Source organism: Ambystoma mexicanum, chromosome 1p (genome assembly GCF_040938575.1).
Source record: "Ambystoma mexicanum isolate Mex_15411 chromosome 1p, UKY_AmexF1_1, whole genome shotgun sequence".
NCBI classification, from domain to species: Eukaryota; Metazoa; Chordata; class Amphibia; order Caudata; family Ambystomatidae; genus Ambystoma; species Ambystoma mexicanum.
Window position 1 is genome coordinate 547161383 of NC_090921.1, and position 144179 is coordinate 547305561.

At 48.1% G+C, this 144179-nt stretch overlaps 1 long non-coding RNA gene across 1 annotated transcript; it reads right to left on the reverse strand.

Moving 5' to 3' along the window:
* Window positions 1–37412: 37412 nt before the first annotated feature.
* LOC138575442 (uncharacterized) lies at window positions 37413–94970 on the reverse strand. The gene is made up of 2 exons (XR_011303949.1): window positions 94389–94970; window positions 37413–45229 (listed from the first exon to the last, which is right to left on the reverse strand). It is a non-coding gene; the product is annotated as an uncharacterized lncRNA (long non-coding RNA).
* Between the last annotated feature and the right edge of the window lie 49209 nt (window positions 94971–144179).

Below are 144179 nucleotides of genomic sequence, written 5' to 3' on the forward strand. Positions count from 1 at the left end.
TTGGATATGCGCCAAATCCGTGGGTGGCGCACACGTCACTAAACGGCGTGCGAGACGCGACCAGGAAAAGCGCATATTGTGTAGCGCACACAAGAAAAGTGGGCGGAACACTGGGCGTAACACGCGGAATGGGGAACAACGCGTGAAAATGTGGGCATTACGGGGGAAGTACGGGAGGTAAATGCTGGCAATGCCCACACACGCGCTATCAACACATATTCATGGAATTGAACAGGGGAAACCTGTGCGCCAAAAAAGACGCGCTAATCCAGAAACACGTACGCCAGCAGGAAGCAGGCGTAAACGGCCCCACGCAGTATAAAAGTGCGCGCAAAGAACAAACAAGCTCATACGCTACGATTAATATACCGTTCCTCGCAGCAGTTGTCGTGGGACACCGCAGGAGGAGGAGGATAGCCAGGCCTTGCATTTTTTTACCCAGGACCAGCCTTTTTGGGATACCTGATGACCAGGTGTATGGGAGGTACAGGTTTCCACCACTAATAATCCTAGAACTGGTCAGGGAGTGGGAGGATGACCTCACATCACCCACCCTGTGCTCCCAAGCACTGAGCCCCTTGGAAAAGGTGCTCAATGTACTGCACTTCTTGGCTACTGGGTCATTTCAGCAGACAAGTGCCATAGTTGGGGGTGTCTCAGAGGCCACGCAGTCACGCTGCCTACACCAGGTGTTGGCCATCATGACTGCACGCCCCTCAGTCCGCAGGCACATATACATGCCCAGAACACCTGCAGAAAGGCAGGCTGTCATCCAAGACTTTTACAGGGTGGCACACTTCCCCAAAGTGCTAGGGGCCATTTATTGCACCCATGTGGCTCTATGTCCTCCCAGGGCCACTGAGCACATCTATCGAAACCGCAAGCACTGGCATTCCACCAACGTGCAGGTTGTATGTGATGCCAAGGGAATCATCACCTCAGTATATGCCAACTATCCGGGGTCCAGTCATTATAGTTTCATATTCTGAATGTCACCCCTAAACTGGGACCTGGAAGCTGGGTGGCATGGCGACACATGGCTAATTGGTGAGTATAAATACTTCTGCACATGCATGCATGTCAGACACTGAGAAATGGGAAACCCCACTAATGACAACCATTATCACCTCCCCAGGGGACAGTGCCTACTCTCTGAGCACCTACATGATGACGCCAGTACGGAACCCCACCACACCACCCGAGGTAAGATACAACACAGCCCATATTGCAACCCAGGGCATAGTGGAGCACACATTCGGAGTGCTGAAGTCACGCTTTCACTCCCTTGTCCGCTCTGGTGGGCAGCTGCTTTATGCGCCCCCAGTAGTGTGCAGGATAATAGTGGCAGCATGTGTCCTGCAAAACGTTGCAACCCGGCGGGGCGTGCAGGTGGACATGGTGATGCCCCCACATCCCCAACCACATGCACGGCCGCTGCGCATGGGAGGTGAAAGGGCACGTGGTGAGGCAGCCCGTACCCAGCTTGTGGTAAATTTCTTCACCTAAAATCCCACCCCTGTGGAGTGCACACAGGCCTGGCACATACCAGCTGACAATTTATGATGATGACAAAAGGGACAGTCAACTGTCACAACCATACCACCCTGAGATTGTTCACCTAGAAGTGCTACATTGTGTGCATCCCTAACTACTTAAACACACCCAATGCTGTGTCAGTAAAAGGCACACATTCATGCAGCATTACACTACAAACAAATAGTGGCATGTCACCCAACCCCTCTCTAACCCCATCTCAGCTACCCAACACACCATGGCATGGCATGCGATGTGAAAACAACCAAATGAATGCACATCACATGACACAAGTGTCACAAAGTGCACCGTCCCAAATGGAAACAGCCCACAGACAATTGCCTCTCACCAATGAAAAAAAAAACAGCACACATTAACAAATACTTAACAGGAAGACAAAACATCCGTACAGGATCCAACAGTGGCAACATATGACAGTAAAAAATTAAAGTAGTGCAAGTGTCACAACCTGACTAAGGCAGCACATCGACCCCTTCCAACTGCAGAGTGTTGCTGGTAGGCAAATGTGGCAGTGTACAGCATACAACACGAACTGCATCTGCAAAGGAGACAGGCTTGTTAAGATATGAAGAAGCTACATGTATACATGCAAAAAGTCCTGTATGTAAAACCATATACAAATCCACCCTGCAGTGGAGAAATGAACAACAATCCCCACTAGGGATGTGTACACAGTTTGGACTACAGACTGCCCACACAACTTATGGGAGCCCAATGCCTCTGTGTAAGTTCCTGTCACTTGGTCACACCCTTTGCGAGCCCATGGAAAGGGGAAGCAGGAGGGGTGTGTGTGTCAGGAACCCAAGTTTCTAACCCAAAGATAGGACAAGCCTGCATGTGCCCAGCTGGAATACACAGTGGATGCCTACGGGAGCCACACAAAGCAACACACTGTAACATTATTTCACAATCTGAAGGAAAATGGTTATGAACAAAAATGTAAATGCAAATCAAATATAGAAAAAGCAAAAGTAAATGTAAAGTAAAAGAAACTAATTAAATAATAAAGTAAAAATCAGAAGCATAACCAAATAAAAATAAATGTATGAAAATCAAAATAAATTAAGAATCAAAATAAAATTAAAATAATAAATATAAAAAAGAAGAAGAAATACAGATAACAAATTAATAAAATACTAATTTCATTTAGCAAATCGGAATGAAATGTGAAAAAACCAAAAAAAAAACAGAAATTTCAAAAAAAATCAAAAATGGCCATGTGTGGACCTGGGGGGGAGGCCACCCAGGAGGGACGAGGTACAGGGTGCACCCCAACACCCACATGCGTGGATGTTGAGAAAAAAAAAACCTCCATGGGCTCATGGCCTGCACGGCTACCCTACAGTGGGAGAACTGCCGTCGCTGTCATCACCCTCTGGTGGTACATCAGAAGGTGGGCGTGATATGGGAGGCAGACCACGCAAAGCCCTGGCATGCTCCTCCATGGCAGCAAGCATGCAGGTCTGAAAGGTTTGGTTCTGCAGGATGATGGTACGGAGATCCTCATGCAGCACCTCACGGGTAGCATACATTTCTGCCTGCAAGGCATTGCGTAATGCCCGGATCTCCTCATGGGTTGCCTGGAGCTCAGCTGAGAGTGCGCGTGTCAGCTGCTCCAGCTGCTGTTCTGACCTTGTACTACGGGACACCTCTAGTTCACCCAGAGTATCTCTGAGGGACCTGTGTTCTAACCTCAGAGCATCCCTGTGGGCCTGTGACTCTGCAAATATGGCTGTGCGCAGAGTCTCCAGTCCAGCCCGTCCGTCCCTGTTGGACACCAACATGTCCTCCCTGTGTGAGTGGCAAATGGACTCTGTTGCCTGCTGCTGGAGCTCCACCTGCCTTTCAGGGGGGAGAATGGAAGTGGCCACCCTATCCACGGCCTGAGCCATCATCTCACACAATGCCCCCTGTTGTGCTGCTATAGTGTACATGGAGTTCTCCCACACAGTATTGCCTGGTGGCGCACGGCCACCGCGTTGGCGGGCACCAAACCTGTTTGGGGCAAGGTGATGTGCACCTTGCTGTCTGGCACTGTCTGAGGCTGCAGACTGCATTCCGCCTTTGATCTGCTGGCCCAGGAACAGGAGCAAATATTGTGGAGTGTGACCCTGCATCCGTAACTGCCACAGGCGGACTTTCAAACACTGAATGCCCCATAGAGGGGTCTACCCCCAGTGCAGGTGGGTTGGACAGAACATCATCCCTGCCAGAAACACTCACCTGCGACGGGACATATGTCTCAATGTCAGATTCAGCACCTGATTCATAGAGGTCTCCGGAGGTGTACCCAGAGACACCCGTGGACAGTATGGTCTGTAGGAGTAATGGGTTTTCACCCATCACCAGCCAACGTCCTCCACTGGTGCCTGGTTGTGTCTGTGAGTACTCCTGCCTCTGCGCCATCTCCTCCTCCTCAACAGCATCTAGTGCCTCATCACCTGCAAAAACATAAAAGAAAAGTAATGAAAACAGGCATGAGCACCATAGCCCACACACATAGGTCTGACTAAGCAGACATCCAGTACATAAATGACACATGTCACACATGACAATAACTCTGGCATGCTTGCACTGGCAATGAGTTGGAAGGGGAGGCAAAAAGCAGACACTGAGGACTCCAAGATGGAAAAGCAACACATGTGCTGCATGCTGGATAGCACTGACATCATACATTAGCCTGTGAGTGGCATGGACAATCCACATACATGACACATGCCAGCACACAGATGGCACATAGCATAGCCATGGCAGATTTGACAGGGACACCCAGATGGTAGCAAATCAGTACTGTCACCCATCCATGTGAGATGGACATCATGAAATAGAACATGCAAAATAGTGTGACAAAACACGCATGTGCCACACGCTGCAACAAAGCCAGTGTTCACTAATGCAGTGATGGCAGGCACATGGATACATCAATGGTTGGTCACTTCGACATGACAGAAGACAGTTGTCATGTTGAACATTCAAACAGGGCCCCGAAGAGATTGTCTGCAGGCTATGTGTAGGAGATCATTACTCAATCAACCTGATCGATGAAATCATTCCCATAATAAGGAAACATATGTGGGCCATTGTGGAGTGTAATCTATGTCTGAAGTATGTTACATTTGGGGCAGAAGGGCACAAAAATTTGTGGTAAACATGCAAAGGATTTCATCTATCAGGCAGAATGAACAGGGAAACAGTATGAACAATGTTGTGGCAAGATGGCAGTTGAAGGGCAAGTGCAGTAATCATGTGCAAATTGTCAACTGCGGTCAGAAGGGATACTTGAAAACCCAAACCCAAGGCCGAGCTATGGTTTGGAGGCACCACTTGGGTGACCCAAATCAGTCATGACTACATAGCCTTACCTGGCACTCAATCAGAACACATCACCCAAGCAACATTCACATGGTTTGCACACACATGAATGGCCACTCACCGGACATTGCCTCAAGATCTGGTAGGTCTCCCACGCCTTGGATCTGATCTTCTGTGATGAAGCCTCCAGCGATAGTCTCATGTTCTGTGAGTACTTCCTCCTCTAGTGGAGACCCACTGCCAGTCGCCAGAGTAGAGGCATGATTGTAAGCCAGCTTGTTCTTTGCTCTGCGTTTGAGGTCATTCCACCGCTTAGAGCAATCATCAGCTGTGTGCCTGACAAATCCAAGGGCACTAATCTGGTCCGCGATGCACTACCAGTGGGCACTACGTTGAGCAGTCGTAGTCTTGCACCCTGCATTCACCAGCATTTCGCGGCCATGGGCCGACACATAGCCCACGAGTGCGTCTAGTTCCACATTATTGAAACTACGCTTCCTTGACGTGCCGGAGGGGGGAGCGTGTCTGGGGTCCCAGCCTGTACCGCAAGAGCACCCTTCTTCCTCTTGGGAGGTGGTGTGGACCCTAAGTGGTTTACACCACTCTGGTTGGCAGGGGCTGAAGCGCAGGTGGACTGGGCACTGGAAGTAGCCAAAGGCACGATGACCAAAGGTCTCACTGCAGGCATTGGCTGTTGGGTGATGTTGGCAGGACCAACCTCGGTGTGATGGATTTGGACCAACACTGTCCCGGCTGGGAGACTCAGAGCTGGGGTGGATTGAGCTGCAGTTACCCCTGCAGCCTCCTCACCCTTGCTACTTGGGGCAGCAGATGACATTGCTGCCCCAGATCCACAGGGCCTGGTGACAGCAACTTTCACCGCCACACGTGGCTTTGACTTGGTGACACGGAAGTCAGCCTGCGAGTCATCCTGTGCCGGTTCGGTTGACAATATGGGGCGGGTTAACAAGGCCTGAGCTGGGATGGTGTCTGCTGCATCTCCTCGACCCATTGGGGAGGGGCATAGGTGTCCCTGATTGGTCCTCCACACATTGGCCTCTTGGGCCACCCTGAACATCCTGGCCACATCCTCTACCGTGCCCACCTCTTGGAGGTCGGCCACCTTTGCCTCCCTTACCGCTTGGTCGCCTCCCACCCATGGCACTGATGTTCTTGTGCGAATGGGAGGTGCAGTAAACTATTGTCTTGGGCAATTGGAGTGAAAGGGGCAGGGTACTAGATGGAATACGTACCCTAGTGCTCTAGCAAGGCTGTCTGTGACCCCTGGGGGAAGATGACGGGTCACGCAATGCTCAGGCACCCCAAAAACTAAATTTAACGTGCACGAGACCCGTGGTAGCCCACGTGCGTGGAATAAAGAACCTGCACTACGCTGTGGCACCCAGAAACACAAAAAGAAGCGTACGCGTGTTACACGCAGGCTACAATGACCTCTGAATGGGTACGCGACAAACGGGGCAACCACAGTTGAAAAATATGTGCACGACTCACCTTCTGCCTGGAAAAAGAACATGAAAAAGATGTGCGTGTGCACGTTGGCAACACCCCCGCCAAAAGAAGAATTGAACGCTGTCTGAGTATACAAGGAGTACGAACTGGAACCGTTGTGAAGTAATCGCGTGTGAACCGACAACAAGTACAAGAATCACCTGCTCGCTCTCCACAAAAAGCACGTACAAGAAAATGGCATCCTACGCGTACCTTTTAACCCAGCACACACGTGCGACGTCACTTACGCGAGTACGCGCTAAGGGCCTTTCCTCCAATTACACGCAGTGGCACCCGGACATGCAGTTTTTGCACGTGTACAATCAACATGCACCCGTGTGGAGGAAAACACCCGTGCACATTACGTCACAGATGTGCTTACGCGCTAAGGTCCTTTCCTCCAATTACACGCAGTGGCACCCGGACATGCAGTTTTTGCACGTGTACAATCAACATGCACCCGTGTGGAGGAAAATGCCTGTGCGCATTATGTCACAGACGTGCTTACGCGCTAAGGGCCTTTCCTCGAATTACACGCTGACGTGCACTTTTTTCACGTGCCAAATCACTCCGTATTAAGCTGGCCATGCAACAACACACAGAAGATCACGCTCCTGCCCAGAAGGCCATTTTCCTGCCACCCAGAGCCCCGAGCACGCTCCCACATGCCATCTGCTGCTGCCTGCCTGCCTGCTGGCCACGTGCCCTGCTGTTTGGTGCCTGCACATCAGCCATCTGCAGGGGTCCAGTTGCTGTGACCACCCCTGCTGGAACAGAAGACTCCCGACTGGCATTCCATTGCTCCACAGCCCAGCCCCAGGACCCAGTTGCCCACCCACACCTGCCTCGGGGGTTGCCATGTCCGACACAACACCATCTGGCACCAGTGGCAGCCCCCTAGCAGAGAGGCAGAGGGCTGCCAGCTTCAGTGCCAATGAAGTTGGCATCCTGGTGGAGCAAATCCTGGGGCATTATGATGCCCTCTTTGGAAGTTCACGCGCCGACAATGAAGGACGGAAGAGGATCTGGAAGGACATTGTGGCTGCCATCAACGTGGAGGGGGTGGCAGCCCGCGACATGCAACAAGTCCGGAAGCGCTGGGAGGACTTCAGGTCCAGGACCCTCAGCAAGGCCCGGCGCCTCTTGAAGGCAAAGCATGCAGAGGGGTGCCGGGTCCGCCTTACCAACATCCAGATGAGAGTCCTGGAATGCATAGACCCAGTGCTCCACCTCCAGATCCTTCAGAGGCAGACCCGTCCGGAGTCGTACTGCGCACATGTGTACTGATTGGACGCTGTGCATGTTGAGGTGTGGCAGGAGTGTGCAGGTTGGACATATGTCTTGGTAGGCCCATGTATGGATGTGTATGTACAGGCAAAAACAAAGAGGTGATGGCTGGAAGGTTTAGAATGAATCTTAACCTCTGGCTACAGAAGGGGAAAGACCATATGCAAATCAGGCTTGGCTCCACCCCAAAAGGGGTAGTCCAGCCCGAACTGCTAAGTCACATCCCTTCTGCACGAGACCACAAGCATCCCCAAACATGTTTCGGCCTTGTTGGGCCTCATCAGTGAGGAGTAGCTTGGGTCTCTAGGCCCAGCAGGCACAGGACCCAATTCTGGGCATTCCCGTCCCACTCGGGGTGACATAGCAAAAACAAAGAGATGATGACTGGAAGGTTTAGAATGAATCTTAACCTCTGGCATTGCTCTGGGCAACCCTCCAGACCATTAGTTTTTCACCCACCAAGCCATTAAAAAAGGGGAAAGACCATATGCAAATCAGGCTTGGCCCCACACCAAAAGGGGTAGTCCAGCCCAAACTGCTAGGTCACATCTCTTCTGCACGAGACCACAACCATCCCCAAACATGTTTCGGCCTTGTTGGGCCTCATCAGTGCGGAGTAGCTTGGGTCTCTAGGCCCAGTAGGCACGGGACCCACGTCTGGGCATACCCGTCCCACTCGGGGTGACATAGCAAAAACAAAGAGATGATGGCTGGAAGGTTTAGAATGAATCTTAATCTCTGGCATTGCTCTGGGCAACCCTCCAGACCATCGTTCTTCACCTGCCAACCCATTACAGAAGGGGAAAGACCATATGCAAATCAGGCTTGGCCCCACCCCAAAAGGGGTAGTCCAGCCCAAACTGCTAGGTCACATCTCTTCTGCACGAGACCACAAGCATCCCCAAACATGTTTCGGCCTTGTTGGGCCTCATCAGTGCGGAGTAGCTTGGGTCTCTAGGCCCAGCAGGCACGGGACCCACATCTGGGCATACCCGTCCCACTCGGGGTGGCATAGCAAAAACAAAGAGATGATGGCTGGAAGGTTTAGAATGAATCTTAACCTCTGGCATTGCTCTGGGCAACCCTCCAGACCATCGTTCTTCACCTGCCAAGCCATTACAGAAGGGGAAAGACCATATGCAAATCAGGCTTGGCCCCACCCCAAAAGGGGTAGTCCAGCCCGAACTGCTAGGTCACATCTCTTCTGCACGAGACCACAAGCATCCCCAAACATGTTTCGGCCTTGTTGGGCCTCATCAGTGCGGAGTAGCTTGGGTCTCTAGGCCCAGCAGGCACGGGACCCACGTCTGGGCATACCCGTCCCACTCGGGGTGACATAGCAAAAAGAAAGAGGTGATGGCTGGAAGGTTTAGAATGAATCTTAACCTCTGGCATTGCTCTGGGCATCCCTCCAGACCATCGTTCTTCACCAAAACATTTTTGGGGTTGCTTGTGGTATCGTGCAGAAGGGATGTGACCTAGCAGTTCGGGCTGGACTGCCCCTTTTGGGGTGGGACCAAGCCTGATTTGCATATGGGTTTTCCCTTTATGTAATGGCTTGGCAGGCGAAGAACGATGGTCTGGAAGGTTGCCCAGAGCAACGCCAGTGGTTAAGATTCAGTCTAAACCTTCCAGCCATCACCTCTTTGTTTTTGCTTTGTGTATGTACAGGGACATGAGCCTGCCGCATGTGAGTCCAGTCATGTGTGAGGCACATCAATGGTGTATGTGTTCAAATGCATGGTGGCCAAATGCATGTGTGGGGGCACACATGTTTAAATTTCTGTGTATGTACTGTGGCATGGTTGTGGTGTGACACATGGATGCTGGTTCCACCTTCATGTATGTGCACAATGTACATGTGCATGTGTGTGTATCTGACACGTGTGCCACTGTAATACACCATGGATGCATGTGACACTGACATGTAGGAGGCTGATTGGCAGATGTGACATGAATGGCGATGATATCACTGCGACAGGTGGTGGAGATGTACAGATGCATGTATGTTCGGTTGGCATGTGTGCATGTGTTCTGCTTTCCCCGTGTTCCATGTGATGTCAGGCTAACCTTCGGATGCTCATTCTGTTGTATGTGTATGGATGGTGCTGCCTGCTGCAACATTCATGTTAATTTGCGCATGTGTGTGGGTTGAAATGATATGTGTGTTGGGGTGTGTGATGCCATGTGTGAAGTTTGACACTGCCACTCATGTGCAACTGTCATGTGTGTATCAGACCATTGTACAGTGCCCTGATGCCTGTGTTCTGTCTCTCCCTGTCTGCAACGTCAACTGATGAAGAGGGCGGAGACGGTGCTGTGGAGCACAGCGGCAGGGATCGCACCGCCACCCGGGGACGCAAGGCCCAGCTCCCCTCTCAGGTTGTCATCTCATCAGGGAGTGAAGAGTCTGGTGCCGCATCCGTGGCCGCAGCTGCCGAGGGTAGATCCAAAAGGCGGAGGTCGGAGGTGGACTCCTCAGCAGCAGAAGGGGCAGCTGAGACCCCACAGGGACCTATGGAGGAAGATGGCATTGAGTCATCCAGGTTGGTGGGGGGTTTGGTTGAGGAGGAGGCCGTGGAAGGGCCACACACAGGGTCTGGAGGGGGGATTCCACTGGTGCTAGTGGTGCAGTCCAGGGGCAGGGACAGGAGGCAGCACAGGCAGCCGCGGAGGTGCCTGTGAGTAATCCTGTCCCCGATCCTGTGACTGCATCATCCTGTACCAGCAGGGATGCCTTCGTCCAGACCCGTTCTCGGGGAGGGGATGCGCAAACAACAACTGGCCTTCCTCTCCCTGCGGACATGGCAATCCGGGACTGTGTTGAGCCTGTCTTGGCTGGGGTGGTGTTGTGTCAACGTGGCATCCGGGATGACGTGCAGGGTTTTCGTGAGGACTCTGCACGTTATTTGGGATAACTCATTGACCGCGTTGACCTACTAGGACGGGTCACCAGTGCTGGGTTCCTCCGTCTGCTGGACCTTGTACCGACCCCCTCCACAACTGAACCCCCTATGCGCCCGTCGTCCTCCATGCTATTTTCCGGCCCAAGTATCACCTGGGCACCCTGTGGATTTGCCTCTGGCCCAGCGGCCAGGCTGGTGGAGGACACATCCCTGCCACAGTTGGGAGTCGGAGGTCCAGCAGGGGGGGGCACCCCAACAACTGGACCTCAGCAGGAGGAGGACGTGCAGGCATCAACAGGCAGGGCACATGCACGGCAGCAGCGGGCTCAAGGTGGGAGCGATGATGGTTCGGGCCATCAACATTATAGGGGCAGGGATCGGCCGGAGGGCACGAGCACCCTGGATTGGGAGTGTCTTCCGTGTGGCAGCGGTTGGGCCAGCAAATTGATGCAGAGCGGCGGCGGGTGGAAGAGGCACAGCTCACTATGGTCAGGGTGGAGAACTCCATGCGCAGGGCGCTGAGGCGGGCTGAGTGCCTCGAGGAAATTCGCAGGGAGTTGGAGGTGGACATGGCGTTATCCCTGCGGGAACAGGCCCGCCTCCAGGACGTTGAACAGGAGTTCGATGATGCCCTGGCCCGGGATATCAACAAGTGAGCCGTAGGACTTGCCCGCCGCCATTGTATATAGTTCATTAGTGTTAGGTTTCCTTTCTATTTTTCTTTCATTTGGGGTGCATGGACTATGCCCCACCTTTTTGTATATAGTTATTTGGTAGGTAGGGTATTTTGTAGGTTTCCTTTGGATTGTTGGGCTCATGGACCCTGAATTTTTACATTGTGTATATTTCTGGACTGGATTGCACTTCATTGATTTTTTTTTATCCATGGAGCAATGGTTTTCTTTTTTGTTTACCTTTAGATTTGGTTTGATGGACGAACGCTTTGGAGCCTTTTTCATTTGGATTTATTTGGATTCAGCATTTATATATTTTTCATTCATTTTGAACATGCAGCCTTTTGTTTATTATTTCTTTTATTGTGTGATTTGTTTTCATTCCCTTGCTTTTGTATTTAATACATTTTGGTCTCATACTTCATTTGTGTGGTATTCTCTCATTGGTTTCATGCATGTCACGATGTGGGTTTTCTCATTCACTTGCACCCATTGTGTGTGTGTGTGACGGACATGTATTGATATGCATACTTGTCATTTGAGATCTATCATGACATGGGGATTTCAATGTGGGGTGGATGGAATACTTGGTTGGGTGTTTGGGCTGGGGTGGCGTGGGGTGGGTTTTGGGTGGCCACAAGGGCCATGAGTGTGGATCGTGATGACGTGTTGGGGGACATGAGTCAGGCCCTGCTGGCAGGTGCCCGTCACTGCTGAGTGGGTGGGGGTGCAGGGGGACATGAGTTGGGGCCTGCTGGCAGGTGCCCGTCACTGCTGGGTGGGTGGAAGTGCAGGGGGACATGAGTCGGGGCCTGCTGACAGGTGCCCATCACTGCTGGGTGGGTGGGGGTGCAGGGGGACATGAGTCGGGCCTGCTGGCAGGTGCCCATCAATGGTGGATGGGTGAGTGGGTGTGGGGACATGAGGTGGGGCCTGCTGGCAGGTGCCCGTCACTACTGGGTGGGTGGGGGTGCAGGGGGACATGAGTCAGGGCCTGCTGGCAGGTGCCCGTCACTGTGGGTGGGTGGATGGGTGGGGGACATGAGTCGGGGTTCACAAGTGTGCTCACAAGTGCATGGTGTCATGTGGGCTGCCTGCAGGTCATGGTGAGGGTTGTAGGGTAGTCCCCTATGGTGTGGGCTGCCTGCAGGGCATGGGGAGGGGGAAACCGCACACCCGGGAGGTCCCACGATGCCAAATTTCATGTGAAACTCCCAGCGTACTCCCCAAATACACGTACCCCGCTCTTGCATGGAGTATAGCGTGTGAAACTTCTCGCGCACCCCCGAAATACACATACCATGCTCGCCCAAGGCCTATCACGTGTGAAACTCCCCGTGTACCCCCAAAATATACGTACCACGCTCGCCCAAGGCCTATCGCGTGTGAAACTTCCCGCGCACCCCCGAAATACATGTACCCCGCTCACTCAGGGTCTATCGCGTGTGAAACTCTCGGCGTACCGCACAAATACATGTACTCCACTCGCAAAGGGCCTATCGCGTGTGAAACTTCCTGCGCACCCCCGAAATACACGTACCCCGCTTGCACAGGGCCTATCGCGTGTGAAACTCCCCCCATACCCCACAAATACACATACCTCGTTCACACAGGGCCTATCGCGTGTGAAACTCCCTGTGTACCCCACAAATACACGTACCCCGCTCACACAGGCCCTATCGCGTGTGAAACTTCCCAACAAGAAGTACAAGAATCACCTGCTCGCTCTCCACAAAAAGCACGTACAAGAAAATGGCATCCTATGCATACCTTTTAACCCAGCCCACATGTGCAACGTCACTTACGCGCGTACATGCTAAGGCCCTTTCCTCCAATTACACGCAGTGACACCCGGACGTGCAGTTTTTGCATGTGTACAATCAACATGCACCCGTGTGGAGGGAAACGCCCGTGTGCATTACGTCACAGACGCGCTTACGCGCTAAGGGCCTTTCCTCGAATTACACGCTGACGTGCACTTTTTTCACGTGCCAAATCACTTCGATTAAGCTGGCCATGCAACAACACACGGAAGACCACGCTCCTGCCCAGAAGGCCATTTTCCTGCCCCCAGACCCCTAAACACGCTCCCAACTGCCATCTGCTGCTGCCTGCCTGCCTGCTGGCCACGTGCCATGCTGTTTGGTGCCTGCACGTCAGCCATCTGCAGGGGTCCAGTTGCTGTGACCACCCCTGCTGGAACAGAAGACTCCCGACTGGAATTCCATCGCTCTACAGCCCAGCCCCAGGACCCAGTTGCCCACCCTCACCTGCCTCTGGGGTTGCCATGTCTGATACAACACCATCTGGCACCAGTGGCAACCCCCCAGCAGAGAGGCAGAGGGCTGCCAGCTTCAGTGCCAATGAAGTTGGCATCCTGGTGGAGCAAGTCCTGGGGAATTATGATGCCCTCTTTGGAAGTTCACGTGCCGACAATGAAGGACGGAAGAGGATCTGGAAGGACATCGTGGCTGCCATCCACGTGGAGGGGGTGGCAGCCCGCGACATGCAACACGTCCGGAAGCGCTGGGACGACTTCAGGTCCAGGACCCTCAGCAAGGCCCGGCGCCTCTTGAAGGCAAAGCATGCAGAGGGGTGCCGGGTTGGCCTTACCAACATCCAGATGAGGGTCCTGGAACGCATAGACCCAGCGCTCCACCTCCAGATCCTTCAGAGGCAGACCTGTCCGGAGTCGAGCGGTAATTGTACATGCGTACTGATTGGACGCTGTGCATGTTGAGATGTGGCAGGAGTGTGCAGGTTGGACATATGTCTTGGTAGGCCCATGTATGGATGTTTATGTACAGGGACATGAGCCTGCCGCATGAGAGTCCAGTCATGTGTGAGGCACATCAATGGTGTATGTGTTCAAATGCATGGTGGCCAAATGCATGTGTGGGTGCACACATGTTTACATTTCTGTGTATGTACTGTGGCATGGTTGTGGTGTGACACATGGATGCTGGTTCCACCTTCATGTATGTGCACAATGTACATGTGCATGTGTGTGCATTTGACATGTGTGCCACTGTGATACACCATGGATGCATGTGACACTGACATGTAGGAGGCTGATTGGCAGATGTGACATGGATGGTGTTGATATCACTGCGACAGGTGGTGGAGATGTACAGATGCATGTATGTCTGGTGGCGTGTGTGCATGTGTTCTGCACTCCCCGTGTTGCATGTGATATCAGGCTAACCTTTGAATGCTCATGCTGTTGTATGTGTATGGATGGTGTTGCCTGCTGCAACATTCCTGTTAATTTGCGCAAGTGTGTGGGTTGAAATGATATGTGTGTTGGGGAGTGTGATGCCATGTGTGAAGTTTGACACTGACACTCATGTGCAACTGTCATGTGTGTATCAGACCATTGTACAGTGCCCTTATTCCTGTGTTCTGTCTCTCCCTGTCTGCAGCGTCAACTGATGAAGAGGGCGGAGACGGTGCTGTGGAGCACAGCGGCAGGGATCGCACCACCAGCCGGAGGCGCAAGGCCCAGCTCCCCTCTCAGGTTGTCATCTCATCGGGGGGTGAGGAGTCTGGTGCCGCATCCATGGCTGCAGCTGCCGAGGGTAGGTCCAAGAGGCGGAGGTCGGAGGTGGACTCCTCGGCAGCAGAAGGGGCAGCTGAGACCCCCCAGGGACCTATGGAGGAAGATGGCACGGAGTCATCCAGGTTGGTGGGGGGGTTTTGTTAAGGAGAAGGCCGTGGAAGGGCCACACGCGGGGTCTGGAGGGGGGGATTCCACTGGTGCTAGTGATGCAGTCCAGGGGCAGGGACAGGAGGCAGCACTGGTGGCCGCGGAGGTGCCTGTGTGTAATCCTGTCCCCGATCCTGTGACTGCATCATCCCGCACCAGCAGGGATGCCTTCGTCCAGACCCGTTCTCAGGGAGGGGATGCGCAAACAACAACTCGCCTTCCTCTCCCTGCGGACGTGGCAATCCGGGATCGTGTTGAGCCTGTCCTGGCTGGGGTGGCGTTGCGTCAACGTGGCATCCGGGATGACGTTTCGTGAGGACTCTGCACGTTATTTGGGATGCCTCATTGACCGCGTCGACCTACTAGGATGGGTCACCAGTGCTGGGTTCCTCCGTCTGCTGGACCTTGTACCGACCCCCTCCTCAACTGAACCCCCTATACACCAGTCATCCTCAGTGCCATCTTCCGGTCCAAGTATCACCTGGCAACCTGTGGAGCTGCCTCTGACCCAGCGGCCAGGCTGGTGGAGGTCACATCCCTGCCACAGTCGGGAGTCGGAGGTCCAGCAGGGATGGCCACCCCAACACCTGGACCCCAGCAGGAGGAGGACGTGCAGGCATCAACAGGCAGGGCACATGCATGGCAGCAGCGGGCTCAAGGTGGGAGCAATGATGGCTCGGACCATCAGCATCAGAGGGGCAGGCATCGGCCGGAGGGCAGGAGGACCCTGGATTGGGAGTGTCTTCCATGTGGCAGCGGTGGGGCCAGCAAATAGATGCAGAGCGGCGGTGGGTGGAAGAGGCACACCTCACTATGGTCAGGGCGGAGAACTCCATGCGCAGGCCGCTGAGGCGGGCTGAGTGCCCCGAGGAAATTCGCAGGGAGTTGGAGGTGGACATGGCGTTATCCCTGCGAGACCTCGGGCCAGGGAACAGGCCCGCATCCAGGATGTTGAACAGGAGTTCGATGATGCCCTGGCCCGTGATATCAACAAGTGAGCCGTAGGACTTGCCTGCCGCCATTGTATATAGTTCATTAGTGTTAGGGTTCCTTTCTATTTTTCTTTCATTTGGGGTGCATGGACTATGCCCCACCTTTTTGTATATAGTTATTTGTTAAGTAGGGTATTTTGTAGGTTTCCTTTGGATTGTTGGGCTCATGGAGCCTGGATTTTTACATTGTATATATTTCTGGACTGGATTTCACTTCATTGATTTTTTTTTTACCCATGGTTTTCTTTTTTGTTTACCTTTGGATTTGGTGTGATGGACGAACGCTTTGGAGCCTTTTTCATTTGGATTTATTTGGATTCAGCATTCATATATTTTTCATTCATTTTGAACATGCAGCCTTTTTATTATTTCTTTTATTGTGTGATTTTCTTTCATTCCCTTGCTTTTGTATTTAATACATTTTGGTTTCATACTTCATTTGTGTGGTATTCTCTCATTGGTTTCATGCATGTCACGATGTGGGTTTTCTCATTCACTTGCACCCATTGTGTGTGTGTGCCGGACATGTATTGATGTGCATATTTGTCATTTGGGATCTATCATGACATGGGGATTTCAATGTGGGATGGATGGAATACTTGGTTGGGTGTTTGGACTCGGGAGGCATGGGCTGGGATTTGGGTGGCCATAAGGGCCATGAGTGTGGATCGTGATGATGTGTTGGGGGGGACATGAGTCAGGGCATGCTGGCAGGTGCCCACCACTGCTGGGTGGGTGGGGGTGCAGGGGGACATGAGTCGGGGCCTGCTGGCAGGTGCCCATCACTGCTGGGTGGGGATGTAGGGGGACATGAGTCGGGGCCTGCTGGCAGGTGCCCGTCAGTGGTGGGTGGGGGGACATGAGTCGGGGCCTGCTGGCAGGTGCCGTCAATGGTGGGAGGGTGAGTGGGTGCAGGGGGACATGAGTCGGGGCCTGCTGGCAGGTGCCCATCACTGCTGGGTGGGTGGGGTGCAGGGGGACATGAGTAGGGGCCTGCTGGCAAGTGCCCGTCACTGCTGGGTGGGTGGGGGTGCAGGGGGACATGAGTCGGGGCCTGTTGGCAGGTGCCCATCACTGATGGGTGGGTGGGGGGGCAGGGGGACATGAGTCGGGGCCTGCTGGCAGGTGCCTGTCAATGGTGGGTGGGGGGACATGAGTCAGGGCCTGCTGGCAGGTGCCCGTCAATGGTGGGTGGGTGAGTGGGTGAGGGGACATGAGTTGGGGCCTGCTGGCAGGTTCCCGTCACTGCTGGGTGGGTGGGGGTGCAGGGGACATGAGTCGGGGCCTGCTGGCAGGTGCCCGTCACTGCTGGGTGGGTGGGGGTGCAGGGGGACATGAATCGGGGCCTGCTGGCAGGTGCCCATCACTGGGGGTGGGTGGATGGGTGGGGGACATAAGTCGGGGCTCACAAGTGTGCTCACAAGTGCATGGTGCCTTGTGGGCTGCCTGCAGGGCATGGTGAGGGTTGTAGGGTGGTCCCCTGTGGTGTGGGCTGCCTGCAGGGCATGGGGAGGGGGGAAACCGCAAACCCGGGAGGTCCCACGATGCCACATCGCGTGTGAAACTCCCCGCGTACCCCCCAAATACACGTACCCCGCTCTCACATGGAGTATCGCGTGTGAAACTTCCCGCACACCCCGAAATACACGTACCACGCTCGCCCAAGGCCTATCACGTGTAAAACTTCCCGCGCACCCCCAAAATACATGTACCCCGCTCGCACAGGGCCTATCGTGTGTGAAACTCCCTGCATACCCCACAAATACATGTACCCCGCTCGCACAGGGCCTATCGCGTGTGAAATATCCCACGCACCCCCAAAATGCACGCACCCCGCTCGCACCTGGGCCTATCACGTGTGAAACTCCCCGCGTACCCCACAAATACACGTACCCCGCTCGCACAGGACCTATTGCGTGTGAAACTAACCGCATACCCCACAAATACACGTACCCCGCTCGCACAGGCCCCATCGCGTGTGAAACTTCACGTGCACCTCTGAAATACACGTACCATGCTCGCCCAAGGCCTATCACGTGTGAAACTCCCCGCATACCCCCGAAATACACGTACCACGCTCGCCCAAGGCATATTGCGTGTGAAACTTCCCGCACTCCCCCGTAATACACGTACCCCGCTCGCACAGGGCCTATCATGTGTGAAACTCCCTGTGTACCCCACAAATACACATACCCCGCTCGCTAAGGGCCTATCGCGTGTGAAACTTCCCGTGCACCCCCGAAATACACGTACCCCGCTCACACAGGGCCTATCGTGTGTGAAACTCCCCGTGCGTGTACCCCACAAATACACGTTCTCGCTCGCACAGGGCCTATCGCATGTGAAACTCCCTGCGTACCCCACAAATACACGTACCCCACTCGCACAGGCCCTATCGCGTGTGACACTTCCCACGCATCCACGAAATTCACGCGGGCTGCCCATTCACCCTCCCCATGCTACACAGGCAGCCCATCCACCTTGGCCATGCCCACAGGCAGCCCACACCACAGGGGGGACTTTTTCCACGCAATTTACTTGCCACGAGCGGGGTACGTGTATTGTGAGGGGTGCGCAGGGAGTGTTACACGCGGTTTCGCTAGCGCGAGAGGAGTACGTGTATTCCGAGGGGTGCGCGGGGAGTTTTACACGTGATTTCGCTAGCGCGAGAGGTGTACGTGTATTCCGAAGGGTGTGCGGGGAGTTTTACACCGTTTTTGCTAGCGCGAGAGGGGTACGTGTATTCCGAGAGGTGCGGGGGGAGTTTTGAATGCGATTTCACTAGCGCAAGAGGGGTATGTGTATTCTGAGGGGTGCGTGGGGAGTTTTACATGCGTTTTTGCCACTGCGAGAGGGGTACGTGTATTCCGGGGGGTGCGCAGGGAGTTTTACACGCGATTTTAATAGCGCAAAAGGGGTACATGTATTCTGAGGGGTGCATGGGAGGTTTACACGCGTTTTCGCTAGCGCGAGAAGGGTACGTGTATTCTAAGGGGTATGCAGGGAGTTTTACATTTTATTTTTAGCTAGCGCTAGTGGGGTACGTGTATTCTGAGGGGTGCGCGGGGAGTTTTACACGCATTTTCGTGGTTGGGGGGCTGTATGCTGGTCCACTGGCCTTTGCGCCATGTACTGGATTTGTGCGCTGTTCATGGTGCAGGGGGTGGGATTGGGGGCGTAACTGGCGCTGCTGCAGGGTCGCTGCACCACTCTGCGCCACAGCTGGTTATGGATGTTAAAATCCATGAATACGCTGAAATGGGTTTTGGCGCACGCGGCTGGCGCAGACTGCCGCACACGCACACTGTGCGCCAGCCACGTGCGCTACTTGTGTGCTGATGTCTATGAATTACCCCCATAATCATGTTGTTTGTGTGCGTCTGTTTTGGTGCTGTGGGGCCCCGTGGACAGTGACAGCATTGTTTTTACTGGACATCTATTATAGAAGTGTAGTCAAAAATACCATGCCAGCCCACTGGGCACCCCAGCACACATCGCTACACACATAATCATGTTATTGTGTGTGTCCGTTTGGCGCTCTCGGCCCAGGGGACACTCATGGTGTTTTTTTACTGGACATCTACGATAGATGTCCAGTAAAAAATACCATCCGCCCCCTGGAACACCAGTGCATGGCATACACAAAGAACCACATTGATTGGAGGAGCTAGGGACTCAGGGGACAGGTGTGTCATTTGCTTTACTCAGCATCTATGATAGATGTCCAGTAAAAAAAAAACATGCCTGAAACCAGTGCCCTCCAGCCCCTCACATACAAACAATCACATTCATTGTGTGTGTTTGAGGCACTGGGGCCTAGCGGGCAGGCATTGCATTTTTAATTGGGTATGCTGTAATTCCTAGCGCCTCACATGCAATGTCAAGTCTGACCCCTAAGCCCCCAGTGTTTTGCATGTACACACAGTTGATTGACTGTTCATGTGGGGCATTGGAGGGCAATGAGGGAAGGAATGCCATTTATTAATGACCATCTGATAGATGCCCAGTAATAAATACCACGACAGGGTCAGCCAGCACCTAGCATGCACACAATTAATGTGTGCCTGTGAGGCACCCGGGGCCACAGAGGGCGACATGGCAGGTTTTCCTTTGAATCTTTGCCCAATAAGAAATGCCATGGATGTACCCTGGGACCCAAGCTCCTGACACATCTGCCCCCTGTGCCCCCCAGCACCTTGCAATCACACATAATCACATTCATCATTAATGTGATTATGTCTGAGTGCAAGGTGCTGGCACACCATGGAGCAGGCATGCCATTTTTTATTGGGCCTGGTTGATAAAGCAAGCATGATAAGTCTTATTATGTAGCTCGACTTCCATTTCTTATTGGGGTATGACTTTTTTATGATCAGTTGTATTATTCTTTCTGTGGCATGACATTTTGTATTGGGCATCTTTGATAAAGCAAGCATGATAAGTGTTAATATGTAGCTAGATTGGCATTTCAATGCAGCCAGTCTAGCCATTTCTTATTGTGGCATGACATTTTGTATTGGGCATCTTTGGTAAAGCAAGCATGACAAGTGTTATTACAAAACAAGGCTGGAATTTGTTATGCAACCAGTCTAGCCATTTTTTACTGAGGCATGACATTTTTTATTGGGCATCTTTAATAAAGCAAGCAGGATCAGTGGTATTACTCTTACTCTGGCATGACATTTTGTATTAGGCATCTTTGGCAAAGCAAGCATAAGTGTTATTATGTAGCTAGGCTGGTATTTTAATGCAGCCAGTCTAGTAATTTCTTATTGTGGTATAACATGTTGTATTGAGAATCTTTGGTAAAGCAAGCATGATAAGTGTTATTATGAAGTGGAACCGTGACTTTTATGCAACCAGTCTAGCCATTTCTTATTGCAATATGACATTTTGCATTAGGCATCTTTGAAAAAGCAAGCATGATAAGTGTTATTATGTAGCTCCACTGGCATTCTAGTACAGCCAGTTTGGACATGTTTTCATACTTTGACATTCATTTTTAATGGTAAAGCCAACAGGAGTATGTTCTTATTATGTGGGGATACTGCCATTTATTGGCAGAACAAACATGGACATGTTTTCTCATAGTATCATTACTGGCATTATGCGCAAAGCAAACATGAGTATGTTCTTACATACTAGGGTATAATGGTGCAGTCCTCATGGAACTGTATGGACACATCCAGTGTGAAAATGTTTTATACTAGCACATATTGTGTGAAAAGGCATCATGGAAATGTGTTGGAGAAATGCTCCTGTGCAGTGTTGGTGACCTGCATCTATTGGATTTTTTCATGAGTTACCCTACAAAACCAATTGCAAACTGTTTGGCAATTTACCCATTTTTTTTTAAAGGGGTGCTAAAAAATGCGCCATTTGAACCCATTATTTAAAAAAAATTCTCAAAGCCCTCAAACACACCAGACAGAGTGTGTGAGGTTCTGAGGACGGATAGGGACTTTTGCATGAGGTGCACCTGCTAAACCCACCGAACCCTACATGCGCCGGAGGATCCGGAGCGCCGAAAGACAGCATCGATGGAATGAAGCCATTTTTTTAAAGCAAAGGTCAATGCTTCTGGAGCATTTGAGGACACGTGCGCACCAAAAATAAGCTACCACAGTGAAAGCATCTGTCCCGTCGCAGGGAAAAAGGAACTGGAAATGTGGTGTCGGAGGACGGGGTTAGCATACGTTGTCATACCTATTCTTGTTTAAAATTAAGAGGGAAGTGCTATTTTTCCAGTGAAAAGGGACCCGCTCCTGTCCCTTGGCACGGACATCCAAACAAGTATGGAGGAAAGGGGACAGGACTTAAGAGAATGCACATGATGCCAACTGAACCCAGGAAGATTTGAATGTAACAAGGACAGGGTTGGCTTTGTGTTTTAGAAGAACCTAGCTTATATACCCAGCATTGTCCAGGATTTCATTTTCTCTTGGGTATTATTTGTTAGACATACCTTAAGATAACTTTACGCTTTTTGGAAATGCGCCATAAGAAAGGTGAAAAGAAATATTCACTACACTTCTCGATTATTTAATATTTTAAAAATGTTTTCTTATAAAGACTACACAGCACAATGTTTTATTCTTCTTAAAAACTCATTCTGAAATGTATAACTGTATGTGAGAACAACATGGAGATTCCTAAGCAGTACATGTTCATTGTAAGGCTTTTTCATAAACAAACAAGTTTGTTTTTCCACTTGGAGCAAAGATATACAACTGATTTCGGAAGCCCACTCTGTGGAAGAAACACAGAGATTGCAAATTAATACCAGTGCCCTTGATTGACTGGCCCTGTTGATTGTGATACCGAAGACCAGACTGACCGGGAACTGTAGGCACTTGAAACTGAATGGCATGTCTGTCGAAATGAGTGGAATGCAGGGGATGAATACATCTTCTACTTTTCCCTTCCCGGACAACATTGTTGCTTCAATTACGTTGGGCATCAATTTCTTAACGCACAGCCTTGTGCCATTACACAGCATAGGTGGGTCGAGATTGTGAAGCAGCATGATGGATGACCCAACTTTCAGTCGAAGGTGATGTGGTGTCATTCCCAGCGGGTCGAGAGAGTTGAGGAATTCTGTTGGATAGTTTACAGCTTTGTCGGCATCCACCACGGTATCGATTAAGTTGTACTTGAGTTGTACTCAGTAACTCTGCCGAGAAGCATATCCTGAATCTGAAATTTTTAGCAGGAGGGATGGCTCGTTCACACAGCCACTCGTGAAATAACACTTTAGCACTGTTCGTAAAAGAGTAGCAGAAATACCTGTTGCACCTCTTCATAAAGCAACAATTTTGAAACTTCTGGAATGCTACCTGCCTTCACCTTCCCCTCTCAGGTCCATTCACCTCCCATACTCCTTTGCCTTTCGCTTCTCATAAGCCAAAGCTTTGCCAAGCCACAAACCCACAATGATTTACTTTTATATATATAAAGACATGTGAATGGAGAAGAGTGAGGCGTGCAAACCTGCCCCTCCAGTCTGAGAAGTTCCATCCTTCCTGCAGTTTTAGGAACGACAGACTATTTAACAGGCATGTGATACCAGAAAGAATGTGGACCGCCTGCTGATATGCATCGAGTCTTTTATCGTGCAGCCATAACAGAAGCACAAGCAAGAGTTGGGAAGCTTTGCTAGAAACACACATACCAGAATCTGGAAGCACAGAGCATAACCCCAAGTGCAATCGCACCAGGGAGTCTTTCCGATAACATGGTTCAGAGACTAGAGCAACAGTAACGGTGACATGGAGCCAGGAGAATATTGAAATTAGAATGCTGGGGTAATGGAACTAAGCACTTAGCTCGAACTGGCCTCCTAGACGCCTTTGTCATGGATCAGAATGTTGTCCCCCGCAATGGGTGCCATTCTGACACATCAATGCCTGCTGCGACGCTGAATTGTGGGGCTCAACACTCCATTTTTAGTTTCAAAGTTTATTTTTGAGGACGGTCAGCATTCCATGAAGCACATGCATCCATGAATAAAAGACAGTAAAAGCCACACAGCAGTAAAGCAAGTGACGAGAGGTACACGTGATTACGACAGAGTGCCCTTCACAGTGTTTGGTGGATCATTAATTTCACAAAGGCTACGACTTTACATTCAAGATTACAAAATACTCTGCAGCCCATTCCTTTAAGTCTCGTTTTAGGCTGCAATAAAGGTGTCTATTCTCATAAAATGTAAATGAATGTGACTGTGTAGTAGGCAGCACAGAAATAGTCTTAATACATAAGCCTTTCTTATTTTTCCAAGAGTGACTGTCCTATGCAGGGTACATCTGTGGTGGCCGCCTCCAATTTGGTTGTAAGTGAGCTAATAAAGAGTTAAAAGAGTAATGGGCCCGGTCAAACCTCGTAGTATGCCCCTCTTTTTGAGTGACACTCTCTTTTTGAGTGACACGCTGGAGACAGCAGCTCTCGACTGCCCATTGCTTCCTTTGGCTCTATTATTTTCATGGAAATGAGCAGTAGGTCTAGGTCAGAAAAGGTCTCCCACAACTTGACCCTATGCATGCTGGTCAAAAGCAGTGGACAGGTCCATGAAGGTCTAGACGAATCGAGCCTTCATGGGCCTGAATGTACATGGAGACTGGGAGAGGAAAGGCCCAGGCAATGTAACAACACAATGCCCAACCCTTTCCTGGATCCATAGGAGGTATCAGCCAGAATCTTGGTTGTCCAGGCCCATCACACGAATCTGTTAAGGATAAGTTTGCAGTAGAGTTTTACAGAATGGACATCCTGATTCTCAGAAGAAAGGTGCACCTGCTCCTGTGTAGTAGAGTTCAAAGTGAGCCCACAGTGCTCTGGCTCTGCTGTGAGTCACTGAACCCTGCATGCCGGCTGCCAGTGACCCCACTCCCACGTATCTGACAAACCCTCGTTTTTTCCCTATGGTGATTCTTTTTAAATCCAGACATGAGCTCAAAGTAGGTTGGGGGTGATCCACAAACTAACACCCACCAATATTAAACAAGAGGAACAACACAAATGTTAGTATTTACATAGGTGGTTGATGCACGCTCTGCTGAAGATGATATATTCTTTTACATCATATGTCCATTTGGAGGTCGTTGTGGCTTTTCTCGCTTTAAAGTTTATCGCCAATAGAGCTGTATCACCCTTGTGTCGGGCTATGCTATTTTGGTGGTCTATCAGGTCATTGGACAGGTAGCCAAGACTCTTTACTCCAGAGACGATTTCTCATAATCACTGAACCTTGGGCGTCGTTGATACACGCTAATAATCAGCTCTGCACAGTGCTGGTCATTTCATCAACAAAGGTGATCTGAGCAATTCGGGAGGGTGGGACAGGAAGGCAAAGTGCACACCCAATACTTTTGTATTTCTTTTGTTCAGACCACTAATTTGAGTTGAGGGGTCGGCCCGGGGTGACTCGAGCAGGCTCCAGCTTTCTCGTGTTGACATTGCAATGTAGAAGGATTGTAATAATTAAATAGGACATGCCTGTCACTAGCACATGGGGAGAGAAGCCAGGGGAACGTTATACAGGAGAGAGGGAAGAGGGCTGTGGGATAGGCTATCTTGCCCACATTCTCCTGGACCAGAGGCCACAGTGACATCATGTCAGTATGCATGGTGATGCCATGACAATGCTTTTAGTCCCTACTTACGAGATGACAGCATCCAGCTTTGCAGTGGCGTACAGAAGAAAGTTGGCAGATGGAGCATGCATAGGAATGACTGGGCTAAAACGGCATGGGAAGAGTTATAGTTACATTTCCCATGTATAGGGGTAGGTCTGTGACTTGCATCTATTAGCAAGTTCCACCTGGAGTGGCATTTGGTGTGTGTGTGTGTGCGTGCGTGCGTGCGTGCGTGCGTGTGTGTGTGATAGCCAGTGTCGCAGACAGCTTTTGGCGCCACGGAGTGGATAGATCCTGACTTGACACCAAGGTTCGTAATGATTCAAAGGTGAGCCCTGACGGGGTGGTGAATGTTTTCAATGGAGGATCGTAAAAACGTCTTCAAATTAGCGTGAGCGACTAAGTGTAGTTCAAAAGAATTAAGGGTGTTTCGGGGTGGAGGGGTTCACCCTTCCGAGAACATTTTTTGAAATATATATGTGCTGATATTATGCATTTTGCAGCACAATTTTGAGAAAACTGGGATAAAAAGCCACACATTTGCCATTGTTTCTCAGGGGAAACATGAAAAATATCCACTAAAATGATGCATAGGCAGTCATGCCTGGTAAACCTTTTCAGTGGAGGGGCCTTAATCTTTCCTCAAATTAGTACGAGTTCCTGCGATTAGCAAGTGATCCCAGAAAAATGAGGGGAGCCATGGTGTTCACCGCGATAATTGTTTTTAAAATATTGACAAAAATAAGGCAAAAAGCCCTACAATTTATAGTTGGTACTATAAGGTAACACAAAAAATCCAGAAAATTCAATGTCACTAACAGTACACTACATAGGAGCACTTTCTACCATGTTTCGGGAGGATAGCTCAGGGGCAACATGCTCGCCTTGGAAGCAAGACACGGAGCAACACAGGTTCGATCCCCGGGTCTGCGCTTAGAAACCTCTGGGTAATAAGCATGTTATAAATAACCTAATAACCTATCATATCATGTTCCTGAGGCTGCAGTATCATCCTATCTTTGCCAGTAATGGTTATTTTCAATCACACGCATGCTATATAAATCACATGCATGAAGCTACTGACACAAACTATCTATGCCAGAGGATTACAGTGACCACGCCATACAAACACATGCACACACACTAATGCCTAGACACACATGCAGCCACACTCTGAGACTGATCCTAACATACACATGCATACACGCACAGCCACCGACTCACTAGTCTTACACACACACAATGCATTGCATTCAAACACACACACACAAGCATACACACACCCATCACACAATGACATTTACATAAAATTGGGCACAAAGTGCACTAAGCTCCTGGGGAGGTGTTTCACAGAGCGGGCAGGGGCTGATAAGTGGAAGGGGCTAAAGGTTCCCCAGAACAGGCACTACATGGTCAAAGCGAAGCCCCTGGTTGAAGTTGCAAAAGAATGAGTGCACTGGTCAACATGGGGCATGGAAAGGTTTATAAAAATGGGGCACAAAGGGCACTAAGCTCCCGGTGAGGTGTTTCGCAGAGTGGGCAGGGGCTGATTAATGGGGCACAAAGTGCACTAAGCTCCTGGAGAGGTGTGTCACAGAGCGGGCAGGGGCTGAAAAGTGGTAGAGGTTGAAGGTTCCCCAGAACAGGCACAACATGGTCAAAGCGAAGCCCCTGGTTGAAGTTACAAAAGAATGAGTGCACTGGTCAACATGGGGCATGGAGGAAAGGTTTACAAAAAATGGGGCACAAAGTGCACAGAGCGGTCATGGGCTGATTAACGCAAAATCCCTGGAGTATGAACTAGGGGAAGGCAGACATTTTTCAGCAAAGGGGTTGGAGCTCCTTGGTTGGAAGTCAGCACTAAACTCTTGGAAAGGTAAAATGAAGAAAGGGGGAGCCACGGTGGATGGTAACCCACCTGTGGCGTGGTGGTGTTTGGGCGACCAAGCACAAGACACAGACTCTGAATGAGCCAGAAGAAAACCAGAAGGGTCTTTGCTCTTTTCGGACCAGCGCCTCTTGGGAGCCTAAGCGGCAGGGGCGTCTGGTGGTAACAATAAGGGCTCAGCTTCCCCCAAAGAAACGGTGCTCTCCCTACCCAAGAACACCTGCAAGGGCAGGCGAGGCACAAACACAAAGGGTTGGGAGAGTTGTGACTACATAGGACTTTGTGGAAAGAAAGGGGGACACGGAGCAGTCGCAGCATCTTCAGAACTATTTTCACTAATGTGTACAGTGTTTTTTATGATGTTGTGAAAATAAATCTGCAGCCTTTTTATGCCAAAAAAGAAGACAAGTCTCATTTTGCAGATTACTTGGGGGACAAAGAATGGGCATGTACAATGTTATCGGTGCAAAATGGACAGATGCACGGGTTATGCCCTAGTACAACCCTGGCAGCAGCCCTGTGAAAGGCATAGGAGGTGGCGCACCAGGCACCAGGGAGGAGACGGGCAGAGGGGGTGTACTGACTCCCTTGCTCCCCTCCCCCGGCTCTGTCCCTGGTGATAGCTAATGTTAAGAGAGTAGACTAGGTAGCAGCCCTATTGCAATATCGGTCTGCAAGTTTGTGACTGTACCTGCTGTTGTCACCTGATTGCGACAACTTAGCTGGGATTCAGGTGAGGCGTAGTCCACTATCTCGGGCAAGGTAAGACACAGGGTAAGTGATGCATGTGCGCTGTGAGAAAATGGTGGCTTGGAGACTGACGTTGATGGGTCAACCTTGAAAGCCAGAGGGAAGAACTGTACACATACCATCAAGCGGGCATGCATGGCCCAGTGGACAACCTGTGTTACCCCCCCCTGTTTACCCTCGCAGATTTTTTGTCTTGGCAGATAGTGCACACGGGTTAACTCAACATAAGGGATGTTTCCCTGTCAATTCATATATCCTTCGAATGTGCTATTTTAACTAGAATGTTAAGAATGTGTTTGTCCATGTTATTTCGTGTCCAAGACAGAGAGAAAGAGAGAGCGAGAGAGTGAGAGAAAATGTGTGTGTGCGTCTGTGTGTCAGCTCTCCCTTCCCATCACAACGTATTGGGTGCTGCAGTAGCTGCTGCCCGAAGCAACACAATGGGCCTCATTCCGAGGTATGCGGTAAGTATGGGTTTTTACCGGCATGGCGGAAAGACCGAGTCCGGTCTGGTAGAACGCCGCAATTTACAGGCCATTCCGACTTCGCGGGCACGAGCTTTCCGGCATGCCGGTAAATCCCCTCGTGGCATACCGCTAAAGGGCCCGTAAAACCCCTTAGCGGCATGAAGCGAGATGGTCGTTACAACACCGCCACCGAAGCTCTGCTGTCCGTTATTAGCGGTGACCGTAATTTACGGACACCGTAAATTACGGTCACCGCTAATTAACGGATACGGAAATTACATCATCGCACAGGAACGGGAAGGAGCGCGGTGGCCATCTTTAAAAACACAATCCATTGCCATCCCCTTGATACAGGACCCGGAGGAAGATTCTGAACCTGAGACATTCCAGCATTCACCTACATCATGCCGAAAGCACTCAAAAAAGGAGCCGCACGCCTCCGCAAGGAGCGCTTTACACAGGATGAGCTACAGGTCCTGGTGGACACCCTGCATGCCAATGCAGAAGTGGTGTTCAGCTCTGATATGCGCAAGGCCACCATAGCAAGAAAAAAACAAATATGGGACCTGGTTGCCCAGAGGGCGAGCGCTGTCGGCAACACCCCCCGCACAACAAGGGACTGCCGCAAAAGATGGGACGACCTCCGTCTCAGGGTTCGGGCCATCCTATCGGCCAACAGGACCCAGGCCCTGGAGACAGGAGGAGGCCCAGCATCTCCAATCAAGATGATGCCCTGGGAGCAGACTTGTGCCGACATGATGGGCCCTGAATCCATCGAGGGGGTCGGCGAGATGGAGTGCGGTGCCCCGTCATCCGCAGATGGAGGTGAGTGTCATGAGTGAAGACAGTAAATGCATTCCCAATTTAAGCCACCGCCAAGGGATGGGCAAGCAGTCATGTCACATATGCCCCCCCCCAATCATGCCGTAACAAGTGAGACCCAGGCTGATGCCACTTGCAAGGCTACAACCCATACTGCCCATAGCACACAAAGAGGCAGTCACTGTGAGTCAGCACAGTACTCTGCCAGCTTGATTGACCCAGACACCTGCATGCATTTACCATCCTAGCCCAGATCTATGTCCCACTCACCACCCAAATGTCACCCAAACGCTGCAACACCATTCTCATACCATAGCCTTGAAGCAATGCTGACCCCCAAATCATAGCTAATGCCATCTCTCTCTTCCACCCCACAGGCAGCGGACATGAAACTGAGGGCCATGAAGCCACCCAGCCCTCCACCTCCAGGGCCACAGGCAGGGGACAGCGGAAGCCTGTAGGAAGGAGGAGGCCACAGGCAACACCATCTGCACCAGCAACCCCCATGGAGGCTGCACAACCCCCACCCACACCCCTACCCATGCCTGCACTGGGAACGGACACATACCCCACAGTCCACTCGGAGGAATCCAGTGTGGCAGGGGAGCACGCTGCCATGTGCCTCATCAACGGGCCGGAGAGCCCTACATCGGTTCACCTATCTGACGTGGGGGAGACATGTGACACAGCGTACAGCCCGGAAACACCATCTCACACACAAGTCGCACTCAGCGACTCTGGGGAGAGTGACACCCCAATCCTTACAGGCCAAGGAGCACCACCTGCCTGTCCTGTATCCTCCTCCCCTGCCGAAAGCCCACAGAGCCCTGCACGGTCAACACCACGGCTGGCTACCACATCTGCCACACCATCCACGGATGGAGTGCAAGGGCAGCGCATCACAGCCCTGCTGGAGGACTTCCTACGGGACAACCGTCAATCGCAATCACAATGCCACAATGACCTGCAGGCCCTGGGTGAGGTAATCACTTCAAACACCAACCGCCTCTGTGAGGTGCTGGGCCGGATTGCTGATGCCCTGGAGGCAGCACACCCAAGACCACAGCCCCAGTGGGAGTACCCACCATCACAAAGTTCATCCACACAGACCAGCCCTGTCCGCCGGTCAATGCGGACACTCCGCCGCCAGAACATGAATCCCCCTGGCTCTGGAAGTGGCCAATGAACATCCTGGCACACACATTTGGGAGGGGGAAGGGGGTGAGGGTGTGTTATTGGGAGTTGGGGGGAGGGGGAGGGGGTTCAGGGTGTGTTATTGGGAGTTGGGGGGAGGGGGAGGGGGGTGAGGGTGTGTTATTGGGAGTTGGGGGGAGGGGGGTGAGGGTGTGTTATGGGGAGTTGGGGGGAGGGGGAGGGGGGTGAGGGTGGTGGTTTTGTTGTACACTTTCAGAATTAAATTTATAATACACTGGTTGTTCATTCACTAAAACAGAGTGGACATTGATCATTTTGCTTGTGTATTTTAATGTCGCACAGTACATGGTGTACATGTATCCCCACACCCCGTGGCCAATGTCCTCTCATCCTGAAACCCTCAGCTGACTTGTGAGTCAGAAATATTGTCCAATCAATGCTTGACGCACAGAACGTCCCTCCTGTGCATCGGGACCCGGCTGCTGTCCTGCCATTCCTACCTCCTCCCCCTCATCGTCATCTGGTGGTGGCACTTCCACGTCAGGGGGCAGTGGCACGTTCCGACGGATGCACATGTTGTGTAGCATTACACATGCCATGGTGATCTTGGACACCTTCTCGTGGCTGTACATGAGTGCCCCACCTGAACGGCTGAGGCTACGAAATCGTGCCTTCAAGAGCCCGAAGGTCTGCTCTATCACCACGCGTGTACGGGTATGGGATCTGTTGTAGTCCTCCTCGTGCCTGTTCTGTGGGTTGCGGACGGGGGTCATGAGCCACGGCTTCAGAGGGTAGCCAGCATCACCTGCATGGAAGTGGAAAAGAGGTAATCGTGTGTGCCCTAATTTTTGAAAATTGTACTGGTCATGCATGGCCGCAGATGATTACTGGGATGAGCATGCATCCCACCCTTCCCAGGCAGGTAGAGTATGAACCCCCCCCTTCCCAGAACTACTCACAGCCCCAAAGCAACGCCATGGCCCATTCAGATGACTCACCAAGCAGCCAGGCACGACGTCCGGCATGTCGCTCCATGTAGCGTGGTAGTGTTGAGTTCCGCAGAACCAAGGAGTCATGAGTTGATCCGGGGTATCGGGCATTGCAATGTGTGATGGATTTACTGGCATTACACACCATCTGGACATTGATGGAGTGGTATTGCTTGCGGTTGCGATACGGCACCTCCATGGCATGCGGGACCACCAATTCAACGTGGGTGCAGTCGAGGGCACCTATGCAATTTGGCATGCCTGCCAGAGCATAGAAGGCAGCTTTGATGTCGTAGATCTCCTGGGGAGTCTGGGGTAGGGATATGTATTCCCTTGTGTGGGTGAGGAGGGCATCCAACACTTCTTTGAGTATCCGTGAAAATATGGGCTGAGAAATGCCATGCATTTGCCCCACTGTATGCTGGTAGGTGCCTGTGGCAAGGAAGTGGAGAACAGACACTACCTTCAGTTGAGGGGGGATGGCAGTGCGTATTTCTATGCGGCTCACGATATCATCATGTATCATGTCCACTATGCTGGTAATGGTGTCCCAGTCAAGCCGGTACAGGGTGTGGATCTGCTCTGGTGTGAGGTTGAAGGGGGTGGCTCTGATGCGGGGGATTGGGGGCTGCCGGCGTGGTAATGGTGGCTGCACCGGTAGGGCATGCTGGCCCTGTCTCACCCTCCTTCTCCTCCTGTGTATCCTCTGTGGTGGTGGCTGTGGTTGTTGTTGTTGCTGTTGTAGTTGTTCTTGCCTTGCAAGCAGGGCCGCCAGCTCCAGAAATGCTGCTACAATCGGTATCATTTTGGTGTGGGAGGGGGTGTGGTGTGTGGGTGTGCTCCTTTTGTGCTGTGCCAGACTCCATTGCCTCCACCTGTGCTGATTGAGTGCACCTGTTCCTCTTGGAAACACTGCTCAGGGTCCTTTACACCTTCTCAGCGATGCCGGTATTTACTCCATGGCGGTAAGGTACTTTGCGGTCTTGTGGAGGCCGTTTTTTCCATGTCCGCTTTACTTGGGATCAGCTCCGGTTTACGCCATGCCGCTAATTACGGCATGGCGTGTCGTGCGCGTGCCACTAAACCGCTATTTACGGCATCGTACTTTACGACGCCGTAAATAACGGTGTGGTGGGTCAGAATGGCCCGTAAAGGGAAACGATGCCGGTATTCCTTTACCGTCATCATTTTTCCCTTACCACCCAACTCGGAATGAGGCCCAATATGTTTAGAAGGTACAGCAAGGACCCTTCTGCACCTGTTTGTAGTAACAGTCACAGGGTAATGGCACTGCATTTGAACACACATCTGAGAGCATAATGATTGTGAAGACAAGATGCACTCTGAAATGTGAGCCCATGTCCCTCACTGCAAACCTAGCTTTGCCTTTCGCACTGTGCAATTATGTGTCAGCTGAATGTGTGCACAAGTGTCAGTGTAACTATGTGAATTCTTAATTGTGCATCTTTCCACACTTTTTTATTTGCGCGTATACAAGTGAAAGTTTGCACACACGGAAAAATATATTTGTGACTCACCTCTTTTGCACTTTTCTGTAGAACTGCAATTGTTCATTGCATGCCTAGAGAGTGCTTTTGCACCAGAGAACTTTGCATAGACTTCCATGTATTTGTGACAGAATGCAATATGTTTGAGTGGAACAGCCTGAGCTTGTTTTACATTTAACAATACTATGATGCAGGCAAATCTTCCTCTGAAAGTGGATTCTGCTAATCAAACCCCCTTGCGTACTGCTCCATACTAAAAAAGAAATGTAGCTCAACTATGTTACTGTGTGGAAACTGTCTGCTGACACTTATCACTCGTTGCTGCCCTTTAGTTGGCAACATGCCAATTACAGCATGACACATGCATTCCTGTAGACAGCCTGCTGGAACCCAAAGTTCCAACAGCCAGGGACTACCCTTATTAACCGTGGGCACCCACCCGTTCCACATTATACATAAATGTGTACACCTAGGGCCTGGTAGCAGTTGATTATTAACTAAATGTAAGCCATGTCTGGTTTTACATGTGACTCCTGGGAATATACAATTATACTGGACAAAACCTATTGGTTTCATATTATTGTTTGATTGGTTGCTAGTGACTCATTACTGACAGGGCCTTATGTGTATCAACATCGGGGACTTGGACTTCTCCTAAAACAACTACTGGGGACAAGCCCAGGAAACTGCCTTTGGATCTCTCTGAGAAGGATTGGCACCTCCTCCAGAAGAAAGAAAGTCTCCCCAGGAGGCTAATTCTGAACCATTGCTTCAAAGACGAGCCTTGTCAGTACAATGAAGAGCTCACACCAGCACGTTAATTAACAGAAACTCTTTGATTTAGGCAGATAGGAGCAGAGGCCGAGTAGAATAGCTCAGGAGAGGTCTTTTCATCAAAAGGAGGGTTCCACCATCTTCAGATTCACAGGGCTTCCAAACGTCATGTATACTCTCCCCACTTCCTGCAGACAAAGCAATCTGGGTATGACATCACCAGGCAGAATATCCATCACAGAAGGCTAGAAGGGAACCAATATTCTGTACACGATCACCTATTTAAAGGGGGTAAGACAATCCGATTGGTTGATTAGTCATCAAACTATTGAAGAAAGCTTACACCTGGAACGTTCTTGCGAGTGCAGTCAGTTCCAAAGTCCTCTTCCATAAAGGTGAATACAGAGTGTGCTCTAGCACCTTGAAGCATCTTTCGTGCTAGATGGAAATACAAATAATGATGTCAGACCAAATAATCAGACTGACAAAGCAAAAACAAAGAGGTGATGGCTGGAAGATTTAGAATTAATCTTAAACTCTGGCATTGCTCTCGGCAACCCTCCAGACTATTGTTCTACGCCCGACAAGCCATTACAGAAGGGAAAGACCATATGCAAATCAGGCTTGGTCCCACCCCAAAAGGGGAAGTCCAGACCGAACTGCTAGGTCACATCCCTTCTGCACGCGACCAGAAGCATCCCCAGACATGTTTCAGCCTTGTTGGGTCTCATCAGTGAGGAGTTGCTTGGATCTCTAGGCCCAGCAGACACGGGACCCACATCTGGGCATACCCGTCCCACTCGGGGTGACAAAGCAAAAAGAAAGAGGTGATGGCTGGAAGGTTTAGAATGAATCTTAACCTCTGGCATTTCTCTGGGCAACCCTCCAGACCATCGCCCTTCACCTGCCAAACCATTACAGAAGGGGAAGCTCACAAACAGGGTTGATACAAGATTTTAGATAAAGACTACCTCTGGCAAGATTTGCCATGCCACTCAATGAGGTAAGACCCAACTCTAACCGTAGATACTCCATGGAACAGGAGGGGCCTAAGTGAAGTACTGCACGCCAAAAACGTCCCTCTAAGACTTCTAACCAAGAGAAATCCTGCATGGCCAATGTGTCTAAGCCATATAAAATAGCTGGAACAAAACACTGCACTGTTTAGTGCAGACCCTTTCCACCCTTTTGAAGACCCAAAACTTAATGCAACAATAAGGTGCAAGTGGCTAAATCTCAGAAACATAAACAGAAATCAGTGCATGGGTTATATTATGGCAGTGAAAATGCCAATGCAGGCACATTGACACTAGAGTAAGTGTAGTGCGGTTGGTCAGCCGATGCAAGTGGATCTAGTTTGCGTGCCTTCTACTCCACCCCCTTTCCTAGCCATACCCCTTTCTGTACCTACTTAAGGTGCCTTGCAGCCTCCTTTCCTTTGCAGTTGGTCAGCTTGTGGAAGTGAATCCAGATTATAGGACCTATATCCCACCCACCTGCTAGTCCTACCCCTTTATTTCATTTCTTAGCACTTAAATGCCATGGTGTCTCTTGTCTGGGTGTCCAAATTGAAGGGCAGATGAATAAAATGGCAATCCCTGTTTGGTTCTCTTTGCTCCTGGAAAGGCCAAACCACTGTACACTGCATTCCAAATAGCAAGGAAATCCCAAACTCCTACACAGATGACATTCTACCTCCTACCATCCTAAAAAGATCTCTGGTCATGTTCCTTCAGATTGTTAATGTCTCCATCAACCAGGGAATTTTACCAAACTGCTTAAAAACAGGAGCGATCCTCCTGCTCCTTAGGAAATTCACACTGGCCCCAGAAGACCCCTCGAGCTACCATGCCAATCACCAGCCTCCCATTAGTTGGTAAAATCATTAAGAAGATGGTGGCGAATCAATTTCGCAAGTAAACAAGCCTGTGAGCATTGCTCCGGGACTACCAATTCGGGTTCCATCGCAAATGCAGCATCGAAACAGCAACAATTCATGTCATCAATGATACTCTCCAGATGTTGGACAAATGGGGATTCCTGCCTGCTGGACCAGTCCTCCACATTTAATTCTGTGAATTACCTGAGACTGGTCAGCGTCCCTGCACCAGGATAGGGTTTTTTGGGAACAGTTCACCAATGGGTCTCATCCTACATATTGGACAGATAGCAGGCTGTCCAGATGGGTACGTTTCGATTTGACAGTCGTCTGGTTTCCTGCAGAGTTCCAGAGGGCTCAATCCTCTACACAGTGATCTTTAATCTATAGATTAAGCTACTGGGATCACTCCATGATGACCCGGATATATTGATGCCCCAATGCGTAGATGACATCCCTCTGTACTTTAAAGTAAACTACGGCCATGACATCACTCGCCTCCAGAAATGTCTTGTCACCATTCAAAGGTGACAAGCCCATACCTAAACTTAATCCAACCAAAATGGAATTCATGTTCATCAGCCACCCCGCCAAGCAGGAAATCATCCAAGGATGGCTGAACGAGATGCATTTGGATAGATCTGCCCTCCGGCTTACCCTGCCTGCCAAACATCAACATGAAAGCCAGATTACACTGCTCCCCAAGATTAAGCTCTTTCCGCTTCTCCAGGACTGCTGGACCATGATACAGGCACTTATGATTGTACACATTGATGGGGGTAGCACCCTCCATTCCGGGCTTCCCCACAGTACACATGGCTCCCATCAAAGCAGTCCATCATGCTGCAGGCCACCTTATCACCAGTTCTAACAAATCAACCACATTACCCTCTTATCACCTACAAGGCAACCCCCACCCAACACTGACAAACTTACTTAACACCTCGGGAGGCACACACTCTTCTCATGGCTAGGCTGGAAACTAGCCTGGCCCACAGGGAACAAACCTGGAAACAGTCATTCTACTGCAATGCCCTGGCCTACTGGAACACCATTCTGGTGAGAATCAGATCCACTGCAACGCTCATAGAGTTCCGGAAAGAACTGAAACCCCTGCTCTTCAAGTAATTCCTAGGCAAATCTATCCCGGTACTACCACCAACCTGGACACATTCTAAACTAACACCCTGTTCCTTTAGCTCGTGTAAAGCCCTCTGTTGACCTTGAGCTTGCAGTGTGCTATATGAAAAACAAGTACAAATACAAAGATTCAATTTAATGTGTCATGCCACACTGCCCTCTGAGGACTCTGGGGCCTTCGCCTGTGACTAAGTTTCCTATATATATACCACACGAGCATAACCCCAAGACACGTTTATTTGTGTCCATTTGTTATGAAGATGGACTCCTATATACAAGACACTAGGAGTATCATTAACACGGTTGAAGGCGTGACATTTGATCTAAAATCACGAATGCTTATTTCTATGGATAATGAATCTCTCTATACAAGCATCCCCCAACAGGCCACCATGGAGGTTATCAAAGAGATGTTGTTGGGGAGGACAGATAACCATCCAGTTCCCAGTACCTTCATTATGTGGTGTATTCAATTGGCCTTGACTAAAAACGTTTTCAGATTCCAAGAACAATTTTTCTTGCAAATTGAAGGGACGGCCATGGGTTCTGCCATGGCCGTCAATTTTGCTAATTTGTACGTAGAGAGGTTTGAAAAGAAGGTGATATATGTAGATTCTAATCCATACAAATCCCAGATCACCACATTGCATTGATACATTGATGATATCTTTATGATTTGGTCAGGAAGTACCAGTGAAGCTGATTTATTCATCAAATGGATCAATGTACAAAACGCCTTCCTGAAACTTTCCCATGAGTTCAATGCCCACAGTGTCAATTTATTAGACATTATGTAATGGTTTATTAAGAAGCCATCCTCAACACAGGGTGTTCCTTCCCTCCCCACTCAAATGGTTTTGCAACAAACTGTTTAAGAGATTCTTTTTTAGCCCTATCCCGGACACATATCATGCACCTTGGGACCCTCTCCCCTGAGTTAACAACGAGCCAAGAACCAGGCCGGTGTATGGGAAATGTATTGGTATTTATTTAAATTAAAAGTAATAGAAATTTGCACAAAAATGTAAGAGAACCACTTTATCCATGACACAGCACAATGAACTTCTCTCAGCATCAATAAATCACAAAAGTGAGTTAAAAAGAACACAATGACAATTCTTTCTGCAAATTTCACTTCACAAAATAATTACACTGATCAATAACAAAGGCACTTACGTAATGTTATGCTATTTTGATGTTCCTGAAGGCTTAAAAGGGTAGCAGTAACATTTCAAGATTTAATAAAAATACACATGGCAATTATAATTTCGCCCACACATTTGGTTTAAAATAAACAGGGTGATGTATTGCTTTGTTTTTCAGTCCCCATTTGCTTTGGTCTACCTTGGAAAGTCAGACAGAATAATTGGAGTGCTTTGGGGAGTTTTGAATTTCAGATCCCCCTTACTGAAAAGCCAGTGTTGGGGAAGCTGGATAAAAAGGTTGGCCTGATTTAAGAACAAAGACACCCCTCTTCCTTAAAGAAGTTGGGGTCAGCTGGACAACAAGGATTACCCAATTAAATTATAGGCTATAGTTTTCAGCGCACACTGGGAAGAGAGTTTAGTTAATTTCAAATTTGAACAAAATTCGCCCTGTAGTGTTCTGCCAAATGGGGAATTAATGAAATTAATATTTTTGGTTACATAGGCTAAGGATCTACACAGTTCTGCCTCCCACCCACTATAAAGGGAAAGGATTGAAGGCAAGCAGACGCCCCCACCTTTTGGTTTCTCAGGGCTTCATTCTACTCACATAGCAAGCCCCTGTTTAAGGTACAAGGAAAGCAGCTGCATCTCAGGACACTCTGGAAAGATAAGGCAGTGGTCCGGTCACTCCACTCTCAAAGATGGCCTCCCGCTCTCCACCATAGGACCCAGTCAGCTTTGAGGACTTCAGCTCCACCCAGATGCACTCTTGGCAACCTCCTCTGGTGTCTCCTTACAGCTGTCACACTGTCAGATGGTAAGTTTCAGCAGCCTTCCTGATGGTCTGTCTCTTCTCTTTGTCCTCCTGTCTTTCTACTTTTCTGTGTGTTCTTTAATTGTGTGTGTCCCCTCCCCTAGTGCAGTCCCCCTTATATAGCAGCAATGACACCACCAATTTTACAATCTTGGGGAAATATCCTGCAATAATCCCTGCCACTAGGATTGGACAGTTACCCTTTTCTCTCCCTCTAAATCAGGATTGGTTTAGGGGTATGGAGTAACATATGGCAATTTCCATTTGTAATTGCCCCTTTGTTCTCCTTGCAACATTTTGGCAGATATGAGTAATGTATCACAACTTCATAATTTTACTAGCAACTGCCATACTAAACATATTTTCTGTTTACACCCACATCCGTACATACACATTAAGCCCCAAACATACTCTACCGGATAAAATAAAACAGAACTGTGAAACTCCCACCATTAAGGGTGCACTCATAAATGCAAGATCGATCCTAGCCCATGCTCTAGATATCGTAGACCTTATCACATCAGACAATTTAGACTTCCTAGCGATCACTGAAACATGGCACCACGCAGCAGCTGGGCCAACTCTCTCTCTAGCCATTCCCGCACACTACACTATCTATAGAACAGATAGAACTGGTCCTAAGGGAGGAGGGGTAGCCTTCATCACTAATACCCAACTCAGCATAAGACAAATACCCACTCAGTCATTCCCTTCAGGAGAACTCCTCTCCATCATACTCTCACTCTCCGCCTGTACCACCCGAACTATCCACCTCATCTATAGACCCCCAGAGCCAACATCTACCTTCAAAGAAGATGTCATACAACTCCTCACTTGCAACACCAAGCCAAGTTCACAAATCATTCTAATGGGAGACCTAAATCTAGGACTTAACAATCCTTCAGATGTCAATGCCTCAGCTTTAGCCAATTCTATCCCAGCACTAGGCTTCTTGCACTGCGTCAACAACCCTACCCATATCAAAGGTAGAACCCTGGACTGGCGTGCAGACTTGAACTGCAGCATTAAAGTCCTCTCCAACACACCACTACCATGAACAGCCCATTATGTCATCGCCCTCTCTATCCAGCAGAACCTCTCCACAGATACCTCGTCTACCCAAGCTCCTGCCGCCCTCACCAGAAATAGACGAAACATCACTGCTGAGAAACTACTTCCTCTGATGCTCCCCATCACTGACTACACTCACAACCCTGGCTCAAACCCTGCATCTATGGTTGAGCTATATAACCAAGCATTACTAGCAGCCATTGACAAAGTCGCCCCCTTGAGCATGTAAAAACCAAACCACGCAATCACCTTAACACCTGGTTTACCCCTAACCTCAAAATTATGCCCAACTCTGAAACAAATTGGAAAGCTGGGGAGCAGGTGTAAGTGGATCTAGGTCACCTGGCCTAAGCACCGCCCACCTGGTGCCTTCCTGGTTGCCGCTCCTTTTCACCACTTAGCAAGCCCCGCCCCCCTGGTGCCTTCCTGCTTGCGGCTCCTTTTCACCACTTAGCAAGCCCCACCCACCCGGTGCCTTGCTGCTTGCCGCTCCTTTCCCTACTTAAGGAGCCCTCCAGCCTCTTTTCCTTTGCAGCTGGGGAACAGGCGTAAGTGGTTCTAGGTCACCTGGCCTAAGCCCCAACCACCTGGTGCCTTCCTGGTTGCTGCTTCCTTTCACCACTTAGCAAGCCCCGCGCACCTGGTGCCTTCTTGCGTGCCTCTCCTTTTCACCACTTAGCAAGCCCCGCCCACCTGGTGCCTTCCTGCTTGCCGCTCTTTTCCCTACTTAAGGAGCCCTCCGGCCTCTTTTCCTTTGCTGCTGGGGAGCAGGTGTAAGTGGATCTAGGTCACCTGGCCTAAGCCCAGCCCACCTGGTGCCTTCCTGGTTGCTGCTCCTTTTCACCACTTAGCAAGCCCTGCCCACCTGGTACCTTCCTGCTTGCCGCTCTTTTCCCTACTTAAGGATCCCTCCAGCCTCTTTTCCTTTGCAGCTGGGGAACAGGTGTAAGTGGGTCTAGGTCACCTGGCCTAAGCCCCACCCACCTGGTGCCTTCCTGGTTGCCGCTCCTTTTCACCACTTAGCAAGCCCTGCCCACGTGGTGCCTTCTTGCTTGCCTCTCCTTTTCACCACTTAGCAAGCCCCACCCACCTGGTGCCTTCCTGATTGCCGCTCTTTTCCCTACTTAAGGAGCCCTCCAGCCTCTTCTCCTTTGCAGCTGGGGAGCAGGTGTAAGTGGATCTAGGTCACCTGGCCTAAGCCCCATCCTCCTGGTGCCTTCCTGGTTGCCGCTCCTTTTCACCACTTAGCAAGCCCTGCCCACCTGGTGCCTTCCTGCTTGCTGCTCCTTTTCACCACTTAGCAAGCCCCGCCCACCTGGTGCCTTCCTGCTTGCCGCTCTTTTCCCTACTTAAGGAGCCCTCCAGCCTCTTTTCCTTTGCAGCTGGGGAGCAGGTGTAAGTGGATCTAGGTCACCTGGCCTAAGCCCCACCCACCTTCATAGCCCTGCCTCTTCCTTCCTGCTCTTAACTCTTGGATGAAGGGCGTCTCTCGCCTGGGCGTCCAAAGTGAAGGGCAGTCAAAGGAAAGGGCTATTGCTGTTTGGACCTGTTCGGACCAGGAGGATTCAGGGTCCGACCCCCTGCTAAAACAGCAAGTAAGCATGCACCAACATGTGTTTACACCCTCTGTCCCAACAGGCCATCCCCACCCTCTATGGTCCCCCCGTGTTGTTCCCTTGTGCACCCCCCCTTCCTGCACACAGGAGTCTGTCCTGATACATTCTGGTTTCACCATCACCGTCTTGTGGCCAATGCTGGATTTTACTTTTATGGACTTCATTAATTCACGGTGCATCACCCTTTCTCAACTCTTCATGCTGGACTTCCTTTGCATCTTGTACTCATGGTGGCCCTGTATCATGCTGTTCCATCTTCATCTTGTATCCTGGCTTGAAACATTATGTGTTACTACTGACTTCTGCAATTGTATTCGCTCTCTTCTCTTGCTTCTCTCATCTTTTTGACTGCTTACTCTCTGTTCTCTCCTCCCCTCCCCTCTCCCTTTTCCTATCTCCTCCCCTCCTCCCCTTACTTTCTTCTATGCACTTACTCTATCAGAATTGTCCCTGGACCTACTAGCAACCTCGTCTGTCACTCTCCTATCCCCTTACTGTTGCCCCCCTCCCTCCAGCACTATCTGAAACGTTGTCAGGCCTAGTACGATAGTCACTTGTTTTGTTCCTCCTCTCACTTGCTGCACCCCCCTCCCTCACCTTTTGTTTTCCTCTGGCTCTACCAGAAATGTCATCAGGCCTAGTACGGTAGTCGCCTGTCTGTTTACATTTCCTTCCCACTCTCCCCCTCCCTTCCTTATCTATGTCTTAGCACTTGCACTATCTGAAATGTCGTCAGGCCGAGTGCGATAGTTCATTTCACATCCTTACTGTTCATGGCCTGTAAGAATGTCGTCGTATTTTCCCTTGTTCCCTTCCTTGCCTTGAAGCTCTTTCAAACACATTGTGTATAGGCGCTATATAAATAAATTATCACATCATATCATATCATATCAAAAAAATAACGTCAGTATCCCATAAAGAGAGCTTTGCTGTAGCATCCAAAAACTACAAGCACGCTATTCTACGTGAATTAGAATCCCCAGTGCCAATGCAAAAATCATGCAGTAGTAAAGATACCACCTGGTGCACAAATATCCAAAAATCCCTTTTGGACAAAATCACCTTACTACAACCTAAAATTGAATCTAAAAAGTGCAATCTAGTGCCCAGCATACAAACTCAGACGCTGTCTGATGCCCTATTGAAATCTAACATACATTCAAATTCACCCCAGTTTCCATACCAGAGGTATCTAAAATCATCATGAGACTCAGGCCCTCCAGATGACAAGGTGATATCTGTCCAGCCACGATTATCAAAGAATCAGTGGTTGACCTCTCGCATTACTTCTGTGATAAATGCCTCATTTAAATCTAGCACCGTCCCACCCAACCTCAAATATGCCTGGGTCCCCCCATTGCTTAAAAAACCAAAACTTGATCCTAACGTTTCTACCAACTATCGGCCCATAACAACAGTACCCTTCTTGCTTAATATACTGGACCGGGCAGCTTACCTGCAAATACAAAACCACCTAGAATCTAGCAACCTTCTTGGTCTCCGACAGTCAGGCGTCAGGCCGGGCCACGGAACTGAATCAGCATTAGTTGGCCTAAAAATACAAATGGACAAGATTAAAGATAAGTGCAACCTAGTGCTCCTTCTCTTATTAGACCTCTCGGCGGTCGTCGATCTAGTCAACCACAAAATAATATATAAACACCTCACTTCGGCGGCTCACTTTTCAGCCAAAGCCATACAATCAATGGACACAATCCTTCCTCTCCAATAGAACCATGAGAGTTTTCACCCCAACTGCAGCTGCAGAGCCTGCTCCAGTCTCCTGCGGAGTTCCACAAGGATCTTGCATTTTCTCTACACTTTACAACATCTTTACAAAACAATTGTTGGACCACCTAGACAATTTGGGCTTCACTTACACAAACTATGCTGACGATACCCAAATCCTCATACCTATTTCAGGGAACTATGACATGGACACAAAACATCTTAATGAAATCTACCAATCTATTCAGGCTTGGATGGCAATGCACGGTCTATGCCTCAACAACGATAAAACTGAGTTATTCCTTATAGGCTTGCAAACCAACTGAATAAACTAGATGATCAGTTCAAATCTTTCACCACAGACCATATCACGATCAAAGCATCTAAATAAGTGAAAACCCTAGGCATCTACCTTGACTCAGCCTTTATACTCACTAAACAAGTTAATGCCACGGCCTCGGCTGCAGTTTATACCGCTAAGCTCATTAATGCCTGTAGACCTTTCCTATCGCCAGCCAGCTGCATCACCTTGGACTAGACTATTGCAATGCCCTGTATGTAGGCACAAACAGTAGCAATTTATGCACTAAGAGCGATCCTCAATATTCCCAGAAAAAAAACACATAACTTACGGCAAGACGGAATGTCCACTGGCTGCCAGTGCAAGATCGAATCACCTTCAAAACCCTCTTCCTGACACATAAATGCCAACAAATTCACCAAACTCCAATCCAATCCAATCCAATATACCAACACGGTCCACCCAGGCACACCTACTAACTGTCCCCAGATTCAGATTGCAGAAGGCAGGTGGCAGCAGCTTCCCAGTTGTAGCTGCCAAACTTTGTAATGCACTGCCTCTGACTTTGAGAGCTGAACCATCCTTTTAGAAAAAGCCTGAAAACATGGCTCTTTGCACACTAACGATTTTTCTGCAACTGACATCTACAATGAATACTTAACATGTTGATACTCCTTTGCTTAGACAGACTGCACCATAATCCTATCTACAACTGTATCTGCATCCTTTACCAACCTGACTAGTGCACTCCTCTCGGTGTAACTGTTTCTAGCCTAACTTTCGTTGTTGTAACCCTGTACCTTACTTGTCAAGAAATGCACCCAGATGCCTCGGGGTTAGGTGTGCTATACAAATGTACAAATAAATAAATAAATAAAGCATGGGGAATTAGATAAACCAACCACCAAGTCTGTACCATGTAGCACAGCCATTTCCATAAAAAGCACAACAGTTATGAATATGTAAGTTATTAAGCATATCCCTAATTTCATTTTCCACCCGCTCACCAACTCTCAAATTTGGAACATGTTCAGATCAGCCAGAAACCTAGTTTAGCTGGCCATTACAGTTCCCAGAGGCACAGGAAGATGAATTTAATATCCCCAATATTGCCTGGAAATTGCATGAAAAATGTTACATACATCAAATCCATCCGCCTAAATGATAATAGTCCTTTTAAATTAGTTGTGGATCTTCATGTGGGACAAATAGTCCTGCTCCTGCTTCCAGCCATTAGTCTTCACTGGGTCAGCCTGTGCCCATAGTTATTTTTTCTTTCAATCTCCTTTGTGTTGGAAGCTTGCTCTTTGAAGTGAGTAACCCTATTTCCACACATATTAGTCATGCTCCAGCCAAGAGTAACTTTTGCTTTCAGAGCCAGCAGGTCTGGAGAACACTGAATTTCAACGCCTTTTGCAGGACATTTTTATTGTGGTTGGTCATTAGATGGGAGATGTGACATCTAGGCTGGGAGTGGGAGATTTCATGTGACGTTCTGCCTACAGCCAGCAAAATGGTATGCCTTGGGCTGACATTTTGTTCATGAATACAAAGTGGCACTTCAAATGTCACTGGAGTTTTGGGGGTGAAACAGAATATACAATGCTCTTTGTCAACCAACACATCATGTTTTGTTTTCCTGACAGTTTTCTGTGAGCAGTGATATTTTTTTCACTTTTACTTTTTCAAACCGTTTTTATTTGCACACACATGTGCAGGCCGTTTTTGTGTTCAATATTTAAAATCTTGCTATTCATGTGAAAGGGACTTCTGTTTGGGGCCTTCAAATGCACCCAACACCTCCCCCCCTGTTCTGTCATGACTCTTTGTTGGGGAAGAGCAGGGCAGAGTGGGGGTTCATTAGGCGTAATTTCCTTTGTCAGGGAGTGGGCACTCCAGTCTCCCCTTCCATCTCTGGATTGGGGGTATGGCATGGCACCCCCTTTTCTTCCTTCTTTTTGGGAGTGGGCACTCCAGCCTCCCCTTCCATCTTTGGGTTGGAGGGCGTGGCACGGTACACCCTTTCTTCCTTCCTTGCCAGGTCCCTGAGGTTCTCACCGGACTCCGCTCTCACATCCAGGCTGGAAGTTTAGGAGGTTAGTTCTCTAATAAAAGATCAAGAAAAAGAGTTTCAGTACTTTTTACACACATTTTTCCCCCTGAAGATTTACATTGAATTTACAACAACAACATACAGTCATAACATGATGTTTCCATTTCACAAAACACATGTTATTTATTTTCTTAATTTGTACAATAACACCAAGTAAATTACTTTGTTATAGATATATAGATATATATAGAGAGATATTATTTCCATCTGATTTTTCATCCTTCCATTTCATTCTTCAGATGGCTCCTCTGCTCGACTTTCATTTGGCTCATCAATCAGTCGTAAAGCGTGTCTGGGATGACAGCTATTCAACTGGTTGATGTGGACCCAGTTTTCTTCCGTCAGTTCTGCTTTTGGGATGCGGATCCTGTAAGCAACAGGTGATATCTTATCAACAATTTCAAAGGCACACGCCAAGATGGGAGGAATGTCCGCTCCTTGGCCTGATTCCTTTGAAAATTGCACAGGTAAACCTTGTCACCTTTTTCATACTCTTTCTTGGTGGTCTTTAGATCATAGTAGGTCTTCATTCCTTCAGCCGACTTTTATAAATTGCACTGAGCATAAGCAAAAGCATGCTGGAGGAGCTTCCTTAAATTTTCAATGCACTCATTAGTAGTGGACGCATGTATCAGTGTCTGCTCCTGAGTCCTATAGAACTGAGGCTGTGGTAACACCATTTTTCGTCCGGTCATGAACTCAAATGGAGATATCTTTGTTAATGAATATGGTGTAGACCAAATAGCCATCAGGACAAGGAGCATTCAAATGTCCAAACTGGGTCCAGAGTCTGACATGACTTCTTTAAGATACTCACAATTGTTTTGTTGGATCTCTCCAACCTTGAGGCCGGACGGTAGGCAATGCAGAGTTTTCTTTTTACCCCTAGAATCTCTCACATCTTCACCATCACCTCACTGGTAAAATGGCTTCCTCTGTCTGACTCAATCCTTTGCGGGAGGCCAAAATGAGAGAGGATGTGGTTGATCATTAGTGCAGCAGCTGTCTCTGTCTTACAATTCGGGGCTGGTAGACATTCTACCCACTTTGTGAACAAGCATGTCACAGTCAACATGTACTTGGTTCCTCTAAAGGAGTGAATCACTGGCCCGATGAAATCGATTTGCAAATAACAAAGGAAGTGTCATTCCCCTTTTTTGTAGGTGAGCTCTGAGTGTGAGTGTACTGGGTTGGAATTGAGCACACACAAGAAACCCCTTAAGGTAAGTGCTGAGGTCCTTGCCCGTATGTGGCCAGTAGGCAACCTCATGCAAGATTTCCCCTGGGACCGGCATTGGCCGTGTCATTGGTGTGGTTCAACATCAGGCTTCGGAATGAGGTAGGGACCACGCACTGGTCACTGCCAGTTAGGGCTCTCCTTACCAACAAACCGTCTTGGATCCGGAACATCTTGGAAAACTTCATCAACAAACCTGAGGTCCTCTTTACCGGCATAATCTGACTTTGTTAGAGGAAAGTTTATGGGGTCTTCAATGTGTCAATAACATTTCCCAATGATCGAGTCCTCTTTCTGTACAGTGATCAAATATGCATCTGGGGTATCTTTACTCCACTGGGCTGTTCAGAGTTCGCTGTTAGCCCAATTTTGTGACCTGGTAACAGCTGCCAGTTGGATTTCACCCAGCAGGGATTCTGTTTCTATGACATACCCCTGCGAAACTCTGGTTTTAGCCAGCTGGTTAGGCAGGTCATTCCCAGTCTTATCTGGCCCCTCTATCTTGGAATGACCTCTAATCTTCTTCCAATAGATGGTCATTCCATTGGAGGTTACCATATGATCGATTGACTGGATCAGTTTGACATGCTTTAGGGGTTTGTTGTTGGCAAAAAGCATGCCTTGATTCTTCCAGTTAATCAGGTGCTCCACAAACCCATTCCTGAAATAATCAGAGTCAGTAATTATGTCCAGTTCATTGAGTTGGTGGTGCACTACAGTGAGGATGGCTTGATAAACAGACCTGACTACTTCGGGGTCCTATTTTATATCCAGCAGAGGGTTCTGGGGTATCATTCACCCAGGCATTCGCAATGCCAGCCACCAGTTATTTTTCCCCGTTGTTACCAACATGGTAGGAGCACCCATCCACATAAACTGTGGGTATCCACTGACACGTGTCTTCTTCATAGACCTTGTTTGGGGAAGTTAAGTACGCCTCCATGTAGTTGTTGGTCATTAGACTTTTGTCCTCTAGACAGTTCTATTGAGCCCAATCATGCAAGTCCACCAACCCTTGAGCTAGGGGATTCTTCTTGTTTTGCCCATATCTGACCTCCATAGGAAAGCTTTGCATGGACAGAATCCAGGAGGTAATTCTGAAATTACTAACATTCCCTGCCCGGATTCTGTCAATTTGTAGATACTGCATGGGTTGGTGAGGAGTCTCGACAATGATGGGCTACCCCTGTATGAAAAGGTGGTAATCTTTCAGCACCCACACCTTTGCCAGAAGTGCCTTCTCACAGTCATTTAATTCTTTCTCTACAGAGGACAAAGTCTTGCTTGCGTATGAGATGAATGTGTTGACCTTGTCATGCTTTTGGTACAATACCGCTGTTAGGCAAGTATCTGAGAACCCTGTCTCAAAGAAGAACTCCTTTTTCTTTATGGGGTAAGCCAAATAAGGAGCCTGGGAAAGGCTTCTTTTCAGTTGTTTAACTGCTTTGGATGGTCCTGGACCCCACTCCTACTTGACTCTGGCCTTTAAAAAATTGACCAATAGTAGAGTGACCTCTGCGTAAGTCTTCACTGAACTTTCAACTATAATTAGTAAGTCCAAAAAGGCTTTTTAATTGTTGCAGAGTGGTAGGGTCTTTTAATTTTAATAAGGCTTCCACCTTCTTCACCTGGGGATTAAGACCCTCAGGTATGATCTCGTTCCCTAAGAAGTTCACTCAGGTCTTACACCACTGTGCCTTCTGATAGGACAGTTTTGCTCCGGCTTTCTGGAACTGGGTAAGAACATAGCAGATTTCTGCTATGTGTTCCTCCACAGTTGAGCTCTTGATCAAAACATCATCCACATAGGCCAGGTTTCCACTTTCGCCCAAATCGGGCAGGGCCTTATGTAGGAAGATGTTGAACTATTTGCTGGAGTTTATGTATCCAAAGGGGGTTCCGGTCCACGTGCACTGCTGCCCCCGTGCCCCTGTAGGTAAAGGCAAGCTTGTACTGGTCTTCCCTACTCACGGGTTCTGTTCAGTAACCGTTGTCAGGTCAATGGGGGTGTAAACCTTTGACGCTTGGATCTGGGCCAGTCCCTGATCGATGTAGGGAAGGGGCCATCTTGACATGTGGACCCGTTTGTTCAACTCCCTCAGGTATGCACATATCTCCATTGGCCGTTTGGTTTAAGGATCCCCAGTACCGGGTTGTTGAAGGTACTGTGGATCGGACGAATAATCCCACAGGATTCTAAATTCTTAATAATCTCAGTGAGTGTCTAAATGGATGCGAGAGGTAACCAGTACTGTTTCACAAATACTGGAGCCATCTCGGGGTCCATGGGAATGGATGTGCGTCCACAGTCATATGAGTCATCTGAAAAGATATCCTGAAATTCCAGGAAGACCTCTTTTAGCTTTTGTCTTTGCTCCTCGGTCTCACAGGCTTCAGCAAGATTGATCCTTTCCTTGACCATCTGCTTGAAACCTGGAAAGACGTCAGGCTTGGCAATTTCAGCAGTATCATCCAGTTGAGTGGAGAGATCTCTTTCGATGGTGTTAACCTGCACAGGGGATTATGGGTAGTGGTCCTAGACTCTGAATACTATCTCCTCGCTCCTAATGTCACAGGTCACCTCCTCCACACTGTAGGGGCAGGAAGAGTACACCATGAAATTCCTCCCAGTAAAAATCTTTTCTGGAGGAAGCCCTCGCTGATGTCGTTACAATCGTTTGGGATTGGTCCCATGATTTCATTACCTAAATCAATAGAATAATGTTGGGCATCAACCGCCATTCCAATAAAGGTGTCTGCGCCCAAAGTGATACTTCAAGGGTCGCTGTTCTCCACCAATATTCTAATGGTGTTGTGTTCTAGGTCTGCTAGAGGTGTCAGATTTGAATATGAGCCTTGTTGTTGGAGATGGGAATTTAGATGTATATATGCATCCTGATGTCTGAAGTTCTGTCCTCACTTAATTTTGAGGGGGAGAGTAAATTGTCGCACCTGTCCTGGGATAGTAACCTCTTCTCGCACTTGAACTTCATAAGGCAGCAATTGAGCTGACTGGAATGCTTTTTCAAAGTTGTCAAAGCCCATGGGGTTACTCCCCAGTCGGGAGCAGGCTTTATTATTAATTAGGTCCAAATTGATTAAATGCAGAAGGGACACCTCTCACGGCCCAACAATTATGGTCTATACCTTTGTTACCAATGGACATTTTTAGCATACACCTGCTAGGCAGGAGATGTTTGGAATTTGGGGTTTCTACACCTACTTCCCATTTGTCAATCAATTTAAATGTGGGAATGGTCTAATCTTTTGGGGGATTCCTGAATAATTATTCACTGATGAAGCACCTTCCATTATTCAGGCATACCCTGGCGAGCACCGGTTCCTCCCCCTCTTTTAACTGAATGGGGAAAAAAACTGCTCGCCCTTTTTCTGAATATCCGTCAGACTTTGAGTAGATTTTTCCTTGTCTGGTTTCACAGGACTCAAGGTTTCTTCTGATTTTAGACTGGTGTAAAATTTTAGGGTGTTCAGTTCCAGTGTGGATTGCCACTTAAAACTGGGAGAAAGGTTGATTTTAAAGAATGGAGAAGGGTTCCCATCACACGTTTGTTCTCCTACAGAGATGACAGTGATTTCTGGGGCTTGGTTATTTTTTTGATGGAATTCTATATTCTCAGAGTGTTGATCAATTACGTGACAGGTACCATTCAGGCTTACATAATGGGTACTCATTTTTTATTTGATAGGGCGGTTAGAGGACCTTATTTACGCAGTCGTTCAGTGTGATAACCTCCTCAGGAGATCGTTCCCCAGTAAACAAGGTGTGCCCTCTGGAGTCACAACGAACACTGGAGGTTTCAGCCGGTGTCAACCAATTTTTATGTTCAGATCTGCAGTCCCTTTGACAGAAATATCATTCCCGTTGAAATATTGGAGTTGCCCGTGAAGTGGTGTGAGGAAATTTGGTGGCCCTCCCCCTGTACTGAGTTTAGTTGGTCAAAGGCCCTTTTTGGAGGGTGGCTTGGGATCCAATATTCACCAGAGCTGATAATTCACACTTGAACCTTAACCGGTACATAAAAGCAGCCTTCCTTCTCCTCCAAGGTGCAAAGAAAGTGTGAGTTATTTGACAGCCTGGTCTTAATTTTCTTAATATTGAACTCCGACACTGTGTGATCTTGGGAAATTGTCTGTGTCAGAGTTCGGAAACTGTAAAAATAACTTTGCAACTCGTAATCGTAGTTATTGGGGAATCCTCCTTTTCCCCAGCTCCTTGGCTGTCCCCTCTTACCTAGCAACAGTTCTCAGAACCTGTTTGGAGAAAAGACACCCCCTCCATTTCACTTCTGTCTGGCTAACATGTTTGGGGTTGAATAGTTTCTGGTTCTGGGTCAGTCTCCATACTTACCCTGTCCCACTCAGGGTCTTTTGGGACTCATTTTTCTTTGGGAGGTCTCCCCTCATTTTTGAAAGAGAAGGTCTGCTTACCTGAATCTTCCAGGGATTCTTCTCTTTCAAAGGGGTTAATCTGGAGTTCCTCCACAAAGTGGGTTCTTCTTTGGCCTCTCCTACCTACCCTTTGCTCTTTGAGTCCTAACATTTCGGGGTAGAAGAGACTCTTTCAGGTTGAGAGGTCTTTAGGGGTTCTGGTTGGGTGAGAAAGGAAGCTTCCTCAAGGGCTTGGCATCTCCACTCCACCCGGCCCCCCTCCTCTGGAATCTGTGGCTTGTCGGAGGTTTCCTCCCATCATTTCCCCCCTGGGGCATCAGAACTGGGTGTTGGGGAATTCTGGGAAGCAGGGTTAGGTTTAGAGTTGGACTGAGCCCTCAGCATGCGCCCCAGATCATTTGTCAGTTGCTGGACCTGTCGCTCCAGTTGCAAGACATTGTCTGGGTGGTTTCAAGTCATACCTTTGCTGCTCCTGAAAGGGGTAATTGTCCCTTCTCCCAGAGTACCTCGGGTACTTAAACTTCCCCCCATAACTTTCCATCCTGAATCTCCCTTCTGCCGGGTTCAGGGATCTATTATCCTGGAACTGGGGAGAGAGAGAGGAGGATTGCTTTGGAAGTTCTAGTTTGGGGGATATCTGGGAAAAAAGGTCAGATTGGGAGGTGGAGTGATACTTCTCTCCTGAGGGAAGTTGAAGGGAAGTTTTGTGGGGCAGTACTTACTTGATTAGTCCCCCTCTTGGGCTGGGGAGTCTATACGTACCCCAGAATTGATTTAGTACCATTGTACCTAAAACTTATATAGGTGGCAGGGTCAGAGGGATCATTGTCCTGGGCACCTGCCTGAACACCATTCGATTGGGCCGGGATGGAGAGTCCCTTTCTATTTTGCTTGTTGGCAGGATGGTTACTTTTGGGCCCCCCATCTCCAGATCCAATGGAGGGGTCATTTTTACCCCTGCCGCCTTTGCAACAGCAGGGGTCTTAGATGGTTTGGGGGTTTTAGTGGTATTTTTACTCACGGCAGGCTTTTGGACCTCATGAATCCTGGTGGACTGTTCAATCACCCAATCCAGGGTCCTACGCTCATGAAAGTCACACACCAACTGAGTCATTATGTATTTGGGGAGAGCGTGGAAATACGTAGTTATGAACGCCCTGCTATTAGTGTTCACCCGCCGGGAAGTCTGAGCAAATAAGCGCTTTAGCTCCTGCACAAACTCCCTAGGTGCCTGATCTTCCTCACACTGCAAGTAATATGCAGCATTATGGGCCTCTTGTGGGTTCCTATGGCTGGAAATATGTTTCAGTATGGCCGCCTTTTCAGTGGACCATTTATGATGATCCTGGTCCTCCAGTCCTGCAAAGAAACTGGAGTACTCAGGTGAGAATGTCCATTTAGCAAATGCTATAAAATTCACATCATTTCTGACCTGGAATGATGCCATCATCTGCTCATAAAGTTCCAGGTGCAAATACTTGGCATTCTTATGGTATGGGGTCAGGAAGCTCTTTATGGCCTTGATTTGTCTTATTGGGTCTTTAACAAAACCCTTGCTCTACTTTGCTGTCTTTTTCTTCCTATGCACCGGAGTCCATTCACTTTCTAACTCAGAACTGCTACCGGTACTCCCTTCCCTATCTTTTAGGTGCTCCCTATCTCTATGAGACTGAGAATATCTCCGTGAACCAGAGGGTCTGGACTCCTCTTGCCTGGAGCAAAGTGAACTCTCAGGGTCACTCTCCTTGGAGTTCCTTTTAGGCTCAGGTTAGAACCCAGTTTCCTCATCCTTCCTACCAGGGAATCTGGGGAATTCCCCCCACCCCTTCTCCTGAATATACAGAGGTTTTTTAGAATACCCTTCCTATGCTGAGTGTCTGGCCTTTCTCCTTCAGCAAAGCTGGCAAGGTGGTCTCTCTGTAGTTGCATCTTCAGCCAATCTAACTCCCTGACTCTCTCCTCATAAGGGTTTTACTGGTCTGAAGTACTTACTGTATTATTCCTTGCTTCCCAGGACACACTTGTACGGCCACTTTCCCTTCTGTGTGGAAGAGATGAATACTCACCAATATCAGACAGGGACTGGCCTTCTTGATCAATTGGGCTAGGCCTGGGTAAGTCTAACTACATCATGTCACCCTGTTCTTGATAGGTGGCATGCATGAGGTTGGTTCCCATTTGTGCACAAGAGGTTATAAATGACTGGCATGAGGCCCCTGTTGGGAAGGGTGCCTCACCTTCAACAGTGGGCCTTGTCTCATATCCTGATTGGTCAGGGTGCCTCAGGTCCTGTTTATAATTTTCGATTTCATTGGTGAGGGTCTCACAGAGCTACCAACCGATCCTTTGTTTACTGCACCTGCTGCTGAAATTATTCATTCTCCCTCTTTGAGCCTTGTAAACTGTGTGCATATTCAAGGTGCTTTTCCTTCAGAAATAGGACTCTGTTATCCTGATTCAAGAGGTATTTTTCCTGAGCCAGCTGCGTCCTCTGTTGTTTCAAAGTTCTTACCTGCTGATGTATCTGATCAAAGTCTTTTTGAGAATCAACCCCTTTTATAATTAATTGACTATTTTTCCAATTGTTTTATTTCTTATTGGAATGCGATAATGTCCTCTAAAAAGACTCTATTAAGACAGACTGGTCACTTAGCTTGTGTTGCAATGCACTGAGATTTTCTACACACTCTTTTCATGAGTTTTTCAGTACAATAAACTGGGTTTCACGCCCTGCACTCTCTTGTTGCAGTGTTTTTAACTCTGCTTTGAGTTCTTGAACAAGATCCTGGGTCTGAGACAGGCCTACAGCCTGATTCATCCTACTAGCCTCACTATTTTGCCAACTCTCTTCTACTAAAAGCAAATTAAACTATAACTGAGAAGTTAGCTGAGCCATTTGTATCTGTTCATCACAAGCAGTTGTGGTCATATAAAATGCTTTAAGTTCTTTGCGCAATATTCTGGCTTCAAGCCAAATATCATTGCTTACTGAGGTAACCTCCCGCGCAATTTTGGTTTGCCAGTTTCCTGCATCATCCTCAACCCATTCTCCTTTGATAAATAATTTAATTAGGAGATGCTCCCTGGCTTCCCAAATGTGTACAGTAGTCATTTTTACAATTGGCTTTTTGCACTTTAATAAAACTTTCTATATGCAGGGGCAAAATCACCCTGTACCTGCTTGATATCCGCACTCAAATAAATTCTTAGACACTCTTTTTTTTAACCTATACACCTACCTGGAACTCAGGAGTCAAGTCCTAGTGGCAGTTTAACAAACCAAAGATGACTTTCCCTCCACCTTAATGCAATTGCATCAGAATGAATAGACTGTGATAATGTACTTGTCATGGGTCAGGAAAAGGAAGCTAAATCCCAGCCCAAGCCCCAATTTGTAACAATTTATTGAGAAGCCACCCTCAACACGGAGAGTTCCTTCTCTCCCCACTCACGTGGTTATGCAACAAACGGTTTGAAAGATTATTTTTTTTAGCCCTATCCTAGTCACATATCATGTCCCTTGGATCTCTCTCCCCTGAGCTAACAATGAGCCAAGAACCAGGCCGGTGTACAGGAAATATATTGGTATTTATTTAAATTAAAAGTAATAGAAATTAGCACACAAATGTTAAACAGAACACTTTATCCATGGCACAACACAATCAACTTCTCTCAGCATAAATAAATATCAAAAGTGAGTTTAAAAGAACACAATACAAATTCTTACTTTCTGAAAATGTCACTTCACAAAATAATTACACTTATCAGTAACAAAGGCGTTGTGCGATTTTGATTTTCCTGAAGGCTTAAAAGGATAGCGGTAGGATTTCAAGATACATATGGCAATTATAATTTCGCCCACGCTTTTAGTTTAAAATAAACACAAGATGTTTCATCGCTTGTTTTTCAGATCCCCCCTTGCTTTGGTCTATGTTGGGGAAGTAAGAGAGAAAAATTGGAATACTTTGGGTAATTTTGGATTTCAAACCCCAGCTTACTGAAAGGCCGGTGTTGGGGAAGCTGGAAAAAAAGGATGGACTGATTTAAGAACAGAGACATCCCTCTTCCTAAAAGAAGTCATGGTCAGCTGGACAACAAGGATTACCCAATTAAATTATAGCCTATAGTTTTCAGCGCACATGGGAAGAGAGTTTAGTTTCGAATTTTAACAAAATTCACCTTGTAGTGTTCTGCCAAATGGGGAATTAATTAGATTAATATTTTTGATTACATAGGCCAAGGATCTACACAGTTATTCCCCCCACACACTATAAAGGGAAAGGATTCAAGGCAAGCAGACGCCCCCACCTTTTGGTTTCCCAGGGCTCAGTTCTACTTCCTTAGCAAGCCTCTGTTTAAGATTCAGGATAGCCAGCGGCATCTCAGGACACTCTGGAAAGATAGGGCAGGGGTTTGGTCACTCCACTCTCAAAAATGGCCTCCCGATCTCCACTATAGGACCGAGTCAGCTTTGAGGCCTTCTTAGAGATAGACAGCTCCACCCAGATGCACTCTTGGCAATCTCCTCTGGTGTCTCCTTACAGCTGTCAGACTGTCAGATGGTAAGTTTCAGCAGCCTTCCTGTTGGTCTCTCTCTTCTCTTTGTCCTCCTGTCTTTCTACTTTTCTGTGTGTTCTTTATTTGTGTGTGTCCCCTCCCCTAGTGTAGTCCCCCTTATATAGCAGCAATGTCGCCATCAATTTTACAATGTTGGGGAAATACCCTGCAATAATCCCTGCCACTAGAATTGAACAGTTACCCTTCTCTCTCCTCCCAGCCCAGCCTCAGTCAGGATTATTTTAAGGTTCTGGAGCAACATATGGCAATTGCCATTTGTAAGCACCCCTTTGTTCTCCTTTCAACTTTTTGGCAAAAAACGAGTTCTGTATCACAACTTCATAATTTTACTAGCAACTGCTATACTAAACATAATTTCTGCTTCCAATAATCATGGGGAATTAGATAGGCCGACCACCAAGTCTGTATCATGTTGCACGGCCATTTGGCACCTTTCTATCATTTCCATAAAAAGCACAACAGTCATGAATATGTAAGTTATTAAGCATGTCCCTATTTTCATTCTCCACCCGCTCACCAACTCTCACATTTGGAACATGTTTAGATCATCCAGAAACCTAGTTTAACTGGCCATTACAGTTCCCAGAGTCACAGGAAGATTAATTTGATATCTCCAAAATCGCCTGGAAATTACATTAAAAATGGTACATGTATGAAATCCATCTGCTTTATGATGGCTGAGAAAAAGGCCTAAATGATAATAGTCCTTTTAAATAAATTGTGAGACTTCATGTGGGACAAATAGTCTTGCTCCTACTTCCAGCCATTTGTTTTCACTGGGTCAGCCTGTGCCCACAGTTTTTTTTTTCAATCGCCTTTGTGTTGGAAGCCTGCTCTTTGAAGTGAGTGCCCCCATTTTCACACATATTAGTCATACTTCAGCCAAGGGTAACTTTTGCTTTCAGAGTTAGCATGTCTGGAGAACACTGAATTTCGATGCCTTTAGCAGGACATTTTTATTGCAGTTGGTCATTAGCTGACATCCAGGCTGGGAGTCGGAGTTTTCCTTGTGAAGTTTTGCCCATAGCCAGCAAAAGGGTATGCCTTGGGCTGACATTTTTTTCATGAAGACAAAGTTGCTTTTCAAATGTCACTGGAGTTTTGTGGGTTAAACAGAATATACATTGCTCTTTGTCAACCATCACATTATATTTTGTTTTCCTGAAATGTTTCTATGAGTGGTTATATTTTATTCACTTGTACTTTTTCAAACCGTTTTTATTTGCACACACATGTGCAGGCCGTTTTTATTTTCAATGTTTAAAAATATTTTTTAGAAAGGGACTTCTGTTCCCTCCTTCTTATGAAAATTAAAATTGTCACGGTTTATTACATGGCACACGCCAGCTAGGGAACTCCTTCACCTACAATGGATGTGGCGCACAATAGAACTCTTTTTATTTTGAATCTTTTACAGATTCTTTTTTTAGTAGGCCTCCAACCTGTCTCGCACCCAACCTCCACAAACAACCCATGTCACAATTGACTAGGAACCAGGCCGGTGTGTATCAATAAGATAGTTATTAATTTATTATTTAATGAAAAAGGAAAATAATCAATATACAGTAGCCACCAAAGTTGTGGCAACACAAAATACAATGATCTCTACTGAACAACCAGGTTAAGATATCCTATTACAGTTGATTCAGGTCTTTAATGGCAAAACAGAAAAAGAACAATTTTTACAAAGTATTAGCACCAAACGTTTAGCACTCCCCCTGCAACACTCACCCCCAAACATCAATTAAACTTGATTACTTTGAATGGAGGGCAGTGGCAAGGAGTAGGAATAGAGAGAGAAAATCGGATTTGGGTTAAAGCCCACCACCAAAAGATGGGAAGTCAGCAAAGAAAGGCAAAACCTATTTTTGTAGCAAAATGGAAGAATGGGGTTTTGGTTATTTCTCACAACTGCTAGGGGGAAGAATATAAAGAAATTCATATTGCTTACACTTAGGAGATAGGGAACATTTAGAGAATACTGATCAGCACCCCAGGGCAAAAATGAAGTGGGAAAATCGGTTTTGGGATAAAGCAAATGCAAAGGGAAATTTGTTTACACTGGGGTTTACAATGACATGCAGCTCAGGGAAGGGGTTTAGCTTACAATAGGAACATTGGTTTTCAGTGACAAGGACAGAGGCACATAGCAGGAAGACTACTAGGCAAAGGGATTGCTCACAATGGGAACAACGGGTTGGGTTTAATAGGACAGATGCAAAAGGAATTTGTTTGGTAATGCACATAATAAATGGACAAATTATGTTTCTGATTACAAGGAGAAAAATTCTTTTGAGGCAAAACTTTAATGACTATAATAATTAAATAAAAACACGAGGAGCAAGATGGATGATTTCGAATTGAAAGCCATCTGTTCCCCTGGGTCAGCCGGTGACCAGAGAGTTTTATGAGTCCATTTGAAATTGGCAGTTTGCTCTTTGAAGTGGGTGCAGGAAGGGCTCACACCTTCTTGTCATGCTTCAGCCACATTTTGCCTTCTTTGAAATCTCTGGGCTCTTGCCTTCATGTCTGCAGAACAGGGAATTATGACGCCCTCAGCAGCATCACATTTTAATGTGGGATTGTTAGAGGATGTGTGTGATATCCAGCAGGAAGTGGGGCTTTGTCATTATAAAGTTCCTGCCTTCAGCCAGAACTTTTTTTTCCTGCAGTAAGTGTCACTCCAAAGGTGACTGGAGTTTTGTGGGTTTAAACATGATATACATTCACTTTGGTCCACCCCCACACCATATTTCCCTGACATTTTCTGTGTGAGCAGTGCTATCTTTTTCCACTGGCCTTTTAAAGTTGTTTCTATTTTCACACATGTGCAGGCCATTTTTGCTTTTAATGTTTAGACTCCTGTCTTGCAGGTCACAGGATTCTTTCATTTCTCCTTCTTGGGTGAATTTACATTTTCTGTTTATCCATAGATGATGATGGGTAGGCCCCTTTACACATTGTTCTTTAATTTGACATGAACACAAAGAAAAAGCAGGCCATTTTTGGTAGCAGTTTTTAAAAGGCTGCTGTTCATGTGAAAGGTAAAGCGAAAGCCGTTTTTAGTTTAATTAGTTTAATTAACTTATAATGCACAGTAATGAACCCGTGGCATGATGGCGCGGACAGGACGATAAACAACAAATAAAACAGATCCACATACAATCCAAAAGAGGTCAAGGGCTGATGCAGCGATTTTAGTCAAACAGTAAAGTTTTGAGCTTTTTTTGAGGGGCTCGAGTGTAGTTTCCAACGTAAGATCGAGCGGTAGGGGATTCCAAGCGGCCGGAGCCGCTATGGGAAAAGCTCAATTTTCTGCCTTTTTAGACTTACTCCTTGGAATCATGAGCGTTTTAGTCTCATTAGATCTGAGGGATCGAGAAGTACTCTTGAGCGTAATAAGATTGTTCAAGTAGCGGGGCATAATGCCCAAAAGGCTCTTAAAGGTGATGGAAAGGAGGCGATAGCGAATTCTCGCCTCTACATGGAGCCAGTGCAAAGATCTTATGGCTGGCGTGACATGGTCCCGTCTGGCTAGACCTGTAACAACCCTCACTGCTCCATTTTGGATAACCTGAAGTCTGTTTAGTTCAGTTTTGCAGACTACAGTAGTAGTCCATTTTAGACCCCACTATGACTCTAGCCAACGTTTCTGCATTAATCTGGGAGATCATAGGGCGGAGGTGTGCAAAGAGTTTTGAGTAGTAAGCCGCACCCGAGACCACACTCCCCACATGAGCTTTCATAGAAAGGTGCTGGTCAAGAATCACCCCTAAGGACTTCACCTTCTTAAGGTGTCGATCTTGACTTCACCGAGCTGGAAGTTGCAGAACCTGTAGTCTAGCTTAGAAATCCAACTTGGTTGTAGTGTTTAAATTCTTGCCTCTCGTGTGACAGGGAAAGCCAAGCAAGGCTGTTTCTGGTGGCAGTGTTTAAATGCTGCTGTTCAGGTGAAAGGGTTTCTGTTTGGGGCCTTTGAATGCACCACACAAATTCCCCCTGCTCTTTCATGACTCTTTGCTGGGGAAGAGTAGGGCAGAGTGGGGTTTCCTTTGGCGTAATTTTCCTTCATCAGGGAGTGGGCACTCCAGTATCTACTTCCGTCTCTGTGTTGGGGGGTATGGAATGGCACCACCTTTTCTTCCTTCTTTTGGGAGTGGGCACTCCAGTATCCCCTTCTATCTTGGGGTTGGAGAGTGTGGCACAGCATCCCCTTTCTTCCTTCCCTTCCAGGACACCGGGGTTCTCTTCTCCAAGCTGGAATTTAAGGATGTTAGTTCTCTAATACAAACATTTTTCCCGGAACATTTACAAAGAATTCACACAACAATAACCTACAGTTACAATACCTTCTAGCTTCATAAACAATTTTTATATTATTATTTAAAAAAGAATTATTTTCTTCATTTGTACCATAAGACCAAGTAAATTACCCCGTTATATATCTATATCTCTCTCTCTCTCTCTCTCTATATATATATATATATAAACATTTCTGTCTGATTTCTCCTCCTTTCTTTTTATTCTTCAGATGGTTCCTCTGCTCGACTTTCATTTGGCTCATCAATCAGTTGCAAAGCGTGTCTGGGATGACAGTTTTTCAACTGATTGATGTGGACCGATTATTCTTCTGTCTGTTCTCCCTTGGGGATGCAGATCTTATAGGCGACAGGTGAGATTTTGTCTACAATTTCAAAGGGGCTGCACCAGGAGAGGAGGAATTTCCACTCCTTGGTCTGGTTCCTCTGAAAATTGTACAAGTAGACCCTGTCTCCTACGTGATATTCTCTTTTTAGTGATCTTTAAATCGTAGTGGGTTTTCATTCCCTCTGCCGATTATTCCAGATTCAACTTAGCGTTAGCATACGCAAAAGCATGCTGAAGGTGTTTTCCCAGATTCTCAATGTATTCATGTGTTGTGGTCTAGTGTTCTGTAGAGCAGATGCTGGGGTAGCACCATCTTCCGTCTAGTCATTGGCTCGAATGGAGCATTTTGGTTGCAGAAGATGGTGTAGACCTAATGGCCATCAGGACAAGCGGTAGTCGGATGTCCCAACTAGGCCCAGAGTCTGCCACAAACTTCTTAAGAATGCTCACAATCATTTTATTGTACCTCACAACTCCCCCACTAGAGGCTTAGCGGTAGGCAATATTGAGTTTTCTCTTTACCCCAAGTATCTCCCACATCTTTGTCATAACCTCGCTGGTGAAGTGACTTCCTCAGTCCGACACAATCCTTTGGGGAAGGCCGAAATGCGAGAAGATGTGGTTGGTCATCAGGGCAGCTGCTGTTTCTGCCTTGCAATTTGTTTCAAGAGACATTCCACCCATTTGGTAAACAAGCATGTTATTGTTAACATGTATTGTTTCCTCTAGAGGAGCGAATCATGGGCCCGATGAAATTTACTTGTAAATCTGACCAAGGCAGTGTCATCCCCTTTTCAGGAGAGGGGCTCGGTGTGTGAGTAAACTTGGCTGAAATTGCGCACACACAAGACACCCCTTCAAATATTGGTAGAGGTCCTGACCCACGTGTGGCCAGTATGCACCCTCTCACAAGATTTTCAAAGTAGTATAAAACCCCCGATGACCGGCTGTGGCCGCGTCATGGGCATGATTTAGCATCTGGCTTCGGAATGAGGTAGGTACCACTCACTGGTCACATCCAGAGATGGATCTCCGTACCAACAAAGCATCTTGGATTCGGAACATTTAGGAAAACCTCCAGAGATCCTCTTGGATGTAATCCAATGTAATCGGTTTCAGTCAGAGGAAAATTCACGGGGTCTTCAATGTGTTGATCAAATTTCCCAATAATAGGATCCCCTTTTTGCGCTGTAATCAGATCAGCATCTGGGGTCTCCTTACTCCACTGCGCAGTTGAGAGTTAATTTTGGGCAAGTGTCTGGCACCTGGTGACAGCTGCGACCTGGATTTCCCCCAACAAGGATTCGATCTCAAGGAGCTCCTCATGGATGGCTCCAGTTTTGGCCAACTGGTCAGCCAGGTAATTTCCGTTTTTGTCTGGTCCCTCTATTCTGGAATGACCCTTGATCTTCTTCCAGTAGTTGGTCATCTCATTAGAGGTGATCAGATCATCAATGGATTGTAATAGTTTGCCATGCTTGAGTGGTTTATTGTTTGCACACAGCATGCCTCTGGTTTTCCAATTTTCAGGTGCTCCACAAACCCGTTCGGACATACTCTGAATCAGTGATTATGACCAGTTCGTGGAGTCAGTGTTGGTGTTGTACAGCAGTGAAGATGGCCTGATGAACCACCATCAACTCCGCCACCTGACTACTTCGGAGACCGATCTTGTACCTGGTGGCCACCAGTTCCTTTTCCCAGTTGTTGTCAACATGGCAGGAGCACCCGTCCACATAAACTGTGGGCATCCCCTGGCATGTGTCTTCTTGATAGAATTTTTGCGGGGAATTGTGTTTTGAGACTTTCGTCCTCGAGAGAGTTTTCTCGAGCACAATCGTGCAAGTCAGCCAAACCTTGCGCGATAGTACTCTTCTTGTTTTGGCCATATCTGACCACCACAGGAAGCCTTTCATGGACAGAATCCAGGAAGTAATTCTGGAATTACTCACATTCCCTGCCTGGATTCTGTCACTTGGGAGGTATTGCAAAGTCTGGTGAGGAGTCTCGATGATGATATGCTCCCCCTGGATGAACGGCTAGTAATTTTTTAACGCCCACACCGTTGCCAGAAGTGCCTTCTCACAATTGTTGAATATCTCCGCCACAGAGGATAAAGTCTTACTCGCATAGGAGATTACTTTATTGACCTTGTCATGCTTCTGGTATAATATTGCTCGCGCGTATTCAAGAACCCCGTCTCCAAATAGAACTCCTTGTTTTTTTTTTTCAATAAATTCTTATAGGCAGATTTTCATAGAAACAAGAGTAACAAGAAATCAACAACCTTGCCCCTTAACCCCGCCCACCTCCCCCACATGTTTCCCCCCGCCCCTCCCTCCCGTCCACTCCCATATCCCATAGGTTCAGAGATAGCAAAACATCAATAAATGAGCTAGCGGCATGAGCAACAGTCAAGGTAAAATTCACAAGTCTGATTCATCCTGAGGGCGAATTATGCCCAGGAGTTCCATCGCCTTGGGGCACCAGGCCCGGCGTGCACCTTCCCTTAGAAATGATAGAAGACTGGCCCAGTCTGTATGAAAGTGCATATGGCAACCCTGAATTGAGCAAGTTAACCATTCCATAGCGACCAATGTCCAAAGCTTCGCAATCCACTCATGCTCCTGAGGAGGGACCTTCGAGTTCCACCTTCTAGCTAAGACCAGTGCAGCAGACAGCATCATTATCACATATCATTTATGGTCCGCTTTAGAAGGCAGAGTAGTGAAGACCGCGTTTAGGCCCAACAGGTCCCTACTCCTGTCACCAGACCTCCTAAGCCCCAACACCTGGGCCGTGGCCCGGAGAACCTGCGACCAGAAAACATCAAGTTTCGAGCACTCCCACCATATGTGAGAACATGAGCCCACCTCACCGCATTATCTCCAGCATTTCTCTGAAACCGTGGGGAACATTTTATGTAGGCTAAGGGGGGTGCAGTGCCATCGCAGAAGGAGCTTCACCCAAATCTCGCAAATTTGAATAGACATTGCAAGTTTTGGGATTTGGGACCACAGCCTAAGCCATTCCTGTTCGTCTATGCCTGACCCAAGATCCTGCACCCATTTACTCATACAGTTCCTAGAATATATAGGTTCCTCGCGTTTATTAATCTGTAAATGGAGGAGATTAACTCCTTATCCCCCGACTCAGTATCTAGGAATTTTTTCGAAGTGGGTAAGGGAGCGAGAACCCGCCTGCTTTATTGATGGATGAGAAAGCCAGTGTCTGATTTGGAGATATGAGAACCTTTGCTTTTCCCCAACTTCAAATTCCCTCTTACACTGCTCGAACTGCTTCACCCCCCCCCCCCCTTTAGCAAATCTCGAAGCATCCTGCAACCACCCGAAAACCATGGGTCAACGTTCGGGTTGTATGTGGCCGTTGGGGAGAATTGTGGGTTACCATGCAGGGGTGAGAACGGGGACGGGAAGGAGGTAATCTGAGCTCTCACTACGGGCTGATCCCAGGCCTCCCCTATTGTTGACGTTATTGTACTACAGTACATTCTGGTCGGCCTGTCTTTCTTTAGGTGCTACAGAAACCCCTCCAGGTCCCTCCCACCACAGCCCTGTCCATTGACCGCCACACCTTCCTTCTATCATCCCGTTGCCAGTCTCTAATAATCCTCAATTGTGCTGCTACATAGTACACTCGGAAGTCAGGTTCCCCCAATCCACCTATTTCCGGCAGTGCCTTCATCGTGGAAGCTGCTACCTTTGGACGCTGATGGTTCCATACAACCTACTAGTTAATTTCTGCAGTGCTCTGAAAAAGGAGGCGGCGACACGGACCGGAAGGGCCGCAAAGTGATATAGGAGGAACGGGCGAATTGCCATTTTTAAAGTATTGACTTTACCCAACCAAGAAATCTCCAAGGGACCCCGGTCTACCAACTTGGATTTCACCTTCTGCAAAAGCAGAGGATAATTTGCTATATAGAGGTGCTCCACAGCTTTGGCCAGCTGGATCCCCAAATACCTCAGAGAGGAGTCCACCCATCTATAGTCGTAAACCCTTTTGAGATCTTGAATGGCTGATGAGGACAAGGTAAGGGGAAGCGCCTCAGATTTATGGATATTAATTTTTAGACCCGCTACCCTCCCAAATTTGGTAAGCTCTCTTTCCACTGCTTGCAGGGAGATGATCGGATGGGTCAACGAAAAGATCATGTCATCGGCAAAAGCCGCAATCTTATGAATCCCTCCCCCAAATGGGATTCCCTTGACATCATAAGCCTCTCTGACCATCTCTAAGAACGGTTCGCGGTGGAGAGCATAAAGGAGCGGTGACATCGGACAGCCCTGCTTGGTGCCTCTTCCCGCCGGTATCGGGGCGGAGACTTGGCCATTAATTGCAAGACGTATGACCGGGCTTTGGTAGTTCGCTCTTACCCTAGTAATAAAACCCAGGCCAAACCCCATTCGACCAAAGACCACAAACAGGACGCCCCACTCAACGCGATCAAAAGCCTTTTTGGCATCGATCACTAGAAGAAGGGCCGGTACGTTCTTTTTTTTAGCCTTTTCAACCAGATGTGCCAACCGTCTCACATTATCTGAGGTTTGTCTGCCCTTTATAAACCCTGACTGGTTGCAGTGAATTAACTTGGGGAGGATGGATTCAAGGAGGTTAGCTAAAATCTTAGCATGAATCTTGGCGTCTACGTTAATTAGAGCAATAGGCCGGTAAGACGCGCAATCCGTCAGATCTTTGCCCGGTTTATGTATCAAAATTACCTTGGCCTCATTCATAGATTTGGGAAGAAAGCCTGTCGCCCCTATACAGTTAAATAGTTTGGTAAGAATAGGAATCAGAAACTCCCTATGGGTCTTGTAAAATTCAACGACAAACCCATCAGGACCCGGGGCTTTGCCAGACGGAAGGTTAGCAATAGCTCTCATCACCTCATCTGCCGCAATCTCGATTTCCAGCACCTCCCTATCGTCCTGTGACAACTGTCGTATGTGAACCTCCCGCAGGTAAGCATCCTGATCTAAGCAATCGGGGTAGTTTGAGCTATAGAGGGCAGTGTAGAATTTAGTAAATTGAGCTTCAATGTCGGAGTTCGATGTAAGTGAAACTCCACCCTCACCCTTTAATTTTATTATTGTCTTATCGCCTGCCTCCTTACACAACCTTCTGGCCAGCAAACGGTCAGCTTTGTTGCCTTTGACGTAATATCTTTGTCGCTGACGGAGGAGGCTACGTTCGGCTGCTCTTGTTTGTATGAGGTTTAACTGATACCGCACAGCTCTGTATTCTTTTTTGGTGGCTGCCGACATCCCCATGCCCATGCGAGCCATGATCTCCTTTAGCCTCGCTTCCAAGCGTGATTCCTTTAACCTCAGTTCCCGTTCCCTTCTAGCTTTAATGGCAATGATGCTTCCCCTAATTGTGGCCTTCAGGGCATCCCACCACACCAATTCTGAGGGGTAGTGTCTTCCCACTTGTTATTATTAGAGTAATCCCCCAGTTCCTTCTCCATCTCCCCCACCAAGACCGGATCCCTAAACAGCGGGGCTGGGTACCTCCATTTCCAGATGATCGAGGGGCCCCTACGGACTGCCATTATCAGAGTGAGAGGGGCGTGATCTCCTAATGTGATCACACCTATCTCCAATGCCGTGACCCTTCCTAACAATGGTTTCGAGATCCATGCATAGTCTATCCGGGAGTGAGACCTGTGTGCATGTGAGTAGAAGGTATACCCCTTCGTCTGACCGTAAAGTTCCCGCCAAGTGTCCACCAAGGCCAAATCCCTCAATTTATTTACCAGATCCCCTGATGGGCTGCCCTGACTCCGCCACGATACGGAGCTCCTATCTATGGAGGGGGTCCCATGCCAAGTTGAAGTCCCCCATAAGAGCTATGTTACCCACAGGAAATCCCCCAGTCTCGTGAGGGATTTTTGTAGAAAGGAATCCTGGGCCTGATTAGGGGCGTATATAGTCACTACCGTGAAGTTCTCGCCCATACCCTCCACTAACACGGCCAGATACCGTCCCTGAGTAACCTTCTGTACGTCTCTAATGGAAAGACCTGATCCGTCTCGTAGTGCAATTAAGACCCCCCCTTTCTTGCTAGATTGTGTGGCTTTTACCAGTTTAGAATATCCCCAAAATCTAATTCTGTGTGAGTCCTTGGTATGCACGTGGGTCTCTTGCAAGGCTACTACCTGAGGCTGCTCTCTCTTGAGAAACCGCTCGACTCTTCGCCTCTTAACCGGGGAATTGAGACCATTCACGTTTAGGGAAAGGAATTTTACAACCTGTGAGCTAGCCATTAGCTTGATTCACATGGGTTATATTAACACTGGACAAGCCCGCGAGCAGCACCACAAGAGTTACCCTTATTGTTTGCATCATGCGCTTCTACCAAGGGTGCCATATCTAGGCACCTCACCCTGAACCCTGGATCTAGAACCTCTCCCACCCCTCCTACCCACTTCCCTTCCACCACCCAAACCCCCTCCAGGCGGGAATGACTGGCCCTCAGCCCCCCTTGTGATGTGCCACGAGAGCCGATCCCATTAACCAACCCATCAACCACTCGTGAACAGCTGTCGGTAATGCCCTCCCCGGGCTCTAATCATTAACCTAGCTCCGCCATGGAAAGTCTCATGATCCTGACGAAGACCCACCCAGCCCCGTCAACCGGTCGCTGGGCCCACCAGCAGAAGGCTTCACGTGATTCAAATCTGTAGGTCTCTTGCGACCTCTCCTGCGCTTGGCTGTAGACCATTCCCATGGTTTTCGAGTAGCGGATGGTTCATCGGTGCCCTCTAATGGGGGCAGGGCCTGCTCTTCTAGGCCCAACAAAGACATCCCTTGGTAACAGGTAGTGACCTTGTGATGGGAACCTTGCCACATAAAAGATAAACCAAAGGGGTGGGCTCATCTGTACTGGATATGCTGCGATCTTAAGAAGGACAGGACCGGACCCATTCGCTGCCTCTTAATCAGGGTGCTCCTCGCCAAGTTCTGATGCAGTGAAATTTCTTGGCCATTGTAGTTAATACAGGTTTCCTTTCTCGCTCTTTCCATAACCTTCTCCTTCATTGCATAGCTATGGAAGGCAACCAGAACATCTCGCGGTCTGGTTCCTGGCTCGGCCATACGCGGTCCCACCCTGTGGACTCTATCGAACTGCATTTCAGGGTCTGGATTAGCCTCTAGCAAGTCAACAAATATAGCTTTCAAGACTGGGCCTAGCTGCTGGTCCCGGACATCTTCCGGCAATGATTTCACTCTAATGTTTGCCCTTCGAGACCTGTTCTCTAGATCCTCTGCCATTAACTCCAGGTTTTGCATGGCCACAGCCAGAGACTCTAGCAAATTGTCCACTTTTCTGGCGTCCTCCGTCAGTTCCTGTATGGCCCGCTCGTTAATGTCCACACGCTCCTCGATTTTATTAACATTTCTTTTAAGGTCCCTTAGATTTGCAGCTAAGTCCTCGCGCAGCTTATCCATTTGCTGCTGCCCCGCAGCGGTAATTTTCTCAACTAGCTCTCCCATAAACTGTGAGAGCATCGCTTGGGAATTGGTCTGTCTTGACCCTCACGGGAACACGCGGGGATGCTCTCCGAGGAGTCCTGGGCTGCCTGTGAGTCCTCGGCCTCGTCCCCTCCCTGGACCAAAATTTCGTGAGGGGGTCCTCCGGTGTCTTTTTGGGGGTCTTCCCTTGGGGTGGACCGTCTTTATTCTTGATTCGCGACATGGCTGATAAGGGCGCCGACACCCCCCATCTCCAGAAGGGCGCCCGAGGACTCAGTAACAACTCCCGGGCAGCAGGACCACGGGCGGAGGGTGGAAGGAGCGGGCATACCCCAAAGCAGCCAAAGCCCTAAGCAACTGCGCACCCACCAAGCAAGAATCAGTCAGTGCGTGGCGCGTAAGTCTCTCTTTGGTCTAGAACTAGGGGAGCTGCTCCTCGCTCCCCCAAGGGCCCCACACCACCGCCCCACCGAGAGTCCGCCCTCTCCAACAAACTTAGAACTGGGCCCACCTCAGTCCACCTGTCATCCTCCTCACCTCTGAAGATATGCCCCCGTGGGGTGGAGCAGTGAAGTTCCACTTCCCCCACCACCTGCGGGGCGAAGCAGGCCGTGCAAACGTCCTCACAATTCTCCGAGGGGGGAAAGAGGTGAGGGGCCAATCCAACTTCTCTAGGTCCAAAACGAAGGCCCCATATCCGGGCCGCGGGCCGCACCCTCTCACAGGCAGGCGGAACTCCAGGGGACAAGGGGGGGCATAATACTCTGGCGGCCACCCGCTGAAGCCCCCCTCGCTCAGCCCACCGGGGCCCGCGGTGGGGGAAACACCAACTGCGGGCGCCGGCCTCCGCTGCCCAGAGTCCTCCGCAGCCCCCGGGGACTGGCCCAGCCCACCCTCCAACAGGTCACTCCGGATCTGAGCCACCGGGGTGCCTCCAGCCGTGGGCGCGCTCTCCACAGTCCGCCTTGGGGATGTCGGCAATCGCGGGGAACCAAAGACGTCCAGGTAGCACCGGCGAGCCATCCAGATGCCGGGGAGGGCTGCTAAAGGTGTGGACGGGTCCGGATCGCTATGCAGGTCGGGAGCACGGGGCGACGCGTCCTGCTCCCTAGGCGGCCATCTTGGAATACCAGAACTTCCTGTTTTTGACGGGGTAAGCTAGACAAGGCGCTTGTGAGAGGCTTCTCTTTAGTTGTTTCACTGCCTTGACTTGCTCTGGACCCAACTACCACTTTACCCCGGCCTTTAATAAATGGACCAGGGGTATTGTGACCTCTGCGTAATGCTCTATGAACTTTCTACTGTAATTAGTCAGTCCAAGAAGGCTCCTTAGTTCACACAGCGTTGTGGGGTCTTTCAATTTTAGTAATGCTTCCACCTTTTTTGCCTGGGGACAGAGACCCTCAGGGCTGATTTCATGCCCTAAGACGTTCACGCGGATCCTACACCACTGCGCCATCTGGATGGACAGTTTTGCCACGGCTTCCTTCAACTGGGTCAGAACATAGTGGACTTCCGCTATATGTTCCTTCACGGTTGAGCTTTCAATTAGGACATCATTCACATAGGCCAGGTTTCCCCTTTTACCCAAGTTGGACATGGCCCTGTGAAGAAAGATGTTAAATTCATTGCCGGAGTTTACATATCCAAAGAGGGTTCGGGTCCATGTGTACTGCTGCCCCCTGAAGGTAAAGGCCAGCTTGTACTGGGGTTCCCCACTCACAGGTACTGTCCAGTATCCACTGGTTAGGTCAATGGCGGTATACTCCTTTTACCTTTGGATCTGGGCCAGTCCCTGATCAATGTAGGGAAGAGGCCATTGGGACATGTGGACCCATTAAACTCTGTAAGGTCTGCGCATCATCTCCATTGGCCATTAGGTTTTAGTATCCCCAGTACCAGATTATTAAAGTTACTGTGGACTGGACGGAATATCCCACGGGACTCTAAGTTCTTAATGATCTCTGTGAGAGACCCCATAGACGCAAGAGGCAACCGATATTGCTTCACAAAAACAGTAGTCATCCCAGGGTCCGTGGGTATTGATGTAGAATGTATCTCAGTGCGACCACAGTTGTACGAGTCCATGGCAAAGATTTCTTGAAAATCCAGAAACACCTGCTTCAGCTTTTGCTCCTCGGTCTCACAGGCATCCGCGAGGTTGATCCATTCCTCAACCATCTGCCTGAAGCGTGGAAAGACCTTGGCTTATGCAATCTCCGCGGTATCCTCCAGCTGCATGGAGAGATCTCTGGTTATGGTGTTGGCCTGGACAGGAGGGTTCAGGTAGGAAAGGCAGTCACTGTTTACCTGAAATATCACCTCATCCTTCCTGATGTCACAGTTCACCTCTTCCCCCTCGTAAGGGCAGGAAGAGTACACCAAGATATTCCCCCTTGCTGGATGAAAGTTGTTTCTGGCGGTAAGTCATTGTCACAGTCGTAACAGTCATTGGGGATCTGTCCCATGATTTCATTTCCTAAGTAAATGGCAAAATATTGGGCATCAACCGCCATTCCAATAAAGGTGTCTGCGCCCAGAGTGATACTCCTAGGGTCGCTGTTATCCAGCAATATTGGAATGGTGTTGTGTTCTAAGCCAACTAATGGTGACAGGTTCAAATACAACCCCTGCTGTTGTAGATGATGATTTAAATTTACATAAATGTCTGGGTTTTGGAGTTTTTGAGTTTCTGGCCTCTCTTAATTTTTAGGGGGATTATGAAATGTCGGACCAGTCCTGGGATGGTGACCACTTCTCCAGTTTCAATTTCAACTGCATACGGTAGCAATTGAGCTGACCGAAATGCCATTTCAGGATTGTCAAAGCCCATGGGGTTACCCCCCAGACGGGACCAGACGCTGTAATTAATGAGGTCCAAATTAATTGCGAATCGATGGAGAATGTCACTGCCTAAGTAGAAGGCAGAGAGGACATCTTGCATGACCCAACAATTATGCTCTATGCTTTTATCACCAATGGACTTTTTTAGCACGCACATGGTAGGAGATGTGGTTCCATGTGTTAATATCCCCGCAAAAATATCGGCATACAAAAATGTCGCCATATTTTTGAGGCGATATTAAGGCATGGAACCTGTGGGGGACACCCCTGCATTATTTTTAAAGGAGCGGGGGGTCTTGCAACCCCCGCTCCCAAGAACACCAAAAATTATCTCTACCAAAAATATCACCTATGGCCGTTCCAGGCAACCATATATACAGCGATATTTTTGGTGGGGATAATAGGTAGTGACACCGGAGATGTTTGGAATTGGGAGTTTCCAGGCCCATTTCCCACTTATCAATCAATTTAAATGTGGGAATGGTCAAATCATTTGGGAGTTTCCTGAATAACGCTTTGCTGATGAAGCTTTTTCCATTATTCAGGCATACTCAGGCGAGAACAGCCCCCCCCTTCATTTACCTGAATGGGGAGAAACAGCTGTTCACCCTTTTTCTGAATATCAGCCAAACTTTGAGCTGGTTTTTCATCACATTTTATCATGGGATTTGAGTTCTCTTCAAATTGTGCCACTTACAACTGGGAGGAATGTTGATTTTCAAGAATGGAGAAGGGTTCCCATCACCAGTTTGTTCTCCTACAGAAATTACAATTATCTTGAGGACTTGATTGTTCCTAAAGTGGAACTCAATTTTGTCAGACCGCTGCTCAACCATGTGCCATGTGCCATTTAGACTTACATAGTTGGTGCTCTGTTCTGTTGGCCGGTTAGTCTGTGTCCAGAGGACCTTGTTTACACAGTCTATTAGGGGTGACAACCTCCGAATAAGGTAATTCACTAAGAGACAGGGTGTTCTCTCTGGAGTAACAACTATAACCGGGTGTTTCACCTTGTGTCACCCAATTTTGATCTCCAGAGCCGCAGTCCCCTCGACAAGAATGTCATTCCCGTCAAAGTTCTCGAGTGGTCCAGGAAGAGGTGTGAGGGGAATTTGGTGACTCTCTCCCCTTCCTGAATTAAGTTGCTCAAATGCCTTTTTGGACAGGAGGGTGGCTTGGGATCCTGTATCCACCAGCGCTGAAATTGCACACTGCCCTTGCACCTGATGGGGGCATAAAACCTACCTTCTTTCTCCTCCAGGGGGCCAAGGAAATTGGCATTTTGGGCCAGCTGGGCGGTTAACTTCTTTATTTTGAACTCCGACACGTTGTGATTTTGGGCCATTTTCCGTGTTGGAGTTAGGGAATCTGTGACTCCCCTTTTTCCCTAGATGCTGTGCTTTCCCCCTTTTCCCAGGGACAGTCACTTGAACCAATTTGGGGGGAGGATCCCTCATTTATTTCTGAGTTCTCAGGATTAAATTTCTGGGGTTCAGGGATAGGCGGTTCTAGGTCAGTGTCCATACTTACCCAGTCTAAGTTAGGGTCTTTAGGGACCGATTTTTCTTTGGGAGGAATCCCCCATCCTTGAAAAAAAAGACTTTGTTCCCAGAATCCTCCAGGGATTCTTCCCCTTCAAACTGGAGGACGTTGACTTCCTCTACAAAATGGGTTTTCTGGATCACTTGGTTTCTCCTACTTACCCTCTGTTCCCTAGGTTGCAGTTTTTTGGGGGTAGGAGATTTTGCTTCAGGTCCAGAGGTTTCTAGGGGCTTTTCACAGTTGAGGAAGGAAGCTTTCTCTAGGGATTTGCATCCCCCTTCCTCCCGAGCCTCCTCCTCTGGGACGTATTGGTTGTTGGGGTTTTCTCCCCGTCACTGTTCCGGGGTGCCAGACCCTGGGTTTGAGCTGTTCTGGGCAGCCATGTTAATTTGAGGACTCTGCTTAGCCCTCAACATGTGACTCAGGTCTTTGGTCAAGCTCTGGAGCTGACGCTCCAGTTGTGACACCCTCTCTGGTTGATATGGGGGTCTAGGATCAAATCTTTGCTGCTCTCTGTGGTGGCGCTGTTGAGCAGCCCAAGATGGCGGCTTAGCTTAACGGCTCCGTGAACAGCCAGCGAATATCCTTATGAAGTGGTGGTTTCAGACATCCCACTACCTCAGGATTCGGCATATGTGAGGAGAACGACACTATGCACCTACGGACTGAAAATTGGGGAGCTCGACCTACCAAGGCGGCAGCTTGACACATCTACGCAGCGAGCGACCTTGTGGGTCTGGAGGCATCTGCGGTGCTGTGGGGCGCTGCGTGCGCCAGATAACTCATCCGCCCTCTCCACCTCTGGCCGCCACGTCACCGCAGCTGGAGGCTGCCCCATACACCAGTCACCGAGGATCACAGTCCCATCCTGGACTCCTGCAACCTCCTTGCCCGCGGCTGGAGACTGGTCGCAGTCCCTCTGCTCTGGTGGACCCGATCTGGTGTGCGTCACACTCCCTTCACCCCCCCTGTCTTTATCTGTGCTGGGAACCGGGGGAGCTGGGCCTGCCCATAGCCCTCTCCGCCCCAGGGGCTGCCCCTGGACCTGCAGGTGCCTGTACAGCTCGGCCCTCTGGGTGGACCTGCTCCTGCGTTGCCAGCACGAGGCGCCCCTCGTAGCCCCTGGACACGGGCTGCGGCCTTGAGCTGTGCCTCCACCATGCGACTTCTGTATCTCCTGGGTCCGCGGCTCAGACTGGACGTCGCCCCTCCCCCCTGGAGGACATAGGTTTGTGGACGCCTTGCTCCCCTGGTCGTCCCCTATTTCCATCTGCATCGGGGCCAGAGACCCCGGGTCTGCCCATCCCCCTGTGCCTCCTGCGGACCGTCCTTGGCCTTGCGAACGCCTGTATCGGGGGACCTGTTGGGGGCTAACTCCTGCTAGGCTTGTGCATGGCTCTTTTCGACGCCTTCCAGCGCAGACTGCAGCGGATATACTGGCAGGCCGCCCCGGCTTCGTGGGTGTGCCTAGGTAATTGGGGTGGCAACTGGGCCCCACGCAGCACTTGTTGGCTTCATTGGGGAGGATCCGTTCACTGAGCCTACTGCAGATGGCTCATCACCATTGCCCACCTGGGAACACTGCCATGCACCATATTACGGTAAGACCTACCTGCTTACTTTGAGCTGAATGACCCCAGAACTTTGCCCCTTCATATGCTGTTGATCAACACTGAGATCGGAATGCCAGCCAGGGCGCAACTCCACCTGAGGTGTGCTGGTCCCTGAACCCCAGAAACACTGTTGACTACTGCACACCCCCACTCTAGCTCACCACTGGTGAAGGCTGGGACACACCCCAAAACCTTCCTGGGCGCCGTCTGAGCCATTGACCTGTATGGTCCCACATCTGCCGGGCTAATTTAGCTTTGAGGAGCGACACTGCGGAACCCTTCAACACAATCCTTGCCCTCTTGACTTCTGTGCAGCTCCTCTGCGCTTGCTACGTAGGGAGCAGACCTGACAGTATTGTCCTCCGTGGCTTGTCGGCCTGTACCCCATCCCCTTCAGCATGTCTCCTCCCGGCACCATTGCTCTGAGCAATAGCGGCTACGTCGGGAACACAACCGAAAGTGCTCCTGCCCCACTTCCTGCTCACCCTGCTTTCTCACCCTGGGAGCCCCCAGTTGAACCTGAGACACCTCAACGTCATACGTTACTGCGCCTTGTGGCATCTACAGGAGAGGAGCGTCAAGCAATTTGCCAGCTAATACCGCTCTCTACATCTTGCACGTTGAGATTTGTCTCTGCACACTTGGCGGGTTTACCACGCTACACACCGAGCCCCATCCCCAGCCCGGACCTCGAACTTTCCCCATTCTAGATTCCTACTGCTGCAGCTGGAAACACTGCCTTCAAAGCCTTGGCACTTTGTAACCTCATCTCCGCACTACCTGTAAGTAGTACACGAAACCCGCCAGCTGCTGCGGTAGTCACCCATATTCAAGATGTCCAGTAGAGCCCGCGGCACAGCCAAAATTCACGAAAGCTACCACTCAACCTGAACAAGGACAACCAGCTACGAGTCAGGTTGACATGGATGTGCAGGTAGATCCCCAGCCCTGACCTGGCAACTATGATGGAATCCATGGCCAAGAACTTTGCCTCCTTTCATGAAAAGTTGGACGACATAAACGCCAATGTCGCGTCACTCAGATCCAAGCTGGATCAGCATGGCTCCAGGATTACGGAGGCGGAAACCAGGATCAGTACCAAAGAGGACAACATCACCACACTGCAAGGCACAGTGTCTACCTTAGTCCTTGACATGAAACTAGTCAAAGCCAAATGTGATGACTTGGAGTCCAGATCACGAAGAAATAACATACGCATCATTGGGGTCCTGGAGAATGTGCTTAAGGGCCGGCTCAAACTGGAACTGAAAGTCTACTTAAGGACCTATTGGGTGGCCCAGATCTGTCCCCCTTCTTCGCTGTTGAGCGGGCCCATAGGGCGCTGACCCCGCCCCCTAAGCCTGGTGACTTCCCGAGACCGATTATAGCTAAAATTTTAAGCCATAGAGACAGAGATCAAATACTCTGATTGGCGCGAGAAAAAGGGGAACTCAGACTGGATGCACAAATCATTAGAATATTCCCAGACTTCTCCACGGGGGTGCATCAGGAACGCCGGCAATTCATTGGTGTTAAAAAACTGCCCAGAGAAAGGAACATTGCTTATGCCATACTATTTCCTGCTCGCCTGAAGTTCACCTTTAATAACAAACTGTACTTCTTCACAATACCGGACGAGGCGGTGAAGTTCATAGAAGCTCATATTCCTTTGCATGTCCCTGCCGACGGCCTAATGGAAAATGACTGAACTTAATGAGGCACCTCTGGTGTTTAATGCAAAGTTTTCAGATCCAAAGCTGTATGTCCTATGTGTATCTGGCACCTGTGTCATACTCTGCTCAACCACATTACTGTTTAAAAATCATCTGCCATGTCTGGCCGCCTCCTGTATGTCAGATTGCATTGCCTTCGCCATATCACCTGCTTATAATCCACATCATGCAGTTAGCCACCAATCCCACCTCAAGGCTCTATACTGTTGTCACCTTATACCTATTTCTAATCCTCTTTAGATTTGCTAACCCAGAGATAGAGCCCCTTGGCTCCTTATCTGTGTGATGTGGAGAGTTGGTTGATCGCCACAAAACCAGTTTGAAATGTAGTGGAACCCCACGGTTCCCGTACATGTTGGCTGCACGGCAGCAGCGCACCCCGTTGCGACTGCAATATTTGTTGTTAAGCTCCTACTGCACGCAAACCCCAGTTGGGCTGCTGTTACGGTTGAACCAGGTTGGGGATGGTCTGCCCTTGGGAGAGATGGGGGGAAGGACAGTCACACTACTAGTTGGGGAAGCGCAGTGAGGGTGGTATGGAGGGAGGTCGGGATCTTGCAAAATGACACAGAGTGTACGGCACTACACGCGATGAGTATTTAAAGCGGCTTCACCATAAACAACCCTTGGCGTACAGGCATTCGTACATACTGGGACGTACATTGAGGCATTAGCATGACTATCCAAATGATGTCGTGGAATATCCGGGGAATAAGTAACTTCACCAAGGCCTGTAGGGTTATCGCATATGCACAAAGACATAGGGTGAAGGTCCTCCTATTACAAGAGACACATGCCCTGGGACACCTTGCATCTTGTTTGGCACCCTCCTGGGGCCCAAGTAGGTTCTAAACTACATACTCCACACAGTCCAGGGGAGTGCTTACGCTGCTTCATAGATCTGTGAAATTAGTATTGAAAAGGAGCCTCTTCGACCCTGAGGGGAGAAATGTCATTCTCCATTGCATATTGGGAGGCCGTGAGTGCCTGCTGGTGAACACATACGGCCCCAATGTTGATGCCCCTGGATTCTATGATGAGGTGTCCTCCATTCTGATGGGATATTTTGGGGTCCCTATTATCTGGGGGTAGGGGGTATGAATCTTATACTTGATAATGAGCTAGATGGGACGGGTACAGTGGCTAGAGCCCACTCACGAGCAGCTAGTCTACTCTCCCACATGATGTCCCTGGGATTGTGGGATGTCTGGAGGACACTTCATCCACAATTACGTGAATACACTTTCTACTCCTCTGTCCATAACAGTTCCTCTAGAATAGACTTCTTTATGACTACGGGCGACTTAATCGGAAAAGTTAAACATGCTAGTATCCTGACCCGCTCTCTGTCTGACCATGCACCCATTACACTTTGCTTGGAACTAGGGCCCTTCCTTCCCTCTCGCAATAGACCAAGATGTCTAGGCAGTTGCGGTCACTCTGGACGCACAAAAGGCCTTCGATATGGTCTTGTGGCAATATATGTGGGCGGTCCTGGGGAAAATGGGGATAGACCCTAAAATGATTCAATATGTTAAGATATTGTACACTGGCCCCACCGCCAGAGTCTTGATCAACTCGCTGACCTCACATTCCTTTGAATTGCGAAGGGGTACACGCCAGGGCTGTCCCTTTTCCCCCATTCTTTTTGCACTAGCCATCGAGCCAATGGCGGACTATGCCAGGGCAAGACATTCCTGCAAGTGAATACGCCTGGCTGATCCCCCTGATATAATAATCACTATATGCGGACAATGTCCTGTTGTATGTTAGAGACCCATTTACACATCTGGATCCAATATTGAGAGACATAATTAAGGTAGGCACCTTTTCGGGCTTCACCATCAACTACACGAAATCTGAGATCTTCCCCCTTACCTCTCCAACCCGGCAACTGAATTGTGAATATCCCCTCCGTTGGTCCCCTGACGGCATCAGATACCTGGGCGTCCAAATAGCACTATCTAGATCTGCATTAATCACTGGTAATTATACTGCTGGTGAGACATACTTTGAATCCATGGTGACTAATTGGCGTGCCCTACCACTCTCCTTGATCGGCATTCTCTCCCTGATTAAAATGGTCCTGGTCCCCAAACTGCTATACATATTTGGGAATGTACTGATCTGGCCCGAGAAGAGATACTTTGAGGAACTACATACAATGGGCTCTCAATTCCTATGGCATGCTGGTGTGGTTCGTAGGAAATGGCAACACATGGCCCTGCCTTATGAGAAAGCGGGATTAGCGGCCCCTGACCTGGCCCTATACTGGACAGCGGCCCAGGCACAATTTGCAACTCATTGGTATAAATATCTCACTGCCCCCCCTCATGTCAGGCTGGAAAAACTGGCTACTCCCGAGGTCGTCTCCATGACCCTAATCCTTCAACACAAATACGTAACTGAGCCCCAGCTGACCCTATTGCGTCCACCCTGATGGCGTGGAGGCACCTCCTTGACCTTACATCCACTCCCCGACCCTATTACAAATGGCTTCCCATATGGCGCTTTCCCGGGCTGAAACCTACCCAACAACAAACTCCTCTCTCAACAGTGGTCCGATTTGGGTTACCACGCGCTGACAGACCTCTTTCCTGAAGGAAAATTCATTACCACACAGACCTGGCGTCCCGGTCACACAGGCCCGGCCCTGGAAATGTTGCAATATTATACACTTCGTGCCGCATTCCGCGATATGTGGACATAATTTCCAGAGGAACCCCCAGATACCCCCGAGCTACAATACATCGTCAACTCCGGTAATAGTAGGAGTATAGTCTCCTCCCTAAATAAAATCTTACTAATGAAGCTCCCGGATTCAACCCTTAAAGTACGAAAGGCTTGGGGCGATGAACTCGGTCTAGATATAACTGATAATTTGTGGAAGAAAATGTGTTCACATATGAGAAAGTTGTCCCTGAATGATAGATATCGCTGCATGCAGTACAATATATTGAATAGGGTGCACTACACCCCACACAGATTGACCAAGATCGCAGGTGGTTGTTCACAGGCCTGCCCGAGATGCCTGGCCAAGGACGCGGATCACACGCATATGAGTGTCCGCAAAGCAGTTATGTAACCATATATACATTCTCCTACAGCCTGAGCACTGGAAAAACAGTGATATCTCTCCAACATTATGTTCGGTCTTTGGAGTGCTGTCTCATACACCCTCACTGCACCCTCACTTCCTTCCCCTTCGCCGTCTGCTGGGGCTCGCACCTCTTCACCAGGAAGGTGCCTAAATACTCTCAGATCCTCTGTTCCTAGGCAGTTCAGCAGTGCTGCTTCCTTGTCATCATCACTGTACCTGGTACCACCTGCTGCTCTCAGATATACCTTGAATGTGTCCACCCAAAGATCCCACGGTTACGAAGGAAGGCAGGGAGCAGCCAGGCGTTATTTTGGTGCATTCTGGAAGTGCTCTTTTGCACCTTCCTCACACCTGCTTCTTGCGATGCACATCTGCTGTCACTGTTCTTTTGCTAGTCCCTCCTGTTGGGACCGTTGGACCAAAGGTTCTCTGTAACTCCCCCTGGAATTGTCACCACAAATTGTTCTCTCCCCTTTTCAGGTCTAAGGTGCGCCCCAAACACTCCACAAGCTTGCGTTGGCACCTTGACTAGCTGAGTGGCAATCTTATTTTTCTTCGCATGGCCCATTCATTCCGCCAAGCTGATGCAGAGCATTGCTAGGCGACAGCTACTTTTGCTCCAGATCCATTATGCAGGCGCTGCGTGTTGCTCTAGGCCAGCCCCCTTTGGCCCCTCCCAGGGAAATCTCTTCTTCTCCCCTGCAGCTGTGCACAGCAACGCTACGTGCGAGCAGGAAGGCTGCCTTACCTTCTCTTCCTCCCAGCCGCCCTCAGTGTAGGGCGGGGCATCTGCGCCAGGCAGAGTAAGTCCCAAATCCAGCCGCAGCCATATCGCAGCCTCACGTTGCCAGAACCGGTCACCGGCAACTCCCGCAGCTCATGGAGGGTTAGCCGGGCTGACTTGCAGGCGAGGCCTATGCGCCGACGGCCCACTTCTTTCCCCTGCCGACACGGGAAACTACAGAGCCTCTACGCTGCTGGGCTGCTTCTTCTTCTTCTCCCCCTTTGCACGGGGGGCCACACGTGTGGCTTCACGCAGGGTTCGCCCTAAATCCTCGTCGCCAATGTAAAGATGCGAGGTAAGCAAACCAGGTGGAGTAACACAAAGTTTATTGTAGGCAAACAACGGACCCCAGCAGGTAACTCGCTCAACTGACAACCGTAGAATGTGGAACCCTGGCTGTAGAGAAACAGAGCAGGGCTACGTTCAAGGTTCCAATGCATTCCAGTGCATTACATTAAAACACAAAGGGTCATGAAATTTCTAATGGCTTGTATTTGTCTAATGGGGTATTTTACCAAGGTTCTCTTTTGTTTGGCAGCTTTCTTTTTCAGTCCATTCACCCTCTGACTCAGTGCTGCTGCTATGTGAGGACCCATCCCTATCCTCTAAGCGCTCCCTGATTCTTTGAGACTGGGAATCCCTCCCAGAATGACAGGGCCTAGTCTCTTCTCTCCTAGTGTATTGTGGGCTCTCTGGGTCATTTCCCTTGGACTCCCTCTTTCGCACAGGGGACTACTCTTCTGGTTCCTCCCTTCTTTCAGGGTTGATGGAGAAGTCCCCCCACCCCCCGGAATGGTTGGAAGTTTTCAGGATGCTCTTTTCGGGCCTAAACTCTGACTCTTCTTTGTCTGCAAAGTGGACTAGATGGTCCCTTTGTAGCTGATGCCTCTGCCAGTCTAACTCCCTGATCTTCTCTTCATAGGAGTCCTCCTGGTCAGATACATCTGCCTAAATATTTTTGAACCTAAGAAGTGCTGCACGTCCATCAATCCCTGATGGACGCTGGCCTGCTGGCTCATTCATGCTATGCTTAATTGAGTCTGGCTGGCTCATGGTTCCCGGTTTTAGTGAACTGGTAGACATGAAGTCAGCAGCGCCTTGCGCATATAGGGTGGCAGGTTGGCTTGAGGCCTCTGGTACAGAGGGCCCCATACCATGATTATGATTAAGGGCTGCCCTTCCACTCCATACCAGTTTGGGGTTCCCTAATGTCTTACTAACCCTAGCACACTCCTTCTATAGTCTCTCTGATTTCTCTTTCTCAGCCCCTATTTCTTGAGAGTATGCAAAGGCCTGAGCTTTGTTCTCTGCTATCAGGGCTTGACTGGCTTCTATGACCTTACCTTGTGCTACTCAGACCATTTCTGTTGCAGGAGACCAATCTCCTCACACTGCTCATTTTTGGTCTGTATTGTCTGCTCTAGATCACATTCTATCTGTCTTCTATGTCCCATTAATTTTTCATTCCCTAATTTTAAGTCAGTCAATTCCTGAAGACATGACTCGCCTTTCTCCAGGTCTGCCTTTAATTGGCCTATTTCCTGGCGTAGGGCATCTTTTGTCCTGATACAATGTGCTATTCTGTTCACTGGGGTTATCTCTCTGCTGTTTCATAGCACTCAACTTCTGGCGCTCCTGGTAAAATTCCTTTTGGGAATGGACATCTTGAATAATTAACTTGCTATTCTCCTCTTCCAATTGCTTGATCTGATTTTGTAAATTGCACATATCCTCTAAGCAGGCTCTATTGTATGTCACTTGTTGGTTCAATTTTAATCCTGCTCTGAATTATTTTGTTACTGTACTGACAACCCTCCTTTTGCTGCTGAATGATGTTTCCTAATTCTGATTGAGAAATTTGGCTCTCTCGTATTTTCTCCTCTACCTGCCTTAACTCCCCTTTTACTTGCTCCAAAAACTCAGATTGATTCTGCCCAGAGGCTACACTCTCCTGGTACATTTCTTCCATAACTAGCATGTGGACGTACATATATGCAGTGAGTTGGACCATTTTAATTTTCTCATCTTTGATGTTCTGCGTCATATAGAACTCCATCAGGGCTTGATGTAACAGGCCACTGTCCTGCCACACATCCATATTTATAGGGGTCACCTCTTGCATCATTCTAGATTGCCAGGCTTCATGTTTTTGTTCTGCCCAATCCCCTCTAACAAACAATTTGGATAGGAGGTGCTCTCTAGCCATGTTAATTTCCATGGTGCTTATTGTGAAGTGTGTTCTACTGCTGGTGGGTTAGCTATGCAAGGGCAAAATCTCCCCTTTCCATATGGCTCTTTAATTGTACTTGAAAAACCAAATCAAAGGCCGGGCCGTTTTTGTTTCAGTGTTTAATATCTTGCTATTCATACGGAAAGGGCTTCTGTTTGGGGCCTTCAAATTCACCCCACAATTACAAATCACCATAAAAATGGTAGGTTACAAGTTAAGCCTTTCCATAAGCAGACCGATAGGAACACCTTGCTACGAAACGAGAGCCATCATCCGGTGCATATTAAATCGAATGTACCCTTTGGTCAGTTCCTGAGGCTTAAAAGGAATAGCAGCACTAAGGAAGCCTACAGAAAGGAGGCCTTGACTTTAACCACAAAACTACATAATAGGGGTTATCCTTGTGCGGCAGTCAGACAAGCCAAGAAACGAGCTTGGAATGACAACCCAGAAGCTTTATTGGAACATAACCGAGATAGGTGCCCTTCAAATAGATCATTTTTTGTGAATACTGCCACAAATTTGTCATATAAATTCAAGACAATGGTGACTAAACATAGAAAAAAGTGCTTCGACAAAGGCTTTGAACAAACACTATTTGACTTTCAAAAATGGAAAGAAGGTATGAGATATACTTATACATAATTATATTTTTAAAACTTCTTTGAGGGCAACTACTTTACCCTCCTTATGGGGGTTAACCCCTGTGATAGGCCATTTCAAATGCGGCAGTTGCCCATGTGTAACCAGGCCTAAAATACGAAAACTATCGATCTGGGCCTGACAGAACCATTGCATCTGTGTGACTTGACTAATTGTAATACTAGTAATGTTATTTACATGTTGGTATGCCCATGTGGATTAAGATATAATGGCAAATCCAAGCGCAAATGTAAAATCTGCACGATTCAACATCTAAGTTGTCTTAAAAATTCTGTAGTAAATGCCCCATGGTACATCATTTCACAGAGAGGAAATATGGTTTTGATGAGTTGCAATGGGTGATAATAATGAAGGTCAGAAGTCAAAACCAGGAACAGGCGAATCGTCAATTGCTTGAGATGGAACAGCACTTGATTTTTAAATTACAATGTCATATGAAGGTTTAAATGAATGCATTGAATGGCATAATGTATAAGATGAATAACTATCTATGCATTTTCAGTATTTGCTTGGGTCACTTGTGGCAACCAAATATGTAATAAGGTGATATGACTATCAAGTGTGCAAAATGTACTAATAACCCATATGTATGCAATTATCAGGTGGCCTGCATGATAGTTTGGGGATGTTGTATATGAATTTAGTATTTCAATTACACATTGCCTTTTGAATGAGGCCTAGGAATTGGTTCATGGACCTCACAGTTTGACTATGACCTGACCAATTGTAATATGTAGGGGTTTTATGTATATTGTACATCCTTCCATGGTTCGCTGTCCATATTACAGTGTTAACCTTGCTCTCTGGGGTACCGAGAAATTATGTGGGGTGTTGGAGTGTGTGCCATGGAGTCGGCGGCTTGGCGCTGGTTTAATTAGGCCACTATGAGTTTGAGACTCAGTTCTCACTATGCCCTGTGTTGTGATTCCTTACCATGCCTGGATCTCTACAATGTGGCGGTTTAGTTTATGTTATTTGTCCATATCTGATAGCACCCGGGGTGCCCCGCTTCAGCTTAGTGCTGATTGTTGTAGTTTTGTCCTTGCTTGACTGGCATCTCAGCCGGTGCTGATTGATTAATTGGTTCGCATTAGGGCTCCTATGTCACGCGCCAGCCAGGATCACATGATTTTTTCATGCATGTTGTGTGGTTCTCAGTTTTGTAGTTCTTTGCATGATTGTTTAAATGGTCTGCATCGTGCAGGGCCTACTATATGCATTAGCTATGATCACGTGACTTTGAACATGTGACCTGTTTCAAGCCTTTGGCTGCACGTTATGTAGCAGGGCTTGTGGAACTTTGCTGACGACGGGGATCATTGTGTATTTCCGCAATGTGGTGACTGTGTGCTGTTTGGAGGTAAAGAAGCCCCCTTTTTTTCTCGGCATCCATTATTTGCTCATTCTTTTGGATTGTGGGCATCCCAGGTGTCACCATTAGTCAGAATGTGGACACAAACACTGTGTTTTAGCGTTTTCTCAAGCTTGCCATTATTGCAATACAGTGCGCTCTTGGATGAACATTTTCCCCACTTTGTGCAGCTTTTCCCAAAATGGGGAACTTCGAGTACCATCTAAATTAAGTGATTGGCTGGATACAATGAACTGGGAGGGTGACTGTGGCCTGTGCGTTGACACATTCACATTCTCCAGACCGTTGATGAGTGATAGGTATGTGATGTGTGTTGGGTCGAGTATGCCCAGCCGGGTGTGAGGGCTTTCACCATGAGGTGCATGTCCATCATTTTTTCACTACCACTGGGCATCAGAAGGGCCCTGATTTGGTCTCTGGAAATGGAATGGCTGTCATTTGGATACACACCCTGGGTTGCAATATTATATCCTGCCCATGCAGACCTTCACGTGGGTGACATGGACTGAACCCTTAAGTGTTTGATATAGGGTTTTCCCATTGTATAATGGTTAATACTTTTCCCTTGGTTTGTCCACACAGATTCTAGGAGCCAAATTGGTCCCTGGTGTTTTATGGAATGACCTACTTGTGAGGTCTCAATTGAATTGACGAAGCCTATCAGAACTTATGTGTGATACTGGCACAAACTGACATGGTATGTTGGAGGTTATGGGTTGATCCATTCTTTGTTGCACATGTGGACAGGGTGAGGTGAAGACAGTGGTGGTGGTGTTGCAGATCCTACCCGTTTTTAATTGGTGGTTCCATTTTTGTGTTTATTAGAATGGTAGATTGTTTACCTGGAAGTGCGTTTGAAGATTGTTGCATCGCTACATGCTTCCAAAATTCCAGACCCAGTCTCTCCCTTCGATTGGAGCCCGTGGAGTTCGGGGTTTTGAGTGCACTATTGTCCAACTCCACTTTACATTTGACTTCTGGTACCCCTGAGGAGGGTCCAACATTTATAGGACTATGGACTGAAACGTGTAGGGGTAGGTTGGTGCAATCAGGCCTTTCAACATATATGTTTTATGTGTCGAGATCATTAAGTGTGGTCATTAGGGCCATCTATATTTCAGAACCGTTTCAGATACGATTAGCTTGTATCTTATATAAATGCATTGGGTCTATGTGAAATATGCATGTCTTTGTGATTTGGTTCAAACTCTAATATTGGTATACGTTTTTTTAATTGTTATTAAATAAAATAGGATTCATTATTGCATTCAGAATTGGTATATTGCATCCCCTGACCTCTTCGACCTGACGTAAAGAATTGTGCACGCCCTTTCTTTGTATGATGTTACTAGGTTTCTTACTTTAATACGAGAGACATTGGTTCCAGACACTGCACCACCCTGGGCCTAGTCTGAAACCTGTATTTGCACTACAGTCCCCATCTATTTAATCCATGTAGCCAGTCCATTAATATTTACCCTGTAATGTGCTCCAATATTCATGAATCGAACATTCAAGAACACCCTGGACAGCTTGGGCAGCGCTAAAGAAAATATCTGAATAAAGTATAGATAGGAAACATTGAGTAGGGTGTTAGCCGAGGTAATGCGCCTATTCAAGAAGCGCATTACAACTGACCATAAGCCTTGAAAGGAGCGAGACGTTTCCGTTACAGCAGGTTACTAGCGGGAGATTTTCCCTTGTGTCGCACGATGCAAGCTATTCCTATTTATTAGCTTCGTGGGGTGCACTTTTGCCCATCAGATTGCTCCGAGCAGGGGCAGTTGTGAGCAAACTGTTGGCCCGCTGACGCCCATGCCTCCTGCTCTTCCGATTTCCAGCTGCCCTTTCTGACTTCAACAAATATTTCCCTACTGCCAGCTAATCTGCACTCGGTTTCTCTTGCCGCTCCCCAGCCACGCCATTTTAGCTACACCGCTGGCTGCCATTGAAATGGAAAAGGGGCTATACTTTTCATCTTGGCGTCCATCATGGAATAGGTTTTGTTTTCTTTTACGAAATGATGCTTGCCTGCAAACTGTCTTTTTTTTATGACAAAAAAAAAAAAACAGATGTCATGGCCAGCCTGCAGAACACTGTGGGTGCTAGTACTAATCATAGCTTGGCGGTGGGCTGTACAGGATAGTAATGTCGTTGCAGACCCTTGTTGAAGGCCCTTTCGTCACCGTGGCCTTTAATTAAGGCCGGAGGGCTATTACTTTTCAGTACAGCCCACAGCTTTGGATACAATTGCTCAAGTGTAGATTAGAAGGGGGAAATCGTTCATTGATCTTGTACAATGGCATCAAAGGCAGAGCCTACGGGAGAGTCATACGACTGGATGGCCACCATACAAGCAGAAAAGCTTTTTGCAATGATGTCCAGAGAATGTTTGTGTTTGTCCTGGGATTTGGGTTTATATAGTGCAAACCTAGCTGGGAGCAATGGAGAAATAGATATGTTCAGTGTTGTATGTGTCTGTATGACTATTTGCAGGCTGTGAAACATCCATCGAATGGGGTACCGAAGGCGACGGGGGAAGGAGGATATAGTACATCAGCTATGTGAAGGTACACGGATGGCTCCGTTCAAAGTCTGCCCCTCCCCCATTAGAGTGCCTTCCGCCTTCTTCTTCCCAAATGGAACCATGAAGTCTTTGGTGCGGCCCCATCCTTCCGAAAGGAGACATGACCTGCATGTACATCGGGAACCCAAGCATTAGAAGCCGCAAGGAATCCAGCCCTCCCCTCCTGCTCAGCTGCTTTCCCTGAGGACCGCTCTGGGAAAGCTTCCAAATGTCTTTTTGTGTCTAGCGTGGTGTGTTGTGGCAAGCGCCAAAGGTTTAAAGAGCCCATCAAGGCGGCTTTCACATATGGATCCACGTGTGGGGTTAATGGGGTTCAGAACTGGGTCCCATTTTTGACTTCCATACACCCCATCAAACACACACAAACACACACTCTCAAAGGCTCCTGCAATGGACTTCTTGTATGCCAAATGGAGATGGATTCTGGGTTTTATCGCAGTTCTTAAATTTATAGAGAGATTGGATGGGGGCGGGAGAGGAGTTCATCCCTGGAATACAAGAATCTAAATGAATCTTCCTCGTGGGGGCTGGGAGCGAGGTCCCGTGCCAAGGTGTATCCCAGTGCGGTAGTAGGTTCAGGGAGCAATGGTGGGCTTGGGGGTCTTCACTACTCATTAAAGCCACGAGACAAGGTGACAGGGACACCTCTTTGATGTTGGGATTTTATATTCGCGTCCCGCCATAAATCTGCCCGGCTGCTCTTTCCCTGACAATGGAACTCATTCTGATGGAAATATCCTCAGGAGGACTGCAGCTTAATTACCTCCTCATTTGCATTTTTGCATATTAATGACTGCAGAGCAGCTAATTTTGCTGCATTATTTTAAAGGCGCAGTCTGTGCGTCCCTCCTTCCTCGTTGTCTGCCGACATCTCACATTTCCTCAACACAACCTGAGACTAAACCCACAGCCAACACTCACATGTACTCACACTCACGCGCAGTGCTTGTTGTAGCACACAAATGGCACTGGCATGTGGCACTCGAACGTGTGCATCAGCCACTCTCACAAGAGACTTCACTGCAAGCATCAATCACAGCGGCAGACAATTCTCCTTGACACAACACCGTGCCCAACACAACACACAAACTGACAGTCGTGCTTAAAAACAAAACGCAGACAGCCATTGCGAACACAAAAATCACAGTCACATGTGTGATTCACACAATGCTCTCTCGCTCACGCCCTTAAGTAAAACTCTCGCATCAACGCACAAACGCAATGCATATGCAGCCGACCCACACTCTCGCTCATTTGCCCAATACAACACTCTCACGACAGGCTTCAATGCGCCACCTTCAAGCCTATACCCAACCGACAATGTCACAGCTGTGCACAAATACAGAGATCTCCACCGATTCCCAGAGATATCTCTATTCCAGCCGTGCCTCAGCACACGTCCCTCAAAGCCACACACGCACACAACAATACGGAATCCAGGCATGCCCACACGCAAAGCATACCCATACGTGCCCTAAAACAACACTCTTGCAGTGCTTTGCCGAATCGCAAAGTGCGCTCCCATTTGTGGCCATTCACAACACCCTCACACGCACCTTTACGCCAGTGCAACACTCTCCCGCAACCCCCTCTACACACGTACACCCATGCTCAAACACAACACAAGAATCTCACACTTCCCTACCAGAACACTCTCGCATCCGCGCCGAAACACAAAACACCCATGTCAGGCTTCAATAAAAGACTATTAGAGCCAGACAGAGCACTTCCAGACACATGCCAGCCACACAGCACTCTGACACCGCAGCACAGAAGTGGCAGATCTGCATGCCAACTCCAGCGTCCTCCCACCACGCCGCCGCGCAGCCCTCGACCCTATTCCCCAACGCAGCACCCCGATAGCCTTCCCCAAACACCAGATTCACACACACCTACACAAAACACACCCAAAAATCACACCCACACATGAATGCACAAACAGAACTCTCTGAGACCCTTACCCAAACTCAATAAACACACATTCGTGCTCAAACGAAGCAGTGTCACAAAATGGTGCTGAAACACACTTTTAAATACTGGCTAGTGCAGAGCACTTTCAAACACGTACCGCACGCGATCTATTTGACACATTTTCCCAAACACAACGTTTTACAGGATGTGCTTTGATGAATGCAACCACTCTCACTTCTTTGCAACACTTTCCTTCCCTGCAAAACCACGCAACTCTCTGAACATTGCACCACCCACACCAGTACACAAGTACATCACTTACACACCCCTTGCAACAGCCAGAGACATAGGCCGCAGGTTATGTGAGCAGAGCCAGCCAGTGGGGCACGAGCCCCACCAATAATTCATGTTTTGGGGTTTTGAAGGGCTGGGGCTGAGACAGTCTGCGAAGCATATGGTCCCCCAGCACAGGCGTTCATTCTGGCACTGGGTATGGGCGTACGTTTGCTATCACGGGGCCCTACACTACAGGGGCACCTTGGCCAGCTCCTCACAACATCAGGCTATCTAACCCCTGCCTACGCCTGCCTCCTCCAAAAAAAAAACATACAAGTACATGTGCTGAAAGTGTTTGCATTCTGACTCTTGTAGTTCTGAATTTAAAATATGAAGAGCAGAACTGTAAGTTAGAGAATGCAAAACATTGTCTCTAAGCATGAGGCCAAAGCATTAATTATCTTGTTTCTTCTTAGCTACTATCCTGGCTGCCTCCTCTTATTCTTATTATACTTGAACCCTTAGTGGAAACAATTGTGTTTGTTGGTACTTGTAGGCTTTTATTCAGATGGTGAAACTAGAGATGGTATCATACTCGTTTTGCTCAACGTGTTGCTACAACATGACTTGTGTACTTTTGAAGCTATCTCTAAAGTAAAACATTATTTTAGCAATGGGAAGCCCAAAATGAACACATAACTGTATCAACTGAAGATGGAAAAAGATGTGGTTAATTGCAGACTGGACTCCAATCCCGGCAATGTCCCTTAACAAAAGTGGGTGATCCTGCGCAAATCATTTAATGTCCCTGTACCTTATCTGACAAAAATGTGAGTACTCAAAAGTTATTCAGTTTGCAGTGTACACTGTTTAAAAAGCCTCACTTATGGGTATTGAAAATGTTTTCCGTATTGCAATGTATTCGTCATAAACAGAAATACGTGTTTCTTCATACTTTAAAATACTTTAATAATTATAAAACCATCTTTTGTTTATACTTCAATGTTTTTATAATGTTGGGCCAGGATTGCAACAAGGGGTTTGCACTATAGGGTGCATTTAAGTGTTTGCAGACTGCACTATATAGTCTAGAAACTGCCCTGAAAAGAGTTCACGTGATTAAGGGAGATGGCGTTCTATTTCCACACGACGTCGCCTAGCACATGAAATCTTGTGGGCACGTGCTTGGGCACAGCAGTGTTGTTGCTGTTTTAAACGAGGCATTGTTTCACAGCTCTCCCCAAGTAAAGTTAACCTTACCAAACCTTCTTTCACTGCCATGTTCATCCTGCCCCAGGCATACCCTCCACCCGAGGCCCATGCCCGCCCCAAGGCACACCTTCCACCCGAGGCCCATCCCCGCCCCAAGGCACACCCTCCACCCGAGGCCCATGCCCGCCCCAAGGCACACGGCCAATGCCCGCCCCAAGGCACACCTTCCACCAGATGACACACTCCGCCCCAAAGCACACCGTTCACCCGAGAACAATCCTCGCCAAAGGCACATCCTCCACCCAAGGCCCATCTCCGCCCCAAGGCACACCCTCCATCCAAGGCCCATCCCCGCCCCAAGGCATACCCTCCAACCGAGGCCCATCCCCGCCCCAAAGCACACCAACCACCCGAAACCCATCCCTGCCCCAAGGCACATCCTCCACCCGAAGCCAATCACTGCCCTAAGGAACATCCTTCACCTGAGGCCCATCCCCACCCCAAGGCACACCCCGTCCCAAAGCACACCCTCCACCCTAGGCCCATCCCCTCCACAAGGCACACCCTCCACCCGAGGACCATTCCCGCTCCAAGGCACACCCTCCACCGAGGCCCATCCCCGCCCCAAAGCACACCCACCACCCGAAACACATCCCTGCCCCAAGGCACTTCCTCCACACGAAGCCAATCACTGCCCTAAGGAACATCCTTCACCTGAGGCCCATCCCCACCCCAAGGCACACCCCGTCCCAAAGCACACCCTCCACCCTAGGCCCATCCCCTCCACAAGGCACACCCTCCACCCGAGGCCCATCCCTGTCCCAAGGCACACCCTCCCTCTGAGGCCCATTCCTGCCCCAAGGCACACCCTCCACCTGTGGCCCATCCCCACCCCAAGGCATACCCTCCCCTAGAGGCACATCACTGCCCCAAGGCACACCCGGGGCCCTTCCCTGCCATGAGGGCCGGCCTTAGTGGCAGCAGCACCCCACACTCGAGAGTGGGGCACATTTAATTACAATAGGGCGCCTGCCGTGCCTTCTCCCATCACGCAAGCTCAGGGGAGACCCTCAAATACTCCCCTGAGCTGGGTGGTGAGGGTCTAATGGCGTCCGGGTGGCCCTGCCCTAGGCTCTTCCCTGCTCCAAGCGTGATCCCCCACTGCCCATCTCTGACCCATGGTCCAATCCCGTGCTTCACAAAATTGAAACCCAGGGGAACTCAAAGGGCTCAGTCTTAATTTTCCACAAGAGTGTGTTTTGAATGTTTTTATTCTCCAGTGCCAAAGTAATCTAAAAGCCCATCACAGTAGCCTAGTGTAGTTTTCATTCCAAATTAAATTACCTTATTCACTTATTTGGGGCAGGTGGCCCAGTCCAGTCCCCCCAGGCCATGCGTAAGAAGGCCAATCAGTCCTGTGTTTTTCCTTTGGGATTATGGAACCTGTCGTTTTTTTCTTTCCCATTTGAAATGTAGACAAAATACAAGGAAAACCAGGACTGCATGGCCTTCTCACTCATGGCCACTAGAAACTTGAGAGCTCTGTCTATGTTCCTTGGCTATGACCAGTTTCTCTGTGCCAATTGTTTATTGCGCTCTATAATATGTAAGTGCATGCGCGTGGGGGTCTGTGACTATACTGTGTTGCCTTCAACAATGTCACTTACTGTGCTTTCATCTGATTCAAAGGTCATATGACATAATTTCCTGTGATGCAACTGGGGTCTAGTCACGTGGTGTTACTTCTACAACCCTTCTACTACTCTGCCCATTTTGGTTATTCACTTCACTCACTGGGCCCCACCACTACATTTGTGAAGTAGACCCCCAATCAACTTTAACTCACCCTGTAACTCCCCACACACCCTAACTCCCTAACACCACTCCTTGTGAACGGAGGAAAGCACAAGGGCACCGTGCTGGTCTTGGAAGCAAGACCACGCAGGGCAACAGAGGTTTGAATCCCACATCCGCGCTTAGAAACCAAACTCAGGTATGGTATTCGGCGGTTATAAAAAAACAATGAAATAAATAAAAAATAAATAAACTCACAAACCCTGGCTGCCATAAAACTACAACAGCTGGCAAATGGGATGCCAGTTCGTGTGATGGTAGCGGTTGCCAAATCTTTGTCCAATGCATATCTAGTGCCTTTACAATAGACAACACAGTTGTTTTACCGAGGCTCGTTCATAGATGAGGAGCAAGGTGGGCCCTGGCAAAACAGTTGAGAAGTTGGCTGCCATGCCCATAGGACTACACTGCAAAAACCTCAGACCAACAAGACAGTGGCAAGTGTCACTAACCTTTATTTGAAACATTCTTATACCTGTGCACAAAAACAAAATGTCCACAGTGAACAGTGGCAGCACTCTCTCATCCACAATACCAGTACAGAAACGCTACTCGGTCACAGTTAAAGACATTCAACCCCATTAAAGAAACAGAACACGAACGCCTACCTCCTCCCCCACACAAAACTGAATCCTACATCCAGACCCAGCGTCCTCATAACAAAATCACACTACATTCTCATACCTGTACACAATCAAAATACCCACGGACCCGCGTATCGTTGCAACACTCATAGCTACGCGATACCGGAAAAAAAAAAGAAAAAGAAAAAAAAAAACACACGCACACACACACTCATTACTTTCGTCTCCATTCATCTCCCTTCGTCTCCCTTCATCACACAATACTAGCACAGCTAAAGAACCGCCCTGCTTTCAGACCGAAATACACTTCCATTCCAAGAAACCGTGTTCACCATATATATATTTTTTTTAAACAGTGACCACCAATATCACAATAAAACTAACTCAACACCCTCGCAGCATTCCCATGGCCATGGAATGGTCGCTTATTTGTGCAGTACTGTGACACTCAGGTGTTGCTGTCGCACCCCATAACACTCTCAGCACTACTTCCTCAGATAAACAGCCGACCCCTCACACTTACCTGCGACTTCCTTCCCATTCACCCGCCCCCACTCCCCCCCCTCCCCCAATCACTCCCCTAATACAGGCGTGCCTCTTTCACAACCAGCCACCTTGTAGAAGCACAGTTAGTCACTGGTAAAATGTCTGGGGACAAGTCCAAAGTGGAAGTGGATCGTTTTTTTTTTTTTTAAAAACAGCATTTTTTTGTTTAAGAAAACATTCTCTGTGGACAAGGCCATCCTCACAAAGGGCAGTGTCCCGCAACATTGGAAAACAGTCTCCGAGTTCAGAACTAAGCCCATCCCTTAGAAAAATGTAACATATTTCTGAATGCACCCGCTTAAAGCAGGATAGACTAGCCAATATGGGAAGGGTGGAGATCCCCCATAGGCTATTGTGTCTAATGGGCAGCGAGGGCTGGGGCAGAGTCGGTCATATACCAGATATACATTACCTCAAGCCCTGCCTAGCTTTCAGATGTACAGACATGGCAAAACATCTCGAGTCTCTATTGCCCAGAAGACACTCTTCCAACAAAATATTTTCTCCAAAGGCCTATCATGTGTCGATATATGTTATGTTGTTAGAATGTGTGCCGGCACCATTGCTATTCTCATTCCAGGGTCGGACTGGGCCATAAAATTGTTGTCTCGGGTACCATTGAAAAATTGGCCCACAGTTAATAGTACCTAAAGGAGATTTTTTCATAAAATGTGATGCAAATTGTGCATTTTAAAGAATATTTATTCAGCAACACTGGTCAAAACCACTAGCCGCATGGTGAAGTAATTTATCAAACTGGCTCGCATTGGCCAATAAAGTGGCCCATTTTAACCCCAAAAACTGGCCTATAGGCCAGTCCGAGCCTGATTGTCTCCAGGCACTTGAGTGGATCTGAAACGAAAGCACTGGGTTAGGGGCGGAGGGGGGGTAGAGATAAAAGACAAGATGCTGTGCTTACATGTTGGTGCATGTAGACCTGGGGGGTCTGGGGAGGATCTGTGTTTTGACCAGTGGATAGGTTTAGTAGTTGATTGGCGAGTTATAGATTTGTGAGTACATTGGTGAGGAGTGTGGGTTTTATTCAGCCGTTTTGTGTGGGAGTGTTGGTGAGCATGTGTTGAGTAGTGGGTAAAAAGTGAGGTTGCTAGTTGTATCAAAATGGAGGGCATCCGTCATATCAATGTATGCCCGAGTCCTAGGAACATGTGTCCAAAGCCCCGGGGTGCTCCTTTGTGCGACACCGAGAGAGGTGTAACTACTGGCAGGTCAGGCAGATCTAGTCATGAAGGAGGCTGGCCCATCTGTGGTTTAGTGTGTGAGTGCCAATCCCACTGCCCTGCCACTGGCCGTGTTCCCTCCTTTTCCGATGTTCCCACGTATTCTTCAAATAGCCCGCTTGAATATCCCAGAGCTTGGGCACATTACACCAAGCAGCGGCCCGGTTAGCAGTGTGTACGTTACAAATTCCCATTTCAGTTAAATTCATACTTTCCCCTCAGCCAAGGCACCTTATGTTCGTAGCAGACAATCCCCAAGAGTCTGTCTTTCCTTTTCATTGCCAATTTAATTCCCAATTGCTTTCCCCTTGCGGCCCCCTTCGCTGTGCACTTGTCACCTTTCTCGCAGGCAGCCCCCGCCTCCATTTCCCTCTCATACAATGATAGGAAGTCCTGGACTCAGCACAACTCTGCTCCACTGGGACGCCATCATGCTACGCCTTCGCCCACAATAACCGCGGATTTTCCCCGGGGAGTAGGAGAGGGAGGGGCCAGTGAGAGAGACAGCAGGGGGTTAGTCACCCGTCTCGGAGTGAGTGGCACAGACATAAATAGACTCTGCCCGAAGCCGGAGATGACGTGGCCTGGGGCACTGGTGGGCCTAAAGCTCGCGGCCTGGTTTTTCCAGTATGGCCGCTGCAGCCGAGCCCACCAGCGCCTGTGGCAAGCCGAGCCCCTCGGCCCCCCTTACCATCGAGCGCATCGGCTCTCCCATCCATCAGCCTGGGATCCGTGCCCGCTCGCCTCCCCGGAAAATCACCTGGCACGGCGCCAGCAGCCTCCCCTCGCTCGCGCACCGCAGGGATTAGCGGCTCGGCTGCGACGCGGCCCAGATTCCATCTTGGATCTCGTGCCAAGATGTTCCCCGTCACCCGGGCTCATTTCCATTCACCCGGACGCGCTCGCCCGGCAGAGGAAACAAATGGGGCTGCGGTGATCCATGCCTGCTCTTAGGCGACAGGAAAAACGGGGACATGCCTGAACAACAGTAAAAAAAAAAAATTAAAAAAAATCCATCTCGAGGCCTTTAAATGCAGGCCGCGAGACGCCCCTGAAAAATGTTAAATGTATGCAGCAAAAGAGAACAAAGAGAGCAGAGGTGAAGCATTTCAAGCTCCCCGAAGGTCCAACTGGGAGTTGAGAAATGTAAATATATACATGTGTTGTAGGTTCTCTTTCGCTCTGACTGCGCGAAGCAGCTGCTTCCGGCACCATTAAAATATCCTATGGTTGTGCGAGATTTTTGGGCAGAGCCTCTCTGGAAGGCGCTGAGAGGTGGTTAAAAAGGGAGGAGGGGGCGGGTGGGAGCAGGTATACAGAGTGAAATCACCTCTCACGGGGCCCGGTCTATACTGCGCCATCTGTCATGGGTGAATGGGGAGGCCCTATTGACATTTTAATGAGACACGAAGGGACAAATCGCTCGATAACGTCAGTACACTTGCGTCTCTCATACGCGTATGCGGATTTCTGGAAACATGTATGTATGGGGTTTTATATAGCGGTTTTACATAGCGTGTGCCAAGGAAATGCGCGCAAAGATGGGCTACAGTAATAGAATGTAATAATATGGACACATTAGTAGGCTAGGTCTAGTTTGAAAGATATGGAGTGAGAGGGTTGGGATAAAGTACCGAGTATTTATGAATAAATACGTACAGCCATCATGAATTTAGTGAAGTGAAATTACACTTTGGCCTGATTTACAAAAGCTTTTTACAATGGCGCAATCCCATTGAACACCGCTTTGTAAATTAGGCCGACTGTCTTTTTAAGAGATGTTCCTCTTCCCGTCCCCCACAGCTCGCTCGATCCCTGGTCATAGGAAATTCAACCACATTACCCCCACCTTCAGAGGCCTGGGCTAACTCCCCCTCACGGTGACCCACATTCAATTAAAGGCTTAAAGAGTAATCTATAAATCCACACCCATGAGCGACCCTGAATACTTACCATTAAGGTGGCCGTGATCAGCAGCAGGGGAGCGATCCACAGGCCACAATATTGCCTGGTTAGAAAGCCAAAGGACTGATTACAAAATGTGCGGACCGGAAGCATTCTCCTTGTAGATGCCCACATTATCGAAAGACCTCATATTGCAACTCTGACTGCTTTCCTCCCTCCCCTAATTAAGGAAAGAGCCAACAATACATATGCTTGTGGCACCTATCTCCCCACCAAGTCCAAAGCTCTTTAGCAAAACCCTGTATCCTCTAAACACATTTCCTTTGAATTTCTTCGCAATGCTATTTATTGTTTCTTCCAAAATTGAATTTTATTGGTATTTTGAAACAAGGAAATACAAAACATGTCATGCATAGTCATCAGCAATTAACGTGGATTGATGACCTTATAACTATTCCTCCCACTCACCTTCGACCTTCCGCACGGGGAGTGTGTGCTTGCCTTGTCTTTTTGAAGTTTTGTAATGAAAATGAATGATGGGAGATCAACCTCAGAAAATTTGGGAGGCTAATTTGCACACATTTTCCTCTGCTCAGCATAAAACAAACACATAGTCATGTGCACTCTCGGGGGACAAAGCCTACAGGTGCAGTCATCCTTGTCACATTTAGCTGGAATGTGACGGCCACAGATACATCAAAGCATTGGAGGAAGTGGGAAGGCAACACCATCCTCCGGTCATGGCCAGCCTAATTAAAATATCAAAGGATCCATGGATCCACCCTCTCTCTTGTCTAGGCCTGATCGCAGAACTGGCAAAAGGAGACAGGAAACCCAACACCTCTTTGATATGCAATGTGTCAACTTGAAGCTAGCTCCCACCCCTCTGTATGAAGGGCAGTGAATGACAGTGTGGGACAACTCTTTACAGTAGGCAACCCCTGCAGGGAGACCCCTTTTCAGAGGGAAGAAGTATGAGAATTAATGGGGACAGAAAGTCTGTTCTCGCCACAAACTTCAAGGTAGACTTGCGCTTTGACCAGGAGCCACAGAGAGCTCAATTGACCAGAGAGACACTTTGATCCACAACAGATAGGAAGATGGGTGGGACTTAGTAGTACATGTTGTCACCTCCTACCTTTCCTGTTACAAAGCACTCTGGTTATGTCCTCAGGCATAACAGAAGATTGTTGGTAGGGACCCGGGATTGGTTAATTAAGGTAGGCCTAGCCTGCACCAATCACTGGGGCCCATTTTGCTTTAAAAGAGGGCTGAGCCCCTCACTTATCAGATCATCCGACAACTTCGAAAGGAGTAAGAAGAAGGACTATTTTGGACCCTAGCTGAAGGTACAGTCTGCCTTACAGCTTCCGCCAGTGAAGGAAGGCTAGGATTTCCAAGAAGGAAGCAAGATCCCTTCCCTAAACATATCCCAGGGAACAGAGGGAGATACCGGATTCAGAGGACCCGTCCAGCAGCTCCAGAACCGGTACCCAGCCAGCATACAGCATGCTCTGCTAGGTTCTGCCATCGAACTTCCTAGGTGGGCAGTGCCAGAGAGTCTGTGAACATAGGACAAGGCTGGTGCCTGCAAAGACTCTCCTCAGCTTTGGGCCGTCCACCTTAAGGACGACACAAGCCCTACCAAGAAGCTACGGTGAGTGTCACAACAAGCATCAACCAGCATCCATCTTTTAAGTACATTTTTGAGACAGTTGAGCCCTCGAACAGTGACCGGCTGCACCACTGACTGTTGTCACGCTGCAGTCACTAAAGCCATCTGAGACACCTCGGCCAGCATTCCAAATCCACCAACCAGTACAGAGACAATGATTCTTGACCCACAGCTGCCGTGTATATGATATGATATTTCATTTATAGCGTGCCTATACACAGGTGTTTCAGGAGGCAAGCTTGCAGCCGTCCATCCAGCATCACTTGACGAACTGCCTGCCACCTGATACCCGCAGCTGTCTCCCATCTTGGACTCTGTTGCAGGAGCTGCAAAGCGTCCGGGAACCCTACTGGACCCTGTCAAGCATCAAGATCATCTCAAGCACTAGGTACATTGTGGTTCTGTCCCCCTGGTCCTTCTCTGAAGGCCCCTAGTGACATTTACGACCCCCTTGCTCCCTTGGTGCCGAAACCAAATAACCTTGACCAGTTAAGACTACCCTCATGTCAGTATCCAGGGTGCATCCCTTTCCTTCGTGAAACTGTCCTCTGTGTTCCTTTACAGGGTGGGGTGTACAACTGTCTGTTGTAATAATAATAAAGTCGATATTTTTATACAACATTGACTAGACAGTTCCTTTAATTATTAGGTAATAATTGTATTTTTGCTGTGTTGCAACAAACCAACGATCCACGACCTTGCGGAGATAACCCTGCCGTTCCATCCCTGTTATCAAAATTGGACAACAAGGTTTGTAATTTACTTGTGTTCCAATCTCTTCGGATCATTTCTAGTGTACTGGAGGTGTGGAGCTGATTGATGGTTTAGAAACCGATATTCATCCCTGGACCATTGGTGCCCTGGAAGTTGATTCGTCACACCTCCCTGTAACCCCCCAGCTTATTTCAACACATTCTATGTGCATTATCTCCCGAGAAACCACTCAGCTCACCAAAACTCTACATTCAGGTCAATCTGATATTGTTTTTTCACCTATGTATATTGTAACTCGTAGTGTATTATGTACATACACATTGTCCCGGGAGGATAGCTCAGCGGCAACGTGTGCGCCTTGGAAGGAAGACGACACGAAGCAACACAGGTTCGATCCCCGGGTCCGTGCTTAGAAACCTCTGGGTGTTTAAGCGCGTTATAAATACGCAAGACAAACAAAAAAAAAACAATTACGCATACAAAAAACAAACAATTCCTGGAACAGCGCCTTGATGCCTGTGGGCTGTGTGAGCGCTTTAAAAAAAAATGTAAAATAAAAGAATAAATAAAATACACTATTGCTTTGCCTCACTATTTATGTACAGTGCACCTTGAGGTTGGGAAGATGCTCTATATATATATCCTAACTAATATAAATAATAATGTAACTATGGTTTCTCTTGCATACGGCCGCATACGGCCCTCAAGCAATGATGGGACAGAAGCTGGTGGTCCTATGCCAATCACTCACCGGTGTCTTCATGCCAGAGTGAATGGGCCTGATACTCAACATAATTTTTCCATTTGCACATGTACTTACGCAACTGGACGTGGAAACATGTGGAAACAAGTACCACGACTAAAGGAGCCCCTGAACGTGATAAGCACCTTCTTTTGGCCCCTTTGTATTCTAGTGCATAAGTGTGGGCACGTGGCGGGAGTGTGCAAGGCCTGAAATGTGTGAAGCATCATGTACCCACAAATGGGAAGTGCTCAAAAATAGTAGGTGCCATATTTACTCGCTGCTGTGTAAAATCATCGACCCAACAAGGGTTAGCAAGAGCAACACGACCTGCAGTCCTTACACGGAAAAAGGTAAACAAACAAGTAAAGAGGGATTACAGAATATACGTGAATGTTTCAAATTCCCACCCACAGCTGTTTCCCTCCACGAGCATGCGCAAAGCTAGAAAGGGTCACCAGGAGCACCGGTTCTCCCAAATGTGTTTCTAACTCTTCATGGAGTGCCCTGTCTAGGCCCTCATGGGACCTGAATATTATACAAAAAAAGGGGTGCCTGATTAAAGTCCCTGGTCCTTCAGGCGTCCAAATACCTGCAATATCTGCAGCCACCAAATACCGCTCTGATGATAATCCTACAACAGGATCTTATTCCTTCCACTTCCAGAGCCCGTCTGTGTGCCGTGTCGCTTTCGTCGCATTCGTCGCATTTGGTGGCTGCAGGTAGAAAACATCTCCCTGTATACAATATGTTATAACAGGCAAGCCATTTGGAAATCATTAGCCCAGTCTAAACAACGAAGAACCTCTCTTGAAGAGTCCATAGAAATTACACTGATTTATGAATACAACTGATTTATGAATACAGCAACATAATTAACTTGAGTGGTGATACTCACCCTACTTGATGCTTATGGGAACAAGGCAAAACTCCCGATTTTTTGTCCTGAAGAAGGTTGCAAGATCGAAGGGGCTATGAATGCGGATGCCCCGTTAAGACAACCGAAACACGTGTAGACATAGGTCTGTTTGATTAGGAACATGCAGGCAGTACCATCATATGATTAGATAGAGGACTTGTTTGATTACTGTGTAAACAAAAAATTGGAGGCTGTCCATGAAGGAGGCCAGGAGACAATAAGATCTATAGGCTGTGATTACAAAGTAAAGAGTGGAAAGAATGGTAGGAGTGAATCAGTATGAATGTGTGATGCAGATATTTGTTTTTGTGTAAATATTTGATTTTATATTTTTCATGAAATTTTGATATGTGAATAAAGGTTTTTAGAAATCAACAAATGGAACATTTATTGGTATTAATAAATAAATAAATGCTGTGAATAGCTATTCCCTGTTCTGTTGGTCCAACTCTATAATGTTTTGCCTCATGGGACCTGCACTGCTAGAACGGGAAAGTGGCAGCCTGCTGCAGGAACAGACCGCCCACCCAGGTGGATGCTGGGAGATACTGACCACATAGGGGTCCAGCGCAGGCACCCACTCAACCGACTTTGTAGAAGATTCTGGGGGTTGATGCAAGGGTTGTAGATAGAGCAGTACCAACCTGACTAATTACGTGTGGTTTTCGGGGCTCATCATTCGGTACCAGTGTATCCTCCCTCAGGTCAAAGAAGCTGCAGGGCTCTGCTAATGTTTGCGTCAGCTGAGATGTGAGGTGTCTTCCACTTCCTGGAGTTTACAGCGCACTTTCCGAAATGACTGCTACGATGGCCAGATCACTTAATCCCAGGGGTTGGCATCAGGCTCGTGGCTCCTTTCACATCGCCTTTACTAGGCATAGTTTCCTGCCAGGCGTAACTCAAGTGTGGTTAAGACCGACTCAGAACCTCTCTTGTTGCGTTACATAATGTGCTCCTGTGGCCACGGGACTGGCACACAGTACAAGTGTGTAAGCCAGCATACGCTTACTTTTGCAGAGATCCGAAAAGCCCCAAGGTGGGGGCTGTACAGTCCTGGACACCCCCTTCTCATAGCTGCTTAGAAGACATTCCCCAGGAGCTGTTGGGCCACATTCGTCATTGTGTCAGGATGAGGTAGAGCCCTCTGGCCGAGATAGCAGTGTGTCTTATGCTATACCAAATCTACTAGTGGTTGTGGATTCGGGTCCATTTGCCTGGGGCTCAGCGCACGCAAAATGAGCTTGGCCCTTTTCACTGCTAATATATAGGGCGGGTAGCTCCTTGTTCTGTATTACTGAACTGCTTCAACATAATAACACAGCACAAGATAACCTCTATGAGCCATCTTTCTCGACAGGTGCAACTTATGCAGTAATGTTTAGAGTGGGGCATAGGCAGGTGGTGGCTCAAAAAACGAGTGGATGCTGTGAACTATGAGCCGGTAAACATGATCCTGATGAACGGGAAAAAGGAATGGAAAAACCGATGGATGGCAGTCTCTCTTGTGCTAACAGGATAACTGGATCCTCGGCGACCAGGCTTCCCTAGTGACTTGTCATGATGGACAAACATCCGATGGACTTCTTGACTGCATGCCCAGAGCATTAGATCCACAGACTGCAGTAGATGTGGGTGACCTGTATTTGGCCAAAGTCTCTGGAGCTGTGCCACACAGAAGAATTGTATCTGAGTTAAGGGAATTGGTTGAAAAGTTCGAAAAAAAAGGTAGAATTGTTAGAATTTCTCTGTACAAAAATTACATACCACCGAAAATGCCGAACACTTGCACCATACGGCAGCATTATAGCAAACACGGGGGCGGTGGTTGCAGGGTTGTCCCCCGCTTTTTAAACCATAAAGTTTAGGGAAAAAAGATTAAAAAAGGACCCTGCGCTGCCCGTTCCTGTCCACGTAAGTGGAAGCAACATGTATTGCAGGGAGACCAGGGAATCGGCGGCACACAACGAAGTATGCCGCCTAAAGGTAAATAGGGTGGGGGGCGAGGGGGTAATAGGAGAAATGTGAAAATGTCGAAAGGGAAATGCAGTTCATTAACTTCATTTTTTCCTCCCACTGGCTTTTCCCTTTCGACATTTTCACATATATCCGAGTGAAGCCACAAGGTAGGACACCGGGCCAGAAGCTAGCCTACATAATAGCTGAAGCTATGAAGTCCAGGCTGCCGAAAAAATGAAATACGAAAGTGCATCAACGCACTATGCCAGAGTACTATTTTACCATAGAGAAGTGCCAGTACTCTTCAATTAAAAGCATTGGCTTCAAGCTGAAAAGTGCCAGTACTTCTTCTTTCAAACAAAAGATGCCTGTGATTTCACAGAACTGGTTATATAGCATTGGAGGTAAAACAGAGATCTGTAACAGAGTTCATTTGGGTTCTTATATCGTGCTTCATGGCGCAGCCCAGCCTCTAAGCGCAGGACCAGGTATCAAACGAATGCTGTTCAGTGTTTTCTCGGGTGCAACACCGGTAAGTGCCAATCCATTCACGATAAAAGGGCAGCACTCCTGGATGACGGTACAGGATTTCAGATACATTTCTTGGGTTCCACAACAGCATAACAAAGACCCTTCTGACATTTTGGAATTCACACATTTTTTCCATTAGTTCTGTGGCCTAGTGAATTTAAGATGGTCTAAAAGGGAAGCACACTATAAAAGCAATATCCCCCGCCGCCCGTAAAGTTCCATGTCACTTTTTTAAAAACCTTTTTTTTTCTTTTTTTCCGCGACTGGAATGTTGCCTCATTAGGAGTATGGCGGTAAGGCAACAACGGCGCAGGTATCACTGCCGGCACTATTGTTACCATACCGCCATACTACGAGTTCTGCTCGCGGGTGCCCTAGCAGCCACCTTGTCTAACCAGGTGGCCGTACCGGCACCCGCGAGCAGAACATGATGGTAGCAACGGTACCATTATGTATGTATGTATGTATGTATTTGGTTTTTGTATAGCGCCGGTAGCCCGAGGGCATCAGGGCGCTTGTACATAAAACACCGGTACTACAAGACGAACAAAACATAAGAGACAGATGATGAGAACAAGTACTATCGCATTACAAGGTCTCTAAGAAAGTCCTACGTCCAAGATCTCATATAAAAAGGTGTGTCTTCAACATCTTCCTAAAGGCAAAGTGATTAACTTCGGACCTAAGGGGTTCGGGGACGCTATTCCACAGTTTAGGAGCTAGCACAAGAAAGGATCTGCCCAACCCTGTTTTTAGCTTGAACCTGGGCACATGCAGAAGGCATTTGCCGCCCGAGCGTAGGTTTCTGAAAAGTGCCAGTACTTCTTCTTTCAAACAAAAGATGCCTGTGATTTCACAGAACTGGTTACCATTATGAACGGTACCGCTGCTACCATCCTCCCCATTCCCATTGAGCCCTCTAGGGGCTCAATGGAAATGGGGACGTACCGGCTGCGGCACTCGCGCAAGGGGCATTACCGGGTCCGACGAGGTCGGAATGGCCCGAGGTCGGAATGGTAAACCCGGCATGCCTACCTCCAACCTCGTAATGAGGCCCATGGTCTTACGGGGAAGAATGATCTCCTTTTGCCCCCTTCAACATTATCCTTCCCCCCTACAACCCACATGACATTCAGGCCTGGGAAGTTTAGCATCACGGTAATGTGACCTGCCAGCCATCAGCCCAGGTAGGACTGGACAGAAGTCGTAAAAGAGAAATGTTGCCCATCCAGGAAAGAGGCGCACTCCTGACTTGTGACATATTAGGCCTTTCCATGCTGCCACACTCCTTCCACAGTACACATTTTCCTAAGTATGATTTTTAATGCTTGTGACTTTGGAATTATGTTTCTCTGCTTTTGGTGGGGCCATCAATATTGGAGTAGTCCAATTTAATATGATACAAGTGAGTAGCCTGGGTTAGCTTTGGTCACCAGATGACCATGGATCTAACTCTAGTCAGTGGTTTAGAAAAAAATTAGCTCCTGTCTGCCTGACTGAATTTGATCTTCTCGTCCCTTCTCAAGGCAGCCTTCACCAGGTCAAGCACGTGGATTTTGGATGCCATTGTGCAAGTGGCCTTTCTCTGCTTCATCTCCTACTGAAATTAGGTAGCCTTTGCTGTTGCAGGTGGAATCTGACAACCTCTTGTTTTTGGCACCATAAATAGCCACCTAGTCTTGTCGTTTAATTGTCACTGGCCCTCACTTGCATGTGTCCCTTAAGAAGTTCTTTCTTAAATGTTGACAATCACTTCTATACCACCACAATAGAATCGCCCATAAGTGTTGCAGTCCTTGCAATAATGACTTAGGCTGACGTGTAAGACCGGAAAGATCAAATCTAAGAAACACATCATTATTATTAGGACCAAAGAATCAATATATTTCCTCCAGTAAGACATTCATTATATTGCTATTGCCTCTCAATCAACCTCAACATTTCAATAAGGAGCTATGCAAGGGTTAGTCTACGTGCTCTTTACTACCCAAAAGGATTGAATGGCATCTTGGGGGAAAAAAATGTTATGACTTCTAGTCAATAACAGCACAGAGTCAACTCTATAGAAAAGTAGGTCTCCCTGTGCAGAACACAAGTCAATATTCAAAACATGTTTCATTCTCAGAATCATTCTAAATGACCAAAGGTCCCGAAGAAGCCTCTTGCAAAACCCCTCAGGATTACCAAAACACTGTCAACAAAACACTTAGGTCTTGGTGAAAGGGATAGGATAGCATGATATTCAGACGACTTGGCGAATGAACCGAAGCTGAATTCCGATCGGACAGACCTGTGCACCTCAAGCACACAGTTTCATTTTGTGCAGAAGCAGTGAAGCAATAATAAGGCACTCTGTTCCATTTCACTGCTCCCTATAAATGTGGGGACCTGGACATTAGTCAGAACATTGCTGTTGGCATATCATGTTAGCAGTGTTTCAGTGCACATCCATAAGTGGATCTGTTACACACGAGGGCAGACCGTGATCACCATCCAGGTGTGGGATTTCCAGAGTAGCGGCAAAGATGCAAGGGACACAGTTGGGCTATAGGCAGGAAACAAACCTGGAAATGGGGATGCAGAATGGGAAACCAGGAGGAGAAGAAACCTGGAGAGAGGGGTCTGTTGAATATTGGTGCCAGGAGGACTAGGACAGTGAAAGGATGAGGCCACTGGGCTAGAGAGTTGACAGACAAGGTAGAAAATACAGGTGACCCGGGCAGGAAGCAAACGTCCATCGGAAGAGTCAGGGGGGGGGGTATGTTGGGTGATATCATAAATAAATAATGTCACTATTAAAGTGCACAATTGGGTAAAGGAGGGGTGACAATCATAGAAAAAAGCACCTCAATGTTGAGTGACCCTGTTAGACGAAGGACTGAATTGAATCCATGGAACTTGATATTATGACATCAATGTTCCTTTATATTTGCAATCTTAATATAGATGTGCTACATGTACCATTACATCTCAATGTAATTAGACATCGGTATACAGGGGTTACATATTGTATCACAGAACAGCTATTGAGTTGGTGCGCCGTTTGCAGAAGACGTCCTGCCGAAACAGCAGCCAAGACTCAAACCTGTATAATCTACAATAGAGGATGGAGACAAAACCGAGATAGTCACCTGCCTCAGAGGTGTCAGCATGGTACAGACAATCAGCATTTTATCTTGTGACAGATTTTGTATGACCAGGGTGGGTTCTGATTAGTAGCCGACAGGAAATCTTCACATAAAGGGCAATAACAGCACGTAGCACCCTTCCAACAGGTGTGGTGAGGGCAAATTCAATAAATGAATTTTTAAAAGCCTGTCAGGACACAAGGGCTATATAGCTTGCCGCAAGCGCAAAACCCGAGCTGCAGAAAATTCAGACGAGTTGCAGGAAACTTTTATTCCATTCCACTCAACAAGCATTGCCAGAGATGTGCTGCAAAGTTTGTGGTAACATGTAAGCTTGTATTGCCACTTTCTGCCTAACCCTATTGAGGTGGTAATCAGCGTCACTACTGTAGCCGAAGGGACGGAAATGCGCAGGCTCGATAGCTCAGCAGGGTCAGGGCCTTACTTATATTTCTATATATTTATTTGATAAGCATCTCACACAGAGATTCATTGCACATGCGTGTACGGGCCTCCTGATGACCACGTAGTGCGTAATGGGTCACCCCTCCTGGGAGCATGGTATCTCCCAGGAGCTCGTGGCAGTAGCCACGTGACGATCCTCAATAAAATATAATGCGCTGCTTCCCGCTCTTCAGTCTTCGAGTATTCAACCAGGGTGTCCCGTGTCTTTATTGTGCAGCACCATGCTGGTGCTGTGTAGCTGACAGAGGGCCTGCCCTGCAGGGCCCTCCACCAAGACAGTGCCCCTGCAGGGCAACGCTGTCCCCCATGGCTGCCAGACATGTCTGTAGAGCCCCTGCCGGGCAAGTCTACCACTGGGAGCCGGTGCCCCGGCTCACTGGTGTAACAGGGGCCCCGCAGCCTCTGCAGTGCGGGGTGCCCTGCTAGCATATGTCCTGGGAGGGGGCCCCACTTGGAGAAAAAAAAATGAAGAAAAATATTTTTTCAAAAGTTTTTTTTAAATTTCTTTTTGAAATCACTCTGCCTACATAAAGACATTATTTCTGTAACAGAAATAATGTCTTTATGAGGGCACAGTGACTACAAAAAGAAACTTTCTTTTTGAAGTCCGAGGGCTTCCCCCACCCCATGAAATGGAGGAGCCCAGGCTGGAGGTCTCCATATCATGGGCTGGGGGAGCCCCATGACTTAAGAAGAAGAAATAGTTTAAGTTTTATAGTCACTCTGCCTTCATAAATAAATAATTTCCGTTATGGTTCGGTCCTTAATGGAAATAATTTCTTTATGAAGTCAGAGTGATTTCAAAAAGAAACAATTTCTTTTTGAAGTAATAGGGCGCCCCTCAACCCCATGACATGTGTGTGTGTGAGTGTATTGTGAAAGGGTGTACACTTAATAGTGTAGGTGGCGTCCTGCGTGAGTGTATAGTGAAAGGGTGCACACAAATGTATGGGTGACTGGGTGTGCATGTGTGCGTGTACAGTGAAAGGTTGCACACTTAAATATGTATGGACGGCTGCCTGGGTGTTCCTGCATGGTGAAAGGGTTCACCGTTAAATGTATAGGTGGCTGCATGTGTGAGTGTATGGTGAATGGGTGCATACTTAAATTTATGGATGGCTTCCTGGGTGTGCCTGCATGGTGAAAGGGTTCACCGTTAAATGTATAGGTGGCTGCATGTGTGAGTGTATGGTGAATGGGTGCATACTTAAATGTATGGATGGTTTCCTGGGTGTGCCTGCATGGTGAAAGAGTGCACACCTAAATGTATGGATGGCTTCCTGGGTGTGCCTGCATGGTGAAAGAGTGCAGACTTAAATGTTTGGATGGCTGGGTGTGCGTGCATGTATATGGTGAATGGTGTGTGTGGTTGTGTTCAGGGTCACAACAAAACCTACATTTTGGGGGCTGATCCTTCAAATGTTGGGAGAGGCTCTAACTTCACGGGCGGTGGGGGATGGGCAAACTTATTTGTGTGGTGGCATCTACCTTCTTTACGCATTTTAATGAGACTATTCTAGTGCAGCTTCAATGTTACAAGCAATTAACTCTCTCCATTAAGTGTGAAAGCACCCACTTATGAACTGCTGTGAGAATGAACGGTCTCCTTTTCCCTTTCTACCCTTCCAATCATTTCCCTGGCATGAAAGTACTAAACCCACAACCCAATTTAAAATGCCTAAAAAATGTGGCATTTGAATGCAGGTACTAGCAGTGAATTACTTCATGTTAGTAATTGCTAGGCCCATATTAACAGCAAAACCCAGGTACTGTTTAATATCTGTGTACTGTTCTGTCCGGCAACTGCTCTGAAGGTCAGCCAGGTTGAGTGAACACAGCCCAAAATGTCTTGGGGTGAGTGCTGAAGCCCAGTCAACTCAATATTGTTAAGCCCCTACTTGTGTTTAATGCTTTTTGTTTTTTTTTTTTCGACTTTTTTAGTCAGGGAAACCCTGATAAATGTATCGAAAGCTTCGGTGCTTTACTAGAGTTTCAAGCCTTTCTTATCTACGTTTCATGAATCTGAGGTGGGATATGTTTTCAAATTTCACGCGATGATTCTGAGTCCGTCAACACTTTGCCTCTATCACTGTAGGCTGGACCCCATTGTTTTCCTGCGTGGGTGAAGTTCTATCACCAATCTGTCTGAAAGTTACCTCAATTAGATTCACTATTGCCACCGACCACCTAGTGGATTCCCCTGATATTAATCTGTTCCATAACTCGTTTTCTTGGAACATCCATAGATTCTCCATCAGCGGTAGCAGGTGGATTGTTCTGTTTTGTTTGTTGTTGTGACAATCTAATATTAGATGCTTCAGAGTTTCCTTCTTGTCCGGGTTTTTACATAGTCGACATTCATTCTTGTCAGAGGCGGCTCTGATGGTTAGTATTTCCTGAGTCGGTAGTAAGTTTAATCTTGCTTTCATGAGCAGCTTTCTTTTTTTTTTGTCTGGAAATTTTCTGCAGTACGTAAATGGGGATTTTATTCTGTTGAAAGTCGGAGGGAGATGGATGAGGAGTTTGTTATTAGCAGCGAGATCGAGGGTTCGTATCCAATCCATTGTTACCATTTTTTGCTTGATTCTGTCAGGGTTTTCTTTGAGCTCTTTGTCTGAGCACGCTATTTCCTGCAGTTTCTCTCTCCTCTTTTCTGTCCATTTTTTCAGGGCTGCGCATTTGGCGTTGTCCATCTCGTCTTTGATAATGGTGAAGGCTGGCAAGGACTCGTCTAAGATAGTTTTCCTAAAAAAGCTCATGGCGGCTTGGTCTACGATGGATTCGAGAGATACTAGGCCTAGCTCCCTTCTGATTGCCGCCATTAATGTTGATTTGGGGACTCCTAACACTGCCTTCCAGATCAGTCCTTCTAGTCTGGTCCAAATTTTGGCTGGGATGAAGAGTGAGACTTCCATTCCGTAGGTCAGGGCTGGGGCCACTTTACCCTTATAGAAGTTTATGGCAGGGGTCAAGGAAAACTTGCCTAACTTTTTATCGATGAGACGCATTTGCGCTGTTAGTCTTTTGGCTTTATCCCATAGGGTCTTTTGCATCGCCAAAGATGTACTTGAACTGTCAAAGTCGACGCCCAGGTATCTGATGGATTTTACTGATTCAATTTTGACGTTTTCCAGGAACCATGCTGGGTGATTCGATTTTTTGTCTGGCGCTTTCTCGATCGTCAGGACTTTGGTTTTGTTTTTGTTGATTACGAGGCAGTTCTGGGCGATGTATTTAGCCAAGTTGTTCAGTTTTCGCTGACGACCGATTTTGGTCTGATCGATTAAGATGATATCATCTGCGTATAAAAGTCTCGGTATAGTTATTTTACCTATTTTTGGCGGGAAGCACCTGACTTCGGTTTCAGAATGTTGGAAGTCACCTAGGAAAGAGATGAAAAGGGCTGGTGCCAGGGGGCAGACTTGTTTGACCCCACGGTTTACCTTAATCTCTTCATATAGGGTTCCTTGCTGGCTAAATTTCACTCTCACGGTGTTTTCTGAGTGGAGTGCTTTGATCGGATCCAAAACTGATTGGGGGCAATTCCAGGCCTGTAATTTGGCCCACAGCGTGTTGCGGTCGATTTTGTCGAAGGCCTTGGATAGGCCAATGAAAGCTAGGTGGATCTTTGGAGCCCCTTCCTTCACCTTGGCCTTTAGGATGTTAATGATCATGATGTTAAGCGAGGTGGATCTGTTTTTTTGAAAACCCGTTTGAAGGTTGTCTTTCGATGGGCCGCTTTTTTCCCACACTCTGAAGTGGTCCAAGAGAAGGGAGGCGTAAATCTTGCCAATGACGTCGAGTAGGGCGACTGGCTTGTAGTTAGCCGGATCTTCACTGCAACCCTTTTTGTAAATTGGCACGATTACTGCTTTTAGCCAAGACTCTGGAATTTGCTGTTTGTTCTCGCATTCGGCAAAGATTTTACTAATCACCACAGACCACTGTTTGGGAAATTGCTTCAGTGTTACGTTTGCCAGGCCGTCAGGGCCGGGTGCTCTGGAGGACTTTAGTTTCTTGATTTTTGCTTCAATGTCTTCTTGATTAGTTAAGTTTACCCAGCTTAAATTCGCGTTTCCTGGTTTTGGCGGTGTTGATTCTTTTGCCTCATCAAATTCTGAGGATATCCATTTCTTCTCGTCGACTGCGTTGCACAATTGCGAGTTCTGTGTGTGGGCTGACTTTTTTTTATCAGTGACCAGAATTCGCTCGATTTTTTAGATGCAAGTCTTTTCATCATATCTTTGTCATTACTTCTAGCCCTATTCTTCCTCGTCCCTGCACTTGTGTGTGAGGCAGTACTTGTGTATGCCTCATACACAAGTTCAGGGATGAGGTAGAAGTACATGGAGGTAATGCCTGATTTAGCTACCTGTATCTTAATTTCTCCTAATCTCACTCTTCCTCATACCAGTGGGGTAGGGCATGGGAGGGAGGGGGTATGTGTGTGGGCGAGATTGTGTGAGTAATCATAATGGTTGTCCATGTCCAGGCTAACCAGGCTTGATATGTGGATTAGTGGCTAGAGAGGCATTTTGGTGCAGCCAGTCTAGTTATTCCTCAGTTTGCTAAGACTTTTTTTTAGCTGCACATTTCTGATAAAGCAGTCCTGCTAAGTGTAATTACCTGGCTAGACTGGCATTTGGGTGCTGCCAGTCTAGCCGTTTCTTACTGCAGCATTATACATTTATTTGGGAATCTGTGATAAAATGATATGATATAAGTCTACTATAACATGCCTGTACACATGTGTTTCTAGGCGCGACAAGCAAGGGAGGAAAGATAGAGGGAGGACAAGACAAATGATCTTACTAGGCCTTGTGTCATTCATATCGTGCAAGTGCGAGAACGAGAAATGCAAGGGGAAAGGGAGGGGGTAAGTGCAAGGAAGAAGGGAGGGGAAAACAGGGCAATAATGCTCTGAGTATGTGCAGCCAGGGCAGTGCAACTCTGGGTAGTGTAAGGCGAACAAGGGACTGTAGGGTTACAGTTACAAACCCTAAGTGCATGGTAGGCCAGAGGCAGTGCAAGGGTGACTGATCAAGAAAGAGCCTGGACTCAGTGAGACTCTGAGGGTAGCCAAGCAACCAGTCGGTACAGCAGACAGGTAGGTCAGCAGGGGAGGGAGAGAGCAAAAGCAGAGGAGAAGAGGAAAGTTTTGAGCTGCTTCCAGAACATCAGGTAGTCTGCTAAAGTTTGAGAGGGGCACGGAGGCCATTGGAGAGGGAGGCATCTGCAAAGGAGAGAGATCTACCCCATTTCTGCCTAGGGAAGCATCTAACCCTTAAAGAGTTGGAGGTAGCTGGTGGAAGGGCTTGCGAAGAAGGTATTTTGGTGAGAGCGTTGGATGTAGTGTGGGCCCGACCCCATAAAGCCTTGTGGATAATGCAAAGGGTCTTGAACTTGATTCTTGCAACCACTGGGAGCCAGTGGAAAGATTTCAGGGCTGGAGAGATAAGATCCCTGGGCTTGTGACCAAGGATAAGTCTCGCTGTCCTGTTGTGGATTAGTTGCAGAGGGCGTAGTGTAGAGGAAGGCAGCTTGAGAAAGAGGCTGTTGCAGTAGTCCAGCCTAGAGAGAAACAGGGCTCTGGAGACAGTGAGCATCTGGGGGAAAGTGAGAAAAGGAAGAGTCCCTTTGTGGAGGAGCAGCTGGTAGGTAGTGGGACATCTTGGTGACGTTCAAGATGCGAGGAGAGAAAGAGAGAGTGGAGTCGAAGATGACACATATGTTTTTTGCCTCGCAGGAAGGAAAAGGAAGAGGGCCTAAGGTGGTTGGCCTGAGTGAGAGAGGGAAAGCAGGGGCAGGGGTCAAAATGAGAGGATCTCCATTTTAATGGCATTAAGGCAGAGATTGTTGGAGGCACACCAATCATGAATCATGGATAGACAGTCAGGAATGAGTGAGAAATGAGCTGAGCCTGAAGGAAAGCTGAGTGCCATCCGCATAACATTGAAAGTTAGAGGAGAAGGTAGAGATCAGGTGGTCCAAATGGGCCAAGTAGAGGTTCAAAAACCAGGGTGAGAGGATAGAGCCCTGGGGAATGTCACAGGTAGAGGGAGAGGTGGCAGAAAGAAAGGGACCAAGTTGGACCTGGGCGGGGCAGTCCAAGGGGAAGGAGGTCAGCCACTCCAGGGCCTGATCCGTGATGCCCAGGTTCTCACGTTGATTGATCAGATGGCATGGTTGACTGTGTCGAAAGTAGAAGAAAGATCAAGGAGGATTAGGACAGAAGGAATACTGGAATAAAGGTTAGAGAGCAGATCTTCACAGGTGTTCAGGAGAGCAGTTTCCGTGCCTCTGGCAGCACTGAAGCCAGACTGATGGTCATGGAGACAACCAACAGATTCAATGTGGAGTGTAAGCTGGGAGATGGCCAGCTTTTTTCCAAGAGTTTGCCCAGGAAAGGGCTGATGGAGATTGGAAGATAGTTTGCCGGACAGGTAGGATCGGCAGGCGGCTTCTTGAGGAGTGGGTGCACAAGGGAGTGCTTAAGGATAGAGGGGAACATTCCAGTGGTCAAAGAGTGATTACAGAAATCGGCCAAGGCTGCAGCGAGGTTGTCAATATGGTCCTTGATTGTTCTGGAGGAGCAGCGGAGAACCTGTTTGGACGACACGTTCATGGATTGGACTTGTCTAGAAAACTTATCAGGTGTTGTCAGAGAGAAAGAGAAGAAAGGAGGAGCAGAGATAGCGATGGCCAAAGGGGGGCCGAGAGAGGAAGAGGGAGAGGAAAAGGAGATAGTGGACAGGATGTCCTTAGTTTTAGCAGAGAAGTGAGAGGCCAGAGCCATATTGAGGGCTTTGGAGGGAACAGGAGAGGTGGATACAGCAACTGGATTGACCAGTTCAGTGCAGATTTTAAAGAGTTTGGCCGTGTTGTTAGAGGCCGCAGAGACCCGGGCTTGAATGTTTGCTCTCTTCTTGATAAGTATTATTGCTTCGACTGCCATTTTTGTGCAACCAGTCTAGGTATGTCTAAATGTGGCCTGGCATGCTTTACTGTAATATTATTACGTGTCTACACTGGTCTACATTGTGCAGCCAGTGGGACATGTTTTCAATGTGGCATGGCATTTTTAATAGCAAAGCATTAATGTTCCTGTGCACTGTTGGTGACTTGCATGTATTGGATTGATGTTACCCTACAAAACAGTAGCAAACACTGGCTTATTAGCCAATTTGTTTTAGAAAGTGTGCTGCACATTGCATTAAAACACATATGTAAATCTTTCTGCTAGTACAGTGTGCGGCATACTCTTTCAGTAGCATGTTCATGCGTATTGTGCAAGCGTGATAATCTAGGCCGGCTCAGAGTGTAGCGCGACCTGTGATTTGTTGCCAAGGGGGGGGAGCCCCTCAGCATGGTTTGCAGGGGGGCCCCCACATTTTGTGTTATGCCACTGCCGCTGCTGGGCAACACTGGAGTCATCTGGCCTTGCAGGTCTGAGTGCTCCCAGGCCTAGGAGGAGCCTGTGTGCTCACGGGCGGACTGGGTGCCCCCAGTCCGGAGCTGTCCTGACGTATGCATGGTGACCCCTGCCTACAACTGTGCTGCATGACCGCAGCCTATGGTCTGCTGTGTGCCCCCAGCATGTCAGCTGGGTGCCCCCAGCCTTCGTCTGCCTGGCCTGGGCACCACCAGGCCAGGGCACAACATAGTGCTAGAAAGAAGTTGTATCAAATACCTCCTGTATAGTTGTTTTAAATACCTCCTGTGTTTGTAATACTACCTGAATGAGTTAAGACTGCTGGGGATACTAAAAGGTATGGGGCGCAAGGCGCATACTGTATGGGGTAAATAGGCGCCTCGTGCAGTATGTTCTATATACTCCATGGGGTAAATATCCCATGCAATCCTAACAAAAAATGTGCTGGTATTTTAGAAATATGGGTAATTAAAATACCATATTTTTACCGTAACCGTCAATGCAATGCTGTGCAGATTTGGGGACTAAGGGCCTCATTATACGGACGGCGGTAAGGGTTAACGGTCACCGTTAATGGTACCGGTGACCGTTAACCCTTACCGCCTTACTACGAGGTCCCTTTGCGGGTTGGAGACTTTAACGTCTGCTTTCTGCAACCTGCAAAGGGACCAGGGAGCTAATTAAGGTACCTCAATTTGCGGTGCCGTAATTAGCACCTTCCCCATTCCCATTATGCCCTATGGGGCAAAAATGGGAATGGGGAAGGGCAATGGGGGAAGGGGGAATTACTGCCCCACCAACCTTGGAATAGGGCGGTAATTCCCCTTTCCTCCAAGGCAGTGCCAGTATTTTACCGGCATGGACCCTTGGTCCACCGCCGTCCGTGTAATGGGGCCCCTAAAACCTTCCATTGAGATCCGTTATTTGCCCCAAGTTATCACGTCTGCGCGTTTTTCCGCAAACATTGGTTAAAGCTTTAACCCTGTCTGCTGCTAATTTAACCGACTTCAGGAAAGAATGTATAAGGGGGACACAGTAAGGCTGAACGGACTTTACAGGATGCGTTAACTTCGCAGGTTCCATTTTGGCTGTTAGTGGAGCCCGGCCGTTGGAAGGCAAAGGATTGGAGGAGGTCACTGGAGTTGGCAGCTGGGAGAGGAGTGGGATGTGTGGGGGAGGTGCGAGAACAGAGGTCTGGAATTTACAAGCAAAACGCCAGCAGCCCAGACTGCAAACAAGGTGCGGCTGCTTCAAGGTCCCCTTTGCAGACCTCAGAGCCCTGCTAGACATGCTGCTGTGTTCTGTCTTGTTCTGCCCCCTGGTGGTCATCATTTGCTATGATCCCCGAAAATCACTTCGGTTTCTTATGAATGGAACTTTTGAAAGAATAGTTTGGTTGTGTGCTGCCGTCGTTTCATTCGGGGAAAAGAATTCGCGTAAAGATACACTTTATTTCAAATACAAAATAGCAGATGAGTTTTCCTTTGTCCGCGCACTCGCTTAAACCGTAAACCGTTTAGCATGACAAGATGTTTTGGACCAATAAAAAAAAAAGCAGCGTCAATTTGATAGACATAGAAAAAATACAACCAGGGTAGACTTCTGAAAAATGTTATACGGCAGACCACCAGAACGGCTAAGGTCACAAGCTTGATAGATTGGTACATTGGAGTGTATTTTTTGATACTTAAGCAAGATTTGGAGTATCTTTGAATGCATTCGCTGATTTTTTACTTTTATTATAAACTATTTCTCGAGCAATTTGTATAGTTTACAATCTTTTCAGATAGATTTTGGGTCTTTTTTCGCAGGCTACTTGAGTGCATTAGCGATGACAAAGTGTAAATATTGAGCATTTGGAAGTTTACTGAGGAACTAGTGTACTTTCATTTGTTGGCCTTCTCCTTTGCGTCGTTCTTGCATTCACTCCACGTTCCTCTCTTCCTCGTCACAGTCCATTGAAGGAGTCAGCCTTCACCCCAGCCCCCTATAGCATTTTCTCTCTTTTTTTCTCCCTCCAAATATTGCGTCTTATCAGAGCACATACCTCTCTACGCACGCGCTTTTGGCAAGTGTCACATGCCACAGAATCGGTAAACTCGCCTGCGAAGCTGCTTACCATTCCATGTAGTGCAATAATATGATATTATATATTTTATTTATATCGCGCTCGTACACAAGTGTTACAGAGCGCGACGAAGCAAAGGGAGGGGAACGAGGGAGAGCAAAAACAATGATCTTACTAGGCCCAGTGACATTAAGAACGCACAGATGCATGGAAAAGGGAAAAGGGGGAAAGTGCGTGCAAGGGCAGAAGTGGAAAGTGTGGAACAGAGAGAGAACAGAATAAATAATAAGCAAAATAAATAAATTCAGGCTATGACAAGTGGTAGCTTAGTCAGCAAGTGGCAAGTGCATGATTAGTCAGATGAGGTATATCTGATAAGTGCAGAAGAAAAGTGGGAGGGAGGCTGTATGGGTACAGATCCCAGTGCAAGGGGTGGTCCGGAGGCATTGCAGGATGGAGGCATGGTGAGAAGGTACCTGGGCCTGAAGGACAGAGTGTGTCCAGGTGCACAGTGCTGAGAGAGAAAACAGCAGGGGAGAAGCGGGGCAAAGGCAGTAGCGAAAAGGAAGGTCTTGAGGTGCTTCAGGAACCAGAAATGGTTCTCCCCAAGTTTCAATGGGCTCTCACCTGCCAAAACCCAAATTATCGGGTTTCACCTGCCCTGGCAACTCAAAAGGTTGATATGTATGCCTGAGCCACTCTTGTTTGTTTGGCTGCATCTCTGCTTCCTATGGTCTTTTGAGGTGGTGACCTACGGGGCTGTGTTTCTGCATCCAAGGGTGAACCCGGCAGCCCCTGTTGGACTCGGGCTAACAGTAGAGTAGGAACTTTCCAGACGCCCAAGGTAAGGAGCAGCCTCAGTGAATCCAAGTAGGGCCCTGGAAGCAGTTTTGATCAGCTGGGAGGGCAGATCTGGGGGCTGGCCTCAGGGCACTGTACATGGGCAGGCAATGCCGGGAAGAGAACCTGCAGGCGAGGCCTGTATCTTCTTTTCCTCAGTTCATCGACGGCCTTGAGGAGGGAGCAGATGAGCGGGGCCAATGCACATAAAGAGAGGGCAAGTAAGGCTCCCTGCTGTGTGATGGCAGAGGGCTAAGCATTGTGTGTTGTTCCTGGTACGGGGTCACACAAGCAATGCAGCAAACGCTATGACACAGCGAGCAAATCCAGTAGCTCTTCTTCACCTGCTGCTAATGAAAGGAGCCAGCATTCTAGGAAAAAACTGAAAGCTATAATCAAGGAAACGCTGAGGGAGGAAGGCTCCTCGAGGAGTCAGGACCATGTCCCCAGCCACCCTAGGACTCCCTCCTTGTCCTCCAGCAACAAAAGCTCCACATACAAATCTGAGCTGTCTGGCCAGAATACAGATCCTCTGAGCAGATAGCCGGACCAGGAGGCAGTAGGCAATGATCTGCAACATGTGGCAGTATGCATGCAGTTCGCAGAGGCCAGGACTGCTACACTGAATTCTAAACCAACAGTGAGACAATTCAAGAAAACAGTGAAGAAGTGCCTCCTGTTGATAGAAGACATGTGGGTCAAATTATTCACTGAATGGAAGGAGCCAGACAGGCTTTCCATGCCCAGGTTCATGGGGAAGCTTTAGCCTTTGAGATGGGAGGAACCTTTCCAATCTATAGTAGTGAGATGAATTTGCCACTCTCGAGTCTCACGGGACGTCCATCAATGTCTCTAGAGGAAGCAGCAGTAAGGGACGATACAGATAAAAAGGTGGATTCAGCATTGCAGTGAAATTATGCAGCATCCCACCTGTTCCTTCGCTCATCTACGCATGCCTCCTACACTACCCATGCCCTTCTGGAGGACTTCTAGGAACTATACACTAGGGAGAATAAAGGACAGGAATGCTTGGAGCTTGTGAAAACCATGCATCACTAAATAGAATTCCTTTCTGACCTGGCATACAATGGAGTCAGGCCAGCTTCAATTGCTATGGGGACCGCAGTTGCAGCTAGAAGATGTATTCATGTAAAAGACTGGCAAACCGAGAACTACCAGAAAATGTGGACTTGTGCCTTCCCTTTCAAAGGGCTATGCTGTTGGGGGACAAACTTGAAGAGAGGGTGCACAAGCAGGAGGTGCACTCTGGTACCCTAAGGATAAAAAAGCCCCTGACTTCAAAATCTGGCACAACATCTGGAAGGTACAGCGTCTCACACAGGAATAGGGTCATAGAGATCCTCATTCAGGAACAGGCAAAGGATGCCTCTCCCGAAAGTTAGATCATCGTCACCCCCCAAGATGGCCCGTTACTGATTGGTGGGCTCCTTCCCCAGATGTATTAGTAGGGGGAAGGATCTATCTCTTCAGCAATATCTGTATTCAATACATACAAGATTCTTGGGTGGGACCATCATGGTTGATGGATACTAAACAGAGTTTTGGCTTTTCCCAGACCAATGGGAGTGGTAGAGATTCCTTGGCCTCGAGATTCCACCAAGAGAACCTGATTGAAGGCAGAGATCTGGAGCCCGATTTAGAAGAATTCAATTCAACCGGTTCTGACACAGGTTCTGACACAGGTGTTACTCAAGGGTGTTCTGGTTCAAAAGGTGTCTCAGTTGGATTCCGACTAGTGATAAACAGGGGTCAAGTCCTAAAAATTCAAGTGGGGGGACTCATCAACAAACGAATGAGATGTGACATCACCAGAAATTATCATATCAAGGTGAAATATGCACATTTAATTAAATTGGTTTTGCATAACCACCCAAATTGCACAGGACGAATTGGCATTTGCCTTTCATAAAATCAACACACACACAAAACCATGAGAGGATATGTTCTTCTAATAGTGTTTTTGAAAACGTTAAAAAGTGTGCATGTTTTAAACTCCAAGAACCAATGCATATGTTTTCCCTGAAACTTGCTGCACTGAAATGAGACATTTCACCTTTAGTTGTTTGTTATTCTTCACCCGGTTACACAGTGCAGTGGTGAAGTGGTCCGCTTTAATTCATAAATTTAAATACGACATTCAATGTTTCTCATTTTAGCTGGGGGGACTGAGTCCACCCTCTGAATAAAGTTGGGGGACTCCGTCCCCCCGTGTGTACCCTCGACTTGATCCCTGGTGATAAACCTGAAAAGGGTCAACCGGTGTAACATCAATTTGACATTTCGGATGAAAGTTTCAAAAAAATCATACCCTTGGTCTCAAAGTGAGATTGGTTGGCCTCAATGGGTCTCAGCGATGCTTACCTTTGTGTCCCAATTCATTCAAGAAGCAGAAGGTCTTTGCCATGTTTCAGGGTACAGGGTCCGATGGTGCAAACAGTGTTTGTTACCACATGGACGTGTCTTGACCTGTGGTCTGTGTTGTGCCATCTACGATGATTCTGTCACCCGGCTTCACAATAATTCACAACTCTGATCCCGGTCTCGGCTGGGGTGGTGAAGAGCTTGAGGTGGTGGCCTAAGTCTGGCAACTTATTAAAAAGGATTCCCACTGGATCCTCGATGGCCCAAGGTCACAACTACGGATGCAAGGGGCTGAGGAGAAGTTCTGGGGAGCACAAATATGTAAAGACGATTGATCCCAGGATAGGCTAGATGATCCTCCAACTGGAGGGAACTGGAGGCAATCAGACGTGCCCTACTGGGGTTCTCCCACCGGATTGTGAATTGTCCAGTGAAGGTACTGTTGAACAATTACATTACATGACATCATTTGTAATGCGCACTATGGACCCTGAGGCATAAAGGTGCAGACAATTATACAGAACCAATACATAGACCATAAAACACATTTTGAGATCAAGGACACGATAGCAACTGACTAGAGGGGTCTCAAACTAGGATTAAGAAAAATAGCAGCATTTTTAATTCTTTCTTAAATACTGGCAAGGAGCTTTGGCATCTTAGTGCAATCGGTAGCTGATTCCAGAGTTTATGGGCCGCCAAATGGAAAGCACCCTTCTCGGCTTTCGATGTTCTACTCTGAGGGGTGAACAGATAGTTCTGTCTACAAGACCTCAAAGCCCTACCATTAACTTTGTTAATGATTGAGGCCTGCAGATATGATGGTATTAAGCCTAGCCTACACTTAAATGTAATTACTAATATCCTGAATTTAACACAGGCCTCTATTGGAAGCCAGTGGAGGGATCGCCTAGCATCTGATACAATGCTGCTTGAACTACGCTCTAAGCAAAGGCTTGCACTCTTAGCCTGGAAAATCAAGCCCTCTGAAGCCACTAGGAGTGCTTTCAAGGCTATCTCCAAAGTTTACAAAGCTATCATAATCCAGGCTAAAGCCACTTCATTCAATTCAAGGATTAACAATGCCAAATCAGGGTCAAAAGAAATTTTCACCATCTTTAGAGAGATGGAAAAACCGTCCACTCCTCCCTTTACTCTACTTAAGGATGTAAAATGGTGCAATAGCATTCAGTCTGCCATGCTGGATAAGCTTAATACCCTGCAAACTAAAATCCTTGGCCTTCAAAAAGCGCTGACACACCTCATAGCCAACTTGCACAGCAACGCGCCTACAGCCACCAAGTCGAATTCCTCCACGCCTTTCGACTTTAAAGACATGACTGAGCTAGAAGTCATTGCCCTGCTCAAATCTATCAAACCTTTCAACTGCAAGGGTGATGCCTGTCCGGCCCAATTTATTAAAGATTCGGCTCCCATCCTCGCCTCTTTCCTAACTTCATTCATTAACACATCCTTCCAGTCTGGCCACTCCTGGACTTAAGGAAGCCTGGGTACGCCCGCTCCTTAAAAAACAGGCCCTTGAGCTAAAGGTTCCGGGGAACTCCAGGCCCATTACCACTGTCCCATTCCTACTAAAATTTTTTGACAAAGCAGCCTACCTGCAAGTCCAAAAATTCCTAGAAGACAACCGTCTCCTCGGCCTTCGGCAGTCTGGTTTCCACCCACAACATGGCACTGAAACAGCTCTCCTAAACCTTAAAAACCAAATGGACGACCTCAGAGACACAGGCAAACCTGCGCTCCTTTTGCTCCTTGACCTATCTGCTGCATTCAACTTGGTGGATCACAACACACTTTGCCTCATCTCTCTACTGCGGCTAACTTCTCCCCTAAGGCATGTGCTTGGATCACTTCCTTTCTTCAAGCGAGGGCCATGAAAGTATTTTCCGACTCAGCATGTGCCACGCCAAGCCACATCAAATGTCAAAAGTCACTCTCTATAACCTATTCACGAGGCCCCTGTTCAGAATCCTTGACCCCTGTGTATCTCGTATACCAACTACGCGGATGACACACACAGGTGCTTATCCCACTTACTGGTGACTACGATGCAGACATGAACACCCTCACTACTATGTATTCCGCGATCCAGTCACGGATGGCAGATACCTGGTTATGCCTCAATAGCGAGAAAACCAAACTTCTGTTAATCGGATCACCCACCACCTTGGGTAATCTTGACAGGCAATACATGTCCTTCACTGTAGATAATAAACCCATCAAGGTATCCCATAACGTCATGACCCTCGGCGTCTACCTCGACTCGGATTTGACTATGGATAGACAGGTCAATGCTATTGCCTCCTCATCGGCCTATTACTCCAAAGTACTCTTATCTCACCAGAACTGCCTTACCATTGCTAGGGCAATAATCGGATCAAGTCTTGACTACTGCAATGCCCTCCTTGTAGGGACCTCCTGTAAAAACTTAGCTAAACTCCAACTTGTTCAGAACAACGCACTTAGCGCGGCCACAGGAACATCAAGGAAAGACCACATCTCTGAAGTGAGAAGGCACGCTCACTGGCTCCCCATCATAGAGAGAATTGTTATTAAAACCCTTTCCCTCAAACATAAATGCCTCCACGCTCAGGCACCCCCCTTCTTGGTCCAGAGAATTGCCAAACATACCTCTGCTAGACCTTTGAGAAAGGATTAGACCAACAAAATGACCACTCCCAAGACATGAAGAGTCCGTGCCGGGGGCACTAGCTTCCCCACGATGGCCACTTCACATTAGAATGTCCTTCCCACTCACCTGAGGATGATCGACTCCCACGTGGCATTCCGCAAAGCGATCAAAACAAAGCTTTTTGTCTGATTGTGTATTCTGTACATCTCACCGTATTGTGGCCGGATGCTAGCTGATTTCTGAAAATGCTTTTACATACTATTGTAATGATGACTTATGTATGCTAACTATGAATGTTCTCCTTTTACTTATATTGTTATCAGCAATGTATATTCAATCAAGAGATCGCCTGTGTCGTTTTGTAACCACTCAATCAAGCTTAGGTACATTCTCCTGTAACAGCGCCTCGATGCCTCTGGGCTGCAAGTGCGCTATACAAATACAAATAAATAAATAACTAAAATGACCTCGGTGGGACAAACCCCTTCTGCCTCTAAATGGGAGAAGAAAGGGGCCATGAATATATTGTACAGGGAAGGGGACGTACTGGCTCCCTGTGGTACCCCAAAGAGAACTGAGATGAGTGAGGCCTCTGCGATATCCAAGCAGACTCTGCTGTGGCTATTCTCCAGAAAGGAGGCAATCCAAGAAACCGCCAGAGGTGAGAAATTAGCCACCTCAGTCAATCTAGATATCAAGATGGAATGTTCGACCAAGTCAAACGCAGCTGACTGGTCAAGATATATTAGCAAAGAAAGAGAGCCTTTATCAAGCCTGTCCAGTAATCTCGACTTTAACTCAAGAAGAGAAGATTCTAAACCAAAGTTCCGCCTGAATCCTGATTGATGAGAATTCAAGATCGGATACAGATTAAGGTGCTCCGAAATCTGACTATATGCAACCTTATCAAGTATTATTAATAAGAAAGGGGTGCTGGAGACAATACACCAACAGTGTCCTATGTAAACCACAAGGGGGGATGGGCTCCTCGTCATTGGCAGAAAATGCTCAGAAGTTGGGGGTTTGGGTAAGGCCCATCTGCTGCACCTGGACATTTGGCCAGCCGGTGGTGGACATGTTTGCATCCCGCAGCAGCTGCAAAGTGACCTGATTCAGTTCCAAAATATCTGGAGGAGGGCTGTTGGGCGATAGATGCATTGTCCAGTCCATGCTCCCAGACACTGTTATATATGCTTCCTCCAATTCCCCTTCTCCCAAGGGTACCTGGGATGGCAGAAGCATCCATTGTGGAATTGCAGGGCATGTTTTCCACTGCTACTGATGATCGGGGTGGCTCTGCTGCTGTTCCCTGGGACCACCCCTTGGTTCTCAAGGCCCTACAGTGACCTCCTTTTGAGCTGATAGTGGAAGCAGAATTGCGACTTCTAACTTTGGAAACTGCGTTCTTAATTGAGATTATTTCGGCTCAGAGGATTGGAGAGTTAGGGGCCTGGCTATATACTTCTCCTTTTTCATCGGCCTCTCCTGAGTCGATTGTATTGAGGTGCGATCCGTCCTTCCATCCGAAGGTGGTCTCCACTTTCAATTTGTCACAGTGGGTAGTTATTCCGGTCCTTCCAGGTGACTTGGGAAGGGATATCCGCACTCAATTGGCGGATTTGGACATGAAGGAAATATTGTTTCCTTCAGCTCCATTTCCAATAGGGATGTGGCTGTGCCTTCTGCACTTAGAATGTGTGGAGTGAGAGTGGGGCGTATTAAACCTGAAGGTGTGACAGTCCAAACGCTCTGTATCTGACTGTCAAGCATCCAGAGAGCCAACGTTTCTAAAATATAATTCAAGGAGTGCCTTTTCCACCTAATGTTGCAAGGTTCTTAGTTTGAGTTACATAATTAATTATGTGGCTCATATTTCCACCCATGAACGTGAGAGGCGGTCATTGTAGACATTTTTAGCAGCTAATATTTTTCAGGGGCCTTTTTTAAATAAATTGCATCAAATTCATGCATTAGTTACAGGAGTGTGTAATTCCGGCATCGAATATTTTTGCAGACAGCTCTTGGTTCCAGGGTGATGTCAGGGCAGCTGGCTCGTGGGTATTGAGAATTCATAGCTTTTGGCTGGCAGTGCAGAGGAATGTGCAGGGGCGGCTGGGCTGGTGCAGCACTCCGTGAAAGGGCTGCCAACTCGGCCCTTTATATATGTGTCAGAACCTGGTGGCTTCGAAGAACAGCCAGAAACAGGAACCTCCTTCCCAGAGACGAAGCACTGAACTTGTCTGAAGTCTTAGGCTAGTCATATGGATTCTTATACTGAGAGATAGCATTGTTAATAATTTAGGCTTGCTTATGTCAGAACCTTGGGGTTTTTCCTAACTACTGTTTACACTGCGGAGACCAATGCAGAGTCACCAGTGGCCATGGCTACGAGACGGCAGTGCCTGCTGGCCCTTCGAGGACGCAGTCGCATTAATATTTGAAGTAAAAATACGACGATCTGAAAACGTGTGCGTACTATGGAAGCGCTGCTATATATTTATGTTTGAAATGCGCAGGCGCAGACAGGAAGCAGCACTTTGATGAGCACACGTATTGAGTCTACATGCATCGTAGACAAAACCTCAATTCATGTGGACCTGCTTTCTGTTCATGGAGGCTAATTGAGGAAAGACTGGCTTCCTGCCTTCTTTTGCAATGTGTCTTTCATCTCAAACTGAGCTGCCCCAGTGCCACGAAAGTTCCACACCGCTGATTCTGAGGTATAACACAAATAAAAGTTAGCTTTAAGAACTGATTGACTGAAAAGTAAGTTGTAATATTCCAAAGGCTGATTTTTTTACAGCTAAATCAAATACATAATGAAAAAAAATAAAATAAAATAAATCGTGATTTATTGAAGAGCATTTGTATGGCAAGAGCCTCTGATTAAGAAACCAAAGGAGAGGCGGGCACACCAAAAGAAATGAAAGCAGTGTTCCCCCTTCTCCTTTTGTTTCCTTGTGAGAGGTGCCAACCGCCAAAGGCAGCCTTTTATCTCAACATAGCCACATGGTTAAAGGGCTTCCTGCGGGGTTGGTGCTTCTGATTAAGAAACAAAAGGAGCGGGGACACCGCTATCATACCTTTTGGTGTTCTCTGCCCTAAGGATCCTCTAGGGCTACATTAATCGTTTAGTGATAAGATTATTTGGAAATGTTGGTGTACTCTGAGATGTCTGCTGAATGTTTCTGTTTAAACAGAGCATGTGCAACAGAGAGCGTTCCTCTGATGGGCACATTTACTGAGTCTGCATGCATTGTAAACAAAACCCTGATTCATGTGTATCTGCTTGCCGGTCATGGAAGATATATAAGCAAGCCTTCTTTTGCAACATGGTGTTTGTCGCAAAGTGAGCTGCTCCGGTGGTACAAGGGTGCACACGTGTTGCGGATTATGATGTCCTGAAGTTACTGCATACATAAAAGCTGGCTTTACAAACTGAGTAACTAAGTGCCAAGGACGAGCTATCTCGTCCTTGGGATTACCTCCCCAGTGCCAAGGACGAGATAACTCGTCCTTGGCACTTAAGGGGTTAATGAAGGAGAAAATGTTAGAAGGCTTTGCATGGTGAAATACTGAAATCACCAAAAAGGCCTTGGCACTGGGGGGGGAAACCCATAGCAGTTAAAAGGTTAAATGTGCATTTGTAGATAGTGATAGCTCTGAGGCTCTAGTTGCAAATCAGCTGTTAGTTGACTGTATCTTGAACGTCACTGGATTCTAGGTTTAATGTGACTCTCAGAAAGTCCTAGCCTTATGATATAGGTAATTGTCATTTGTATAGCGCCTTTCACCATTGATATAGTCTCAAAGCGCTGTAGGTTGGTTGCTCGTTTCTTGGTTTAATTATATGAAGCTGCTAAGCTGCTAGTAGGGGTCTCCTTGATCCCGCTATATGTTGATTTGCTCATCATAGATTTAGTTTGTGCAACCTTATTTGACTGTTTAGTTTGTTCTTCTGAGAGTGTACAGCAGGGAAAACCTTGTATGTATGCATGTATGTATGTTTCTATGGGATGTATAAATCACAAGCCTATCTAGGAAGCAATGGAGGGCTGAATATAGGTGATGCACCCCCAGGGTAGTAGCAGTGGTCGAAGTGTACGAGAAGAAGTAGTGGACCTATGTTCACTGCTGGCCTGCACCCACTCCCCACAAACCCCATCACCACGCCCCTTCCTACACACAATACAAACCCCCAAACACATGCACCCGCTGTTTAAGGGAACTTTCAGTGCAATACACTGAAAGTGCAAGTTTCAACTTCTTCCTACACATTCTGGAACCGTTTCAATTTTAAAATAAAAGTAAAGGAACAGTAAAAATTAATTTTAAAAAGTAGAGGAGCACTGCTCCCAACAGCTCCCACTTACTTCGACCACTGGTTAGTAGAAGGGCTAGGATGAAGAGGAGGTGCAGGAAACGAAGAGGACCAGAGGGGTAGAACCAGAGTTGAGTGGAGTGATGATCTGCGATTGGCAAGATATTCTTTGAAGAGTAGGGTCTTAAGGTCCTTTCTGAAGGGTAGGATGAAGGGGATGGCAGTCTTATCTGCATCAGTAATTTGTCCAAGAGTTAGGCCGCAAAGCAGAAAACAGTCCTGTTGTTGTACCTTTTGGTGGTGAGCTGGCGTCTTGAGATCGAGAGTTTCTCGGCCAGGTAGAGTGGTGTTTCTGTTGTGGTTACTTTGTAGCTGATGCAGGCTTGTGAGGAATTCGACCATCCGCACAGGGAGAGTGTGCTCGCCTATGCTATTTGATTGTTTATTTAAAAGAATGAATGATGAGAGATCAACTTCCAGAAAATATGTGGGGCCATTCCCGCACATTTATTACACGGTCACTGCCCAACAGAAAAATAGTCATGTACTCTGGGAGGACACAGTTTACCAGCGCCGCCCTCCCATGTTATGTAAAGCTGACACCTGACAGCTGTGGGTAAATCAAAAGCCTCTGGCCGTGGGCAGCCTGATTAGCATTTCAAAGCCCCATGGATTAACATCTCTATTGTTACACCTTGCTGGTGGAAGTGAATACTGAAGAATGTTAATTTGCAGGCCTCAGAGAAGGCCTGGGTGCCGGAAGTAACAATGCAGACCAGAGACCAACACCTATTAGGTAATGCACTGTGTCAACCTGGTACTAACACCCCTCCTTGGTATGAAAAGGCAGTAAATGTCCTGTCTGGAACCCCTCCTTGCAGAGCAGGGAAGTATGTGAATTGTAGGAGATGAAGGTCAGCCTGAAACCCTACTTCAAAGGAGGCCCACGTTGTGATCAAGCACTGCATAGGGCTCAGTTAATTAGGGAGATACTTTGATGTACAGCAGACAGGAAGATGGGTGGGACTTAGAAGTATGTGGTCATCCTTCCCCTGTCTGTTGCCAAGCGCTCTGATTCTGACTTGAAACATAACTGAAGATTGTTGGTGGGGACCCTGGATTGGTTTATTAAGGTGGGCTTAGCCCACACCAATCACTGGAGCCCGTTTGGCTTTAAAATAGGGCTGAGCCCTCACTGATCAGATCATCTGGAGATTTTACAAGGAATAAAAAGAAGGACTCATTTGGATCTGAGCTGAAGGTACAGTCTACCTTACATGTTCCGCCAGTGAAGGAAGGCCAGGAGTTCCAAGAGGGAAGCAAGATCCCTCCCCTAAACATCTGCCAGGGAACAGAGGGAGATACCAGACTCAGAGGAACCGTCCAGCAGCTCCAGAACCGGTACCCAGCCAGCACACAGTATGCCCTGCTAGGTTCTGACAGCAAGCTTCCTAGGTGGGAAGTGTCGGAGAGTGTCTGGACATAGGACAAGGCCGTTGCCTGCTAACACCCTTCTGAGCTTTGGGCCGTTCGCCTTGAAAGGAAACAAGCCCTGCGAAGAAGCTGAGAGGAGTGCCACACCAGAATCATCCAGCATCCCTCTTTTTAAGGACAATTTCGAGACAGTCGAGTTCTCGAACGGCATCTGGCTGCACCGCTGACTGTTGTCACACCGGAGTCGCCAGAGCCATCCGAGATGCCTCGACCAGCATTTCAGATCTGCCAACCAGCACAGAGACAACGATTATTGGCACGAGCCTCCGTGCCGGACAGCCTGCAGACGTCCGTCCAGCCTCGCTTGCCGAACTGCCTGCCGCCTTGTACCCACAGCTGTCTCGAGCCGCTAACTCTGTGTCACGGGCAGTGAACCACCCTGGAACTGCCTTGACGCCATTGAGCACCAAGAACGTCTTCAGCACCAGGCACATTGTGGTTCTGTCCCCTTGTCCTTCTCCAAAGGCCCCTCGAGACAGTTACAACCCTTTGCCCCTTTGGTGCTGAAATCAAATAACCTTGAATATTAATACTGATTGCTTTACCAACTACCCTCCTGTCTTTATCCAGGGTGCATCCCTTTCCTTTGTGAAACTGTCTGTCCTCTGTGTCCTTTACAGTGTGGGTTGTAATTGTAGTGTGCTAGAACTGTCTGTTGTAGTAATAATAAAGTCAATATTTTTATACAACCTTGACTGGACAATCTCTTTCATCATTGGGTAATCATTGTATTTTCGCTGTGCTGCAACTAACCAACGATCCACGACATTGCAGAGATAAGCCTGACGTTCCGTCCAAGTTACCAAAATTGGACAAGAAGGTCTTATAATTCACTTGTATTCCAATCTGTTGGTATCCCTTCTGGTGTACTAGAGGTGTGGGATTGATTGATGGTTTAGAAACCGATATTCATCCCTGGACCTCTGGTGCCCCGGAAGTTGATTCGTTACAGGGCTATCTTGAACATGATGCCGTGACTGCCTAATGAGTACATTTAATCGAGTGTAAGGAATCTACCCATAAGAGACATCAGTGCTTACGGTTGTCTTCCAAACCCTCGGAACAAGAAAGAGGTGACACTACAACAACGAAAGGACCACGCTATTCCCACCAAAAGACACCAAAACCACACAGAGCCACAAAAGAAAACCGGTAAAAGACCCAACCATGAGGATAAACAACCCCTGGTTCCACAACCTCATCAACTACAAGCGACAAATAACCACAAACAGTGAAGACTTCGTCCCAGGGACCAGGAACCATACCAATACAAATAGGATTACCGCTCAAAGGAATCCAACCCACATGTCAAACAGTATGCCCTGCCACTAGAAAGACAAAGAATCTAGAATGGACAACAGAAATAAAAAGGATTCCTCCGCCGCACAGGAAGGTGCCAAGCAGCAAGATCTCACAACCCTGAAAAACCTGGTGAAGAAGAGGCCAAATGGCCCGAGGACAAATACAAAGAACAGAGCAAAGACAATCTACATTGCTCACTACCTCTCCACATAGGAATGCTTTGTAAGTAAAGACGGACTATCCGCTATGAACCCACAGGCAAGAAGCGAGACAAGTGCAGACCCCAGAGGGATGCCAAATGCAGCAGAACAATTAATGAACCACCCCAACCCGGAGAACACCATGGATAATAATTCAACACGAATCAAGGGCAAATTTGAATCCATTACCTTCTACACACTCTACATCACCAAAGACTGGAACAAAGGCCGGGCACCAACACAACTCACCAGCCAGAATGAACCAAAACCAAACAACCCTGCAATTAATCTAATCATAATACTCAATGAAGAGACTGAGCACAAAATAACTCCTCCTCCCAACAGGCACAATCAGGAGCAAACCGGCAGCAACGCAAACCCACCTGACAACACACCAAACCGAAGTGACAACAGAACAAACAACAACCCACAAGGAAAATCAAACAAACTACACTGAAGCCTCACCAATGTTAGATCCATTGCAAAACACTCAACAGAAATCCATGACGTAATAAGCGAAGGAGGCACATACTTGCTCTTTCTACATCTGACAATTACAAAGCCATTGTGAACTAAACCATACCGGACTATTTCAAATGAATAGATGCCAACAGAGAAAACTGAAGAGGAGGCGGAATTGCAATCATGCACAATGGGGGTCATTCCGAGATTGGTGCTAAGGGAACAACGATGCCGGTAAAGGAATACCGGCATCGATTACTGCTACGGGCTATTCTGACCAGCCCAACCGCTATTAGCGGCACCGTAAAGTACGATGCCGTAAATAGCGGTCTGGGCACGCGCACGCGACCCACCATGATGACAATAGCAACATGCCGTAAACTGGAGTAGATCACAAGTGAAGAGGATATGCAAATAACGGCTTCATGAAGGCGAAAAAAGTGGTTACTGGCATGCCGTAAATACCGGCATCGCCGACCTACCGTAAAATGCCCTGAGCAGTGTTAACAACTGCCACAGGTGCACACAGGGCAGACAGGGCCAGCATGCCCAACCAGTGCAGCCACCGTTACCATGCCGGCAGCCCCCAATCCCTCGCATCAGTGCCAGTCCTTCCAACCTAACCCCTGAGCAGATCCACTCCCTGTACCGCCTGGACCGGGACACCATCAACACCATAGTGGGCCTGATACACGACGACATAGTCAGCCTCATTGAAATACGCACCGCCATCCCCCCACTACTGAAGGTGGTGTCTGTGCTCCACTTCCTTGCCACAGGCACCTACCAGCACACAGTGGGGCACATGCATGGCAGATCACAACTCTTATTTTTCCGGATACTGAACCAAGTGCTGGATGCCCTCCTTAAGCACACAAGGGACTACATATCCCTACCACGGACTCCCCAGGAGATATTTGATACAAAAGTTGGCTTCCATGCACTGGCAGGCTTGCCAAATTGTGTAGGTGCCCTCGACTGCACCCACGTGGAGTTGCTGGTCCCGCATGTCATGGAGGCGGTGCACTGCAACTGCAAGCAATACCACTCCATCAATGTGCAGATGGTATGAAACACCAGCAAGATCATCACACATTGTTGTGCCTGATATCCCGGATCAACTCATGACTCTATGTTCCTGCGGAACTCCACGCTACCATGCTTCATGGAGCGTCATGCTGGACGACGAGCCTGGCTGCTTAGTAAGTTGTATGACCGGCACATGGCAATGAAATGGGGGAGAGATGCACACATCACCCTGGTGTCATTGGTGTGGAGACTGCTCGATGTGCACATCACCGAACACTGTGCCCCAAAGCATCACACATGGTACATGACACCTAAATCCCATAGGAATGAAGTAAGGTTGACACATATCACTACATGACTAATAGGAAACCACCCCACATCCCACAACACGTGCACCACTCATCAGCGGCTCTCAGCCTCCGTAACGCCATCCCGCAACATGCAGTGGATATGCACTATGTTGCTGTCTCCAGCATATCACCACACAGGACAAGCATCCCTGGGAGTGCATCACACTGAACCTACTAGAGAATACACTGCCTGGCACGGGGCCGGCACACTCACAGGATTGCTGCATGTCACCATGGGAATGATCAGCGCTGATTGCCCAATATAGCATATACTACTGCCAACGCTCCCTCTAAGTAAATCTCACAGAACACAACACCTCACTAATTTGACACTAACACAGCTGTATGCGTACACGATGCATGTGCAACAAGATGTCAGTGCACACCATGTATCATCTTGAAGATGCAACCCACACCATCAGTCCATGGCACAGTACACATTGAGGGACTGAAAAAGGCATCAATACATCCAGGGACATGTGCACGTGGCCAACGTAAACCTGCAGGTATGTGTGACTAGCACAGCTGTCCATCATGATTCGCCTGACATTTACCTTTAATTGCCTCTCATGCAGGTGATAGTGGCTATCCCTTGAAGCTGTGGCTCCTCACTCCTGTCCGAAACCCACAGAACAGGCACGAGGATGACTACAATCGTTCCCATACCCGTAACCGTGTGGCCATCGAGCAGATCTTTGGCCTGTTGAAGGCACGATTACGCTGCCTCAGCCGGTCGGGTGGGGTACTCCTCTACAGGCATGAGAAGGTGGCCAAGATCATCGTGGCATGTGTCATGCTGCACAATATGTGCATCCACCGGAACCTGCCCCTGTCCCCTGACATTGAACTGCTACCACCTGGTGATGATGAAGGTGAAGAAGAAGATGTGGCTGGACATCGTCGCAGTGCCGATGCACAGGAGGGACGGCTGTGCGCCAGTCAGTGATTGCACAATATTACTGACACACATGGCAGCAGAGGGTGACATGATGGTTGGACAGAGGGCACTGGGTGTGGGGGTACATTTACACTATGCACTGTAGATGAATGACACATGCGCAATGATGAATGTCCACTCAGGTCTTGTTTTTCACACAACCGGTGTATTAAATGTAACAATGTTAACGTAAGTGCAAAATCCCTCCACCACCCTAAACCCCCTCCCCCCACAACTCTGCCACACACCCTCACCCCCCTCCCACTCCCACCACAACTCCCCCACACACCCTCCCCTCTCACACTCCCCCCCACAACTTCCCCACACACCCTCACCCCCCTCCGAGGAAGACGGTGTGGCCGCCTGCTGTGATTGTGTAGCGGGATGCCCTGCCTCCATGGCCTCCGCTATGCGGCCTAACACCTGCCGAAGGGCCGAGACCTCCTCCCAGAGGCAGCTGGTGTTGTCAGCGAATGATTTGGCCATGGAGGCAGTGTTGTCCGTGATGGACCTGCCTAGAGCGGCTAAGTCCTGACACCACTCCTCTCTGGCCAGTCTGTTGTCCTGGACAAACTCCCGCACAAGGGCAGTAAGCAGGTCAGACCGCTGTGGCCCTGCGGGTGCACCTGTGGAGGTAGTCGGCCCCTGCCTGTCCTGCCCAGCCTGCTCAGCCTCCCTAGTCGTGATAATTGGACTGAAGTGTCCCTCCGTCTGCTCCTGACCAGACTGCTCCGGGGTGGTGGCGTGCTCTGTATCGAGCGACGATACTTTGGGGGATGCCGGTGGAGTTGAGGTATGGACCACTTCCAAAACATCGTCCTCCATGGGCACCCAGATGTCGTCCTGTGTGTCCTCCACACCCAGGGGTGCCGTGGCTGTCACCTCCCCAGCCAAACTCGACTCCTCGGATTGTGGTGCCTCGCATGAATCATCAGGATGGCCAATGGGTGGAGGTGGTGGTGTTGCTTTGCCCTCTACGGGCCTTGGTGGCACCAGTGCAATGGGTACCTGGGGTGGCTTGCCTGTTGGTACATAGCGCCCCCTGGGTTGTCCCCTCGAGGTTGAAGGGCGGTTGCTGTCATCCAGGGAACTCTTCCGGGGTGTGGGCTGTGCAGGGGTTGTGTCCTTCCCATCCCTGTCATGGTCAGTGCCTGTGGGGGTCGAAGAGAGGGACGGTATGAGTGAGGTTTTGATAGGCATCATACATATATTTGGACAATTGCTCATCCACACAATTGGGGTAATAGGCATTTGTGTTTGGATGAGCACATTCTTTGATACATGGGTGGTTTATGCAGGCATATGTCGGTGTCACTCACGTTGCCAAGGAGCAGTGCTATCTGACATGCATAGTATTTTGGCCATGCACGCTGTGTGACTCGTGGCATTTACATCTTTGTGTGATATGTGTCATGTACGATGTTGCCTTGCACCAGGCATCTGCATGTGTCTGTAATGCATCAGCCTACTTTGCTGGCAGTGTGTGTGTGTGTGGGGGACCATGGCTTGACTCTTTGAACTCACATATTGGTTGACTTTCATCAGATTTGGCATTGCAATGTTTACTTTGGACACTCACCTCCATCGCTCGATGTTGTTGCGCCACACTCCATCTCGCCAACACCTTCGATGCCTACCATCCCTATCATGCTGGCGCAGATGTCCTCCCATGGGATGAGCTTGATCGGGGAAATGGGACCGCCTCCTGTTCCCATGGCCTGGCTACGGTTCACAGAGAGGATGTTTCGTACCCTTAGTCGCAGGTCGTCCCAGCGCCTTGCGACAGTCTTTAATCGTGCGTGGGGTGATCCCCACAGCACTGACCTTCTGGAAAACAAGTGCCCAGATCTCTTTCTTCTTAAGCACTGCCTCTCGCTTCATGTTGTTTGAGAACACTATGGCAGCATGCTCCTGCAGTGTGTCTACCAGCATCTGCAGCTCATCCTCATTGAACCTTTCTTTCCGCTGGCGGGCATCTCCCTTCTTCAGGGCCTTGGGCATAGTGGTGTTGGCGGTGGATCTTTTGCAAAAATCAGCAGAGTCCCAGGGGTCCTGTGTGGTGAGGGTGGCAATGGATTGTGTTTTTAAAGATGGCCGCCATGCTCCTTCCCGTTCCTGTGCGATGACATTACTTACGGTTCCGCTTATTAGAGGTGAACTGGAGGAACCTAGACCTGGAGGGCTTAACAAACCTACTAGACTCAACCCAACCTAGCAATACAGAACCCACCGAAAACAACCCCAGATGCAGTGGAAAACACATAAAATATCTGAATTACCGAGGCCCTAGACCAACTGGCTCCAGTAAAACTTTTCAAAGCCACACCAAAAAAACGGCTCAAAAAATGGTTCACAGAACTGAAGGTACAAAAAACAATCGCAAAATGGGAAAAACAAGGAGAGAACAGTACAACCAACAGGACAAAATAAAATACCAAAGACAGCTCAGACTATACAAATCAACAGTTCTCAAAGCAAAAAAAAGATACTATGCCACAACCATTGAATTGGAAACCAATCCACAGAAAGAACTCATCCTGCAAGAAACCCGTCATCAAGACACAAGCCCTTTGTGACAGCCTCACCAACCACCTGAGATAAAAATAGCACAAATAATTGCCTGTATGTCCCTGTATCCATACCTAGAGTGCCCCTTTCTCCTAACCCTCGGGCCTGGTGCGCTTTACAAATAAAATAAATACAATAATAAATAAACGTCTGCATATTTTATTACAGGGGTAGGTTGCAAGCGTTTTCATAAGTGTGTCTATCCTTTTAGTTTGATTCAGCTTACCTGCTGTCTCATGCCTCTCTTGAAAGGTATAGACTGCCCTCAGCCCGCGCTACGCTAAGAGGTGAAGAGGATATACCATTCCTGTTGTACCTGCTTCCCTCATATGAATGAGATCACTGAGGGCCAGGAGGATAGCTCAGGGGCAACACACTCACCTTGGAAACAAGACAACGTGGTGCAACACAGGTTCGATTCCCGGATCCACGCTTCGAAACCTCTGGGTCTTAAGCGCATTATAAATAACCTATTACAATTCCTTACAATTTACTCCTGGTTTAGTAGTAGCGTGGGGCTGAGTAGAGGTTTAGCAACCTCTACTCCTCCTTATACTCCTGAAGAGTAGTAATCATTCTGTCACAGTCCCCTGACCCCCAACCAGAATGTGTCAAATACTTTTCTGGATTGCGGCGGGATAGCCAGGGAAGTCGGGGGAAATCAAGTGGCAGCATTTTGTGTCACAGTTTAATATTTTCTGCTTATACAACACTTCATAAATGGATAAATAGTTTTTCCCGTCAGTGAGAGTCCTACAGGTCGTCAAACGGGGCACTCAGTCACTTCAGCTTCCAATAGTTTCCAAGATTCTATTATTAATTAGTACCCGGCGAGGGAGAATCAGAATGAAAGAACCATTCTGATTGGACCTCGCCGGGGCATTACCCGGCCGGGAATCCCTCGTATTCCACGCCTTTGTCCCCAGCAGGGGCGTGGCAGCCCCTCAGCCAATGAGGAGGCTCGAAGTGGGGCCATCCCCGCTCCGAGCCTCCACATGGCTGGAGGCAGGCTTCGTCCCTCGCCGGGGATTCAGGTATGTTTTTTATTTGTGTTTTTCCTACCCCTACCCCACCCTCCCAACCCCTCTTACCTTCAGCTTGTTTTGTCCCCAGTGGGGGACAGTGGCAGCCTCCACACGGCTGAAGGCTTCCATCGTCCCCAGGTAATTTCTTTTATTCAGGCCTATAACTATAGGCCCCGGGGCATTATCTGACTCGGTAATGCCCCCGCCGCTCACGGCATATTGATTAATTAATGCATTGGCCAATAACATACTTCCCCTGAGGTTGTTGGGCAGTGGGGAAACCCTGGAATGTGTCATACATTTTTACAGTGCATATAAAGAGAGATGGATGGGTTGACATGTTGGAGGCTTTGACCTTTACTTGGCGCTTATTTGCTCCTGTAGTAACTCCATGTTGGTTACTAGAACATTTATGTCATTATTATCGTGTGCAATGTTAATGACTCAATTGTGGCCTACTCGAGGGGAACCGAGGATATCCTGGCACTGCTTTTGGTTATGCAGAACCCCATCCATGATTTGAAAGGGCTTCAGCTGCCCGAAAGCAAGTGCACAATTTCTAGATGGTGTACATAACTGCAGCATGTGGTTGGCACTGACTGGCCTGCAGAAGTTTCACAGTTCTGGCAAGCTCTCCCTCCAGTCTGTGCACCTGCTCCAAAGTCCCTCCCAGGTAATCTGGTTCTATGGTTGTAAAGGCCTCTGCATTGACTCCAGTCCTGGATTAGGTATTTCTAAAGAGATTTACGCATTAGTCATATCCAGTTGGAATCCAAATCTGCTTCTCATCTGTCGGATACGCTCTCTTGCTTCTCTGTTTCCCCACCGATAAACCTTCCTTCTTCCTATGTGTTTGAGCTTAAATACTCAGCAGACCGCTCGCAAAATAGGAAGGTGAGTACATCTGGTTCCTGTCGGCCCTTGCATTTGGTTGATCTCCCGAACCACAGGAAAATTTAAAATGTTTAACTCTGTCCTTTCTATTGGCACTTTCACATACGAAGGCTGAATGCGACTGTGTCTGTCTTAAATTTTGGTTTCATTTCCCAGTGTTCCCACCCTCTAGCATCTGACATCACTGAATTACAGACTTTAAGCAGAATAGTTCCATACTTCTATATTATTAAATGTAGGTTCTGTGTATTTCACAGTTTATAAAATAATATATTCACGAGCCTCTCACTGTGGAACATCTGTACCAATGTATACCCTCGCTTTATAGTGTACAGTTAGTTGACAAGTTGTGATTTTAATATTTCTGTTGCAAAGCTTCACTTAATAGCAATAATCGGCATATGTATGGATGTGGCATACAATCAAAATAATGCAAATACACACTGTTTCTTTTTATAGGACATTGGCGGCAGAGATATTTTTCATTTCATGTGGTTGTAATTTTAAACAGAATTAAATTCACTTTAAACCTTAGTGTCACCCCAAAATGCTAATATTCAGTTTAATGTATTTCTCAACCCATCCCTAAAGAGACATCTCTTCCATAAGGGCTTGATTTGATAAGCCAATCGAATGTATAGAATCCTTTTACAATTGGGAGCCTTCTATAATCAGTGATCAGTGATCAACTGCCCTCATTACGACCCTGGCGGTAAGTGAAAAATGATGCCGGTAAACGATTACCGGCATCGCTTACCGCTATGGCCGATTATGACCTGAGATAGCGCTAATAGTGGCACCGTAATCTACGGTGCCGGTAAAAGCACCAAGGGTGCGGGCACGCGACCCCCATGCCGTAAATACCACCATGGCGCTAAGTGGGGAACATTACAAGTCACGCGGACATGCAAATAACGCCTTTGTGAAGGCCGTAAAGTACCTTACCGCCATGGTGCTAATACCGCCATCGCGAACCAACCGTAAATGGCCATGTGCAGTGTTCCCAGCTGCCACAGGTGCTCCCAATCAGCACAGGGGGAGGCAATACAGACTGGGCAAGCACAAAAGGAGCACACCCCACCCCTTCCCACACCCAGTCACACTCCACAATGAATGCAATACTACTAGCAATGCTGGGGCTGGAGGACCTGATTGCAGTGGAAGTGCTACAACAACAACTACAAGAAGAACAACAACAGGCAGCACAGAGGAGACGCAGGAGGAGAAGGAGGGCAAGGCAGGGCCAGCATGCCCCCCCAGCACAGCCAGTGCCACCACGCAGGCAGCCCCCAATCCCACGCATCAGAGCGAGTCCATTCAACCTAACAGCTGAGCAGATCCACACCCTGTACCGCCTGGACTGGAACACCATCACCACCATTGTGGACATGATACATGACGACATTGTCAGCCTCATTGAAACACGCACCGCCATCCCACCCCTACTGAAGGTAGTGTCTGTGCTCCACTTCCTGGCCACAGGCACCTACCAACACACAGTGGGGCAACTGCATGGCATTTCACAACCATTATTCTCACGTATGTTGAACCAAGTGCTTGATGCCCTTCTCAAGCACACAGACGAACTCATTTTCTTACCACGGACTGCCCAGGAGATCTCAAACACCAAAGTGGGTTTCTATTCACTGGCCGGCATACTTGGTTGCATTGGCGCCATCAACTGCACCCATGTGGAATTGGTGGTCCCACATGCCATGGAGGTAGCGTACCGCAACTGTAAGCTTTATCACTCAATCAACGTGCAAATGGTATGTGACTCAAACAAGATCATCACACATTGTTGTGCTCGATACCCCGGATCAACCCATGATTCAACGGTCCTGCGGAACTCCACGATTCCACGCTACATGGAGCGACATGCAGGGCAGAGATCCTGGCTTCTCGGTGAGTCGCATGTTAGGCTCATGGAAATGTGATGTGGGTAGGTGATTGAGGCATAGATGCATACTTCACCTGGCTGAGATGGGGGGGAGAGATGCATACTTCACCTGGCTGAGATGGGGGGAGAGATGCATACTTCACCTAGCTGAGATGGGGGGGGGGAGATGCATACTTCACCTGGCTGAGATGGGGGGGGAGAGATGCATACTTCACCTGGCTGAGATGGGGAGGAGAGATGCATACATAACCTAGCTGCGAGTGCCAGAGGGAATGGAGCAAGCTCATACTCCAAAAGCACCCCAGACTGGACCTGACACCTGACCTTATAATGCAAGATGTTAGCAGCCCTACCATGAAAATGAAGCAGTGTCCCAACCATCTCACAGACATCTGTATGTGCACTGTAACAAATCAGACCACATTCCCCAAAACAAAATGCAGCTACAAGCAACGACTATAGCCAATACACAGCACAAAACACCATGAACCGAAAGGCCAGTCCCCCATTACTGCGTACAAAGGAGTCACATGAGTGTCAAATACATCAATACACCACCACACTGACACAGAGGCTCAACGAAATTGCATGACACCATTTGTTGTGTGTTGTGAGTGCATCATGAGGCTGACATCAACGTTGCCAGGATGAAAGCATACAAATAACTGGACATCTGCAAGATCACAGAAACAACGGTCGTGGACTGACACAGTGCATGTGCACTCACAAGCCACTGGATCCCCCAGCGCACACTAATCGATGACATGCAAGACAGTCCATTAGAGGAATACACACATAGCAGTCACATCGTGTGACTCCATTCATGCATGGAAATGGGGTTGAGATGAAGAAATAAATGCATACCATGGTGTCACCTAATGAGGTCAAACATGATGAGTTGACTTACACATACATTGTTGCCCACATGCAGGTGATGCAGGCTATCCCTTGAAGTGGTGGCTCCTTACCCCAGTCCGGAACCCACAGAACAGGCACGCGGAGGACTGTAATCGTGCCCATACACAAACCCGTGTGGTGATTGAGCAGACATTTGGCCTCTTGAAGGCACGGTTTCGCTGCCTCAGCAGGTCTGGTGGGGCACTCCTGTACCACCATGAGAAGGTGGCAAAGATCGTCATGGCATGTGTCATGCTACACAATATGTGCATCAGACGGAATGTGCCCCTGCCCCCTGACACAGAACAGCAACCACCTGACGAAGTGGATGACAAGGATGGGGATGGGGCAGCACCTCAGGGAGGAAGCGATGCACAGGAGGGACGTGACATGCGTCGGACTCTGATCAACCAAATCTTCTAGCACACATGGACGGGGGGTGTCACATGGAGATGGCACTTGGGGTACTGGGTGTGTCAGGGACATGGACACTGTAGGCTGTTAACCAACAAAACACACGTACGCAATAAGCAATGTCCACACATGTGATTTCTGCATAACCAAAAAGTGTATTGAAAAGGTAAATCTAAGTGAACACACCCACCACCCCACACACCCACTCCCCTCTCCCCCTCTACTCCCCAACACACACACTTCCTCCTCCCCCCTCTACTCCCCAACACACCCACTCCCCCTCCCTCCTCTACTCCCCAACACACCCACTCCCCCCTCCCCCCTCTACTCCCCAACCCACCCACTCCCCCCTTCCCCCTCTACTCCCCAAAACATGGTGTGGATGACTGTGCACAAGTGCATCATGTGGCACTAGTTCACAAGACTGCGCCTATTGGCATCCCCCGCTCCCAGCACCCGGTGCACCCCTGTTGGAACGCCACAGGTTCGTGCCCGATCTGCACACAGGGCTGGTTCTGGTTGAACTGGCAGCCGAGGAAGAACTGGTTTGCTCACTTGGACGCATGTCCCGCATTGTTTGTACTCAGAAAGTATGTGCCGCACCGCGGCCAGTTCAGCACAAATGTCCTTAGAACTGGACTTGATAGCAGACCTAAGAGTAGCAGCACAATCACGCATTTCATCCCTAGTGCTGGTACTTTCTGTGACATGCTGTGTCAACAGGGCTGTAAGTTGCTGTTGGCGCATAATGATTTCCTACATTGCCTCTTGGGTGTTGTGGCCTGTGGCTGATGGTTGTGGCGTGTCCATTATACTGCTGCCCTCCTGCACATGTGCGGTTGGGCTGGGTGTAACCGGCAAAGAGTTTCCAGGAGATAGCACTTGTAGGATGTCGTCATGCTGGCTGCACGGGGGCAGGTAGGGGGAATGCAGGGGGCAGTGGGGGGACTCACAACATTATCAACATTCCCTTCCTCGTTGTCGGAGATCGCTGCGGTGGCAGCAGTTTCACCAATGGTGCTGCTTTCTGCGGATCCAGTGCCTTCGGTGGACAACACTGGGCAGATGGTGGATGCCGGTGGCGCCAAAGTGGTGGACTTAGTAGCCATCGGTGCCATGCCCTGTGCTGTGCTGTGGGACTTTTCCTGTTGTTGGGGTTTCCTTGTTCCCCCTGAGGTGGAGGGACTGTGTTGTGCCTCTTCGGCCCTGGCCCTCTTGGCAGTGGTTGCACCTGTGTCATCCTCGGCGCTGTCTAAATGTGAGCCTGTGGTGGACCAAAGGAGGGGGAGGGTTAGTGATGGTTCTACGGGCATTGAGCAGGCATTGTGATGGCTGCATTCATTTTGATTGCTGGATGGTTCACATTGGAGGCAGTGACATACAGGTAGTCTCACTCTTAGGTGGTTGATGCATGGAGGCATGTGGGTAGCTACAGAAATGGGGAGCATTATGCATGTGTACAAGGTGGGGGTCAGCACCGCCTGTAGGCAGTCTTGTGCTAATGTGTCCGGTGGACCCTGGTATGCATCATTGCACTTCCCAATCTTCTGGACTTCATTGTGGTGAGATTGGCATAGTTGGACTTGAAGCACCTACCTGCATCGCCTGATGTCGGGGCTCCTCTCTCCATGTCTCCATGTCCCCAACTCCCTCAATGCTCTCCGTGCCTATGGTGGCGGCACATATCTCCTCCCACGGCTGTAGTTTAAGGGGCGACTCAGCACCTCCACCAGTCGCCATGCCGAGATTCTGATTTGCCGACAGTATGCTTCTGACGCGGAGACGTAGATCGTCCCACCGCTTGCGGCATTGTTTGGCAGTGCGGGGTGTTGTCCCAACGGCACTGACCCTCTGGGCGACCATGGCCCATATTGCCTTTTTTCTCTTCAGCGCCGGTCTGGTCATCTCCGTGGAGAACACAACATCAGCATGCTCTTTGAGTGTTTCGGCTAACATTGTTAGCTCCTCCCTTGAAAAGCGCTCCTGGCGCAGCCGATCTCCGCTCTTTTTCAAAACTTTAGGCATTGTGATGTCAAAGGGGTGGTGTAGGAGGTTTGTGGAAGTTGTGGGGGTCAGGCGTCTACTGGTAACAAAGGATGGTAATGGATTGTGTTTTTAAAGATGGCCACCGTGCTCTTTCCAGTTCCTGAGCGGTGACGCTACTTCCGGATCCGCTTATTTACGGTCACCGCTAATAGCGGTTCCCGCTAATTGCGGTTACCGCTATTAGCGGTGACCGCTAATGTCGATGGCTAGGGTGGCGGAGGTGCTATTTGCATGGCATACGATGCCGGTAAGTGGGATTTTACGCCCTTTAGCGGCATGGCGGTGATTCCATTACCAGTATGGCACAATGCTTGTGGCCGAGAACTCGTAATGTGCCGCTTTTAGTGGTCTCTGGCCAGCACAGACACGTTATTTGCGCCATGCCGGTAATGGCCGATACCGCCAGGGTCGTACGTTTTCCAGACAGTCAACAAAACTGTCTAAAGTTAACTGGCCATGTCAGTAGATCATAAATATTCCATGTACTAAAAACTCCATGTCCTTAAATTCAATTGCTGTATGTTTAAACACATCAGTTCCAAATATTTCTAGAGCATCTGTTTTTGCCTAGTCAACTGACTGTCCAATACATATCGGCATGTTATGCAGATGCCTCTAAAGGAACTATGCTTTAACAGATTTGCTTACTTTGAACATTGACATTCTTTGGGCCTGATCACGAGTTGGGCGGTATTCCGGCTGGGATAGCACCAAACTTTATTAGCATTAGTGCCCACCTATTTGGCAGTATTACCGCCGGATCACGCCTTGGCGCTGACCGTTAGTCCCCATTCCATGTGGTAATACCTCTGTCGGTAATTGCACTGAAAATTGGCATTTTTCTAGCGCGTGGACCCTTAAATGCGGCAGTATGATATGATATGGCATTTGTAACATGCCTATACACAAGTGCTTCAAGCCGCTGCATTTAAGGCTACCGCCCAACTCATGATCAGGCCCTTTGTCAGAGTTTCTGAATATGTGTGGCTGGCCTGTGAGAAAAGGAATTATGTACAGAACAATGCTATTGAAATAAAATACACACCTGGTTCTGGGCCATGTATATTACAAAACCTGTAGTTGGGGTTATAATATGTACTGTCACCATACAAATACCTATGTACACTTAATACATATACACAATAAATAATAAAGACAGCTGTTACTTTGCTTGCATGAATAGAAACCGGCAATTGGGATATTCATTTTACAGCCAGCCTTGCTTATATTCAGCTGGGGTTACTTTCCATATCATGTTTTTCTTATAGAAAAGCAACTGGTGCATTTTATTTTTATGTATTATATTCCTTCTGCAATTCCATCCTGTGCATGCAAGCAAATTGTGTGTCTTGCAGTGTAACTTTTTGAACAAAGAGGTTATGGTTTGTTACCAGAAAAACATTCCGATTAACAATTTCCATTTCATCAGGCAGACGCAAGAGACAGACACTGTGGGCCTCATTCCGAGTATGGCGGTAAGGGATACCGGTCACCGTTAAAGAGACCGGTGCCGGTAATCCCTTACCGCCACATTCCGAGTTCCCTTTGCGCCCTCGTCCTTAACGCCTGCTTTTAGCAGGCGTTAGAGACGAGGGCGCAAAGGGGCTTTTAAGCCAATAACGGTGACCGTAAAGTACGGTCACCGTTATTTGCAATTTCCCCATTCCCATTGAGCCCTATGGGGGCTCATTTGGGAATGGGGAAGAGCCCTGGGGAATGGGAAATTACCGCCCTGGTCAACTCAGAATAGGGCGGTAATTTCCCATTCCACCAGGGCGGTGCCGGTACGGGTCCGGCGCCGACCAAGGCGCTAATAGCGCCATTGGTTAGCGCCAGACTCGGAATGAGGCCCTGTTTCTTTTAAAGCTGCCTTCAAGGTTTGTCAGCTTATTGTTCGACCACTGACTGTTAAACTAAATAATCTAATATGTCATTTGTGTAGCTCTGAGATGAGTCCTCCAATGAGGAAACCAATTGATCAGCTTCTGTCGTACAGCCTCTTGGTTTGTCCATATTCTGCCTTCAATTAGTGATGTAGATGATGTGCCAATTTCTGAATTCTTCATTTGTTTCCATCTTAGATTAAATTCTTAAGCACTATGTTTGCACATCCTTCTCCAGGGATTCAAGGTTATTATCACTGAGATATCCCAGCCTACAATCTGGAGCTGTCTTCAATGGTGCTAGTACTCAGAGCACTACTTCCATACCTCTCCTTTCCTCACAGAATCCTCACAATCATATCCCTAATACTTACAAGAATCGACTAGGCAACAAGCCTCTACACAGTAATGCCGGAAAGACTCACCAAGAAACTGAAAAAGGGTGCAAAACACTGCAGGCAGGATCCTACTAACATTAAATCGATACCACATCACTCCAGCTCTGAAGAGTTTACACTGGCTACCAGTAAAAAAACACATTAAATTCAAAGTACTCTGCATTGCCCACAAAGCCTTACACAGACACAGAGCCGAATTCCTTCAAGCCAAGATCCACCGCTTCGGGCCAAGAAGGAACCAAAGATCAAGCAAAGACCTACATATAGCGACAAAACAACATGAAAAAAAGCAAATTCGGAGGAACAGCATTCTCACGTCTATTTGCTAACCTTTGGAACATCATGCCCAAATAAATTAGAACTACAGAAGACCACTTCACCTTCAGGAAATGACTCAAAACCTGGTTATTCAACAGACGATGACAACCACAAAAGGACACCAGTAGCAACAACATTGCGGACCAAAAAAGAAATACACTAAGGGACACAGTCACAGTTAACAACAGCAATATCTTAGAGGACCAGAATACTGAACCACCCCAACCCCCAACTGTGCGCAACAAGTATAGTGATCAATGAAGAGAAGGCCACCCAACCAAAGGTAGGACTTAGGGATAACACCCACGCGCAGTTATAATCCAATGAAACTCAGACAGGTAAACCATTAAATCCCAAGCATCACCAAACTATGTTGCTATTACCAGTATTACCAGTAATAGACTTTTAGATCTTGGGAGGGGTCATTATCACTTGGGATGATGAGCCTTCCTCAACTTATGACCCCTGCTTCGCCTTGTACCATAACTTGTGGGCAGGTCATTATCCCATGACAAAAACTCCTCCCTTGGTCTATGTTAAAAAAGATTTTCTTTTTGCACCTTTTGCTCCATAGATTTCTATAGGATAACCTTTCTTATTGCTTGTTTTGAACCATGCCCTGACTTTTGGGCAG